Below are 144,179 nucleotides of genomic sequence, written 5' to 3'. Positions count from 1 at the left end.
AATTTATTAAAATTAAGTGACTGTAATGGCCTCTACCCACAGAGATCCATTCATCATCTGCCATCCGTTGAACAGAAGGGTCCATAAGGTGTGCTGTTCCGATTTCTCAAGTAGTGCCCCATCCAAATTTGCCGGACTTTAACGGACTCTTTTATACGATACTTAGGCAATTTTTCTTCGGTGCAACTCTGAACTCTTCTTCTTGTCAGTGAAAATTGAAACATTCACTACGAAAACGTAAACAACGATGACAGGGAACAGTCGAAAATGGAAAGCGCAGACGCAACAGGCTTGGTTAGATTAGTCAGATCAGCTGCTATCGGGTGGTAGACGGAGGAAAACGGGAGGCGCAGAAGCAACAGGTTTGTATTGAATAGCAACAGGTCTTCCGATCAGCTGTTATTGGATGATAGATTGTGGATGTGCTCTGTGGGAACCGTAGCTTCATATTTGTAAAAAATCGCAACCGGTTCGAAGGGATGGTTTCTATGGGAAGAAGGTAAGACGCGTCTGTTAATATCGCACAAATTCGAAAAAATGTTTATTCGCTTAAATTTTTTTTTTCTATATTCCCAAAAAACATGGCCCCCCTTACAAAAAAAAATTAACAGGGAATCAGTTTTACCATGAATTTTTTCCAAATATGTCTTGTTTGGTTCGTTTAAACGGTAAAAAAAATTAAAATTCAATTAAATCAAGTGATTTATCTTTCGATATTAACCTGCTGTTAATGGGCTTTAAAGGAAGAAAGTAATCTTCACGCTTGCAAAGCAACTGTGAAAGGTCCAAAGCCGCAGGCGGCTGAATGAGACGATTTTTCTTAAACTCATCCAAAAAGTTATTTCAATATTTCCCAACCCTCTTTAATCCTTTTCCTTAAACTTAACGTTTTTGATTGTTTTTTTTTTCAGCTGGCTCGCAGGATCATAGAGCCATTAAAAGTAAATTGGGCCAGAAATGAAAATTGCCAGACAGTCAAGGTCGTCGAGTATTCTGCCAGAGCACATGTGCAACTCTCACAATTTTCTGACCTCTCAAAAAACAACACAAATATCCCAGTGCCCCGCACGGATAAACACTGAATACCACATATTTTGTGCTGCCTACAATCTCCTAAATTTACTTCAAGCTTGCAAATCGCACATCCCAAAATATTTGCTTTTGGCACGAAACTATTTATGTAAGGGTCGCACTATGACTAGAACAAAAACCCTGCCAAAATGTTTTTTTAAGATATTCGAATTGGTTGAATTGCAACTTTAAAAACAATTGATATCCGCATACAAATCAAAAATAACAAGTGAAAACGCTATAATCGCCACCTCGTCTATAGTGCTAACTAGCCTATAGCGCCCCTAGCGGCTTGGTGGCGTATTACACAGAGAAAATTATTTGACGTTGTAGGTTGTTGTATTCACATATAGGGTCAAAACATTTTAAAAAGTAAAAAAAAAAACATTTTAGATAGCATGAGTAAAAAAATCTGTATAAAACATTTTACTTTTTTAACGTTTCAGCCCTCTTCTTGCACTTAAAACTAAAAAGCTAGTTTTCTCTGTGTGGTGAAAACAGCTAATTTTCTGCGTGTGTTATGAAATCTCGCTTGAATTGCAAAATAATGATTTTTATTTGGTTATACTTTTTTAATGACGGATTCGATTTAAATCTTTTTTGGCATGTAGATGGGTATTGATAATAAAAAAAAACTCTCTTATACATTTTTACAAAATATCAACGGGTAAATATCCGAGATATACCCCTTAAAAATAAACGTTCATATTAAAGCTATAAGGTAAAGTCGACCGATTTTAATAATTATAGCTGTTACTGGTTTCTTCAATACTTTATTTTTAATTAATACATTTAAAATAAAGTTCACCAAAAAATTTCACCTAGTGATGTTTTTTTACATATTTTGTATTTTTTATTCAATCAATTTAGACTCTTTGTCCCAATGTCTGGCGTGTTCTTACATTGCCGTTACTCGTACCCAGCCCTCATCTGCCGAGTGCCAAGAAAAACTCCCCTATCAGTAGGGCTTAAAGCAGTATTCGGTAATGGCATACAATATGCTAACTAATACATCTACGGACTGCGGTCCCAGTCTCCTCCGCGGAGCCTTTGCTGGAGAACCGGGACTTCATAGCTTCCGTTCCAACTTCTCCTCGGCCACGGCGAAAGCACATGGTTCCTTCGCAATGCACGTAATTTCCGCCTTCGGCGACTTTTCCCGCTTGGCGTGAATTCCTTCGTTGCCGTACCTTCACCTCCCACGCCAAAGGGCCGGCCAGCTGTCGAGCAACTGGCCACCGATACAACTCTTAGCTCAGTACCCGGAAAATCCGCTGCCACTGCCAGAAACAAAACCAGTCACATTTCATTGTGTTCCAATCGTAATAAGGCTCGTTGTGGCTTTCACCATTCGATGTGTAAGCAAATAAATACGCAGCACGTTTTGACGGCCGCGGACAGCTGACAAGCCGGGCCAAGGAGATGCGGAAAGACGTGCCCAAGTGCTGTCCAAATAAACAAACATACCCGCTCATCGGACGGGTCGATTTCATTGTCTTGTGGTTGACTTACCATTAGGCCGACGGGTGGTGTTTAGTTTTGTTAGGCTACAAGGACGTTGTTAAGCTAATGCTAAGCAAACACTCCCACTTCCGATGGGGATATAGTTCAGAGGTAATTTTTTTATTACCAAATCCGGCATTTTGAACCAATTTAAAAGCTATTTTCAAGTTGCATCACAATCATGAGTCTAAAGTTAACTTCAGTTCCGAAAATAAAGTTTCACTCGTGAATCACCTTGTGAATAACGCGGGACATGTCAACTTGCACACGTGAAGAACAAGTGACACCCCATTTTCACAAGTAAAAATTCAAATGAAAATTTTTCGAAGTCAGTCGGGATTTCACTCGTTCTTTATACTCATTTGTCGTATGGGCTGTCTCCTGCAGGTGACTCGTCACACGTGAAATCACTTGTGAATTTAAGAATATTTTCGATGAGTTTTTACTTATGAAATTACATGCAAGTGACACGTCCCACGTGAAATCACTTGTGAAATTCATAATATTACCAATGAGTTTTCACCTATGAAAATAAAAAATTTAAAGTACATACATTTTTATTTACTTTTTACTTTATTTACACTTTAAATAAATTGTTATTTAGGTTCTTTGTTGAAGGACAATTATTGTCAGTAAGCTTAATTTTCTGTTTCGCTAATTTGCTTTTTAAAATGGTCATCGGCTTCTTTAAACATTTGTTCGGGTCGTCCGAATCTTTGGCCAACGCACCTTGTTAATTTGTATATTTACCTTTTAGAACTCCGTATAACGCTATACGGGATCTTAAGGTCTTCTTCTTCTTCAGAAGTTTAGAACGCAGTGAAGAAGACGTTTCCGACCCCATAAATTATATATATTCTTGATCAGCATGACTAGACGAGTCGATCTAGCCATGTCCGGCTGTCCGTCTGTCCGACCGTTTCTACGCAAACTAGTCTCTCAGTTTTAAAGTTATCGGGCTGAAACTTCCCCAAAAGTCTCATTTCGGACCACTACATCTTATAGCTCCCATAAGAATAATTGGGAAAAAAACTGTATCTTTAGTGTTTTTTAACATATAAGCTCTTACGCTTGGAAATAACATTTTTTAATTAGTTCTGAATTTCGAATTTAATTTTATCAAAATCGGACGACTATATCATATAGCTGCCACAGGACCGATCGGAAAATTGGTGGGAAAATAATATGAAACAAATTAAAGCTTCGGTGTTATTTAACATATAGCTTCCTACGGTTGGAAATATCATTTTTTAAATAGTTTTGAATTTCGAATTTAATTTTATCAAAATCGGACGACTATATCATATAGCTCCCACAGGACCGATCGGAAAGTTGGTGGGAATATAATATGAAACAAATTATAGCTTGGGTGTTTTTTAACATATAACCTCCTACGCTTGGAAATAACATTTTTTAATTTGTTCTGAATTTCGAATTTAATTTTGTCAAAATCTGACGACTATATCATAAAGCTGCCATAGGAACGATCGAAAAATTGGTGGGAAAATAATATGAAACAAATTTGTATCAGGATTAGGTTCGCACTAAGTTTCTCGTTTCACGTCTTCTTTACTTGCACTTTCGGTTAGAACTAACTCGTTGCCCGCATGGAACTCTCTTTTCAACCTCCGTTTTCAGCTGCTCGAGAGAGAGCATCTCATCTTTCGAGGATCGGATAGTGTGACCAGAGCAGATTAATATATTCTGCCCTGTTCATAAAACATTGAGTATAATAATATAATACTTAGAACTAGTGTATTGCATATATAATAGTAAGGCTGTTACATACAGTATATAATAGCCAGCCTGTTACAACTCGGCCGTCCTGACATTAAGATATCCCACTATCTCTGATATTTTATAATTTACTTTTTACAGTTGAAAGATTTGATCAAATATCTGTCATTTTTCAAAATCTTCTCAATTACATAAGGTTCCTTGTTCTTCGGAATAAGTTTTCTCGCTACACCCGCCGTACTATCAAAGTTCTTAACCATTATATAATCACCTTCTCTAAATTCTGTTGCGTTTTTATACCCTTGCAGAGGGTATATTGATTTCAGTCAGAAGTTTGCAACGCAGTGAAGGAGACGTTTCCGACCCCATAAAGTGTATATATTCTTGATCAGCATGACTAGACGAGTCGATCTAGCCATGTCCGTCTGTCTAGTCTAAACTAGTCTCTCAGTTTTAAAGCTATCTGGCTGAAACTTTCCCAAAAGTCTTATATTTTTTGCATGTATATAAGGCGGAACCAGCCGAATCGGACAACTATATCTTATAGCTCCCATAGGAATAATCGGACAAAAAAATTAAAAAAAATATATCTTTGGTGTTTCTTAGCATATAACCTCCTTAGCTTGGAAATAACATTTTTTAATTAGTTTTGAATTTTGAATTAAATTTTATCGAAATCGGACGACTATATCATATAGCTGCCATAGGAACGATCGGAAAATTGGTGGAAAAATAATATGAAACAAATTATAGCTTCGGTGTTTTCCAACATATAACCTCCAAAGCTTGGAAATAACATTTTTTAGTTAGTTCTGAATTTCGAATTTAAATTTATCAAAATCGGACGACTATATCAAATAGCTGCATTAGGAACGGTCGGAAAATTGGTAGGAAAATAATATGAAACAAATTATAGCTTCGGTGTTTCTTGACATATTATCTTATTCTATTGGGAATATCATTTTTGTGTTTTTAAATTTAATAATTATAGCTGCAAGGGTATATAAGCTTCGGCTTGCCGAAGCTTACTTTCTTTCTTGTTTCTTCTCGCATTGTAGTATGATTATTTTTCCTCTGCGAATGTGCTTGTGTTTCTTCAGCTTCTTTCCTAACATCTTTCCTAACCTCTATTTCATAACTACTCTCCTTAAATCTTTCCCTTAACTCATCACAAACTTCCCCCCTTTGAGTTATGCCAAACAGCGTTTCACTAGGCCACTGCTTAATACTATTGAATACTCTACTTTTTCAATGACATTTTCCCAATGTAAACCATTTTCCGGTTCCTTCATAAATTTAGCAAAATCTGTCGAAGTAAAGCAGCTTCCGCGATCTGAAATAACACATAATCTGTCAATGCATTTACTGCCTCTTTCGTATTCGTTGTTTTGGTGGTATACAGCCTAACAAATTTTGTGAACGCATCTACAACAGCTAATATGTGCTTCTTCGATCTACTATTATCCACAGGGCCATAATGATCTCTGTGAATGATTTCGAAAGGCTTAATGCCCTTTGGGATACTGTGCAAGTACAACGAATCTTTGAAATACTTGTGGAGAAGTCTTAAGTCCCATCGGTATACGTAAAAACTCAAATTGCCCCAACGGCGTAGTAAACGATGTGTATTTTACCAAATCTTCGTTAACAAACACATGAAAGTAACCCTTTTTAAGATCTAATTTCGTAAATACTGATTTTCCCACTAATTTATCTAACAGGTTATCAATTAAGGGAATCGGATATTTATCCTTGGCCATGATCTTATTTAAGCGTCTAAAATCTATGCACAGTCTAATATCTCCCGATTTCTTTTTAACTAATACCGATCTAATAGCTTGAGTAATGCCATCCTTAATATATTCATATAACATTTTCTGCAACGCTTTCTTTTCACTGCACGAGAGTCTTCTAGGTGCACAACCAAATGGCTTAGAATTTTCCAACATTATATTGATTTCACATTTAATATTTGGATTACCTTTTTTTTGATCCATATAGCTAAATTCCCAATCTTCTACTATATTTATTTCCATCATCTGTTGTTCAAAACTATCAAAAATTGTTTCCTTTTCTACTTTTAAAGTTTTACTTTCTAAAGTTTCTTCTAAAATTTCACTTTCTAATTTTTCACCACCTACCATTTCATACCCTAACATCTCATTTATTAACTTTTCATTTCCTAATATTTCACTACCTAACATTTTATCCTCTAGCATCTTATTTCCTAACTTTTCATTTCGTTCACACTTCAATTCTTTTCTTAAACTGCAAGGCACCTTATAAATTGACCCAATTTTTCTATCATCTTGGGTCTCAGTACTCTCAACAGTTATTATTTTGAAAGTTTCTAAATTAATTTCCAAATCGCAGGCCTTCATAAAATCTCTACCCAGCACACTATTACAACCCTGGATCAGCCACAACAATTAAATTAAAAAAATGTATTTTTTTTTTTCATTATAAAACATAATATTTTTCCTTCGCTTTTCAATAAGCTTTTGTTTAATCCAAAGTACGTTTCATTTTGTGGGTCTAATTTAATATTTATCGGCACAACCGAATGTTTAATTAGCGATACTGGGCTTCCTGAATCTATTAGGCATTCTGTAATAATTGGCTGGTTAGGGCGGGGGTTCCAGGTTAGTTAAAAATCCACGATTGTCCACGAGGGGGCAAGGGGGTTCAAAAAGTGCTTAAAATTTGTCCACGTGGTATCAGATACTATCAGATACCCGTCACTCAGCTAATGGGACCAAAGGGAAAATATTTTCCGTAGCAAAAGGAAAGTCGCGTTTTTGCAGAGCTCCCGAAACAGTCGCTCAAAAAGTCTATAAAATCTAGAAGCATTAAAAATTTCTATCGGACTATAAGCCGCCTGTGGTCTATGATCATTTAGCGTTCAAATCGTGCGTGTAATCTCCATACTTTTGTTTAAAAACACTTAAAACACATTTCTTTTGGTCGAAAGTGTAAAGATAAAAGAAAGGAAACATTCACACACATATACTGCAGTGCACAAGGACTGAAAACTACCGAAAACACACTCAAATCAATAACTTATACAATTACACAAATCACTCAAACTCAAAATTGATCAAAACAACAACAGTATGAGTGCATCAAAGCGACTAAGGAGTGAAAAGTCGAGTACCGAAATCAAGGTAGCTCGCACGTCGGACACACAATTGCTGCAACAGATTGATGCAAAATTCACGAGTCAACGGAAGGAAATCAACATGGAACTGTTGCAGCTGATCGACGATAAATTTGCGGAGCAAAGGGAGTCACTGGGTAGAGAGTATCGAGAGAGCGGGACCCGCTTTCTCAACACTCTACAGGCTAAATTCGATGCAATGAACACCGAAATACACAACCTTACGAAACGAGTGCGAGAGCTGGAAACCGAGGCAAAAGAGGTGAATACACTGAAACAGCAAGTGTGTGAACTGGATGCTCAACTGGCAGCAAAGTGCAATGCACAGGAGGTCGCGGATGTTGCATGCAACCTGCGCTGGCATGGTGTACCGCACGTCGAGGGCGAAAATTTAAACACCCTATTCAATCGACTTTGTTTCTCACTACACCTGACCCCTCCTCCGCGAGTTAGGTCTATTTTTCGAGTCCGACCGCGCCAAAGAAACTCACTTGTTGACCCAATAATAATAATAAAAATGGATCACGTGCGCGAAAAAGCTGTGCTGCTGCGGGCGATTGGAGTGCACCGTCAAACAACCAAATCGCAGCTGAGCTTACAGCTGATCGGTTTTGACTCGCCGGCATTTATATACTTAAATGAACAATTAACGAAAACAAATTACGAAATTTTTAAGCATGCCATGCGCCTCAAAAAACAAAAGCGCGTAGCGGCCGTCTTTACTCGCCGTGGAGACGTTTTTGTCAAGCCTATAGACGGAGGAGAGGCTTACTACGTGCAAAGCTCCAATGAGCTTTCTGATCTGAGTAGTGATGTGGGCGAAATCAACTCAAGCAGAGATGCCGCTTTAGAGAATAATTCATTTCGTAATTAAAATATTTTATATCTCTATATTAGGATTTCCAATTAGTTTAATATCTTTATCTCTTGTTATTCATATGTTTAGGATCAGTCGCATTGTTAATTTAGTAGTCTGCCTAATTTTTTGTCTGGTGTGCAGTCCTTGTTTTTTTATTTTGAAATTTAAAACTATTCACAATGGAAGAAAACCTTAATAATTCAACAGCAAATAGTCGTGCCCTTCTGTGCATCCTGGCAAAGCAGAGACCTGGTCTCAAGATTTGTCATATAAATGCCCAAAGCCTGCCAAAGAAAATTGAAGAGTTTAGGTACATGTTTGTAAATTCGGAAATTGATGTTATATGCGTGTCTGAAACATGGTTTGTCCAGAGTCTATGTGATGTGCTAATATCGTGTAATGGATATAATGTGTACCGTTCTGATCGTGTTAGTCATGGGGGAGGAGTAAAGGAGGAATAAACAGTGCAATAGAATATATTTTTCTTGAAATACGAAACCCGATTATTGAGAAAAATCTGTTAATTGGCTGCATTTATCGTCCGCATTGCAACACAAACTATGATGATTTAATCAATATTCTGACAGACATTACAGTAAACTTCACTGATGTAATCCTCGCAGGCGATCTTAATAGTGATATTCTGAGGGAATCTCACCTTACCAGCAACATGGAATCGCTAGGTCTGAAACCAGTGAATCTTTCATTTCCAACCCACTTCAGCAGAACACGTAACACATTATTAGATTTGTTTTTTGTGAGTGATGTTAATAAAATATGTTTGTATGATCAGCTAATCGTTCCGTCCTTTTCAAAACATGACCTTATATACCTGACCTATAACTTTGACCTAAACTACACGGACCATACAATATTTTATCGTGACTTTAATAATATTAATTACATACTGTTGAACGAAGCATTTGACCTGTGTGTATGGAACAATATTTACAGTCTTCCAACAGTCGATCGTCAACTTAAACTTCTACAACATAATATTAGCCACTTATACGATAGTTTTGTCCCAGTTAAAAGTAAAACAATTCGACCGTCCGAAAAACGATGGTTTACTAATAATATAAAATTGGCAATTATAAAACGAAATGAAGCATACCAGAAGTGGAAAAGATACAAAACACCGCAACACCACAGCATGTTTGTATCTCTGAGAAAAACGGTTACCAAACTAATCGACTCTGCAAAATCAAACTTTTTTAGCCAAAAATTTAAAAACTCAACCTCTTCGAGTCAAACATGGAAACAGATTAAAACTCTAGGGATAGGTAAACAAAAGACATCACAGGAACTAGATGTTGACATAGATGAACTCAACCTTAAATTAGCAGAATGCCAAGTTCCAGAGGTCACAACCAACACGTACCTGAATTCAGTACCTGAAAACATCTGTGATACTAGGTTTAGATTTATGTGTGTTGACCAATGTGATGTTTTAGATAATATTCTTAAAATTAGGTCTAACGCAATTGGACCTGACGATATTCATCCTAAATTTATAAAAATTCTACTTCCTAAACTTATCCCATACCTTACGCACACATTTAACACGGCTCTTACCACGTCTACGTTCCCTGATTGCTGGAAAACCGCCAAAATTATCCCAATACCAAAATCAAACAAAGAATATCGGCCGATATCTATTCTTCCGTACCTCTCGAAGGTGTTTGAAAATATTGTCGCATCACAAATAAATAATTTTATATCTGTCAATAGCCTCTTAAATGACCATCAATCTGGATTTAGAAAAAATCGTAGCTGCACTTCAGCCATCTTAAAAATAACCGAAGATATACGTCAAGAGACGGACAACTCGTATGTCACCTTCTTACTATTGCTGGACTACAGCAAAGCGTTCGACACAGTAAATCATGATATCCTGTGCTCAAAACTCAAAAATTTGTATTTCTTCTCCAATACTGCCGTCAAACTTTTGTGTTCGTATCTTAAAAATCGTCGTCAATATGTTGTATCGTCAAATATTTGTTCTTCGTTTGCCTATTTGAAGCGTGGTGTACCCCAGGGTTCGGTTCTTGGACCACTATTATTCACACTTTATATAAATGATCTCTGTGCTGTCGAAATGTAATGTCCATTTATATGCTGATGATGTTCAGATGTATGTTAGTCGTCCCTTAAACAGAATTAGTGAGTGTTTAGATATTTGTAGAATGGAGCTTGGAAGAGTAAATGAATGGGCAAAAAACAACGGTCTAGCCATCAATCCATTGAAATCAAAGTGCTTAATCATTTTTAAGAAGAAATTATGCAATATTGAACTGTTCCCCTTGATGATTAACAAAACACCAATTGACTACGTGGAAACCGCCAATAATTTGGGTATCACATTTAACAGAACCTTGAACTGGAATGACCACGTAAACAAAGCTGTAGGCAAAACATACGGACTAATAAGATCCTTGTCACTAGTTAAATGTTCCTTACCTGTTAGTGTGCGTCTTCTAATTGCAAAGTCTTGTATAATACCCACACTCTTTTATGGTCTAGAGATCTATGCAAATTATGATGTAGCAAGTCAACATAAGCTGAAAATAGCATACAACAGTATTGCGCGTTTTATATTTAATTTGCATAGATCTGACCATGTAACTCAATTTTCTTACAAGATATTTGATATAAGCTTGGCAGATTATATTAAAAGTAGAACAATAATCTTTTTACACAAAGTTATATACACCTGGGAGCCATCGTACTTATTTGAAAAATTACAATTCTCCAGATCTACAAGAACAAAGAATATTATCTGCATCCGACACAGGTTTCTGCTTTCAAATAGACAATTTTTTATAAATGCGATTAGAACGTGGAACGAGCTTCCCAACTACATAAAAGAAACTAGGAGCGCAACACTATTTAAGACAAAACTTCTCTCACACCTAAAAAATAGCAGTTCTAGTCTACTATAAGGTATATTATCCTATTTTAACATTGCGACTTATCCCCAAAACCTTTTCCTTAGTTTTTTAATTTCGATTTAACTTCATTTCTATTTATCTAAATGTTCAACAATAAATGTAACAATGTATGTCATTAGACTTAAGAACCAATTTTGTCCAAATTTAAATATGTTTACCAGTTGTGACTAGCGCTGTAATTTATAAGTTTTAAAACTTGTAGCGTTAGGAAGCCTAAAACAATAAATAATAATAATAATATGCAAGCAGCAAAGCGAGATTGAAATGCGCCACCTATCAGAGATCTCAATATATGGTTATGTGGGCGGTAGACAGATTAAAGCGTTATGGGCGTTAGAGTGGGCGTAGCAATCAATAGGTATTGATAAGAACAATACATTTCAGCAAATTTTTATTCTTGCATCAAAACTGTAGGAGCCACAGGTTTCGGCGGTTTGTGGGCATAAGAGTGGGAGTGGCACATTGCTGAAACAAATCCCAATAGCCTAGCTCTTAGTTTCCGAGATCTCAGCGTTTATCCGGACGGACAGACAGACGGACAGACGAACATGGCTAGATCGACTCGTCTAGTGATCCTAATCAAATATATATATAATTTATGGGGTCGGAAAGGCTTCCTTCTGCCTGTTACATACTTTTCGACGAAACTAGTATACCCTTTTACTGTACGAGTAACGGGTATAATTACAGCCAATAATACAACATATTGAAAGCGCTTTCAACGTTGGATGTGATGGGTAAGTGATCGGCCCCGGTCGTTATGCTTTATTTTGATTGACTGTATACATATAATCCAATGATCTTGATATAAAACAAATTCCCCCATGACATAACTACTTCTTCAGTGATATAATTGAATTTAATATTCTAAATTAATGTTTAAATTCTAATGTTTTTGCTTTGATTTAAATATACCCCTTCAATATGAATTTAACGTAAACTTTATATGATACCCAACTTTGTAAATTTAATGATCACCTTTGTTAGTATTACTTTTCTCATATGAAATATAGAACTGATAAATTTTTGTTTATGTAAGCTAGCATCAAGGAAGATGTTTAGGAGTTAGGCGTGTGTCGAAGGGATCACCAACCTTTGTCAGGTTATGCGGCTTCGGTGATCGTGGTAGGGCAATGTCAGCGGAAAATAACATCCTCGCTGCTGACACCGACACACACACATCAGCTGCTGCCATTCCATCTAGCCAGCACGCTTCTTTTCAGGTTTTCTCTCCCTCTTTACCCATATCTTAGTTCTGTCCCCCAACAATTAACCTAAAAGTCAGTTCGCACGCGAATTTAAATAGGAATATTGTATATACATATGCGAGCAAGTAGTGGTTTAAATTGGAAACCCACTCCCTTTACCGACGAAACAAGAGCCGGAACCAACGCGTGCCCCACTTTAAGCTACAACCACTATCTTTCGTTGCTGTTAGAAACATTCCTGATATGCTACATTGTTCCGAACTTGTCCCTGGACAACCATCCAACGTACCTGCTAAATTAACTTCGCTTAAAGTACGTAAGAGCGTCACGAGCAATGGTTGGGATTTTGGGAAATGCACCGCTTTTGGCAACTAGACAGTTTGGCGATGCTGAAAACTGGGTTTTAATGCAGGCTTTGTGGTGTGTTTCTCCATTGTTATACCCGTTACTCGTAGAGTAAAAGGGTATACTAGATTCGTCGGAAAGAATGTAACAGGCAGAAGGAAGCGTTTCCGACCCCATAAAGTATATATATTCTTGATCAGGATCACTAGCCGAGTCGATCAGCCATGTCCGTCTGTATGTCTGTCCGTCTGTCTGTCCGGATGAACGCTGAGATCTCGGAAACTATAAGAGCTAGGCTATTGAGATTTGGCGTGCAGATTCCTGAGCTTCTTACGCAGCGCAAGTTTATTTCAGCAGAGTGCCACGCCCACTCTAACGCCCACAAACCGCTCAAGCCTGTGACGCCCACAATTTTCATGCTAGATATAAAATTTTAACTGAAATGTATTGGTCTCGTCAATACCTATCGATTGATCCAAAATAAATTTGCCACGTCCACTCTAACGACCATAACGCTTAAATGTGTCTACCGCCGGTAGGTGGCGCATTTTAATCTCGCTTTGCTGCTTGTTTATTTCCATTTAGCTGCGTTACGGGTATCTGATAGTCGAGGTACTCGACTATACCGTTCTTCCTTGTTTTATAGTGCTATTGCAAAGGCTGCATATGTTGACAGATGGTGCTATTGGTTCTTCAGGAGTCCTCTCTAGTCCCATGGATATCCGTTAAACAGTTGCAACAATTTAGACTTTAGCGTAATATATATTTTTTTCCGAGCCTGCAAATAACTGTCGACCGTTTCTCGTTGTCTGCAAATAAGTGTCTTTTTCTTCTTATCTGTTTTGTTCTGGTTGTTCCAAGAGCGTTTTGTCGTGTTCAGTGAAGCAAAAGGTCTTATGCGTATGTTGGTGGTATTCATTCACACGCATAGGCAAGCAAATCGTTAAGAGTCTGTTTTGCAGACGAAATATATTAATTGCGATCGTGAATTGAAATATTTGAAAATACATTTAAATTGTTCTATTAAACAAATAATATTATTTCTTATTCACAACAACGAATGTTAATGTGAAGACCGTTTGCGTTGAGTTTTTCGGTCAATCGGTCTTTTGCTGACTCTCATTGTGCAAGCGTTTCTCGTTCCGCTCTTTACGCACTGCTCATTGAAACACCGACATACTAAGAATTTTGACTTTCGAATTATATCATATAGCTGCCATAGGGGCGATCGGAAAATTCGTGGATAAATAATATGAAACAAATTAAAGCTTCGATGGTTTTCGACATATTATCTTATACTATTGGGAATATCTTTTTTGAATTTTTAAATTTAATAATTATAACTGCAAGGGTTTACCAACTTCGGCTTGTTAAAGCTAACTTCCTTTCTTGTTTTTTTTTATTTTAACTAATACTTATTTTATTAAATTTATTTTTTTGTAAAGTTAATCCAACAGTTATCATAAAAATATTTGATCTCCCAACTAAACTTTACCACATTCCCGATCCACAAATTATTTCCGATTTTCCATTTGAACGCTTGTATGAAATGATAATAAAATATAGATTTAATGCACCCCTTAAATCGTGGATAGGTGGCAGATCTGTACATCATCGCTCTTTATTTCCTACTCGATCCAAGAAGAACATTCATGACAATGAAGAATGTAGATTTAGTTCGCACACTTTAACAACCAGCTGTGGTCAAGTGTATCTTTTCGAAATGAATCTCCTGAATATCCTATTCAACGTTTCGCTGTTAAAGTACGCACATAAAAGATATGATGCTGAAACAACTTGCGCTGGAAAGGAAGCTCAGGAATCTGCATGCCAAATCCCAATAGCCTAGCTCTTAAAGTTTCTGAGAACTTAGCGTTCATACGGACAGACAGACGGACATGGCTAGATCGACTCGGCTAGTGATCCTGATCAAGTATATATATACTTCCTGCTGCCTGTTACATACTTTCTGACGAATCTAGTGAACTCTTTTACTCTACGAGTAACGGGTATAATCACTCACATTTTCTACGTAGAAAGCGCTTACCAAAGGCTGTTTCCATCATGGAAGGTTTTAGAAAATATTAACATGCCACAATGTAAAGATTTCATTGAAAACTCAATACTTTAAACTAACAATTCCTAACATAACTATCTTCTATTTCATTTTCACATCTCCGCCTCTCCGATGTTCGGTAATTGCTCTCTTCTGGTGTCTTGTAAGCTGTGCTTTATCTCACAACCGTCTGCGGAGCCTCTCTCACGGGTTCGCATCTTGGCTAAATCTCTCTCACGCTCTCTCACCGTTCCCGTTGAAGTTCTACGCCTGCGATAGTTATTGACTTTTTCCGGAATTAGTAGACCATCGGAGAATGCAGTAGGGGGTATTAGTGGTAAAGAGGGGTTAGGGACAATCACAGGCACAGATTTCTTTTTCACTGCTGTTCCTTTCTTTCTAAGAACCACTGCTGATTTGTTGTTAACTTGGCTTCTGTTGTAAACAGTTGTAATTTTTTCCCAGGTTTTCGGACGGCCAAACCTAGTGCCAAAATAGATAATCTTAGATAACTTGTGGGATTCCTAACCTTTCGACTGAACTCACCCAGTGGATTTGGCCAACGTAAATTTAAATGTTTTCTGCGGTCCAAGTTGGTTTATGGTCGTAGGTTTTTATTGCGTGATACACTTATGTGATTCTCAACCGACCTTTTGGTTAGAATTCACTGCACCCAGAAAAATAAATGACTTAAAGTGCCCAATAATGGCCTAGAATTTAGGTAAAATTGGCCTAAAATTTAGGACACCATGACCTAAAATTTTAGGACACTAATGGCCTAAAATGTAAGCAACTTTAGCCTAGATTTTAGATAATTGGGTGCCTTAACAAAGTATATGTAGTACAAAAATAATTTCTTGGAACTTTGAAAAACCTTTTGCCAAGTTATAAAGTCATATGGACTTTTCGGGGTTCGAAGTTTGAGTCCTGCCCAAAACATTGTATTTTATTTTTTTTTTCTAATAAATGAATCTGATATATTTTTCAATTCAATAATTATAGTTAAAATTGCTAAGGAAATATTTGATGTATCCTAAAAACTTTTTATTTACTTTGGCCCTGGCGGGTATCCGAACCGGAGTCCTCTTACAAGAGGCAGACGCCTTACCCATTGAGCCATCGCACCATGTTACGCGCGACCGTGTAAGTCATAAGTAACGCATCGGACTTTCCCGAGGGCTCGATTCCCACCGCGTACAAAATAAAAGCCACTTTTTAGGGCATATATGGCCTAAAAAGTTCCATTTTGTAATAATACGGCTCAGTTCATATTTCTGAAAATAGTATCTTAAATAATTGATTATAAATATGACCAATACAATTTTTATATGGTTAGGTCCAACATAAATGTATAGCAGACATATTAAGTTTAAAAGGTTCTTAGTTGTCAAATATTTTTAAGTGAGATGCAGTAATTTTAAGGTCCACGATGAACTAAAATTATAGGCCAAAAAAAAATTGTGACCTCCAAAAATTAAAATTGACCTAAAAATAAACTTTTAGTCCATTTAAAATTTTTTAGGACATGCATGACTTTAAACTTGGTTCATTAATACTCGGAACCTACGACCTTCTCAGTCCGAGAACCAAAAACCAAAAGAAGCTTACTTCGGCCTCCAACAACAATGAAACCAGCCTTGCCCTTTTCCATTTTTAGCTAGCTTGACACTATTCATCTTTGACCTTGTCCGCGGTATTTAAGGCGTTAACTATTAAACCGATGTTTACTGACACTTTCTCGATCCTATTTGGAGAATAGCCAACTGCTGTATCTAAAGGATAAGGTCTAACGGAATTTAAGTACATGTATTCAAGCTTATTTTTAGTGGTATTTTAGGGGCAGCTACAAGATTCATTACAAAATAAAAAAAAAGCTGAACAAATTTTTTTGTAAACGATGGTACTTGGACAAATCATGTAAAACAAGAAAGGAAGTTGTATACCCTTGCAGTTATAATTATTAAATTAAATTCGAAATTCTTAAAAATACAAAAAAAAATATTTCCAATAGTATAAGATAATATGTCAAAAAACACCGAGGCTATAATTTGTTTCATATTGTTTTCCCACCAATTTTCCGATCGTTCCTATGCCAGATATATGATATAGTGGTCCGATTTTGATAAAATTAAATTCAAAATTCAGAAATTCCGATCCGGCTGGTTCCGACTTATATACTACCTGCAAAAGAAATAAGACTTTTGGGAAATTTTCAGGCCGATAGATTTAAAACTGAGACACTAGTTTGCGTAGAAACGGACGGACAGACGGACATGGCTAGATCGACTCGTCTAGTGATGCTGATCAAGAATATACCCTCTGCAAGGGTATAAAAACGTACAGAGTATTTCAAATTACCTTTCCAATTCACAAGTCAAATCTAGTTATTATTCCCTTGCAGAGAGTATAATGATTTCAGCCAAAAGTTTGCAACGCAGTGAAGGAGACGTTTTCGACCCAATAAAGTATATATATCATTGATTGGGATCACTAGCCGAGCCGATATAGCCTTGTCCGTCTGTCCGTATGAACGCGGAGATCTCGGAAACTATAAGAGCTAGGATATTGGGACTTGTCATGCAGATTCCTGAGCTTCTTGAGAAGCTCAAGTTTGTTTCGCCAGTGTACCACGCCCACTCTAACGCCTACAAGCCGCCCAAAACTGTTGCTCCTTAAGTTTTAATGATGGAATAAAACTTTTTTTTGAAATGTATTGTCCACATCAGTATTTGTCGATTGACCCAAAAAAAGTTTGCCACGCCCACTTCATCGCCCACAAACCGCCCAAAAACTTCAAAAAATTGTAAATATGAAAGCTGATATCTCGGAAGCTATCAAAGATAGAGAATTGGGACTTCAGTTTGTTAGGCGAATATGCCACGCCCACAAACCGCCCAAGCCAGTGAAGCCCACAATTTGTATGCTAGCAAAAAAGTTTTATTTGAAATGTGTTAGTCTCTAACTCTCTCTAACTAAAATGTATTAGTCAATACCTATCGATTGACCGAAAAAAAAGTTTTCCACGCCCACCCTAACGCCCATAGCGCTTAAATCTTTCTACCGCCCACATAACCATATAACGCGGGTGCGTGGCGCATTCCAATCTCGCTTTGATGCTCGCATATCTCCATCTCCCTTTGGACCCTGTAGGTGAGTAACGGGTATCTGATAGTCGAGGTACTCGACTATAGCGTTCTTCCTTGTTCTTACACAAAACGGCACGCATGAAAATTGTCTAGGTCATTTTTTTACGTGAAGCGAAACGTGTCATTTTCCAAGGCAAATGTGCGTTCTAAGTGCAGTTTATTGCGATGTTTTCTAGATTTGTTTAAGTATAATGCTTCTGGTTAATTTTGCTGAGAATGTAAAAAACAAAAATGAAAACCGAAGGTTGCCAGTCATAATTTTTTTACGATCGTGTTTTTCGGTACTGTTCATTTGACAACCAGATAATAAAGTCAAAAGGAAACATGCAAGGAAGCGCGCGGTTATTCTTGTCTCTTGCTTCAGTTGCATTTTTAATTCTGAAAGTAAAATTCGTGACCGGTGACATAAGAGAACGATTCCCATTAAATATTAATTAAGTTTTTAAATATTGAATTAAAAAAATATGAAATTTTAAAACTGTTTTAAGTGTTCTCTGAAAAAGCTTACAGACATTTCTTTTTTGAAAGCGTATAGGTGGGTACAGATTTTAGGCATACTGTAAATATTTGCGAACAGAACTTACCTTATTCTCAGTAACTGGGTACAGAATGTACTTTTTAGGTGTATACAGACGCACTCCAAATAAATGCACCTAGGTGCATGCAAGAGATACGTTGTTTTTAGTCCCACACCCGTGTAAATAGAAAGGCAAGACCCATCACTTCGGCACAGGCTTTTGGTGCCCTTTCATAATGAATGTGAGTGTGCTGGAATGCAGTAATTTTCGACTGGGACAGTATCCGGAAACCATTTACACAAATTTGTTGTTTTAACACGTTTATGTACTTAAGTATGTGAACTGCTACTTTACAAATAGAACTCCGGAATAGGCTCTATTTCAGCTATATGTGTTTTTAGTTCTTACGGTGTCACTAACTTAATCACTTTTAGTCCTTTGTTGGTGGGAAACTTTCGACTTAACTGTGCCGGACTGCTAACGACCAACCACTCACCAAATGTGGTGCTGAGTATAATTAGCTAATTGTGAGATGGACATCAAATCAGCGCCGCTTATGTGGTGGCAACCGCTGTAGTTCCGTTTAGGTTAGAACGGAGCAGGCAGTGGGCAACTCAGTTACGTTGGCATAAATCGGATGCTCTTTGACTCTAAATGATGTCCCATTTGCAAATGTTTGCCCCCGCAGTTACAAAAACTTGCGATGTCGGTCTAGGTCCGGAATTATCTCCTGGCCTTTCCAATTCTGATTTACAGGGGACGGTAGGTCGAACGCCTGCCAGCTCCGCAGATGGACGGCCTCCTTTTCTCTACTCACCCGCCGGGGTCAGAAAGGAACTTTTTGACCCCCCGTTTGTTGGATGTCAATAACTATACACTGTATATTGTCGAGGCATTTTGGACTTGTGGGGATGGGAAGTCCTCAGATAATACATATGGTGTTGCCAATTGCCATACACCAACTCCGGTGACTATGGCCTTTGGCCACGTGATTAGCATACCATAAAGAAATTTGGTATGTGCTTGGGGGAAGATTCTATTTATTGTATTTTCTGGCCTTTCCTTGTCGTTTTCCTTTGTCTAAACAACAAAATTGCTTTTCTAGTGTAAAAGAGTGAGTGGGATAGGGAGTGCTGCTTTACTTGTTTTATTGACCCAAACTTCAAAGCCACTTTTCGATTTCATCGCGTTAAGGCTGGTTAGACAAATGTTCTTATATAAATTGGTGAAACGATTTAAGTTGGGGATGCTATCCTCGTTTTTGAGAAATTTTGAGTACAAGGGTCAATTGAATTTGTTGGAAAGTGTGTAAAATGTGTAAGGAAGTTTTTCCGACCTTAAAAAGTGAATATTTGTTATTATTAGATGTTCATTTTAATTTTTCTCGTAATCGGCCATGTAATGACAAATCCACCTGCTTTTGATTTATGTAAATCGTGTCTTCCGTTCGCCAAATATGATAGTTTTTGTGAAACTATCTTACGTGGATATTCGGCAAAAGAGTGGTAATATTATCGAAATAGGCATGAGGATACATCTTGAAAACGATGTGCTTTGATCTGAAGGCGGTACTGTACACTTAATATAAAAAACAAGGAAGAACGCTATAGTCGAGTACCTCGACTATCAGATACCCGTTACTCAAAGGGAAATGGAGATATGCAAGCAGCAAAGCGAAATTAAAATGCGCCTCCTACCGGCGGTAGACAGATTTAAGCGTTATGGGCGTTAGAGTGGGCGTGGCAAATTTTTTTTTTGGATCAATCGATAGGTATTGACGACACCAATACATTTCAGTTAAAATTTTTTATCTAGCATGCAAATTGTGGGCGTCACAGGTTTTCGCGGTTTGTGGGCGTTTAAGTGGGCGTGGCAAACTTTTTTTTTGTCAATCGATAGGTATTGATGAGAACAATACATTTCAGTTACAATTTTCTATCTAGCATCAAAACTGTAGGAGTTGCAGTTTTGGGCGGTTTGTGGGCGTTAGAGTGGGCGTGGCAGTCTACTGAAACAAACTTGCGCTGCGTAAGAAGCTCAGGAATCTGTACACCAAATCTCAATAGCCTAGCTCTCATAGTTTCCGAGATCTCAGCGTTCATCCGGACAGACAGACGGACAGACGGACAGACGGACAGACGGTCAGACGGACAGACGGACAGACGGACAGACGGACAGGGCTAGATCGACTCGGCTAGTGATCCTGATCAAGAATATATATACTTTATGGGGTCGGAAACGCTTCCTACTGCCTGTTACATACTTTTCGACGAATCTAGTATACCCTTTTACTCTACGAGTAACGGGTATAACGAGGGTGGCCGGGTTGATATAGAACGTCCCATATATTCTTGATTAGGATTACTAACCGAGTCGATATAGCCAAGACCGTCTGTCCGTGTGAACGCTGTGATCTCAAAATCTATAGAAGCTACAGGGCTGGGATTTCAAATTAAGATTAAGAGGCTCCTTGTTTATGGCAAGTTTGTTATCCGTATGTGCCAAGCGCACAAGCCGTCCAAAATTTTAGCTTGAATGTTATCTGTTCACCCACACAGAGAATTTTCTGACGTTCTCATCTAAGTTGATAAATAAAACATAACAATACTTTTAAAGTTGGAAATGTTTTCATTTTGCTCGAATGTAATTGAATTGGCTGTACTTACATTGTATATTCCAACAAATATACTATTTGTCCAATCAGTAGTACTTATCAAAAAGTTGTAAAATAAACTTAATTTAACTTTTCTTTTATCACCATTTCGGTCTAGTATTGAGAACAGTGATATCAAAATGTACTTACACGGTTTTTAAGAACTATTGCTCTTAATTAAAGAATAATGTAATTGAAAATTTCTCTCTGTGCAGAATAAAAAGAACGGGAAATATCAGAACATTTATTATGATATGAGAACAATCGGATAGTTATGTTGCGTTCATTAAAAACGAACGCGGTGGGGTCAAATCATGAACATTTAGGTGAAATTATAAACGCGTCACTGAAAAATGCCTTGACAGAAATGGGGAGAACAGCGTTCTTAAATTATCAACATCGTTCATGAAAATATGTATGTAGGTCTAGTTTCCCGATTGTCGGTACATGAAAAATTCTTTTGGTAGTCTAGCTGAGATATACAAGCAGTTAAGCGAGATTGTAATACGTTACTTACCAGAGATCTCAATATATGGTTATGTGGGCGGCAGACAGATTTAAGCGTTATGGTCAATTGTGGGTATTAGAGTGGGCGTTTTAACGCCCACAAGCTTCAAAAAATCGTAGGTATGAACGCTGAAATCTCGGAAACTATCAAAGATAAAGAATTGGGTTTTCAGACTAAGATTCAGTAGCCTAGTACGCAGCGCAAGTTTGTTACGCGAATATGGCACGCCAACTCAAACGCCCACAAGCCGCGCAGGAATCTCAGGAATCTGCATGTCTAATCCCAGTATTGTAGCTCTTATAGTTTCCGAGATCTCAGCCTTCATTCGGACAGACTGATCAAGAATATATATACTTTATGGGGTTGGAAACGCTTCCTTCTGCCTGTTACATACTTTCCGACGAATCTAGTGAAAGATGGCGAAGCATCCGTGGGACGAGAAGGAAACCTTACACTTCTAATTTAACTTATTAAAAAAATTCGTTTAACATTTCATTTATTTTTATTTTGTGCACCAGCAGACTCTTCTTTTTTAAATTGCTCCAATTCATTTTTTTTCCGTTTGGCAACAAGCCCAGCTGCTTGACAGTAAGACCATGCCACATGCATTGCGGGTGAACTTTGAAAACTTCGGTCACACTACAAAGAATAAGATTTTTCGACAAGTGAAACTCTTAGCCGATCTGAGTACTAGGCTTTATTCTCTTTTTGGTATATGAAATATTAACTTTGTCCTTTTAATATATTTTGGTGCTGCGCAACACTTTAGAGATTTTTTAGGACTTAGTGTTAAGACTACAACTGAAAGTATCGGACACACAAAAAACTGTGACAAGTTTAATAAATGAAATACAGTCCACTCAAACCGGGAAATAAAACGTTTTTATTCTACACCATATCTTGGGTCCTTCTAGCCAAATTTTGTTACTGATAATCATGGATCAGTTTAAACTTTTGAAGGCTGCTAGAAGTCGTGCGAAGGCAAGCATTACGCGATTGCTAACGGCGTCTCAAGATCCACGTGCAGGATCAAAATTGGAGCTTGACGAACTACATGTTTCATTGGAAAGGCTCAACATCGTATGGAAAGTCTTTGAGTCCATCAGCGACCAAATGGTCCTTTTTGACGAAGAGGAAGGGTACGTCGATCCAGCCATCGACAACGAAAGGTACGAGGACAAGTACTTGCAAGCGAGCACATTATTTCGCAACCTCATACGCACCTGTGAAGAATCTCAGGAGAATGAAAGAGAAGGCAACACCTTCAGACAACCTGGCAACCCTGGAGAGGCCGCACCATTGTCATCAGGAGTGGGAAACGAAAACCTAGTTTGTTTTCTAGAACAACAGCAGCAGCTCAACGAGCGTTTGGCTGAGCAACAAGCAACGCTTTTAAGGGCAAACTCGGCAGCAAATGTAATGCATAATGAACTGCCAAAAATCCACATCAAGCCAGCTTTTAAAAACATCTTCGAGAGTACGATCCATAGCAAGGAGCATTTGACAGCAATACAAAAGTTGCACTACTTGAAAACGTACATTACTGGAGAAGCAGCTGACTTGATTCGACATATGCCTATAACGGATGTAGCTTACGAGGCTGCTTGGACTTGCCTAATTGATCGGTACAATAGACCACGCCACATTGTTAACACTCTGCTGGAGACATTTGTTAACTTACCTTCGACCGTCAGAGCAGATGTAACGGTTCTGCGCAAGGTGACGGACGGAGCCACCGAAATTGTACGCGGCCTGGATGCAGCAGGGCAAACCAATAGGGACTGCTGGATTATACACTTCATCCTAGCCAAGATCGATGCTGAAACCCGTCGCAAATGGATCGAAGGAAGCCGGGAGCTGGAATCTCCGTCTGTGTATGATCTACTAAAGTTTTTAGACCGACGTTGCGAGGAATTCGAGATATAGACTCCAAGGTTGGCCCACAACATGGCAAGGCAAAGCGATCGTCACACGCTTTAGTAACGATGGAAGCAAACACTTGTGGGAAGTGTAACTCCAAGGAGGACAAGATCTACGCCTGCTCAAAATTTGGTGAATTGTCAATCGAGCAGAGACGCACATTTGTTAAGGCAAAATTACTGTGCTTTAACTGCCTTAAGCCTGGGCATGTGTCGCGAAAGTGTGAATCCAAGTTTACATGCAAGTTTTGCCATAATCGTCACCACTCTCTGCTACATGCAGATATTCTTAATTCGCAGGCAGCTGTCACTTCGACACACTCACGAGATGATGAAAGGCACAACCCAAGCGCTCCCGAAGATGCTACGGTCACCATCAGCCATATCCCAAGTGGCACAAGTGGCTCCCACAGCTGAATCGTTGTGCAACAAATCAACAACCGCAACACAGCCAAAAGGGCTACTAAAAAGTGCATTGCCAACAGCTCTAGTGTTTGTAAGAAACGTAACAGGATCGCACACTACCTGTCGGGTGCTTTTGGACAGTGGTTCGGAACTGTCGTACATCTCCGAGCGGTGCGTAAAGGCGCTCGGACTGGCACGCTCACGATGTCGAACGATGCTCGACAACCAGGCAACATCATCACCATTTCGACCATATTTTGATGGGTTATAACATCTATCGTTACTACCGGATGTTCATTTACAACAACAATGCACACGGCTATTGACATTGACGCATCGATACGGCGCTTTTGGGAGCTGGAGGATGTCAACCAGGAATTCCATTGGAATCCAGAGGACGATGAAGTTGAACAGCACTTTGTGAAGATGCACACTCGCGACTCTACGGGGCGTTACATCGTCGAACTTCCGTTCAAAAACTCCAAGAAACAGTTTTCGGATGCATTACAGGGAGCGCTAACAAGATTCAGGGACGTAGAGCGCCGCCTAAAGAAAGACCTCAGTCTGCATTTACAGTACGTGCAATTTATGCGAGATTATCTTTTGTTGGGCCACATGCGAGAACTGTCGCCAGAAGACATTGACAAAAGGCCGAGCTTTTACTTGCCAAATCATCCTGTAATTACCCAAAAATTACGGGTCGTATTTGACGGCTCATTCAAGGACACGAATGGACGGTCCTTAAACGAAGCTCTGCACATTGGACCCAGCATTCTACGAAACCTTTTCTCGGTTTGTATGCGTTTCAGTTTCAAGTTCGTCTTCTCAGCAGATATTGTCAAAATGTATCGACAAACAAAAATTGTGGCTATCAGCGAATTGTTTGGAGAGAAGATTAAACGACTCTTATTAAACACTATGAACTGTCCACGGTAACATACGGCACATCCTGCGCACCATTTTTGGCAGTGAGGGTCCTGGATCAATTAGCTCACGACCATCAATCAAGATCTTGAAGAAGCAGTTTTATGTGGACGACGTACTGACCGGATCACATACCGAGGAGGAGCTCATTCGCAATCAAAATGAGTTGATCCAGTTGATGAAATGTGCAGGCATGGAACTTGGTAAATGGGTTTCCAATTCATCACGTGTCGCTAACAGATCTCTCGCTACAACCGAAGTACAATGCAAAGGATCAAATTCTACAGCAAAAGTTCTTGGCTTTCATTGCGATCCAGAAGAGGATATGTTATCCTGCAAAGTTTGCCTTACAACAAATCCGCACAACACCAAACGACAAGTGCTGTCAGATGTGGCACGCATTTTGACCCGCTGGGTATTCTGTCGCCAGTGGTAGTGCAGTTTAAAATTCTGTTCCAAGAATTGTGGCTACTCGATCTCGGCTGGGACACGGAGCTTCCTCCGAAAATTGCGGACTGGTGGAATAAATGCCGTAACGACCTACACATCCTTCGAGATGTACGCCTGCCACGCTTTGTCCAAAACAAAGATCACATCGAACTGCATGGGTTTTCAGATGCCTCCATCAAGGCATATTCCTCAGTCATATATAGCAGAGTGGTGCGAGCAGATGGCACCGTATCTGTTTCACTCATAGCAGGAAAAACCAGAGTTGCTCCGCTGAAGCAGCAGTCTCTACCGCGGCTTGAACTGTGTGGCGCTTTGCTACTGAGCCGACTGTTCTTATCAGTCAAGGCTGCACTACAGCACAAGGACATTGAAGTACATGCATGGTGTGACTCAACCATAGTCTTGGCTTGGCTTTCACATCCACCATCTAAGCTTAAAACATTTGTAGCCAATAGAACCTCATAAATACTCGAAGCCTTACCCCGCAACGCATGGCATCATGTAAACACAAAGGAGAATCCGGCGGACTGCGCCACTAATGGTGGATGGGAGCTTCATGGCTGAAAGATCCAGAAATGCTAGCGGTAAAATTGACCTGTAAAAAGTTCTGTTCTTCCCTTTTAGAAAACCATGGAAAAGAAGAAGTGAGGACCGCATTAACCGCACAGGAAAGCTGCTCATTGTCACCAATCAAAGCTTTGACTCAACGCGTCTCGTCCTGGACAAAGCTGGTACGCGTTGTGGCTTACGCCTTACGCTTCATCCAAAAGAACAAGGCCATTAACACTGCAACGCTGGCGAATGGAAAGATGCTCACCTTTGGGGAGATTCAGGCTGCTCGCATTCTTTGCCTGCAAGAGGCTCAGAAATGTTTCATGGAAGACCGCAAGCTACTGACGGAAAGCAAGCCACTTCACAGCCGGTCCCAGTTGGTGAAGCTCTCCCCGATTATCTGCAAAGATGGCCTTCTTCGAGTGGACGACTGTACAACTCAAAATTACCAGCTGATGTAAAACACCCTATACTGCTTCCCAAGTCGAACCGCATCACAAGAATGATTTTGGAACACGAGCATACGACAAATCTTCATCCAGGAGTTTCTGCACTTTTTGTAATTGGTTGTCAAAAGTACTGGATCTTAGGTGCGCGCAACCTGATAAGGAATCTGGTTCACAACTGCATTAAATGTTTCCGCCAACGTGAACTCACGGAGCACCAGGCATCCGTATAACAGAAGCTTTACCCTTCCATTTATACTGAAGGAAAGGAGAGGGCGCAATCCCCGAAAAACTAAGGGCTACATATGCCTCTTTGTTTGCCTTGTAACATCAGCCATACATTTGGAACTGGCCACCGATCTTAGCACAGACAAATTCCTGGCATGTCTTCGGCGTTTCATGTCCCTTCGAGGAAAATGCTCACAGATCTTCAGCGACAACGGGACGAATTTTGTTGGCGCCAAACGGGCACTAGATGTGATGCAACATTTTTTATCTTCGCAGGAGTATCAACGCAATCTAAGACAATCACTGGCCAATGATGAAATTAAGTGGAGTTTTATACCTCCCCATTCGCCACATTGGGGAGGGAAGTGGGAGTCATCAGTACGTTCCGTTAAACTACATCTGCGTCGAGTTGTGGGAAAAACTTTTTTAACCATTGAACAAATGCAAACTCTGATTGCTCAGATCAGTGCATTAGTAAACTCGCGGACATTATGCTACACACCTGACACTGACCTTACCTATTTTTCTCCGGCCCACTTTTCAATTGGACGCCCATTTACAACTGTTCCAGAGGGAGATCTGACTAATTTGCCGATCAATCGTCTGGACTATTGGCAGCACTTGCAATCGATGTATCAAGGGTTTTGGAAACGCTGCAGCAACGTCAAAAGTAGAGCAACAAGGAACGCAACATCTCAGTAGACAATGTAGTCCTCGTCAAGGACTCAAATCTCCCTCCAGCAGCTTGGATACTAGCCCGTGTAGTGGAAGCTCATCCTGGACCAGATGGACTTGTACGCGCTGTACAACTTAAGACGTCTACTGGAGAGATGACCCGTCCCATCACCAAGATAGCTGCACTGCCTAATTCTGAAACATTGTTTCAGGCCGGCCCGGGATGTTGATAAGCGCATTACAGCAGCTATTTAATTTTGAATCTTATTCTCTTTTTGGTATATGAAATACTAACTTTGCCCTTTTAATATATTTTGGTGCTGCGCCACACTTTAGAGATTTTTTAGGACTTATTGTTAAGACTACAACTGAAAGAATCGGACACAAAAAAAAATGTGACAAGTTTAATAAATGAAACACAGTCCAATCAAACCGGGAAATAAAACGTTTTTATTCTACACCAAATAACAACACCTCTTAACGAGGTAAGAGGTCGTGGCTATAATGCACCATCAACATAAAAAAGTTCTGAATTCCACTTTTGTGACGAAAAATGCTTGCACATTCGACTTAATAAATACACTTTCTGAAATGTTCTTGTTCGATACGCTACAATAAAATATATCTTGGACGCGAGAAGCTTAAAGGTGCGCGTACACTGAGGCGGTGAGTCGCGGTTTTTACCGCCTAAAGAAGTTTGCATGTTAAATGGAAGCCCGCACAGTGACGAAGCGCGTCGACATTTTCTATTCTCGGAATCTTTCGGCTGTTATCGACAATCGTCGGAGCATCAGGTTCGGGCCGGAAACAGAGCGAACGAGCACATTTTTCCAATTTTTTTTTCCGAAAGAATCAAAACATTTTAGAAAGTGTATTTATTTAGTCTAATGTACAAGCATTGATATGATAAAGTCGTCATATTTTTTTTTTAATTGTATTCGAAATTCTGCAGTATTATATTAAAAGAATGATAATATATTGAAATTTTTTACATTTAAAAAACTGTTTGGTTTTATTCATCCAATAAAGCTATGGGATATAGTTATCCGATCCGGCTCGTTCCGACTTAAATACTACCTGCAATAGAAATAATTTTTTTGGGAAGGCTTAATCCCTATAGCTTAAAAATTGAGAGACTAGTTTGGGTAGAAACGGACAGACGGACGGACAGATGGACATGGCTAGATCACTCGTCTAGTGATGCTGATCAAGAATATACATACTTTATGGGGTCGGAAACGTCTGCCTAACTGAGTCGCAAACTTCTGATTTAAATCAATATACCCTCTGCAAGGGCATAAAAATGAACATGTAATAGTAACAAATACTAACTTTTTACATCATTTTGGGTATATGTTTACTTAAATGTTATAATTAATTTATTTCTTATATGTTTATTTGCATAAATAGTTTTATAGAATCCCAAGTATTATCAATTGTCGCTTTTGAAAACAACAGAGGCCTTAAAGTCACTAAATTGTTAAAAATTCTCAATGTATCCTGCTCATTTATTCGGCAAAATTAAAGGGTGACATTATAGATTAAAACTAAAACAAATGTCTTCTAAATAGGTTAAGCCCAGCTTGAAAAATAACTAAAACACGGCAAAAATTGTTCTTAAAAAAATTTTCAGAAACTTATCTATACAAAATATTTTTGATTTCTTTTTCGTGATCTAGGCGTCCAATTCTTCCAGGAACAGCCTCTTCTTGGGCCAGTTTCAAAATATTATTTTGTAAGCTGGTGTTATTAGTACCACTCTTTAAGAGGTTATGACCAAATAATGTAATCGCCGCTTTGCTGGATGCACATCTCCAACTCCCTTGCGGTGCTTTGAGTTAACAGGTATTTGATAGTCGAGGCACTGGACTATAGCGTTTTTTTGGTAAGCACATGATATTGGCTTTTCATAGAAAGCCATATTTTACATAAGACATTTTCACTTTTTATTACAAATAGTACCACAATATTAGAGCACACTTATTCGTTGGTTATAATTTATGTATTCCACGTGGACTGACTCTTCACAATGGGCTGCTTCTCTCTCATTGGGCTAAGTCGTCTTCAGCATCCTTAGTTAGTAACGCATGCGGTCATTTTCGTAACGGCTTAAAAGACTGGAAAAATTTAAAATACAATAATACGTAAGCAGAAACCGCTTATATTTTTAATGATCAAGGCCAAAGCAAACAGTACATACACCCAGAAAAAAAGAACAACAAAAATCATGAACATTTTTCACGATTTCGAACAATCTATCAATTTCTATTGCTAGTCTAGTGTTGCTGATCAAGAATAAATCTATATACTTTATGGGGTCGGAAACGTCTCCTGCGTTGCAAACTTTTGACTGAAATCATTATACCCTCTGCAAAAACTTTACCATTTAGCTGCTATAAGAGCAATCGAATAATCGAACAATGTTTTTGGGTGTACCTGAGTATTTGGTGTCCTCATGGTCTGCAAGCTATCAACATTTGGGGTCTAAGCTTGCACAATATCTAACCGCTTTAATTTTATGGAATTCATGTATTTACAGTACACATATGTTTGCATCTGTTAAGCCTATTAAAATATGTATTCGTTAATATATACATTCGGTCATTAGCTAAGTATGTGCATTTATTTTGGGTTTTGAGTCTGTGGCTTAAGTATAAAATTCTATTTTGATGCTTGGAGAGTTACTTAATTAACACAATATACGACTATGGCACACGATTACATATCGAAAAATTTTTTTTCATGTGGTAAATTTGTTATACAATGACGCTGAGTTCAATTAAATGCTATTGGTGCCCAATTCGTCTATCCCTTTCATCCAGGAAAAGCATAATCGCCGATATCAAAGAGTTTGAATCTACATAGAGAGCGCGTGAGCATGCCTTTTTTGTCATACAGTAGTCGGCAATTGGAAACGGGGAAAGAGCTTGTTCTGTTTTTATACCCGTTACTCGTAGAGTAAAAGGGTGTACTAGACTCGTCAGAAAGTATGCAACAGGTAGGAGGAAGTGTTTCCGACCCTATAAAGTATATATATTCTTGAAACTATAAAAGCTAGAAGTTTGAGATTTTACATGTACATTCGTGATTTGTAATTATCAACATTTTGTGCTAGGGGCGCTATAGGCTAGTTGGCGCTGTAGGCCAAGGGGCGGAATAGAAGAAGAAGATAAGTTGCGCTTTAGGCTAGGTGTGTTAATGAAAAAAGCAAAGTTGTTTTAAGCATATCTTCATACCTCCTCTCGCACTCCCTTAAGCTGAGTAACGGATATCTAATAGTCGAGGTCATCGACTTTAGTGTTTCTCTTGTCAGATATCGATTATTGCGTACACAATGTATGTGTAAGTGGTTTTTGTGTGTATGTGTGCTGTAGCGTGGCAACCAATTTTGGACATATGTAAACGGTGAAGCTGCGTGTTCCACCGCTAGAGCCCGCCATACGACAGAATTTGTTGTATGGCATGTACGTCTATGTACTCACACTCTTTGATCATATGCTCCTTACCTATTGGAAGCGGCATGGGTGCGATTGCAAATTATTCCAGCCTCGCACTAACAAACAAATAACCTGGCCAGGGGCACCCGATTAGGCGGATGGAGTCGAGTGCATAGTGCGTGCGATTCAAAGTGAGGGTGGTGCAAGCACAAGGTGAGATCGAAGGCCCAATTTTTACGCTCAGAGCTGCTCGTCGGCCTGAAAGGACACCATCACCTCCTCCTCCTCCAGCAGCTCCACAATGAGCGTGCCTCACCTCTTTTCGCCCACGGACGCGGCGCGCCCGCCTGATACGCAGCCATTTCCGTGCTGCAGGGGCATCGACTCCTGCCGGTGAAGGCTGTCCGCATGTCCAGTCCCTCCTCCTCCTCCTACTCCATGACAGCTGTCCCTGTGCTGGGAGGCCCGCAGATTGGCAACCCCCCCTCCAGCTGATCCTATGTAGGTGGAGCGACGCATAGACATCACGGTGGTGTTGTCCATCCCCGTGGAGTGCTGTCGCAGGTGGGGATGCCGCTTGACGCAGACGCAGCACAGATAGCGGTTGAAGTGCAGTCGGAACACCCCTGACACACAGTAGAGGGCCACGGGGTTGACGCACGAGTTGAGGAAGCTGCGAATTGAAAACACACGGCCACGTTATTGTCAATTAACGATACGCAACTCGGCAGTGAAAAGACGCTAACAGCCGTACTACACTCTTCATAAAAATAATAGTAAATGGAATAATAAACAAGAAAGGAATTTACCTTATTACACTTAATTCGAAACTCTTAAAAATACAAAAAAAAATATTTCCAATAGTATAAACACCGTAGCTATAATTTGTTCATATTATTTTCCCACCAATTTTCCTATCGTTCCTATGGCAGCTATATGATACAGTCGTCCGATTTTGATAAAATTAAATTCGAAATTCAGAACTACGAGGGTGGTCCGACAAGAACTTAACCTCCAAAAAAAAAAAAACGAAAATTTTGGAAAAGTGCCGATTTATTTCTCAACATTATCTCTTTTTAGCTCGATACACTTGACCGAGTGATGCTCAAACTTCTTTAACCCGTCTGAAAAATACATTTTTTCGAGGTCTGCAAAATAGGCCTCTGTGGCGGCGACGACTTCCTCATTCGATGCAAATTTCTGTCCAGCGAGCGACTTTTTCAAGTTTGGTAACAAAAAGTAGTCACACGGGGCCAAATCTGGTGAAGTCCATTGTTTCAACTGCTCCATGGTCTCCGGTGTGTACCAGTGGATCCATGTTTCGTCGACGGTCACGAAACGACGCAGAAACTCCTTCGGCTTGCGCTTAAACAGCGTCAAACACTGCTCTGAAGTGGTTTCACGGTAGCGTTTGTTGTCCGGAGTGAGCAAACGCGGCACCCTTTGCGCCGACAGCTTTCTCGTGCCCAAAATTTCATGCAGGATATGACCCACGCGGTCTTTGACGTGCCTACTGTCTCAGCTATTTCGCGTATCCTCAATCGGCGGTCTGCCAATACGAGATCGTGGATTTTTGTCACGTTATCCTCCGTGGTAGCCGTTTTCGGGGCACCTGGGCGTGGCTCATCAAAAACTGACCTGCGACCACGTAGAAACTCGTTAAACCAATTTTTGACGGTCACCATCGAAGGAGAAGAGTCACCGTATACAGCATCCAAGCGCTCTTTGATTTCGCTGCGCGATTTCCCTTCCAAAAACAAGAATCGAGTCACAGATCGATACTGCTCTTTCTCCATTTTTCAAAACAAAACTACGAGTCCGAGTTCGGTTGAAATCTCGACAGTAGCCGTCTACGAGAATGTACTACACGATAGTAAATTTCTCTTGCGATAGTGACGCCATCGGGCGGTGAGGCCAAGTACTTATCGGACTGCCCTCGTATTTAAAAAATGTTATTTCCAAGCGTAGGAGGTTATATGTTAAGAAACACCAAAGAAATATTAAAAAGAAAATTTTTTTCCGATTATTCCTATGGGAGCTATAAGATATAGTTGTCCGATCCGGTTCCGACTTATGTACTACCTGCAAAAGAAAGAAGACTTTTGGGAAAGTTTCAGCACGATAGCTTTAAAACTGAGAGACTAGTTTGCGCAGAAACGGCCGGACAGACGGACATGGCTAGATCGACTCGTCTAGTGATGCCGAATATACACACTTTATGGGGTCGGAAACGTCTCCTTCACTGCGTTATAAACTTCTGACTGAAATCATAGTACCTTCTGCAAGGGTATAAATATATTTATCTTAAATATTTTCAGTCTTAAAAACTCGTCTTTAAATGTATGTACAGAGCTTTCGTATTTTTGGAAAAGTAAAACGAAAATAAGGAAGACCGCTATAGTCGCGTACCTCGGCTATCAGATACCCGTTACTCAGCTAAAGGGACCCAAGGGAAATGGAGATATGCAAGCAACAAAGTGAGATTGAAATGTGCCATCTACCTGTGGAAGGCATATTTAAGCGTTATGGGCATTAGAGCGGAATAATAGCCGAGTCGATCTAGCCATGTCCGTCTGTCCACCTTTCCGTATGAACGCTGAGATCTCGGAGACTATAGGAGCGACAATACTGGGATTAGGCAAGCAGATTCTTAAGATTCCTGCGCAGCGCAATTTTATTTCAGCAGCGTGCCACGCCTACTCTAACGCCCACAAACCGCCCCAAATTGTGGCTCATACAGTTTTGATGCTAGAATAAAAATTTTAACTGAAATGTATTGTTATCATCAATACCTGTCGATTGACCCAAAAAAAGTTGTCCACGCCCACTTTAACGCCCAGAAACTACCATCATCCTTCTTGAGGCAGTTTTAAAATATTATTTTGTAAGGTAGTACTATTCGAACGATCCTATGGTAGCTATATAAAAAAATAATTTTATTGGATGCTCTGAAACACCTAAAGAATAATATCTTCAAAAGTAGAAGTAAATATGTCAAAAAACCGTTCTCCGTGGCGGTCGTGACGTGGAGCCGGTGATGTCCTTTGATTTCGCTGTCGATGTCCTCTGTTCTGCTCCTTATCGTGCTTGGTGCGAGACTGGGTGTATCTTGGCCCCTGGCTCTTGAGGTCTTAAACGATTGCCGCTTCGGGCCTTGCCACAACCGGTCGACTGCTAGTTTTTTTGGCTTTTAGTGTGGTGCTTTGGCACTCGCGGCCTCGGTCGGCTGCTGTCCCGGGACTTCGCCGGTAATCTCTGGGCTCTCTTGAAATCAATAATCGACCGCTCGACCTTTGCGCAAGATCCTGCTTAATCGGGTAAGGCGCACTGGGCTAAGACAACTTTCCCCACGAGCTCACGGTTCTTCGTCGCAGGACTTTATTGCTCGACTCTTACGGACCCGCGACAGAGTATGAAACAAACCTCCTTGACTTAGTCATGTGATGCCCTATGGACGTCAGCTACCTGTGTCTCAATTCGAATATTTCTAATGTCCCAATCCAGAACGTCTCGATGTAGCGATCTTGCTCCTTGAGGCTTCCGATGGCGCTGCTTACGACGACTTGACTTGTTGTTGTTGACTTGTTGTTCTCATGCTGCTGGTTGACTTGGTTCTTTGATAACTGACTGATCTGGTTGGATTGACTCCTCGTGATCGACTTATCCTGCATCCGGGAACTGTTGTTTATATCTTGCGTACGGCCCACTCGTACTCTCCACTCCAGGTCCAAAGTCCCGCCTTAGCCTCTTTGCTCTAGAGTCCTATGTCTTGGCACTGGCCTGCTGATCCTCCTGTGGTATGTGGCACGCAGACGCACCGTCCCGCTGCTGAGATGTGGCCCTTCTTCTCCTGGTCCAAAGTCCACGGCAGAGCCCAAAGTCCGGTGCGTTCCGTTATTTCCTTTCGTTCTCCAAACTCTCTTTCTAAAACTATCTTTCTCCATCTTCGCTTTCTCTAAACTCTCTTTTTCCAAATTCTCTTTCTCCAAACCATCACATTCGCCATGCCGTTACTACGCGCTGATTCGCCGCGTGTCTGGTAGCTAGCAGGCTGTAATTTGTGGGGAGATGTTAAACTCCGCACAAGATAATGTGCTAATTTAATTTACTGCTGTATATGCTTACCGAAAACGAAACACATCGGTCTTTGTGTTAAAATCACATTAATTATCCGATAGTTGCAATGACAGCTATATGATAAATTAGTCCGATTTTTATAACCGTTACTCGTAGGGTAAAAGGGTATAACAGATTCGTCGGAAATTATGTAACAGGCAGAAGAATGCGTTTCCGACCACATAAAATATATATGTTCTTGATCACTAGCCCAGTCGATCTAGCCATGTCCGTCCGTCCGGATGAACGCTGAGATCTCGGAAACTATAAGAGCTAGGCTATTGGGACTTGGCATGCAGATTCCTGAGCTTCCTGCGCAGCGCATGTTTGTTTCGTCAGTGTGCCACGACCACTCTAACGCCCACAAACCGCCCAAAACTGTGGCTTCCACAGTTTTCATGCTAGAAAAAAATGTTGTTTATTTGACCCAATAAAGTTTGCCACGCCCACTCTAAAGCCCATAACCCTTAAATCTGTCTACCGCCGGTAGGTGGCGCATTTCAATCTCGCTTTGCTGCTTGCATATCTCCATTTCCCTTTGGTCCCTTTAGCTGAGTAACGGGTATCTGATAATCGAGGTACTCGACTATAGCGTTCCTTGCTTACATTTTTATTTTCCGATTATTCCTATGGGAGCTATAAGATATAGTTGTCCGATCCGGCTGGTTCGGACTTATATATTACCTGCGAAAGAAAGAAGACTTTTGGGAAAGTTTTAGACTGACAGACGGACAGACGGACATGGCTAGATCGACTCGTCTAGTGATGCTGATCAAGAATATATACTGCATGGGGTCGGAAACGTCTCCTTCATTGCGTTACAAGCTTCTGACTGAAATCATAATACTTTCTGCAAGGGTATACGAGTACAAATCATATCAATTACAAATGCTTATAAGAATCCGTATCATACTGATATTCGTATTTTTTGTGTATTTATGGTACTTAGTATGGTATTAAAGATATTTTTCACTGAATGGCCGTCACTCTGACTTTCGACGAAAAGTTTTCTTATAAAAGTGGAACATTTGCGCTGTTTGTTATACCCGTTACTCGTAGAGTAAAAGGGTATACTAGATTCGTCGGAAAGTATGTAAGAGGCAGAAGGAAGCGTTTCCGACCCCATAAAGTATATATATTCTTGATCAGGATCACTAGCCGAGTCGATCTAGCCATGTCCGTCTGTCCGTTCGTCCGGATGAACGCTGAGATCTCGGAAACTATAATAGCAAGGTCATTGAGATTTGGCATGCAGATTCCTGAGCTTCTTACGCAGCGCAAGTTTGATTAAGCAGCGTGTCGCGCCCAGTTTAACGCCCACAAACCGCCCACAAACTTCAAAAAATCGTTAGTATGAACGCGGATATCTCGGAAAATATCAAAGATAGGGAATTGGGATTTCAGATTTAAATTCCGAGCGCAGCGCAAGTTTGTTACGCGAATATGCCACGCCCACTCTAACGCCCACAAACTGCCCAATCTTGTGGCGCCCACAATTTTCATGGTAGATAATGTTATCTGAAATGTATTAGTCTCGTCAATACCTATCGATTGACCTAAAAAAAAGTTTGCCACGCCCACTCTAACGCCCAGAACGCTTAAATCTGTCTACCGCCCACATAACCATATATTGTGATCAGAGGTAGGTGGCGCATCTCAGCCTCCCTTTGGTGCTTGCACATCTTCATTTCCCTTTGGTCCCTTTAGCTGAGTAACGGGTATCTAATAGTCGAGGTACTCGACTTTAGCGTTCTTCCTTGTTTTCTAATTCGAATTTATTTACTTCGGTGGCTGGACTACACACACTGCAAATACACACTGTAGTCAAATGGCTGGCCAGAATGCCGAGCTGGGCAATTTGGCGTCCACCACTTCGCTGGGAGTCATCTATTGAGGAGAAGGACTCTCTGGTGCAGTTGTAAGCCTACATGAGTGGTCCGAGTTCAGAGTCATCGGCCGTACATTCACTCAAAACAAAAAATTTCTGTTTTTAATCAAACATGAACTACATGGCCTGAGAATTTCAAAGTTCGAAAATAACTGTTATTTTTGTTTTTATAAAAAAAACAAGGAAGAACGCTATAGTCGAGTACCCCGACTATCAGATACCCGTATTATCTTATACTATTGGGAATATTATTTTTATAATTTTTAAATTTAATAAATATAACTGCAAGGGTATACAAACTTCGGCTTGCCGAAGTTAACTTTCTTTCTTGTTTTATATTAAGTATACAGTACCGCCTTCAGATCAAAGATCAAGATTTATCTTCATGCCTATTTCGATAATATTACCACTCTTTCGTCGAATATCCACGTAAGATAGTTTCACAAAAACTAACATATCTGGCGAACGGAAGACACGATTTACATAAATCAAAAGCAGGTGGATTTGTCATTAGAGAAAAATTAAAATGAACATCTAATAGTTACAAATATTCACTTTTTAAAGTTTGAAAAACTTCCTTACACGTTTTACACACCTTCCAACAAATTCAATTGACCCTTATACTCAAAATTTCTCGAAAACGAGGATAGCATCCCCAACTTAAATCGTTTCACAAATTTATATAAGAACATTTGTCTAACCACCCTTAACGCGATGAAATCGAAAAGTGGCTTTGAAGTTTGGGTCAACAAAACAAGTACAGCAGCGTCCCTTGCACTCCCTATCCCACTCACTCTTTTACACTAGAAAAGCAATTTTGTTGTTTAGACAAAGGAAAACGACAAGGAAAGGCCAGAAAATACAATAAATAGAATCTTCCCCCAAGCACATACCAAATTTCTTTATGGTATGCTAATCACGTGGCCAAAGGCCATAGTCACCGGAGTTGGTGTATGGCAATTGGCAACACCATATGTATTATCTGAGGACTTCCCATCCCCAAAAGTCCAAAATGCCTCGACAATATACAGTGTATAGTTATTGACATCCAACAAACGAGGGGTCAAAAAGTTCCTTTCTGACCCCGGCGGGTGAGTAGAGAAAAGGAGGCCGTCCATCTGCGGAGCTGGCAGGCGTTCGACCTACCGTCCCCTGTAAATCAGAATTGGAAAGGCCAGGAGATAATTCCGGACCTAGACCGATATCGCAAGTTTTTGTAACTGCGGGGGCAAACATTTGCAAATGGGACATCATTTGGAGTCAAAGAGCATCCGATTTATGCCAACGTAACTGAGTTGCCCACTGCCTGCTCCGTTCTAACCTAAACGGAACTACAGCGGTTGCCACCACATAAGCGGCGCTGATTTGATGTCCATCTCACAATTAGCTAATTATACTCAGCACCACATTTGGTGAGTGGTTGGTCGTTAGCAGTCCGGCACAGTTAAGTCGAAAGTTTCCCACCACCAAAGGACAAAAAGTGATTAAGTTAGTGACACCGTAAGAACTAAAAACACATATAGCTGAAATAGAGCCTATTCCGGAGTTCTATTTGTAAAGTAGCAGTTCACATACTTAAGTACATAAACGTGTTAAAACAACAAATTTGTGTAAATGGTTTTCGGATACTGTCCCAGTCGAAAATTACTGCATTCCAGCACACTCACATTCATTATGAAAGGGCACCAAAAGCCTGTGCCGAAGTGATGGGTCTTGCCTTTCTATTTACACGGGTGTGGGACTAAAAACAACGTATCTCTTGCATGCACCTAGGTGCATTTATTTGGAGTGCGTCTGTATACACCTAAAAAGTACATTCTGTACGCAGTTACTGAGAATAAGGTAAGGTCTGTTCGCAAATATTTACAGTATGCCTAAAATCTGTACCCACCTATACGCTTTCAAAAAAGAAATGTCTGTAAGCTTTTTCAGAGAATACTTAAAACAGTTTTATAATTTCATATTTTTATACCCGTTACTTGTAGAGTAAAAGGGTATATTAGATTCGTCGGAAAGTATGTAACAGGCAGAAGGAAGTGTTTCTGACCCCATAAAGTATATATATTCTTGATCAGGATCACTAGCCGATTCGATCTAGCCATGTCCGTCTGTCCCTCTGTCCGGATGAACGCTGAGATCTCGGAATCTATAAGAGCTTACGCAGCGCAAGTTTGATTCTTTCTTGTTTTATATTAAGTATACAGTACCGCCTTCAGATCAAAGATCAAGATTTATCTTCATGCCTATTTCGATAATATTACCACTCTTTCGTCGAATATCCACGTAAGATAGTTTCACAAAAACTAACATATCTGGCGAACGGAAGACACGATTTACATAAATCAAAAGCAGGTGGATTTGTCATTAGAGAAAAATTAAAATGAACATCTAATAGTTACAAATATTCACTTTTTAAAGTTTGAAAAACTTCCTTACACGTTTTACACACCTTCCAACAAATTCAATTGACCCTTATACTCAAAATTTCTCGAAAACGAGGATAGCATCCCCAACTTAAATCGTTTCACAAATTTATATAAGAACATTTGTCTAACCACCCTTAACGCGATGAAATCGAAAAGTGGCTTTGAAGTTTGGGTCAACAAAACAAGTACAGCAGCGTCCCTTGCACTCCCTATCCCACTCACTCTTTTACACTAGAAAAGCAATTTTGTTGTTTAGACAAAGGAAAACGACAAGGAAAGGCCAGAAAATACAATAAATAGAATCTTCCCCCAAGCACATACCAAATTTCTTTATGGTATGCTAATCACGTGGCCAAAGGCCATAGTCACCGGAGTTGGTGTATGGCAATTGGCAACACCATATGTATTATCTGAGGACTTCCCATCCCCAAAAGTCCAAAATGCCTCGACAATATACAGTGTATAGTTATTGACATCCAACAAACGAGGGGTCAAAAAGTTCCTTTCTGACCCCGGCGGGTGAGTAGAGAAAAGGAGGCCGTCCATCTGCGGAGCTGGCAGGCGTTCGACCTACCGTCCCCTGTAAATCAGAATTGGAAAGGCCAGGAGATAATTCCGGACCTAGACCGATATCGCAAGTTTTTGTAACTGCGGGGGCAAACATTTGCAAATGGGACATCATTTGGAGTCAAAGAGCATCCGATTTATGCCAACGTAACTGAGTTGCCCACTGCCTGCTCCGTTCTAACCTAAACGGAACTACAGCGGTTGCCACCACATAAGCGGCGCTGATTTGATGTCCATCTCACAATTAGCTAATTATACTCAGCACCACATTTGGTGAGTGGTTGGTCGTTAGCAGTCCGGCACAGTTAAGTCGAAAGTTTCCCACCACCAAAGGACAAAAAGTGATTAAGTTAGTGACACCGTAAGAACTAAAAACACATATAGCTGAAATAGAGCCTATTCCGGAGTTCTATTTGTAAAGTAGCAGTTCACATACTTAAGTACATAAACGTGTTAAAACAACAAATTTGTGTAAATGGTTTTCGGATACTGTCCCAGTCGAAAATTACTGCATTCCAGCACACTCACATTCATTATGAAAGGGCACCAAAAGCCTGTGCCGAAGTGATGGGTCTTGCCTTTCTATTTACACGGGTGTGGGACTAAAAACAACGTATCTCTTGCATGCACCTAGGTGCATTTATTTGGAGTGCGTCTGTATACACCTAAAAAGTACATTCTGTACGCAGTTACTGAGAATAAGGTAAGGTCTGTTCGCAAATATTTACAGTATGCCTAAAATCTGTACCCACCTATACGCTTTCAAAAAAGAAATGTCTGTAAGCTTTTTCAGAGAATACTTAAAACAGTTTTATAATTTCATATTTTTATACCCGTTACTTGTAGAGTAAAAGGGTATATTAGATTCGTCGGAAAGTATGTAACAGGCAGAAGGAAGTGTTTCTGACCCCATAAAGTATATATATTCTTGATCAGGATCACTAGCCGATTCGATCTAGCCATGTCCGTCTGTCCCTCTGTCCGGATGAACGCTGAGATCTCGGAATCTATAAGAGCTTACGCAGCGCAAGTTTGATTCAGCAGAGTGCCACGCACACTGTAACGCCCAAAACTGTGGCTCCTACAGTTTTGATGCTAGAATAATAATTTTAACTGAAATGTATTGTTCTCATCAATACCTATCGATTGACCCAAAAAAAAGTTTGCCGTGCCCACAAACCGCACAAACCTGTGACGCCCACAATTTTCATGCTAGATAAAAAATTTTAACTGAAATGTATTGGTCTCGTCAATACCTATCGATTGATAATTTTGCCACGCCCACTCTAACGCCCATAACGCTTAAATCTGTCTACCGCCGGTAGGTGGCGCATTTTAATCTCGCTTTGCTGCTTGCATATCTCCATTTCCCTTTGGTCCCTTTAGCTGAGTAACGGGTATCTGATAGTCGCTCTTCCTTGTTTTAATTCAATATTTAAAATTTTTAATGGGAATCGTTCTCTTATGTCAGTGTCACGAATTTAACTTTCAGAACTAACAAGAAAGGAGGTTAAATTCGGCAAGCCGAAGTTTGTATACTCTTGCAGTTTGAAGTCTTTTCTTATCCCAATCAGTACCTATTGAAAATGCCAAATTGTTGTGAAAATTTACTTATTAAATTGTTGAAATTGTCTTGAAAACTAAAATTTTTTGATGCTTAAAGTCTCTCTAAGCTAAATTAATAATAACTGCAATATACATTTTTCAAAAACTGTTTATTTCCATTTCGGTGTTTTGACATATAACCTTATACTCTTGGGAGTATCATTCTGTTAACATTTCAGAACATCGAATAAAATTTTAAAAAATCTGACTACTTTATCATATAGCTGACGTTGGAACGATCGAATAATGAATGTCAAATTAACACAAAGATCGTTATATTTGGTTTTAGGTAAGCATATACAGTAGTAAATTAAATTGCAGCATTATCTTAATATTCCTGTAATTGGTTTTTAGTTTTCTAAAAACGGAAAGCTCTGTAGATACAATGCTCTTACGGGAACTTGCTGCAAGGGTATAGAAACTTCAGCTTGCCGAAATTAGCTTCCTTTTTTGTTTATATAACTTATTTTGTAGAAAGAAGCATTATCTATACTTACTATAAGAAAGGTCCCTAAAACACAGAAAAAGTGGCTTGACATAAATATGTAAAAAAACAAGGAAGAACGCTATAGACTAGTACATCGACTATCAGATACCCGTTATTCAGCTAAAGGGACCAAAGGGAGATGGAGATGCGCTACCTACCCTCAATATCAATATATGGTTATGTGGGAGGCAGACAGATTTAAGCGTTATGGGCGTTAGAGTGGGCGTAGCAAACATTTTTTTTTACTGACGAGCCTAATACATTTCAGATAAATTTTTTTTTCTAGCATTAAAACTGTAGGGGCCACAGCTTTAGGCGGTTTGTGGGCATTAGAGTCGGCGTGGTACACTGACGAATCAAACTTGCGCTGCGCAGGAATCTCTATAGTCTGCATGCCTAATTCCAGAATTGCAGCTCTTATTGTTTCCGAGATCACAGCGTTCATACGGGCTAAAGGCTGATGAATCTAGTATACCCTTCTACTCTACGAGTAACGGGTAACGGGTGAGCCTCATAATATTTTACATTCATTTAGAGGCGTCTTTTCCCAAATTTTTAGGATACTACTACCTTTGTACGTCAAGGGATGGAAATCATAGAATTTTTAAACACTTGCAGAGGGTATTATGATTTCAGTCAGAAGTGTGCAACGCAGTGAAGGAGACGTTTCCGACCCGTATACATTCTTGATCAGAATCACTAGACGAGTCGATCTAGCCATGTCCGTCTGTCCGTCCGTTTCTACGCAAACTAGTCTCTCAGTTTTAAAGCTATTAGCCTAAAACTTTCCCAAAAGTCTTCTTTCTTTTGCATGTAGTATATAAGTCGGAGACGGATCGGACAACCATATCTTATAGCTCCCATAGGAATATTCGGAAAAAAAAATTTTTTTTATATGATTTCTTTGGTGTATAACCGTTACTCGTAGAGCAATGTCCGTCTGTCCGTCTGTTTGTCTGTTCTTATCAATACCTATCTATTGACTCAAAAAACAGTTTGCCACGCCCACTTTAACGCTCACAAACCGACCAAAAACTACAAAAAGACATAAATATGAACGTGGATATCTCGGAAACTATCAAAAATAGGGAATTGGGATCTTAGATTTGGATTCCACAGCCTTGTACGCAGCGCAGGTTTGTCACAAACCGAGCAAAGTCGAATACCTCGACTATCAGATACCCGTTACTCAGCTAAAGGGACAAAAGGGAAATGGAGATATGCAAGAAGCAAAGGGAGATTGAAATGTGCCACCTACCGGGGGTAGACAGATTTAAGCGTTATGGGCGTTACAGTGGGCGTGGCACGGTTTGGATGAATCGATAGGTATGGACGTGACCAACACTTTTCAGTTACATTTCAGCTGCGTACAAGGCTACGAAATCTAAATCTGAGATCCCAATTCTCTACCTTTTTTAGTTTCCGAGATACCCACGTTCATACTAACGATTTTTTGAAGTTTGTGGTCGGTTTGTGGGCGTAAGAGTGGGAGTGGCACTCTGCTGAAAAAAAATTGCGCTGCGCAGGAATTTCAGAAATCTGCATGTCAAATCTCAACAGCCTAGTTCTTATAGTTTCTGAGATCTCAGCGTTCATACGGACAGACGGACACGGCTCGACCGACTCGGCTATTGATCCTGAATATATATTTCGGGTCACGCAGACGCAGCAGCTAACTAACGTCTTAATTCGATCTCTTATGTTAATTGCATCGCGAAAGGTAGCTCTCTCTATTTAGCACTCTCGTTTTTTGTGTACTTGCATTCTTGGGCCCAGCATTCGGCTGGCTGTCCCTTTGTAAAATCAGTATAAATTCGGATCTCGACATTGAAAGTGCATTTCGTCTAGCCTGCTGTACTCTCTGTCGCTAATAAATTGTTAACAAGCATAAAGCAACCTGAAATTTGTATTTTTAAATTTAGCAATAGCTAATAAAAAAGCTTATTAGTTCAACAATATATTCTTTATGGGTTCGGAAGCGTTTCTGCCTGTTGCATACCTTCCAAAGAATATAGTATGCTTTTTTACTCCACGGGTAACGGGTATAAAAACTTTTCTTAAACAATCTTTAAAAACACTTATACATCGAAAATTTTGTAGTCTTCTTCTTTGTAGTCTAGGGGTCCTGTTCTACCAGAAACTACCAACATCCTTCTTGGGGCAGTTTTAAAATATTATTTTGTAAGGTAGTACTATTCGATCGATCCTATGGCAGCTATATAATAAAATAATTTTATTCGATGCTCTGAAACACCTAAAGAATAATATCTTCAAAAGTAGAAGTAAATATGTCAAAAAAACGTTCTCCGTGGCGGTCGTGACGTGGAGCCGGTGATGTCCTTTGATTTCGCTGTCGATGTCCTCTGTTCTGCTCCTTATCGTGCTTGGTGCGAGACTGGGTGTATCTTGGCCCCTGGCTCTTGAGGTCTTAAACGATTGCCGCTTCGGGCCTTGCCACAACCGGTCGACTGCTAGTTTTTTTGGCTTTTAGTGTGGTGCTTTGGCACTCGCGGCCTCGGTCGGCTGCTGTCCCGGGACTTCGCCGGTAATCTCTAGGCTCTCTTGAAATCAATAATCGACCGCTCGACCTTTGCGCCAGGTCCTGCTCAATCGGGTAAGGCGCACTGGGCTTAGACAACTTTCCCCACGAGCTCACGGTTCCTCGTCGCAGTATTTTATTGCTCGACTCTTACGGACCCGCGACAGAGTATGAAACAAACCTCCTTGACTTAGCCATGTGATGCCCTATGGACGTCAGCTATCTGTGTCTCAATTCGAATATTCCTAATGTCCCAATCCAGAACGTCTCGATGTAGCGATCTTGCTCCTTGAGGCTTCCGATGGCGCTGCTTACGACGACTTGACTTGTTGTTGTTGACTTGTTGTTCTCATGCTGCTGGTTGACTTGGTTCTTTGATAACTGACTGATCTGGTTGGATTGACTCCTCGTGATCGACTTATCCTGCATCCGGGAACTGTTGTTTATATCTTGCGTACGGCCCACTCGTACTCTCCACTCCAGGTCCAAAGTCCCGCTTTAGCCTCTTTGCTCTAGAGTCCTATGTCTTGGCACTGGCCTGCTGATCCTCCTGTAATATGTGGCACGCAGACGAACCGTCCCGCTGCTGAGATGTGGCCCTTCTTCTCCTGGTCCAAAGTCGGAAAGTATATAAAGGCATAAGGATGCGTTTCCGACCACATTAAGTATAAATATTCTTGATCAGGATCACGAGCCGAGTCGATCTAGCCATGTCCGTCCGTCCGGATGAACGCTGTTACATCGGAAACTATAAGAGCTAGGCTATTGAGATTTGGCATGCAGATTCCAAAGCTTCTTACGCAGCGCAAGTTTTTTTCAGCAGCGTTCCACGCCTACTCTAACGCCCACAAGCCGCCCTAAACTGTGGCTCATACAGTTTTGATGCTAGAATAAAAATTTTAATTTAAATGTATTGTTCTCATCAATACCTACCGATTGCCTCGCCCACTCTAACGTCCACAAACCGCCCAAACCTGTGGCGCCCAAAATTTTCATGCTTGAAAAAAAAATTTAACTGAAATGTATTAGTCTCGTCAATACCTATCGATTGACCCAAAACAAAAGTTTGGCACGCCTAGTCTAACGCCCATATACAAACTTTGGCTTGCCGAAGTTAACTTCCTTTCTGGTTTTTCTAGAATCCTATAGAGTAACGGGTCAGAAACTAATCACATTTTTGACCGAATGTGAGTAAGATTAAGGTCCTAGGTGCCTGTGCTTTTTAAACGAAGTCATGAGCGATCCGTTAACGGGAGCATTTGGTAATGTTAAAAATAAACCAAGTTTTGCTTTTCTGTCAAAAATGAAGCCGGGACGTGAGAATTTTTAAACATTACTACAAATGAAAAAAGGTATATATTAAAAAGTCATTGCATGCATTCTTAAACAAAGAATTTTGTATCTACTTCTCTAGCCAGGGCTCAACTGTTTAAAAATGACCCTAATTGCTTTTGCTACATATGTGGCAACTACTTTATTAACAAGAAAGGAAGTTAGCTTCGGCAAGCCGATGCTTATATACCCTTGCAGCTATAATTACTAAATTTAAAAAAACAAAAAATTATATTCCCAATAGTATAAGATAATATGTCAAAAAACACCGAAGCTATAATTTGTTTCATATTATTTTCCTACCAATTTTCCGATCGTTCCTATGGCAGCTATTTTAATAAAATTAAATTCGAAATTCAGAAATAATTAAAAAATGTTATTTCCAAGCGTAGGAGGTTATATGTTAAAAAACACCGAAGCTATAATTTGTTTCATATTATTTTCCTACCAATTTTCCGATCGTTCCTATGGCAGCTATATGATGTAGTCGTCCGATTTTAATAAAATTAAATTCGAAATTCAGAACTAATTATAAATGTTATTTCCAAGCGTTGGAGGTTATATGTTGAAAAACACCGAAGCTATAATTTGTTTCATATTATTTTTCCACCAATTTTACGACAGTTCCTATGGCAGCTATATGATATAGTCTTCCGATTTTGATAAAATTAAATTCGAAATTCAAAACTAATTAAAAAATGTTATTTCCAAGCGTATGAGGTTATATGTTAAAAAACACCGAAGCAATAATTTGTTTCATATTATTTTCCTACCAATTTTCCGATCGTTCCTATGGCAGCTATATGATATAGTCGCCCGATTTTGATAAAATTAAATTCGAAATTCAGAACTAATTATAAAATGTAATTTCCAAGCGTTGGAGGTTATATGTTGAAAAACACCGAAGCTATAATTTGTTTCATATTATTTTCCACCAATTTTACGATCGTTCCTATGGCAGCTATATGATATAGTCGTCCGATTTCGATAAAATTTAATTCAAAATTCAAAGCTAATTAAAAAATGTTATTTCCAAGCTTAGGAGGTTATATGCTAAAAAACACCAAATATATCATTTTGTTAATTTGTTTTTCCTATTATTCCTATGGGAGCTATAAGATACAGTTGTGCGATCCGGCTGGTTCCGACTTAAATACTACCTTCAAAAGATATAAGACTTTTGGGAAAGTTTCAGCCCGATAGCCTTAAAACTGAGAGACTAGTTTGCGTAGAAACGGACGGACAGACGGACAGACGGACATGGCTAGATCGACTCGTCTAGTCATGCTGATCAAGAATATATATACTTTATATGGTCGGAAACGTCTCCTTCACTGCGTTGCAAACTTCTGACTGAAATCAATATACCCTCTGCAAGGGTATAAAAATAAAATAGCCCCTATAACCTTACATGTTTTGTAAAACAAGCAAGAAGCATTAAAGACAATGGACAGCAGGGGCAATGAAGCAGATGTGGTTTGCTTTATAAAGGCACTAAACAAGCAAGGGTTATGCTTTCATTATGTCGCAAATAAATTTCCCAAAATAAGTAACGAAAAATTCATGGTAGAATTTTGGACGGTTCAAAAATTAGAGCTCTGATAAATGACAACAGCTTTATAAATTCAATGACAGAAGCGAAATTTTAACTTAGAATTCTTTTAAATTTTCTGGGAAATAATAACAATAATAATAATAATAATAAAGTTGCTTAAAGTTACTGTGATTTATTTGAAAACATGCTTCACGACTTCAAGGAACTAGGCTGTAACATGAGTTTAAAGGTACATTACCTGCATAGTCATTTGGATCAATTTCCTCAAAACCTTGGAGCTTACAGCAAAGAGCTAGGGGAACGATTTTACCAGGACTTCAGGAGCATAAAAGAAAGATACTAGGGAAGATGGAATGAAAACATGGTCGCTGATTACTGCTGGTGCATGACGCGTTTGACCCACAGCTTTGGGCGGTTTGTGAGCGTTATAGTGGGCGTGGCATATTCACATAAAAAACTTCCGCTGCGTACAAGGCTACGGAATCTAAATCTGAGATCCCAATTCTCTATCTTTGATAGTTTCCGAGATATCCAAGTTCATACATACGATTTATTGAAGTTTGTGGGCGTTAAATTGCGCGTGGCAAACTTTTTTTTGGGTTTGTTGATAGGTATTGATGAGAACAACACATTTCAGTTAAAATTTTTACTCCAGCATCAAAACAGTTGGAGCCACTGTTTTGGACGGTTTGTGTGCGATAAATTGGGGTCGGCAAGCTGCTGAAGCAAACTTGCGCTGCGTAAGAAGCTCAGGAATCTGCAAGCCAAGTCCTAATAGCCTAGCTCTTATAGTTTCCGAGATCTCAGCGTTCATCCGGACGGACAGACAGACGGATATGGCTAGATCGACTCGTCTTACGCTTCCTTCTGCCTGTTACATACTTTCCGACGAATCTAGTATACCCTTTGACTCTACGAGTAACGGCTATAATAAACAAAGTTAAATTATGTCTTTTCGTATATGAAAAATACATATAATATGTATACCCTTGCAGAGGGTATATTGATTTCAGTCAGAAGTTTGCAAAGCAGTGAAGGAGAAGTTTCCGACCCCTTAAAGTATATATATTCTTGATCAGCATGACTAGGCGAGTCGATCTAGCCATGTCCGTCTGTCCGTCCGTTTCTACGCAAACTAGTCTCTCAGTTTTAAAGCTATCGGGCTGAAACTTTCCGAAAAGTCTTATATCTTTTGCAGGTAGTATATAAGTCGGAACCAGCCGGATCGGACAACTATATCTTATAGCTCCCATAGGAATAATAGGAAAAACAAATTAAAATAAGGAAGAACGCTATAGTCGAGTACCTCGACTATCAGATACCCGTTACTCAGCTAAATAGAGATATGCAAGCAGCAAATCGAGATTTAAATACGCCACCTACCGGCGGTAGACAGATTTAAGCGTTATGGGCGTTAGAGTGGGCGTGGCAAAATTTGAATTTTGAATCAATCGATAGGTATTGACGAGACCAATACATTTCAGTTAAAATTTTTTATCTAGCATGAAAACTGTGGCCGTCACAGGTTTCGATTTCAATCGATAGGTATTGACGAGACCAATACATTTCAGTTAAAATTTTTTATCTAGCATGAAAACTGTGGCCGTCACAGGTTTGTGGGCGTTAGAGTGGGCGTGGCAATTTTTTTTTCGGGTCACTCGATAGGTATTGATGAGAAGAATACACTTATGTTAAAATTTTTATTCTAGCATAAAAACTGTAGGAGCCACAGTTTTGGGCGGTTTGTGGGCGTAAGAGTGGGCGTGGCACATTGTTGAAACAAACTTGCGCTGCGTAAGAAGCTCAGGAATCTGCACGCCAAATCTCAATAGCCTAACTTCCATAGTTTCCGAGATCTCAGCGTTCATCCGGACGGACAGACGGACAGACGGACATGGCTAGATCGACTCGGCTAGTGATCCTGATCAAGAATATATATACTTTATGGGGTTACGAGTAACGGGTATAAAAATTATATCTCTGGTGCTTTTTAGCATATAACCTCCTAAGCTTGGAAATAAAAATTTTTAATTAGTTTTGAATTTCGAATTTAATTTTATCAAAATCGGAAGACTATATCATATAGATGCCATAGGAACGGTCGTAAAGTTGGTGGAAAAATAATATGAAACAAACTATAGCTTCGGTGTTATTCAACATACAACCTCCAACGCTTGGAAATAACATTTTTTAATTAGTTCTGAATTTCGAATTTAATTTTATCAAAATCGGACGACTATATCATATAGCTGCCATAGGAACGATCGGAAAATTGGTAGGAAAATAATATGAAACAAATTATAGCTTCGGTGTTTTTATACCCGTTACTCGTAGAGTAAAAGGGTATACTAGATTCGTCGGAAAGTATGTAACAGGCAGAATGAAGCGTTTCCGACCCCATAAGGTATATATATTCTTGATCAGGATCACTAGCCGAGTCGATCTAGCCATGTCCGTCTGTCCGTCTGTCCGTCTGTCCGTCTGTCTGTCCGGATGAACGCTGAGATCTCGGAAACTATGAGAGCTAGGCTATTGATATTTGGCGTACAGATTCCTGAGCTTCTTACGCAGCGCAAGTTTGTTTCAGTAGACTGCCACGCCCACTCTAACGCCCACAAACCGCCCAAAACTGTAACTCCTACAGTTTTGATGCTAGATAGAAAATTTTAACTGAAATGTATTGTTCTCATCCTTCACTGCGTTGCAAACTTCTGACTGAAATCAATATACCCTCTGCAAGGGTATAAAAATAAAATAGCCCCTATAACCTTACATGTTTTGTAAAACAAGCAAGAAGCATTAAAGACAATGGACAGCAGGGGCAATGAAGCAGTTCTGAATTTCGAATTTAATTTTATCAAAATCGGACGACTATATCATATAGCTGCCATAGGAACGATCGGAAAATTGGTAGGAAAATAATATGAAACAAATTATAGCTTCGGTGTTTTTATACCCGTTACTCGTAGAGTAAAAGGGTATACTAGATTCGTCGGAAAGTATGTAACAGGCAGAAGGAAGCGTTTCCGACCCCATAAGGTATATATATTCTTGATCAGGATCACTAGCCGAGTCGATCTAGCCATGTCCGTCTGTCCGTCTGTCCGTCTGTCCGTCTGTCTGTCCGGATGAACGCTGAGATCTCGGAAACTATGAGAGCTAGGCTATTGATATTTGGCGTACAGATTCCTGAGCTTCTTACGCAGCGCAAGTTTGTTTCAGTAGACTGCCACGCCCACTCTAACGCCCACAAACCGCCCAAAACTGTAACTCCTACAGTTTTGATGCTAGATAGAAAATTTTAACTGAAATGTATTGTTCTCATCAATACCTATCGATTGACCTAAAAAAAAGTTTGCCACGCCCACTTAAACGCCCACAAACCGCGAAAACCTGTGACGCCCACAATTTGCATGCTAGATAACAAATTTTAACTGAAATGTATTGGTGTCGTCAATACCTATCGATTGATCCAAAAATAAATTTACCACGCCCACTCTAACGCCCATAACGCTTAAATCTCTCTACCGCCGGTAGGTGGCGCATTTTAATCTCGCTTTGCTGCTTGCATATCTCCATTTCCCTTTGAGTAACGGGTATCTGATAGTCGAGGTACTCGACTATAGCGTTCTTCCTTGTTTGACATATTATCTTATACTATTGGGAATATAATTTTTTGTGTTTTTAAATTTAATAATTATAGCTGCAAGGGTATATAAGCTTTGGCTTGCCGAAGCTAACTTCCTTTCTTGTTAAAAGCCTGTTCTTCACGTCAAATTTTATGTCAATAGAGGTGAATATATTCCTTAAATGTCTATAAGTTGTGATCGACATAAGATATGTTGAGACCTTAAATGGAAATCTGTAGAAGGGCATCTAAGCAATTTATTGGCATGCATATCAATAAAATTGAATATACACTCTCAAAGATATCTTTTATCAAAAGATTAAAATATGTTTTGTTTTTCAAACCACGATTTCACAAATACCCCACGTTAGGGTCAAAAACTAAGTGTGCAGATATGCTTATTCACGTCTGTATTAAAATAATTTTATGCCCATACGCCTGCACCAAAGGTCCCCAAAAATAAGGAGAGTAGCTTGATATAAAAATGAAAAAAAAATACAGAAATTCGGAAATACTTTGAAGACTAAGTATATATTGCTACCATAGGCGAGCCCAAACTGACCCAAATTCCAATTGTTTTTTTCCATTTTTATACCCGTTACTCGTAGAGTAAAAGGGTATACTAGATTCGTCGGAAAGTATGTAACAGGCAGAAGGAAGCGTTTCCGACCCCATAAAGTATATATATTCTTGATCAGGATCACTAGCCGAGTCGATCTAGCCATGTCCGTCTGTCCGTCTGTCTGTCCGGATGAACGCTGAGATCTCGGAAACACGGAGTTTCTCGGAGCTAGGCTTTTGAGATTTGGCGTGCAGATTCCTGAGCTTCTTACGCAGCGCAAGTTTGTTTCAGTAGAGTGCCACCCCCACTCTAACGCCCACAAACCGCCCAAAACTGTAACTCCTACAGTTTTGATGCTAGATAGAAAATTTTAACTGAAATGTATTGTTCTCATCAATACCTATCGATTGACCTAAAAAAAAGTTTGCCACGCCCACTTAAACGCCCACAAACCGCGAAAACCTGTGACGCCCACAATTTGCATGCTAGAATACAAATTTTAACTGAAATGTAATGTTCTCATCAATACCTATCGATTGACCCAAAAAAAAATTGCCTAACGCCCATAAACCGCCCACAAACTTCAAAAAATCGTAAATATGAACGTGGATATCTCGGAAACTATCAAAGATAGAGAATTGGGATTTCAGATTTAGATTCCGTAGCCTTATACGCAGCGCAAGTTTGTTACGCGAATATGCCACGCCCACTCTAACGCCCACAAACCGCGAAAACCTGTGACGCCCACAATTTTTATGCTAGATAAAAAATTTTAACTGAAATGTATTGGTCTCGACAATACCTATCGATTGGTCCACGCCCACTCTAACGCCCATAACGCTTAAATCTGTATACCGCCGGTAGGTGGCGCATTTTAATCTCGCTTTGCTACTTGTATATCTCTATTTAGCTGAGTAACGGGTATCTGATAGTCGAGGTACTCGACTATAGCGTTCTTCCTTGTTTCTTTTGCTATATCAATGTTATAAATTTTGCCAAAGTGGTAGACAAGCCCTTCACTGTGACCGCATACTAACAAAATACCACACGCACTATTAGAATGATGTTTCTTTGTTTTACAATTTTACAATTCTAGAAATGTTTGCTTTTTCATTGAAAAAAAAAATTTGCGAATTAATCTAATCCAGGTGGAAGACTAATAAAAACAAGATTACTAACAACATTATACCCAAGCGTGTGTGTGTGTATATAGGCATTTATACCTGACGGTGGAAATTCTTTATAATACCTACCGATACGCTTTTGCTTAAAAATATTTCATTTGCATTTCTTAAGCAGATTAAACACATTTCCTTCAAAAGGCAAAACTAATTTCATATATCAAATCGAATTGAAATTGCATTCCTACGTTTAAACACTTTTCTCCTACATTTATGAGTAATAAACAAGAAAGGAAGTTAGCTTCGGCAAGCCAAAGTTTGTATACCCTTGCAGTTATAAGAAATAATCAATGTTAGTAACACCATATTAAATTTTTAAGGATTGTTGCTAGCTTCAGTAAAATTCGAAATTCCCAAAAGTAAATAAAATGATATTCCCAATAGTACAAGATAATATGTCAAGAAACACGGAAGCCATAATTTGTTTCATATTATTTTCCCAACAATTTTCCGATCGTTCCTATATGATATATTCCTCCGATCGTTCCTATATGATATATTCGTCCAATGTTGATAAAATTAAATTTAAAATTCAGAACTAATTAAAAAATGCTATTTCCAAGCGTAGGAGGATATATGTTAAAAAACACCGAAGCTATAATTTGTTTCAAATTATTTTCCAACCAATTTTCCGATCGTTCCTATGGCAGCTATATAATATAGTCGTCCGATATTGATACAATTTAGTTCGTAATTCAAAACTAATTAAAAAATGTAATTTTCAAGCTTAGGATAACCTAGGATAAAAATCACCAAAGATATATATTTTTTTTCGATTATTCCTATGGGAGCTATAAGATATAGTGGTCCGATCCGGCTGGTTCCGACTTATATACAACCTGCAAAAGAAATAAGACTTTTGGGAAAGTTTCAGCCCGATAGCTTTAAAACTAAGAGACTAGTTTGCGTAGAAACGGACTATGATATAGTCGTCCGACTTTGATAAAATTAAATTCGAAACTCAGAACTAATTAAAAAAATGTTATTTCCAAGTGTAGGAGGATATATATTAAAAAACACCGAAGCTATAATTTGTTTCATATTATTTTCCAACGAATTTTCCGATCGTTCTTATGGCAGCTATATTATGTAGTCGTCCGATTTTGATAAAATTAAATTCAAAATTCAGAACTAATTAAAAAATGTTATTTATTTATTTATTTCGCCAACGGAATTTCTTTACTGGCTACTTGTACAATTCAACAACTTATCTTACGTACTAAAATTGACAAAATAATTGGCTTACCTATGCTTAAGAATTGATTTACTTGAGAAGTAGTCCAATTGCATATCAATTGGAAGTGCGTTAGACTCACATAAGGTTCTATAGAGGGGCTCATCATGGGAATAATTTGTCCGCCGCAGCTCGAGAAAAAAAAGAAAAAAAATTCCGAAGTTGTCTAGACGAAGCGTGAAAACCAACTTTTGAGAGTAGTTCTTGACAGTCGATACTACCATCCACCAAATCAGAGATGAAGCAAATGGCGAGGATACTTCTACGATGCTCAAGGGATGGTAGGTGAACAAGCCTACATTGCTGGTGGTATGAAGGGGTAGAGTCTAAAAACCTCAGCGGCAACAAGGCGAATTTCAAAAACTGTTTCTGTAGACGTTCTATTCTGTTTCCATGAGTGGTAGTGAGGGATTATAAATAAGAGACGCATATTCTAGTTTAGATCGGACAAATGCAAAATAAAGGGCAAATCTGGTGTAGGGATCCGTGAATAGTGATGCGTTCCGTTTCACAAATCCAAACATAGCATAGGCCCTGGGCATGATGTAATCGAAGTGTGCTGCAAACTTAAATTTCGAGTCAAACAACACTCCTAGATCCAAGGATTCCTGCCGCAGTTGTAGAGGTTGACCGTTGATATTATAGGATGTGACGACATTGTATACGGATTTACTCTAAGTGACATAGAAGCACTTGCTTATGTTAAGAGGAAGAGAAATTTGGCTACACCAAGAGCTCAACGAATCTAAGTCATGTTAAGCCAATTGTGAGTCTTTCGCAAATTTAATAGACTTCAAAATTTTTAAATCATTGCATACAGGAGACACTCTGAAGATAGACAGAACCTCACATCATTAATGAAAATTATGAAAAGCAGAGGTCCCATAGCACTCCCCTGAGGAAGGCCAGAAGTTGCCAAATAGGAATCCGAGAAATGTCTATTAATATTAACTCTATAAAGACGATGGTGTAAACATGATTTTATACAATTTAGTAATGCCGAATGTATACCCAAGCGGGCCAGTTTTGCCAGTGGGCACTGTGGCTAACTTTTTCAAAGACTTTCGCAAAATCAGTGTAAATAGCATCAACCTGAGATCGCATATCAAAGGCATAAATGCAATAGTTGCTGAAAACGGCAAGATTAGTCGTAGTTGTCCGACCTGCAACAAAACCATGCTGAGAAGTCCTTATATATGTTTTTATAAGAAATGATAATTCATGGGCAACAATGCGTTCGAAGAGTTTAGCAATATTACTGATCTTTGCTATAGGCCTGTAATTGGCAATGTTATTCTTCGGCCCTGATTTTAAAATTGGAGTCACGGATGCGACCTTCCATCTATCCGCAAAGTGTCCACTAGGAAGTGATTTATCAAACAGAATTTTTAGTGGAACGCATAGCACCTCTATACAATGTTTCAGAAGGTAGGCCTAAATCCCATCACAGTCCGGAGTGTAAGAATCAACGTCTTCCACAGCCCTATGAATATTCTCTTCTAGCACGGTTATTCTACCTAAATTCAATAGAGGAGTGATCGCATTTAAGGTTTGAGAACCATACCGGACTGTTGTTGGCTCAAAATTAGCTTTAAAATAAGAGGCAAAAAGATTTGCAATTTCTGTATTTGAATGGGAAGATAAATTCCCTAGGAACATAGCAGATGGGACTGAAGAAGCGTTCTTCTTCGAATTGATGAATCGCCAAACAGAGTTGGGATTACTTTTTAGCCCGTTCTCAACACTCGTTATATACTGATTGTAACAAAATTTATTTAGAAATTCAAATTTTTGTTTGTGCTGCAAGTGTCTATTCCAATCACCAGGATCCTGTGTAACTAAAAACCTTTTATAGAATTTATTTCGAAGATTTTTAAGCTTTTTCAAACCTTTCGTATACCTTGGCAACTTAAACGAATTGTGGACCCTTTCTCGAGCATTGTTCTTAATGATGTTTAAAATAACAACTAAAAAAGTGTCATAACACGACTCCAAACTAACATGTGATAAAACTGACTCCCAGTTAATGGCAGAGATCTCATTTCTGATGGCACAAAGGCTGGTTTCATTCAAAATAAATCTAGGTGAATATTCAGCTGAAGGCGCAAAACTGTAAAAGTTTATACTTAGTAGCAATGGTCTATGATGGATTTTACAATGAATTACATGGACTAAAGAAAAGTTAATATCAGCGCTAACGTATACTAAGTCTAAAGTTGTATGTTAGTTATTAAATATATTATTGACTTATATTAAGCCCATACTGAAAATATCATCGATGAAAAGAATCTCGCGTGGTTGATGTATGTTGCTTGGCAGTGAAGAGTGATGCTCCGGATCCTGAGACCAAACGAGGGATGATAGATTAAAGTTTCCAATCACACAGATATGTTGATGGTCCTGCAGATTATTGTAGATGTCGGTAATGTTTTCAAGCTGATCCTTGTAAAGTTTATATGAACCATTCGATGATATGTATGACACCACAATTTCCAGCGTTTCGGATTCTCCAATTATCGACACCGCAACTTGATCAATAAGGGTATCTTTAATGAGAAGTCCAATTGACAAGCAGCGCAAATTGCAGCGAACAGCAACAATTACACCCCCCGGTGTAATTCGGATTCCGGATTCGCATTTAAGGCATCATAGCCCAATGCCCTTGGAAGTATCCCAATGTTGTAAGCCTGCAGATCGCCTTCAGTAATGTAGTGTTTTTAATACGAATTTTATCATGCAGACTAGGATTGATGCATTCTTGAAGTTTGCTAGATACTTTTAGTAAAGAGCAACTAGTTCTTAAGAGCGATGGCAATGTCGCCGTTAACAGAGCATATCTATCCAAGTTGAGTGTAGATGGACAATGTTGTTGTTGATGCTGCCATCGGGAAGAGCCACACAAAACAGTCGGTGAGAAATCCAAGCAATTTCGTAGCGCCAGAGAGGAGCGCGGTAATAAGGAAATTATACTGTGATCACGAGTATCACTCAAAGCAATTTTTGAAAACTCCAGCCGTTGGATTTATGTGAGCATTAGACAAATCAGACAACGAGAACTCCAGCCGACGTTGTTGTTGGTTCAATTGTGATAAGCGCACAACTCCGACGAGTTGTATCTGAATCTTGATGAAGTATGATGAGAGCGGCACTCCAAAGAGCGTTTGACGATCGTCGTGCGAAACAGACAACGACAACTCAAGCTGATGTTGTTGTTGCTTTGATTGTGATGCATGCACATCCCCAAAGAGCGCGCTTAGAGGGAGAAGCGTGATGGAATATGATGAGAGCGCCTCTTCGGTCAGCGTTTCACGAATGTCGCGCAAAACAGACAACGACAACTCCAGCTGACGTTGTTGTTTGTTTGACGGTGATGAGCGCACAACTCCGAAGAGCGCGCTTAGAGCGGGAATCTTGATGAAATATGATGAGAGCAGCTCTCCAGAGAGCGTTTGACAAACATCGCGCGAAATAGACAACGACAAGTCCAGCTGATGCCGTTGTTGCTTTGATTGTGATGAGTGCACATCTCCGAAGAGCGCGCTTAGAGCGGGAATCTTAATGGAATCTGGTGACAACGCCTCTCCAGTGAGCTTTTGTTGAACGTTAGACAGAGATCAACACATGCAGTGTGAAAAGTACGACGACAAAGCGATGAGCAACGAAGCGCCTCAAAACCGCGAAGCTGCGCTGCTGTAACTTCAGCATTGCACTCGGAGCACGAATAAGAATTCATAGCAAAAAGAAAACACGTCTGACTACAACGAATGCTAATCAGAGACTTTCCAAGCATAGGTTATATGTTAAAGAACACCGAAGCTATATCTTAAACTGTTGGGAATAACATTTTGTCTTTTTTAAAGTATTTCGAATGAAATTTAATAAAAGTCGTACGACTCTAAAATATAGCTGTCAAAGAAGCGGTCAGAGAAATAATGAAATAATTGTTATACCCTTGCGTTTAGAATAGGGCCGTCTGTTTTACGCAAACTCGTCTCTCAGTTTTAAAGCTATCGAGCTGAAACTTTCCCAAAAGTCTTATTTCTTTTGCAGGTAGTATATATGTCGGAACCAGCCGGATTGGACAACTATATATTATAGCTCCAATATTAATAGTCGGAAAAAAAAACTAAAAAAATGTATATCTTTGGTGTCTTTAACATATAATAACCTATGCTTGGAAATCACATTTTTTAATTAGTTCTAAATTTTGAATTTTATTTTATCAAAATCGGACGACTATATCATATAGCTGCCATAGGAACGATCGAAAAATTGGTGGGAAAATAATATGAAACAAATCATAGCTTCGGTGTTTTTTGACATATTATGCTATACTATTGGGGATAACATTTTGTGTATTTGTTAGAGTTTCGAATTAAATTTAGTAAAACTCGACGACTCTAACATATAACTGTCAAAGAAACGTCAGATAATTAATGAAATAATGATTTGTAAAAAAATTGTGCATTGTTGATTTTCATCGTATTTTTTCTACTCTGGGATATAGAATGTTTTAACTTTTCAGCATTACGAATTTAATTTTACACAAATATCACTGAAGCTAGCAACAATCCTTAAAAATTTAACATGGTGTTATTAACATTGATTATTTCTTATAACTGCAAGGGTATACAAACTTCGGCTTGCCGAAGCTAACTTCCTTTATTGTTTTAAGTAAAAGAATATCATTAACAAGTTTGTCATCGACTAAAGTAAATAAACTATTAAAGGCCCTAACAATGTTGAATTTCCAATGTCTAACTACATAAACTTTTTTAAATTCCTAGAAAAATTGTTTCACTAATTAAGAACGGGATACCAAGTAACCAAGTCCACGTGGCCTTGCCAACGGATATATATACATACGTATATATTGATCTTAATGCTATGACAATGGCTCATATATAAGTATTACAACAATAGTAATCATAGCTCCTATTTTTAAATCAAAAACTTCTGATATCAAATAAAAACATCTCTGAACGGGGTAAGGGGTCGGGTCGATCGCACCTTCAACATACAAATGTTCCAATAACAAATTTTTTTACGTTAAATATTGTAAATTCGACTAAATGAATACATCCCCTTCAGTTCTGCAGAAGGGACGCTGTGACATGGCTCAAGGCAAAAAGCTTTTTTGTTTTTTTTTTGTGCCTTAATCGCTGTGCCGCTGTTGACGTCAGCAGAGAAGTCGGCGCAGCGTAGAAGACTGCCTACGAAAACGATCGTGCAAAAAAGAGAGGCAGATATTCGGAGCTTCCCTCTCTTTCTTTGTTTTATAATCTGCCTGCACTCGGCGCCCTTAGAGACAAATTTCGGCAGGTCCGTTGTTTCTTTTGGGTCTCTCTGTTATGTTCGGCTGGCGACTAATGTTTCGGCGGAAAAATTTTAGTGGCGCAGCGACATGTGAATGCCCTAATATTTTAGGAGCATTATTGTATATCGAAAAAAACAACTAATATTGTTTTATAAAAGTAAATTATTTGATTATAGTAAAATTAAGTAAATTGAATTTAATGTAAATATTATGCTTACGTATTATAAATTAATATTACAATATAATTTTTTAGTAAAGTTATAGAAATTTAGTGCGTTAAAATATATTTAAATACTTAAAACATTTTAATAGTACCATTTTAAAAAAATTCATTTTGTATTTTTTACTCAAAAAGTAAAAATTATGTAGTCGGATATTTTTCGCTTTAGAAAGGGTATAGGTCCAGTGGCACGCGCCAACTACGAAGAGAAAACAAAAGAAATCAAGTAAAGGGGTGAGAGGAAGACTTGGTTCATTCTGTTTGAGTTATTGAAAGGGAAGCAAGCCCTTTAAATTGTGCGCAGCAGATTTACTTCTTTCGTTTTTTAAAGTGAAAATAATAAAGTCAGGTAAGTGTTTCATTAAGTTGAAGATGTTGTGAATTGATCTTAGTTTAAAGTATTAAGGTATTCAATGGGTTTCGTAAGCCCAAAGTGGATTATGAAATGTTTTGCGCCAATATAAAATCCTGTAAAGAGTGAAAAACAGCTTTAAAAGGTAAATATATACAAATAAAACGCATTTTTTTAACATATGCCCATGAATTTTTTCAGGAGCGTTGGCCAAGGATTCGGAGAACCCGGACAAACGTTTAAGGAAGGCGATGACCAATTTGAAAAGCAAATTAACGTAACATTAAACTAGGCTTACTAACAATAATTGTCCTTTAACAGAAAACATAAATAACACTATTTAATTAAAATGAATTTAAAAGTAAATAATAATGTATGTATTTAAAATTTTTTATTTTCATTAGTGAAAACTCATTGGAAATATTCTGAATTTCACAAGTGATTTCACCTGGGACGTGTCACTTCCAAGTGATTTCATAAGTGAACACTCAATGGAAATATTTTGATTTTCACAAGTGATTTCACGTGGGACGTATTACCGGCACGTGACAGGCCATACGAAAAATGAGTATAAGGAACAAGTGAAATCCCGTGGGACTTCATTTGAATTTTCACTTGTGAAAATGCGGACATCCCATACAATTTTCTATATGGAGCGTCACTTGTTCTTCACTTGTGCAAGAGGACAGGTCCCACGGGATTCATAAGTGAAACTTTTTTTTTGGAACTGAAGGGCTTGGATCAAGGTGCCACGAAGCTGAGATTCGAAAATGATTTTTGGATCCAACAGGACAGCGATCCTAAGCATTGTGGTAACAAGACAAAGCCTTTTATGTGTAAGTCCAGCTACATTTTTCAGCGGAAATCCAGATCTCAATGCCCTGGAGCGCAGGATCAGCCTCCACACCATTACCTCGGGAGGATAAGCTGAAAAAAGTCATTGTGGAATAATGGAATTAATTTAATCTACGGACAATTCTAAGCAATGTTGCCAAAGAAACTATGCCTTGGATATCGGGTTCGACATGTGTACATGTGCTGCAACACATCTACCTACGCACAGTGTGCGTTTACCGTTTCCAACAAGGTCGGACGTGTCGCGAACCAAAATGCAATAAGATCATTTGCATAAGTAGTTAGTATAGTAAAAACTTAAGAATTTAAAGACATAATTTAAAAAAATGGTTTTTTAATCTTAGCTGTCTTACAAATGGATACTGAAAACAGAAACAGTCAGAGACTTTATTAAAAAGTTACAACTTGGAGGCAATTACCGAAAATCTAAAATGTCAGCTTTATAAGGTGTTTTATATTGTTATTACTATTATTATGGTTATAAGCATTATTATATTATCATAGTAAAGAATTCTAATTTTAATCAGATTACAATCAGATTAATTTTTTAAATTTATTTGTATGTGTTCCCAGTGAAAGAGACGTTTCCTACCCCATAAAGCATCAATATTCTTGATTAGCATCACTATAAGTCTCGATCTAGTTATGTCCGTCTGTCCGTATAAACGCTGAGATCTCGGAAACCATAGAAGCTATAATGTTGGGACTTGGAATACGGATTTTTGGGCTTCCTGAGCAGCGCAAGTTTGTTTGAGTATGGTGCCACGCCCACTCTAACGCCCACACACGTCTATAACGCTAAAGTCTGATGCTGATCAAGAATATCGCTGCCATAGGAACGATTGGATAATTAATGTCAAAATAATACATGGACCGATATATTTCGTTTTCGGTAAACATACACTGCAAGGATATGGTAACCCCGGAGTGCCGAAGATACGATATTCGATTAACCGCCCACAAACTTCAAAAAATCGTAAATATGAACGCGGATATCTCGGAAACTATCGAAGATAGGGAATTGAGATTTCAGATTTAGATCCCCAAGCCTTGAGCGCAGCGCAAGTTTGTTACGCGACTCTAACGCCCACAAGCCTCCTAAACCTGTGGCGCCCACAATTTTTTTGCTAGATAGCAAATTTTAACTGAATTGTAATAGTCTTGTCCATACCTATCGATTGATCTAAAAAAAGTTTGCCACGCCCACTCTAACGCTCACATAACCATGTATTGAGATCAGGGGTAGGTGGCGCATTTCAGTCTCGCTTTGCTGCTTGCATATCTCCATTTCCCTTCTGTCCCATTAGCTGATTAACGGGTATCTGATAGTCGAGGCACTCGACTATAGCGTTCTTGGGCGTTTGTGGGCGTTAAGGTGGGCGTGGCAAACTTTTTTTTGGGTCAATCGATAGGTGTTGATGAGAAAAATTCAGTTTAGTTAAAGTTTTTATTCTAGCATCATAACTGAAAACAGCAATAATTTGTTTCATATTATTTTCCCACCAATTTTCCGAACGTTCCTATGGCACCTATATGATATAGTTGTCCGATTTTGATAAAATTTAATTCGAAATTCAAAACTAATTAAAAAATGTTATTCCCAAGCTTAGGAGGTTATTTGTTAAAAAACACAAACGATATAATTTTTGTTAAATTTTTTTTCCTATTATTCCTATGGGAGCTATAAGATTTAGTTGTCCGATCCGGCTGGTTCCGACTAATATACTACCTGCAAAAAAAATAAGACTTTTGGAAAAGTTTCAGCCTGATAGCTTCAAAACTGAGAGACTAGTTTGCGTAGAATCGAACGGACAGACAGACATGGCTAGATCGACTCGTCTAGTGATGCTGACGTCTCGTTCCCTGCGTTGCAAACTTCTGACTGAAATCATAATACCCTCTGCAAGGGTATAAAAGTCTCGTCAAAGACCAATGTCTAATAAAGATTGTCGAACACTATGAAGACATTTTATCAAATGTCACACTGACAGAAATGAATTCATAACTTCTTCAATTGCTGGCGTTATCGGTATCTTCATTTTAAACGGCTTGCATCTTAAACTAGCCGTTTAGCCGCTAGGGTCTCAAACTTTCTTGCCCCTTAACTATCATTACCCCAATCTATCCTATTCTTTAAAGACAAAATATTTGTGTATTCCACTTTAATACTTGCATAGATCCCATTCCCCAGATATCTGCTCGATTTTGTGACACTATATAGGGTTATATTTTCACCCACTGGTGGAGAATGCAAATTGTTTCAGTCCCGCCGCTCAGCAGCGAAGAATTTCACAAAATTGCTGACGCATTATTTTCCGAGTTTTATTGCGCTAAGTGACGCCGAAATGGGTTCCCGGATCAGAGGGGTGGGTCTGGAAAAATTATGAGGAAGGGGCTGTCAACAAATATTAATGTACTGGTAAGCGGAAAGAGAGCGGGGTACGCCTGCAAAATCTGTTTCAATTAAAAATTTTGCCAAAAGCTGGTGCCAGCGGCAATGCAGCGAAAATGAGTGCATACAACTTTAAGGAAGAGTCGCCCTGTAACGACCATATGCGTTCTCGCTGAACCACCACCAGATTCCTTCCCTTCTTCTGACAGAAAGCGGGCTGGCCATTTGGAACCCCTCAAGGAATGCTTGGATGGCAAGTGCAAGTAGGGGTCAAGAAAAATGTCCCCCAAAGATGGTAAGTGGCGAGGGAAAGCCACCAAAACCTGCTGAGAGCTCTCGACTGAACTTCGAGCTGCTCCTCTCACCTTGTGCAGAATCCCACGATGCGGAGCACGTTCCAAAAGTCATCGAAGTCCTCCTCCGCCGTGGGATAGAAGTGGTACCACAGCTCGAACACGTGGTACGGGAAGAAGCATATGAAGAACACTGAAAAGACAACCCAAAGCCAATTATAGTGTCCGTGGGTCTTAGGGACTCGGGATGCAGGATGCAGGGTGCGGGATGTGGTAAGTCGGATGGCGGAATACAGATCGGGGAATGCGATGACTTACCCACCACAAAAGCCACCACCATGCGGGCCACATGACGACGTGCTCTGGCCTGTGTACGGCTCTGCATGCTCTGCTGCTCCCCGGGCATGTTGCGGGCACTCATGTGTAGCCGGTTGGCCATCATGATGTAGAGTGCTCCGATGATGGACAGCGGCAACAGGTAATATATAAGCGCCTTGGCCGCTACCATGAACCTGGAAGAGAGTCATTAAACATGGTCCCTTTTGACTTGAGCAAGACTGATAAGGTCGTCGCAGGGATTGAAGGACATTCATTCAATTTCCCCTCAAAGAGGATTTTGAGAGTTTTTTAAATACTAGACAGGCATGACTATTCATAGTTTGTCTGACCAAATGGGCGACATTAAATTGCGCTTCTGCGAGGGGACCATAAAAGCGAGTATATAACTAAAGCATTCGGCAAGCTTTTAATGAAATCTAGCGAAATAGCGAACAGTTAAGGGGCGACCTCGGCTATTCAGGATCTGTGTAAATTACATTACAAGCAGATTATGTGGCAACAGCTGACGCCAGCCGCACGAAAGGATTTCCAACATGCGCTACAGGAGCTACATTGATGGGAAAATGAATTAGGTTCAACTTGCCGGTGTTTGCGAGCTTAAGCAGAGAGAGGGACCGGTTGAAAGGAGCTGCATCACGTGGTGGGAAAGACAGCTTGAGGGTATAAGGGCCTTTATGATTAATGCCGACTGACGGCAAGTGAGGCCCATTCGCAGAACCAGCGAATCTTGCAGTTGCTATAAATTTGGAATGCGAAATTCGTTTGCACCGATTAAGCCTCGTTGGCCAACATTTTGACCAGCATCTTTTGCGTGGTTCCTGGACCATAGTGGCGCCCATGGTTCCCTAGTACCGGGATCAACTTACTTCGCATACTCCGGGTCGCGGAATGGGGAGCACACTTCAATGGTAATGTTGCCCATGGCCGTAAACACGGGGTAGGACTTGATGTCGGAGAAGAGGACGGAGGGCATGCCCAGTAAGATGGCCAAGATCCAGATGATCGCCGCTGTGAACACGGTAAGTGGCTTGGTCTGTGGGAAGGGAGAAAGGCGGTTATTTCACCCGAGAATTTCAGTCGTCTCATCACTCACCTGCAGCTTGCGAAGGGGATTCACAATGGCGCAGTACCGCTCCCCGGACAGAGCGGTCAGTGTGAACACCGACACTCCTATGGATATGTCCTTGAAGAACTCGCTAATGCGACACATGTTCCGATCAAAGGGCCAGCTCTCCTGCGTGTATACGATTGTGGCCACGGGCACGCACACCAGTATAACCAGCAGATCTGCCAGGGCCAGGGACAGAATGTAGCTGTAAGTATGTAGAGTTGGTAAGGGATTATCCTCCCTGCCTCTCACCCGGTTAGATGTGCGCTCACTTGGAACTCTCGTCGGCCTGGAATGCCTTTATTATTGCCAAGTGACAATTAAAGAACGTTCGCAAAGGACCTAAAGAGCACATTCCTACTTACACGCCGCCCAACCCATTTCAAAAACGGGTACTGTTCGAGGAAAGTTAAAGGGGACGATTTGGAGCGAATCGGCTTGACATTGACACACCAACGACTCTTGTGAACCAGCTAGGGCAAGCACTGGAGCCCTAGAACGGGGAAATTTTGAGAGCTACTGGATTTAACTAACTGCAAGTGAGTGAATTTCAACCGGACACGTTCCCAGCCATCGTGCCTAGACAAACGGGCGCGACCAAGTCGGCGAGCAAACTGCTAACTTTGCCAACAATGGCAGGACTATTACGTTAGCAATTACAATAACTGCCACAAATACTGATTCATTGCAATCAGCCAGTTCGAAGAAGAGTGTAGAATGTGATAATTTGCGGGCAATCAGTGCGAAAACACGGCCACCTGCAGCGAGTTGTTGAGGGAGAGTTTCAATATAATGGCAGCCGAACTGAGCGAAAGCCATCCTCAACTGCTCAACCCATTTGCATCCTGGCCCAGAAACTTTTGATGGAATCCATACTTGAATTATTTGAAATTTGCCACTTACAAGACGGCACAACTTGGAAAAGTTAATAAACATTTATATAGCAGACGGCCTCCTTCCAGAGTTCCGCCGCCAGCTGTCGGTTTGACTACGAATTGTAGTTTTCTTGTCAAAAAACAGAATAAAACAGGGACCGAAACAGCTTGCAGATTCCCTGGGCTGTATGCGAAATCGGATTTGGAAAGCGAAAATTGCGCATGAGGAGGCATACATTGCAAGTATTGAAATGTTTATGTATATAGGCAAATACTGAATCTTGCCAGTCGGGATAGGTAAGTACGCCTGCTAAGGGGTGGAATAGCGATCCTTGGTGAATGGAAATTGAATACATTTGAGCGTTAATTCAAACTTAAAGGACTGTCCGATATTGTTTGCGGACTAAACCACTTTATATTCGAGAATCGCAGCCAACGGATTGCTTGACATCTTTTTTGATGTTCGCTTCTGAGGAGTTAAAAGGCATTTTTAAATTCACCTATAAGGCTGGGGAAGGACGTGGATTGTGCTGGAACATTAAAATCAATGCCGACCACAAGACAACCCATGAGTTTTCAGTGGCAATTCCAGAAAACGTTCGCAGAGTGACGAGCACATTTAGGTCCAAATGGGCAGACTTATGAAAGCATTATTATTTATGAACCGGAGAGGGGGGGTCCCCGGGAGAACAGAGCGTATCAAAGCGAAAGCCCACCAATAAATATTATTCCAGACCCCTACTCTGGTCCAGTGAAACCCACCCTCTGCGTGCCCCCAACTGGGCGCGTTGTATCCACTTACGTGTTGGGTATGTTGCGCATGGAGCGGTGGCGAAAGAAGATGATAACCAGCGTGCCGTTGCCCAAGACTCCCACGATGAAGATGAGTGTGTACAGTACGGTGACAATGTACGTCTCCGGGCGGTCCAGCACGGGCACATACGGCACCATTCCGTCGTCGGCGCTGGCGTTGTGGGCAACCCCGTGACCTTGCTCCTGCTCCGCAGCCTGACCACTTGCCAGGAGGCCGCTCTCATTGGCCCCGGCCCTGTCCACCAGGCCGGCTACCAGCGTCTGGCCCACGTCCACTAGGGCGGCGTACATGTTTGGGGGAGCCGCTCCCGGGTCTGATGTCTCAATGTCGATGTTTTTATGCGTGGCGTTTTACGGCCTCGCTATGGCCACTTCCGCTTCCGTGGATTGCTCCGTTCGGTGAAGGCCCAAAGCCGCAGGTCCTCGGCCTGGTCCTCTGTGCTTATGTCGCTGCTGTTGCTGCTGGTGTTGCTGGAGTTGCCACGGGGCCGTGTTTTATTTTGCACATTGTGCTCGGCCGCGACCGCAGATCGACCGCTCCTGCAGCATGACTTTCTCCAGCTGGCGCCGAAAGCTGTTGGGGCAGAAAGTATAGAGAGAGTGGGTTCGTCAGTTCGAACTAATTCGGTTGCTGGCGGCCTGAACAGCTTTAAACGGTGAACAGCTTTAGACTAGCGAATTCCTTACCTACGAGGCGCATAAATAAAGCGCATACTCAGTGTGTGCATCGGGGTGCGCACATACACACAAACAAATTTGAGTTTTAAAATTGACTAATGCAGACAGTGTAGTAACTATTAATAAGTAGCGCCACCTATCTTCTTCTGCTACAGCGCCACTTGGCCTAGAGCGCCAACTAGCCTGCAACTTATTTGCTGCATGTGGTGTGCAGTCTCGATTGAATTGCAATATGTTGTTTATTATTGGGTTATAACTTTTTAATGAGTTGTCCGATTTCAATAATATTTTGCGTGTAGATAGAAATTGATATTAAAAACAAACTCTCATTTAAATTATTTTAAAAACTGTGGGCGCTAGACGGGTTTTAGTGCTTTAGTTGATTGTGGACGTTAGAGTGGGCGTGGCACCCTCTCGAAACAAACTTGCGCTGCGCAAGAAGCTCACGAATCTACATTTCAAATCCCAATTCTTAGCTTTAATATTTTCCGAGATCACAGCGACCATACGGACGGAAAGACGGGAAAAATGACGGACGTGGCTAGATCGACTCGGCAAGTGATCCTGATCAAGAATATATATTCTATATAGGGTACCTGTTACATACTTTCAGACGAAGCTAGTTTACCCTTTTACTCTACGAGTAAACGTATTGTTTTAAAGTTATTAATTTTGGCGACAAAAAATTGGTCAGCCAGCCTATAGTGCATTGGATTACGTTTGTAAAGTTATTGTTGCATACTTTTGTGCGGAAGATTATACGTTAGAACAACCATTTATAATAGTAAAGTTCAATTTGTAAAATTACTAAACTGTCTGGGTTGGTCAGTTTTACCAACCAAATTATTATCTGTGTACTGAAAGCCTCTGTGTAAGTTCCAAAGTGCAATTTGAAAATGACTTATTTTATTATGCTTATAAATTACCGTGCTACAATGACGTATCTACCAATTTTATTAATAATCTGATCAATTTTATAGGTATATATTTACTATAAAAAAATCACTTAACTAACTAACTAACTATAAAAATTGTTATTTAACTACAGTCCATGGAATGTGTCTAATCTACCCTTTCTTATAGTTACATAACAATTTTTATAGTAATCCTTACAATTGTGTATTACGTAATAAGTTGACAATTCGATGGTTGGGGACCGCTTTACTATTATATTGCTAAGTTTTTTCCAATCGATTTTTTTGGGTGTGTGTGGGCCGGTGTTCGTATCTGCATAATAAAGAATCTCCTAAACGTGCAATCGCTGACCATGATTGCGTTTAACACGAATTTACAACGCCCATAGCCATAAATTACGAAATATATACATGTGCCTGGAGGCAATCCGTTCAATCCGACTCTGTCGAACGTCCAATTATATCTTGCCCTATTTCTTACCCTAAGGCTGTGATTATCTTTCACGCTTGCTGAGCGCTCAGTTGTACGATTGCCGTTTCCGGATCCGCAATCCCACCTCCCGACTCAAGCCGATACGAAATCCTTCGAGTGGAAGAAGGCACTTTCAAGTCGCAATAAAATCCGTTTATCCCCCGAAAAGAAGGAGAGGCTGAACCTGAGCCCGACTAATACCGATAAGGAGAGTGACTTCTTATTCCAAGGCGGGCTTATGCTGGCTACTGCCAGCTTGCGAGGGTGCCTGACTTTCTCCGCTCACTGTTTCGGTGGCCCGATGTTGTTTAAATATCGATTTGATAGTAGATTGCCAGCTATAGTTGTCATTTGGCTAGCTGCTATTGATTTTAAATTCGTAACCTATTTATTTTGATTGTGGCCTACGAGTGCGCGTCTCGACATTTCCCAAATGAAATTCAATCAAGTTTCAGTTCGTAAGACTTTTCCGGAAAGTAAAATAAGTCGGTCATCGTGGGAGCGCATTCCCAGGAGCTCACTTGAGTCAGACACCTTGATGCATTTGTCGGACATTAAATCAACTATTTACGGGAAAAGATCTTGAAAATGTCTGATGTATTCCGTGAAGATCTTCCTTAATTAATTAATGGAAAGAGAGTTCAAAGCATTATTGCCCGCCCAGAGGTAGAACGTTGTACCCATTTTGCAGCCAGAAAACGGGCATTGTATAAGAACATATGCTTGACCACGTTGTTTGGCGCTGGGCTTCTCATTAATGACCTCCGCCCTTGGCCTACAACCATTGACCCCAGGCTGAAACAGCTGCCAATCTGTCTCAGTGAGGAAGGGTAATTGTTGGCAAGTGGCCCTCTTGCCCAGACTTAATAGTTCCCACAAATGTGTTGATGAATTTAATGGGAATAAATACAATTTCACACGTAGTCAAGCACATGTAATCGTTAGGGTCCTGTCTATCTATGATTTTCTCTTTTCTCTTTTTTGTGGGATTAACCTTAAAACGAACTCTATTCAAAAGGAATCGGTGTAACTTTTGTTGAAGAAAAAACTTTTTTGATTTGTGTTTGAAAGTCTTCTCCTTTCCTGTTCTAAATAAATTTACTCCGCCAGTCAATTAGTTAAAAAAACGTCAAATAGCTGCTAGCAACAACAAAAAATTTATAGGTATTCTTTTCTCTAAATCAGGAAACTTTTCTTGGCATGGAAAAACTTTTGAATAATTTTTTTTCATGAGCGAAAGTAGAAGTAAAAGTTCCGCCAAAGCCGAGCCCTTGGACATGCAATTTAATTTAAGTGGCTTTCCCAGGGGATCGGTTTCATCGGAGCCATTAACAAGAGAAATAATTAATCCTGACTATCCAGACACGCCTAGGAGTCAAAAGGCGACGATTGATCTTAGTCGACAAAAATTGCATTTTTAATTTTCCCCTTAATGGTTTTAGTAGGTCTATACCACTTCGACCCTTTTAGGGTGTCATAATTTGGTGGTGCGACCGTAAAACGTATCTGTTCTTAGTGGCTGGCAAGGTAAAAACATTTATTTATGACTTAGGATTTTGTGCGAGCTGAGAACTGAGGATACAAGCAAATGAAACGTTTGCACCCTGCTGCCAATGTCTTACAGGGGCTTGGGCTCCCCGCGAACCACCGCCTAGTCATCGACAAAGTCAGATATTATGTGTTATAACCAGCGATTTATTACATTGTTGTCACTGCACAGTAACTGTTTTCAGTAATTAAGGCGCTAAAAAATTTCATGACGTTTTTCGAGGTTTGTTGTTGCTAAACATTTCTGTTAGAAGTCGCAGCGAAACACTTTCTGACACTTCTTTTTCTCACACTTAACAGGTAGCTAAAATGTGTTTTTAATACTTTATTGATTTGGGGTAGTTACTCACGTAGAACAATAAGGCGTATTTTATAGGCTTTGATATCGCTCCTGAAGTACGACCATATCATATTGTTTTTGCCCCTTCTCGTCCGCCTGAGGCATTACAAAAAATACGTATATACGTATTAAAAAACAAGGAAGAACGCTATAGTCGAGTACCTCGACTATCAGATACCCGTTACTCAAAGGGAAATGGAGATATGCAAGCAGCAAAGCGAGATTAAAATGCGCCACCTACCGGCGGTAGACAGATTTAAGCGTTATGGGCGTTAGAGTGGGCGTGGCAAATTTATTTTTGAATCAATCGATAGGTATTGACGACACCAATACATTTCAGTTAAAATTTTTTATCTAGCATGCAAATTGCGGGCGTCACAGGTTTTCGCGGTTTGTGGGCGTTTAAGTGGGCGTGGCAGTCTACTGAAACAAACTTGCGCTGCGTAAGAAGCTCAGGAATCTGTACGCCAAATCTTAATAGCCTAGCTCTCATAGTTTCCGAGATCTCAGCGTTCATCCGGACAGACAGACGGACAGACGGACAGACGGACATGGCTAGATCGACTCGGCTAGTGATCCTGATCAAGAATATATATACTTTATGGGGTCGAAACGCTTCCTTCTGCCTGTTACATACTTTCCGACGAATCTAGTATACCCTTTTATTCTACGAGTAACGGGTATAAATAGTATAGACAGTTTTATATTCAAGTGCGTGATAGAGCGCTTTTCCGGGAAAAATTGCATTTTGACAGTTATAAAACAAAATTTTTCAAAATTCTCAAAATTAATAAGTATGTATAAAAGAAGTTGACGGCGCAAAAATTGCAATCAACGGGATCGATGATATTTCCGCCATTTTGCTTTTTCTGACATAAAATAATTTTTATTTTGCATGTAATACCTTTTAATTTATATGCGAATGTGATCTGTTTTTTTTTCTGCCATAATAAAAGTGGATGTTCGGAGCAGATCGCCAGCGCCTAGTCATGCGCGCATAGGTGTACGGGCACCTGCAGCGCTCTTTGCTTATCTCTTGTCGCCTTCTTTCTTATACCACTAAAGCTGTCGCTTATCTATTCAGCAACTACTTTGTAAGCCTGCATATATCTATATGAAGATCTTGGAGCCAAGCTTAATCACAGTCCGTTTGCCGCTCCGAATAAACGCTATACGTTTAGTATAACCTATTCGTGCGTTATTAATTATAAATATAAGGGTGGCATATTTGTTGTCTTCCCCACAAACAGTGGAAAAAGTACCTTTTTTAATGGTACTAAAGGTATCCCACCCTTAATACACTTGCGTCTGTTAATTGTAGTTGTGGCAACGCTGTGAAATGTGGCATATCGGTTAATCATTCGATGGTTCTTCTTAGTAGGCAAGCCTAGCAAGAAAGGCGGGCTTAAAGCTAATCTTGGCACGCCTTAAGGTTAAAATTAGAGCCCAACATTGAAGCATTGGACGGGGCCCAACAGCAACTCATTATGCTTCATGCAGCTCTGATTAGAGCTAAAAATATTGGGTGTGCCTCGAGACACGCCAGCCTTGGACATATTTAATGTGGGCTGAAAGGTCTGAGAGTTATGCAAATTGGGTCCTGTCCATTCAACGCGAAACACATTATTCAAATTATGCGCAATCGCTGCGTAGACAACGCTGCGTGCTCAGATACTTATGGCGGCAGAGACAAGTTATGGATGAAACACACTGCCTCGCCTGCAGGTATACTCATTAGTCGGCATTGAATTTGATTGAATGCGGGCCTGCTCTTGCACTTTAGCGATCAGCAAAAGACATCGGCAAAGTTGCCCTTGAGTAAAATGACAGTTTAGTGGAAGTGCCTACGCACCCTTAATGTTTCGATTAATAAACTTCTCTCACGATCCTGAGAAACTCCATAAATCGCTCTCGTGTATCAAGTAAATTATCAGTATGTCCAAGAGGGTGAGCATCATGTTTCCGGAGGAAATGCCTGCGGCTCCATCGGGCAACAGCAGACACCCGATGTCCAACCGCACTGTAAAGAGCTCCATCAAGAACGGCTTCGGCGTTCGGAAGGAACTTGAACCGCCCGTGTTTGTAGTCGTCAGTCCTCATGGTAGTCGGAGCTCGATGACCTCCAGACAGCAGGAGAGTACGCGGACGTATAGCCGCAGTTCCTTCAGCCAACCAGTCGAGAGGGGCTTCGAAGAAAGCGCAGCAGCCCCGAAAAGCAGCGACATGGTTCAAAGTGGCTCGGCAAACTCCCAGCAGTCACCCAATGTCGAATCGACCACCACCTCGATCAAGGAGTTCCTCAGGAGCACAGTTGCTCTTGTCAAAGCGGGCGAGTCTTTCACGTCTGTGAAGCGGCTTTTCCATAAGTTCATCAAAAGCAACGGCTCTATCTCGATCCCCAAGCCATCGCTGGTACTCGCTGATTCCTCATCCTCTCAGGTCGTAAGTGGGGAAAATCCCTACCTTAGCAAATCAAACGACACGCTTCTAAGCGACATGCCGATCCAGTTTACCGGGCCCAGCTCCTCGCAAATGACACCGACCATTCACCATTCCAACTACTCCTTCAAAAACGAAAGTTACGACATCACAAGCCTCCTCTCCGACATCACCCCGCTGACGGGCTACTCGCCCAGGACCACCTTGGCCAGCACTGAAGCTGGATACCCAACCAATGCTTTGGCACACAGTGCGTTGCAAGGCGTGCGGTCTGAGCCACCTTTGGAAGGCGCAACGCCCGGCAGTCACTCGAAGTCGAGGAGTCCCAGTCCTCTCAAATTCAAGACAATGCCTTCTCAAATTAAGTTTGCGGGCTCCCCAAGGCGCTACCTCACGAAAACCCGCTCAAGCAGTAGATCTCTCCGCACGAAAATGAGGGCTTCCCCCGTTAGTTCACCCAGAATGTCGCCTAACTTGTCACCCCAAATCGAGCAGGCCGGGCCTGCAGTACAAGCCATTTTTGCCTTGGTAAGTTCTTCCGGGCCCAACTCCGAGGGATCGCGGCTATCGAGCCAGTCGAGACGGAGAAGCATCCGAAGGCCATCGCCGAACGTGACGGGCTCCGCCAGCTCTGGCTCGAGGCCGGACCTAGCCAACTCGACCAAGTCAATATCCGGTACCGAACACTTCCCCGGAAAAAGGAGTTCGCGCCGCAGCTCTCCCAGAAGCTCCGGCAGAGGCTTCCGAAACAGCACTTCGCAGCGAGAGAGGAGCAAGATGGCCGTCTCCAGGGAGGAGGGAGCCTTCGCTCTGGTGAGTCCCGAGGAGGTGAGGACCAGCGAGCTAGCAGAGGGCTTCGGCGGGGACGTCGAGGAGGCCTCGACCAGCTGCCGGACGTACCAGGAGCAGTGCAACTGCCACCACTGCCAGGACATGCGTCGCGCGGTCAGGAGGGCCGACTTCTTCCAGTCGCCCGAGGGTCAGAGGCGACTAGAAGCCAAGCTGCTGGCCAAGAATTTCTTTATGGACCTCTGCGCCCTGGCGGCGGTGCGCCGTCAAATTGTTGCCGAGATGCACGGGGCGCGCCGGCATCCTTCCTCGCGGGTCAGTTTCCCAGTGAGCATCTACGGAGCAGCGCGCCTGGACGGGGGCTCGCTGTCGCTGCAGTGGCTTACCCACGATCTGGACAGCGTGGACCACTTTGACATATTTGTGGACGATGTGCCCAGCCGGAGTGTTTACAACCGGCTAGCGACCTGCACCGTGCTCGTCGACGTGGACGCCGCCGAGACGCACAGGCTGCGTATGCGGGCGGTGCCGGAGCGGGGGAGCGGTGGTCTGGACTCCTCGGTGGAAAAGTTCATGTCTGAGGTGGCCGCCGGACACATGCGGCATGTGAGGCAGGGCCAGCTGTTCGCCAGGTGTTTCGAGCACTTGGACGCCCTGCCGCAGCAGCGAACGGTCGTGGATTTCTGGAGGGACAGCGAGTTTCTGTACATGCCCCCTCGCGACTCCTCTCCTTCTACGGAGGGTCGCTGACTGGCCAAAAAAAAACTGATTTCTGGCTGGTAGTGGGTGTGAGGCGCAGCAGGCCTCCTCGTCCGGAACAAGTGGCCTGGGCGGCAACCTCTACCTGTACTCCGGCCTGGAGGGCCCATCAGAAAGCGAGGTGCGCAGACAATTTAGCTGCCGCCGTTACTAAAAATGTAATTTAGTCTGGGCCCTCGTCAGCTTTCAGCGTCCTGCGATTATCGCTGGCCCGCATACAGCTGTCCTGCATTTTACTTCGTGTGCACTTGTACTGACTTATTTGGGAATGCCTCGCTCCCTGCTCGGCTGGCATGGCTATTGAAATGGGTGAAAATCAGAAAAATATATGCGCACTCGCACTTTAATGGGAAGGAAGAGGGGCAGTGGAAAGCCAAGCCATTGAGTATTTTAATTAATTACTCGTAGAGTAAAAGGGTATACTAGATTCGTCGAAAAGTATGTAACGGGTAGAAGGAACCTTTTCCGACCCCATAAGGTATATATATTCCTGATCAAAACCACTAGCCAAGTCGATCCAGTCATGTCCGTCACTCCGTATAAACGCTGTGATCTCGGAAACTGTTACGGCTGCACTACTGGGATTAGGCATGCAGTCACGCCGACTAACGTCCACAAACCAAACCAAATAAAGTTTTCCAACCCCACTTTAACGCCCACAAACTTCAATAAATCGTACATATGAACGCGAAGATTGGGATTTCAGAATAAGATTCCGTAGCTCTGTACGCAGCGCAAGTTGGTTTACAGGAATATGCCACGCCCTCTCTAACGCCCACAAGCCGTCCACAATTTGTATGCTAGAAAAAAATGTTAACTTAAATGTGTTGCCACGTCCTTCGTATACTTACTCGTAGAGGTATACAACTATAGCGTTCTTCCATTTTTCTTTAGCCATTTCTTTATTATTAATTTAGCCAAAGTGGTTTTTAAATGTGCTTTCCCGAATCTTAAGGCTTACCCGCCATAACTGCATTTAATTATACCCGTTACTCGTAGAGTAAAAGGGTATACTAGATTCGTCGGAAAGTATGTAACAGGCAGAAGGAAGCGTTTCCGACCCCACAAAGTATATATATTCTTGATCAGGATCACTAGCCGAGTCGATCTAGCCATGTCCGTCTGTCCGTCTGTCCGTCTGTCCGGATGAACGCTGAGATCTCGGAAACTATGGGAGCTAGGCTATTGAGATTTGGCGTGCAGATTCCTGAGCTTCTTACGCAGCGCAAGTTTGTTTCAGCACAGTGCCACGCCCACTCTAACGCCCACAAACCGCCCAAAACTGTGGCTCCTACAGTTTTGATGCTAGAATAAAAATTTTAACTGAAATGTATTGTTCTCATCAATACCTATCGATTGACCCAAAAAAAAGTTTGCCACGCCCACTTTAACGCCCACAAACCGCGAAAACCTGTGACGCCCACAATTTTCATGCTAGATAAAAAATTTTAACTGAAATGTATTGGTCTCGTCGATACCTATCGATTGATCCAAAAAAAAATTTGCCACGCCCACTCTAACGCCCATAACGCTTAAATCTGTATACCGCCGGTAGGTGGCGCATTTTAATCTCGCTTTGCTGCTTGCATATCTCCATTTAGCTGAGTAACGGGTATCTGATAGTCGAGGTACTCGACTATAGCGTTCTTCCTTGTTTTTTTTTTAATTCCGCCTTCTTTACCAAAACCCTCAATCTTTTTACCCATTACTCGTAGAGTAAAAGAATATACTAGATTTGTCGGAAAGTATGTAACAGGCAGAAGGAAGCGCTTCCGACCCCATAAAGTATATATATTCTTGATCAGGATCAATAGCCGAGTCGATCTATCCATGTCCGTCTGTCCGTCCGTCCGGATGAACGCTGAGAACTCGAAAACTATAAGAGTTAGGCTATTGGGATTTGGCATGCAGATTCCTGAGCTTCTTACGCAGCGCAAACCGCCCAAAACTGTGGCTCCTTCAGATTTGCTGCTAGAATACAAATTTTAACTGAAATGTATTGTTCTCATCAATACCTATCGATTGACCCAAAAAAAAGTTTGCCACGCCCACTAAAGCCCACAAACCGCCCACAAACAACAATTTTTATGGTAGATTAAAAATTGTAATTGAAATGTATTATTCTCGTCAATACCTATCGATTGATCCAAAAAAAAGTTTGCCGCGCGCACTCTAACGCCCATAACGCTTAAATCTGTATACCGCCCACATAACCATATATTGAGATCAGGGGTAGGTGGCGCATTTCAGTCTCGTTTTGCTGCTTGCGTATCTCCATTTCCCATTTGTCCCTTTAGCTGAGTAACGGGTATCTGACAGTCGAGGTACTCGACTATAGCGTGCTTTCTTGTTTTCTATTTTGTGTTGTCCATTGAGACGTCATGGCCTATACATTGTGCTGTCTCGCTCTCTAGCCCATGGAAATAGCCACAACCGTTAGGTGAATGATATAGCTTTGTCTAACCATTTTACAATCATTTTTTCTAGTTCCTTTTGCTAAAAAATATTTCATTTGCATTTCCTTAACAGCTTTAACACATGTCCTTCAAAGGTCAAATCTAATATCACATTACAAACTAATTATACCTGTTGCTCGTAGAGTAAAAGGGCCCACTCTAACGCCCATAACGCTTAAATCTGTATACCGCCGGTAGGTGGCGCATTTTAATCTCGCTTTACTACTTGCATATCTCTATATAGCTGAGTAACGGGTATCTGATAGTCGAGGTACTCGACTATAGCGTTCTTCCTTGTTTTGTTATAAATAAATGTAAATAGTTCAACAATTTTCTTCTATATTTATGAGTACAATAAAATAAAGAGCTAGAAAATCGTAAAATAGCTACCCAGGTTTAATGGTAGGCGTATGGCCATGGGCACTGCTGCACAATAATCTGCATGCCAAGTCCCAACATTTAAGCTTTTAAGAAGGAAAAATTATATTATATTATTAAATCGAATATGTTTCGACTTGCTGCATTCTTTTTGAGTTATCGAAAGGGAAGCAGGCGATTCAATTTATGCGAACCGAAATCCATTGTCCAAAGAATCAGATGACCCGGGCACATTTTGGAAAAGACGATGCACAGTGTTAGAAGCAATTTCACAAATAAATCTAACAATAATTGTACAATAATATATTAACTAAGTAACACAATTAAAAACAAAAGTTAAAGTTAAAGTAAAGTTAAAGTTATTAGTGCTTTTTTTTTACATCCCATACAAATGTCTATATGAAGTGACAGCTGATATGGCTCCGATGATTCACGGGTAGAAAAATGATTAAGCATTTATATTTGCCTTAATGTAGGAATGCAATTTCAATTTGAGAAGAAGAAAATTGATTTCTAATATAAAATTTGTTTTGCCTTTAAAGGAAATGTGTTAAAGCTGTTTAAGATTTGGAAATGAAATATACTTGTATTTTGGTAAAAAGATATCAATAGGTATTATAAAGTAATCGTATTTAAACGAATCTCATTTCCCCCGTCAGTTACAAATGCATAACACTGTGGACGGCAGTCCACGTAGTGACGAAGCGCACCAGGGGAGTGTGCGAATGCCACAACTACGTATACACGAAGACATAAAAATCGACTGTGATAATCCGATCGAAACGAGTTGTACATCAATCGAAAGGTATCGCAAAAACTAAAATGACTGCATACCAAGACTTAAAAAAATCAATTGGTTTGGGAGACAGAGCGGTGAAAGTGTAAAAGTGAAACATAAGAAAATTTGACTTGTTGGGACCGTTTGGGAATTAATGCACAAGTTGTAATTTCATTTGTAAAAACCGTTCAAAAGTAATACGCAAAAAAAGATTTTGAAGGTCTTCCCAAAATGAACGTTTTATTTTGTTTACTTAGAAAGGTATTTTGAAATACTTTGTACGCCCCTCTAAGATAATTTGTCTATACTTAGCTTTTTGTTTGATTTGTCAAAAACGGCTTTAATGATTTTTGTTTAATCCTCAAAGTGTATAGCCCTTGAGATTGCTGAACTTTATACCTAAGACACGCTGTTGTAAAAAGTCACGTTTTTTAAGTTATTATTCAACAAAAATTGACATATTCCCTAGTTCGTACATCTAACACTGCCTGAGATTTTTACTTTCTTTTCATATTCAAACTTTTTATTAATGTCCTAAAAAATCTTTGATGGTGTTAAATATTATTATAAGAATCTTTATTTCTAATACTTTTTGAACAACTTGCTAGTTTGGCGGAAAAGCAGCTATAAGTATCTAAATTTCGTACGCCCATAACTTGTAAATTTGTAAAGCTACATGCTTGTGCTATACGTATGTCGATGGATAGGTGTATTGAAATACTGTGTACGCCTTGCTAACATGATTTGTCTAAATACCATCGTTTAAAAATGATGTGCATACTTTTTATTTCGATTTTTTAGTTTTTATTTATTTTTTAAAAACCGTTTCAGCTAAAGCTTTAAGCAGTACAGCTCTTGAGATTCCTCATCTTTGGTCAACATTGTGTATTTCTATTTAGGGTCTATTTAGGGTCATGGAATAATTTGAGCTGCTACTAACAGTTCCATATAAGAAACTTGAACTCTACGGCTTTTAAAAAAGAAGATTAATTATATGATTGATGCTTAAAATAAAAACTTCTGATATCAAACAAAAACACCTCTTAACGAGATAAAATTCTCGTGACGATCGCACCTTTAACAAACAAAAGTTCTGATATCAAGTTTTGCGATAAAAGTTTCTAAATTTCTAAATTTCTAATTGTTTAACATTTGAGACCGTGACAGCAAGAGAAAGACAATGGACAAAGCGGAAAGGGGAAAAATTGGGTATAGATGCCTCATAGATGCCTTTGGGGTCGCCTATTGTACCAATTTGTACTTAGCACGCGCCTCCGAATTATTTCAGGGGCAACTTTCGGTTTTTACGGACCTTTTTTATTACTCAAGTATAGATATTACAAATGCATAAATTTGTGTTAGTTAATCGACACAGCGCATTACCGATTTCGTTGGAAATTACAGCATGAAAAAACACAAATAGCGAAGGGCTTTTATCAAATGCAACTAGCGGAGCAAGTCTTCCAATTTGTCGTCTCTTTTCACGTCACTCATTAACTTCAATCGTACACCTTGCACCAAAACTAATTCCAGCGAAACAGGGACGCTGCTCATTTCGATAACGTCGTGATAAGTGAGGAGCCTCAGGACCGAGATTGCTTTAGACTTAATATCGAGAAGATAAAGTAGGAAGACAGCATTCTCAAGCTCAGAAGATTCGGTTTTTATCATTCTCAATTTCTCTGGGCGCAGGTAACAAATCTAAAACCCATTTTTTACCCAAGTTTCGATGTGTATTTTTGTACCCGTTACTCCTAGAGTAAAAGGTTACATTGAATTCCGGGAAAAGTATGTTATAGGTAGAAGAAAGCGTTGCCGACCGCGTAAAGTATACTACTGTGGGTGAAAAGCAAGGTGAATTTGTTTGTAAAATAAACATGGAAGAACGCTATAATCGAGTACCTCGACTATCAGATACCTGTTACGCAGCTTAAGGGACCAAAGGGAAATGAAGATATACAAGCAGCAAAGCGAGATTGAAATGCCCCATTTTTTTTGGGTCAATCAATAGGTGTTGACGAGACTAAAACATTTATATTAAAATTTTTTATCCAGCATGAAAATTGTGGGCGCCTTGGGATCTAAAATCCCAATTCTCTATCTTTCATAGTTTCCGAGATATCTGCCTTCATACTTACGATTTTTGAAGTTTGAGGGCGGTAAAGTGGGCGTGGAAAATTTCATTTTGGGTTACTCTACGAGTAACGGGTATTCAAATTGTTTGTTGTTTATTTGTTATACCTGTTAGTCGTAGAGTAAAAGGGTATACTAGATTCGTCGGAAAGTATGTAACAGGTAAAAGGAAACGTTTCCGACCCCATAAAGTATATATATTCTTGATCAGGATCACTAGCCGAGTCGATCTAGCCATATCCGTCTCTCTGTGTGAACGCTGTGTTCTCGGAAACTACAAGATCTCGAGAGAGTGGGACTTTAGATATAGATTCCTTAGCTTCGCGTGCAAGATCAAGTTAAATGCAATTCAAATATGAAGCTTTAAACATATTACTTGTCACCAATGAGCTTACACTTACGAGCAAGAAGAAAATTCGATTCGGTACACAAGAGGCTAAGGTTTTCGGCTTCATTAGTTAAAGTCCCTTATGGCCTGTCCAAAATAAATTGAATAAAAGTAGTACGGGAAGCCTAGTGAGCATAAGGAATTAAAATACTTTCTGCAACGCTAAGGGGAAAATTAGTTAAGCCCGCACAATGGTAGCCTCCAAAAAAACTGAATCGGAATCTTTATGTAAATTAATCATTTGTTTTTTTGTTGACATCTTTCCTTTGCATCGCCCAGCAATCGTTAGCTGAGAACGGAAACGCGAAACACACAGTGTTGCCTGGAAAAGGGGTGGAGCCATTGTGTGGAACACGAAAAAGAATAAAAGATACATGATACAAACGTGTTTTTCATCGTCAATCTTCAAGAACAAGAGGGAAACCGAATGGAGAACAACGGAGGGGTATAGGGGGTCTGTCTTTTCCGACCTGACCGGTGCCAATAACACTTTAACATACTTGCGCTGCGTACAGGGCTACTGATATTATATCTGAGATCCCATTTCTCTATCCTTTATAGTTTCCGAGATATCCGCGTTCATATTAACGATTTATTGAAGTTTGTGGGCGTTAAAGTGGGCGTGGCAAACTTTTTTTGAATCAATCGATTGGTATTGATGAGGCCAATACATTTCAATTAAAATTTTTATTCTAACACCAAAACTGTAGGAGACGCAGTTTTCGGCGGCTTGTGGGCGTTAGAGTGGGCGTGGCACATTTCTGAAACAAAATTGCGCTGCGCAGGAACCTCAGGAATCTGCATGCCAACCCCTGAATTTTTCCTATGGAAATTATAGTGGAATCAAGCACCACATGTCTGACGGTCCGACTGGGTTGTGATCAGGGGTAGGTGGCTCATTTCAGTCTCGCTTTTCTGCATGCATATCTCCATTTCTTTTTTGTCCCTTTAGCTGAGTAACGGGTATCTGATAGTCGAGGTACTCGACTATAGCGTTCTTTATTGTTTGGTTAATAAGTCCGTTAATTAAAGTCCGATCGCAACAAGTGATATCTATCTTTTTTCAGATTGTAAAATAGCAGAGGGTTCTGTAATATTAGCTCTTTAATCAAGCAAAATCGGAAAAACATGTTTTTTTGCGAATATCTTAAGAACGATTCTTTGCAAAATTGTGCGGTCAATCAAAAATTCGTTCTTCATTTATTTGGTTCCGATGTGACAAAATTGGCAAAAACATTCAAAGTCCTTAAGTTATTTTGGATTTTAAATTTATCATTCGCCTGAGACAAGAGTGAAAAACTGAAAGATAAGTGTCAGACTCGTAACAACCGCAATCGGTGATTGCAGACCCGTCAAGTTATCATTTTTTAGGCGCAGAATGCGGTAAAAATCACCCAGAGGGTGAATCGCAGGAAATGAGTAATATCTTCTTATGAGACAGGTGAGTCCTGTCGCCGGTGGAAAAAAACAACTGATTCACATCATTAAGTGTCGAGTCTCGGAAATTGACCGCTCGTCTAATGAAATCCTTCCCCGCGCTTCCTGGGCTTAACTTCTTCACTTACTTAACAGCCTAGTTCACCATCTGCACGGCTGGCTGGAGTGGTTATTGAATTTCATTCAGTGCTGGCACGATGCATCCTATTGACACTGGAATACAGGACTGGAACAGCCGTCAAAGGAATTATTCAGGGTGAATGGAGACCAGAAAGATAACAGCTGGGTCAAATCACAAGAAATATTAGCTAATTAAGAGTCTGAGATTCCTGTGCAAAAGGAGGACCAAGCTAATGACCGCTTTATGGAACTCATTTACGCAATGAATGATTTGCAAATGGTTCTGTTGCATATTCATCAGCCTAAATATGCTGGACAAGCAAGCTGGACAATCTTCACCGCAATCCGAGCAGGAGCTGAAGTCCTGTGCTTTGCTGCCTTCCGGCCATTAATAAACAGCGCCAACATTAATCAGTTGTATATATCAAATAATTTCGGCTGCTGTTCAAAAAACAATGTAAACAAACAATGTAAAATTTGAAACATAATCTAAAATGCTCACTTTAATATAACGCAATCGTCTTTTCTTTAAAGGCTACGGTCAGAAACGGAACTGCAGAACAAAACTGATAGGAATGTTGAAAGCATTTAATGATTTCATCAATAAATTAAGTTTGAGATTTTTCGGGAAGCTTACAAAGTATACTTCGGCTCTCGTAAATTGTTCGTTTTCGGAATAAGTGGAGACCGAATAAGACGCAATGCGGCTGAAGGTGCTGACGACAAACTTAAACACTTTAAACGCTGTCCCCACTAATATTGTAAAGCAACATTTTTTTTAAATAACTATTTTTTTTTATTATTTTTCTGACCGTTTCTTTGATAGCAATATGTTAGAGTCGTCCGATTTGTATTAAACCTAATTCGAAATTCTTAAAAATTGACATAATCTTATTCCTAATAATATAAGATAATGTGTCAAAAACACCGAAGCTATAATTTGTTTCATATTATTTTCCCACCAATTTTCCGATCGTTCCTATGGCAGCTATATGATATAGTCGTCCGATTTTGATAAAATTAGATTCAAAATTCAGAACTTATTTAAAAAATGTTATTTCCATGCGTAGGAGGTTATATGTTAAAAAACACGAAAGCTATAATTTGTTTCAAATTATATTCCAACCAATTTTTCGATTTCCTATGGCAGCTATATTTTATAGTCGTTCGATTTTGATAAAACTAAATTCGAAATTCAAAACTAATTAAAAAATGTTATTTTCAAGCTTAGGAGGCTATGAGTTAAAAACACCAAAGATATATTTTTTAAAATTTTGTTTTCCGATTATTCCTATGGGAGCTATGAGATATAGTTGTCCCATCCGGCTGGTTCCGACTTATATACTACCTGCAAAAGATGTAAGACTTTTGGAAAGGTTTAAGCCCGATAGCTTTAAAACTGAGAGACTAGTTTGCGTAGAAACGGACGGACAGGCGGACATGGCTAGTTCGACTCGTCTAGTCATGCTGATCAAGAATATATACACTTTCTGGGGTCGGAAACGTCTCCTTCACTGCGTTGCAAACTTCTGACTGAAATCAATATACCCTCTGCAAGGGTATAAAAAGTATTACCAATCTTAATAGCTAAACAATAATTAGTTTTGTAAGTTATCTGTGTAATAAATAGTAAGATAAAAAAGAAAATTACAGATTTTATTTTAAAGAAATTAAACAAAATATTAAATTACCAATAATTTCTGCTTTAGGTAAAGTTTTTTGCAGTTCTTTGCTGCTGGAACTATGAATATTTGATTCATAGTAGAGAGTTATTTTTCCCTTAAAACTCAGCTCCATCGAGAGTTTTCACATCCTTACGCCGAGAAAGATGGGTTTTATTTCATTTTTCGATGACGAGATTCCAGTCTGAGATCTTCCTCAAATTTCGTCGAAATCTAGCAGTTTCCACTTTTTGTTTGGATCTCAACAGGAACCTCCCAGATTTTATCCAGTTTTATACGCTAAGTTATAAGTTATTCTTTAATTTAAAATCTACTTTGCCAAATTCTTACTTTTAACAAGGGGGAACGCTAGTACCTCGACTATCAGATACCCGTTACTCAGCTAAAGGGACCAAAGGAATATGGAGATATGCAAGCAGTAAAGCGAGATTGAAATGCGCCACCTACCCGCGATATCAATATATGGTTATGTGGGCGGTAGACAAATTTAGGCGTTATGGGCGTTAGAGTGTGCGTGGCAAACTTTTTAAGGGTCAATCGATAGGTATTGACGAGACAAATAACATTTTTAACATTTTAACATTTTTTTCTAGCATGAAAATTGTGTGCGCCACAGGCTTAGGCGGCGTTAGAGTGGGCGTAGCATCTTCCCGTAACAAACTTGCACTGCGTACAAGGCTACGGAACCTAAATCTGAAATCCCAATTCTCTACCTTGTATAGTTTCTGAGATATCCGCGCTCATATGTACGATTTCTTGAAGTTTGTGGGCAGTTTGTGGGCGTTAAAGTGGGCGTGCCAAACTTTTTTTTGGTTTAATCGATAGGTATTGATGAAGACAATACATTTCAGTTAAAATTTTTATTCTAGCATCAAAACTGCAGGAGCCACAGTTTTGGGCGGTTTGTGGGCGTTAGAGTGGGCGTGGCACTTTGCTGAAATAAACACGCGCTGCGTAAGAAGCTCAGGAATCTGCATGCCAAATCTCAATAGCCTAGCTCTTAAAGTTTCCGAGTTCTCAGCGTTCATCCGGACGGACGGACAGACGGACATGGCTAGATCGACTCGGCTAGTGATCCTGATCAAGAGTATATATACTTTATGGGGTCGGAAAGGCTTCCTTCTGCCTAGTAGACCCTTTTACTCTACGAGTAACGGATATAAAAATGTATTTATTTCTACGTTTTTTACTTACCTATGACTTTGTCAGGAACGGTAAACGCACGCTGTGTGTGGGTAGATGTGTTGCAGCAAATGTACACATGTATATGTCGTAGGGCACGCTCAACATTTTTTGGCTGAGATATATGTATACGTACATACGTTTGTGCGAACCAAAAATCTTAATCCACTTAATAATTAACACAAACTTTACTTTAGTTAGATTTCTGTTTATCCACTACGTGCATACTTACGTATGTATATGGATGCGTGTGACGGTACGCGCTAATTTGTTGGATTCTACGATAACGCAGTTCGGGTGAAACAATTTGATAATTTCAATTTAATTTTTATATGTAAATATTTATGTTTAGGCTATTTTGACTTTAACAAAGGTCCGAAGGTCCAAAGGTCTTTGCAATTATGAAATGGCACGCGTCGTGCTCCGTTAAAGAAGGGGAATCAATTGTACATACAAGTTATCCAACTCATGATCCCAGCCTCTTTACCCAATTTATAAACAAACTCTTCATATACAATTCTTAGCTGAGAACGCTTTCCAGCTCGAGCGCCCAGCCGACTTACCAAAGTCCTAAACAATTTCTTATAAACAGTTCTTAGCTGGGATCCCCTTACTCAGCGTTCCCACAGAATCCCAATTAGCTCCCCACTTCAATCGAAGTTAATTATTAAGATTCAATTGCTGGGTCCAGCTAATGTAAGCACAAGCATCCGGCGAGCCCCAAAACTGCAGCGTAATCCGTTTGGCAATTGAGCAGAGAATTTGATCATCCGATTTCCCGACTCTCTTGACTCCAACCCTTGTCCAGCTCTTAATGAGTTCCCCAATTCTCTTAAACCGAGGTTTGTTTATCAGATAAGCGGCCCTTGGCCAGGCAGTCCGTTTTTGCATCCGAGAAGATCGGTTGAATAAGAAAAGAATTGTGAACCGTTGAATAAAAGTCGATACTAAGGAAATGTTGTGAAGCTGTAACTTAGTGAATAAAAAATAAAAATAAATTTTTTTTAATAAATTCACGAGTGAAATAATTAATTGGCGCCCAACGTGGGGACACGCCTAAAAGCTTTAAAATAAATAGCAAACGGTTTTAAAGTGATAAGGAACTTGCGTGGTCAAATAAAAACCCAACCGACAAAAAAGATTGTGTTAAAAATAAAAGGAGGAAATTAATAAATGAAATAATCCCCTTTTACTCACAATAATCTGCTAATTAGTAATCGACATAATAAACCTTCGGTTTAACAAAAAACTAAACGATCTCAATAAATAAAACCAAACAATTTACAAAGTTAAACAAAAAATTTAAAAACTGTGAAAGTGAAAGCTGATACAAAAAATCTAAAAACTGTGAAAGTGAAAGCTGATACAAAAAAAAACAACTGAGAAACAAAATTCAAAAACAATTATAAATTCAAATATTAAATCCAACAAGAAGGAAGAGCTGAGGGCAATCCCTCGCTATAAATTAACGACCACAAAAATAAATAAAAGGAAGAGCTGAGGGCCATCCCTCGCTAAAAACAACCAAGAAGGACGACCCCAGCAGGATCATCAAAGGAAAACAGACGATATCACACTAAATCCAGAAGAAAAGAAAACAATTAGTGAGCGTATACTGTTTATTTTATATATTCTATTTAAGTAATATAAGCAGAAAAATTTAAATAAAATCAAACAAGGTGGAAGACCTCATTAACGATTTTGAAAGAATTCTCACCATGCCCCTACCACAACCTGCAATGGCTTCTAGCAGCCAAGCTAATAACCAAGTGAGCGATTTAATTGCACATATTGTAAATAATGAATTGAATCCCTTAAGGAATGAGATCGTGTGTTTAAATAAGCACAACTAAATCAAAATATAAAAAAGGTTGAAGATTTTCAAGTAGAAGTCATTGACCCAAATATTAAATGTGAAACTTCATTCGAAATTATCAAAGTCAGGGAATTCAAAGGAGAAGGAGACAAATATGTGAGTTGGAGGGAATCAGCAGAGATAGCCATGGAGAATATGCTAGAGGTAGCGAAGAATTATTTTCTGCATTGTCAATATTGAGAAACAAAATAACTGGTACAGCAAACGATGCCCTAACACACAACGGGACAGTATTAAATTTTGACGCCATAATGGCAAGGTTGCACTTTGTTTTTAGTGACAAACGTCCAATCCATATAATTGAACAAGACTTAGGAGTGCTAAGTCAAGGGAAACTGTCCATAATGAAATATTATGGGATAGTTAATAAAAAACTAACTCTTCTAATAAATAAAACCATTATGACTTACGACAGAAATAAACCATTAACTGCTGAAATGAACGAAAAACACAAAAAGACAGTACTAAGAGTATTCATAACAGGCCTCAACGGCCATATCTCAGACGTAATATTTTCTATGAATCCACCAGACTTAAATACGCCACCTACCGGCAGTAGACAGATTTAAGCGTTATGGGCGTTAGAGTGGGCGTGGCACATTTTTTTTGGATCAATCGATAGGTATTGACGAGACCAATACATTTCAGTTAAACTTTTTTATCTAGCATGAAAACTGTGGGCGTCACAGGTTTGGGCGGTTTTTGGGCGTAAGAGTGGGCGTGGCAAACTTTATTTTTGGTCAATGGATAGGTATTGACGAGAACAATACATTTCAGTAAAAATGGGATACAAAAATCCTGAGCGTGCCGTCGTTGAAGTATGCGACAAAATTTCAAGTTTGGGACTAAAAAATCCTGAACAAGCCGTCGTTGAACTATCCGACACCAATCAAATAAACAATATGAGTGAATCAATTGCAAACCAAAGAATGAATTTGGAAAATGAGATAATAAATATTATCAATAAAAAGCACTCGAAGATAAATATGCAAGTTCCTTTCAGGACTGATATTGGCGGTGAAGTAAACACCGGAAACGATAGAGCTATTTATAGGAAACAGTATCCCTATGCTCTATCGGCTTCAGATTTCGTAAACTCTGAAGTTAATCGCATGTTAAAAGAAGGAATTATAAGACCAAGCCAAAGCCCTTATAATTCTCTAGTTTTAGTGGTACCAAAAAAGGGTTTTAATGAAGATGGTACCGCAAAACTAAGATTAGTCTGGGTTGGAGTCTGGGTTTCACCAGATTCTCATGAAAGAAACGGACATTGAAAAAACTTCATTTTCTATAAATAACGGAAAATATGAATTCTTGAGAATGCCATTTAGGCTAACGAACGCTCCCAGAATATTCCAACGCGCAATGGATGATATTTTGAGAGAACAAGTAGGTAAAACATGTCATGTATATATGGATGACATTATTATATTTTCTAAAACAATAGAACAACACTACAAGGACTTAATCGTCATAATTAATATATTGCTGAACGCAAATATGAAAATTTCAATTGAAAAATTAAAGTTCTTCAAATTAGAAACCACATTTCTGGGTTATCAAAGTTCTTCAAATTAGAAACCACAATTCTGGGTTGTTGTTTCTCACAATGTAATCAAAACAGACCCCGAAAAAATATCTACAATATTAAAGTATCCAATTCCAAAAAACATTCGAGAGCTTAGAAGCTTCCAAAACCTTACCGGCTATTACAGAAAGTTTGTACAAAGCTACGCAAAAATTGCAAAACCGCTAACAAAGTATTTGGAAGGTCAAAATGGTAAAGTATCAAAAAAAATGTCCCGTAAAAAAAAATGTCCATACAGTTGGACGATTCAGCTGTAAGAGCTTTTAACGAGCTCAAAGATAATTTAATTGCACAAATCGAATTGGTACAACCTGATTATAATAAAAAATTCACTTTAACGACCGATGCATCCGATCTAGCTATTGGTGCTGTTCTTTCTCTGGAAGGAAAACCAATAACCTTTATTTCAAAAACTCTAACTAAAGCCGAACAAATATATGCAACCAATAAGAAAGAACTTTTAGCAATAGTTTGGGCATTTAAAAATTTGCGAAACTATTTATACGGCGTTAACAACATAGAAATCTATACAGATCACCAACCACTGTCTTTCTCGATCTCTCAAAAAAATCCAAACATCGAGATGAAAAGATGGTACTCATTCATTGAAAGTTACTCTCCCAAAATAATTTATAAAACCAGGATCTACCAATGTAGTTGCTGACGCCCTATCAAGAATTCAAATTAACAACCTAACGGACAGTAACGAGTCGGTCTCAGATCAAAACACTCAGCATTCTGCAGAGAGTAGTTTTGAGAATGTTATACAAGAAACCCGCAAACCCTTAAACCAGTTTAAGCAACAATTGCTAATAGCAACGGGGAGGTATAAAATACATGAGATGGTCAATATATTCGGAAATACCAGACATATAATAGAATTTGATACCCCGGAAAATTTGGTATCAATCTTAAGGGATTACATTCCTCATAATATAACTATAGGTGTTCACCGTACTTTAGAAGACTTATACAAAATTCAAAATCCACTTAAAGAAAATTTCACAAGTAAATTCCTATATACAAAAATATTTGTCCAAGATGTGGAAAACCCTGAGGACAGAGCATTAATAATAGAAGAAACTCATTGTAGAGCACACAGGGGACTGAACGAAAATTACAAGCAAATTAACAGACTATACTATTGGCCAAATTTGAACAAAAAACTCCAGGAGTACATAAAGAACTGTACAATTTGTAATAGTAACAAATATAATAGACACCCTGTACTAATTCCTATTGGTCAAGCACCCATCCTAAATAAAGAAGGAGAAAATTTGCATATCGACATATTCATTACTTGTATTGATTCATATTCAAAATACTTAGTTGTAAAGGAGATTCAAAATAAACTCAACATAGAAACCCAAATTTTAGAAATATTGCTACATTTTCCACTTGCTAAAACTTTAATGATGGATAACGAGCCTAGTTTTTCATCAACACAATTTAAATCCTTCGTACAAAGATGCGGTATTAATTTATATTTCGCAGATCCTCGCCATAGTACGTCCAATGGACAAATAGAAAGGGCTCATTCAACCCTTTCTGAAATTGCTCGTTGCATCAAAGATGATCTTAACTTAGATGATTATTCTGAAGTTTTAATTAGAGCAGCTCAGAAATATAACATGACTATACATACCATTACCAACCAAAGACCATACGATATATTATACAATAAAATCGAATATGATACTATCCCTCAGTTATTAAACCAGGCACAAGAGAAAATGTTAAATTCTCACAACAGAGGTAGAAAGGAAAAGGACTATCTCGTAGGGGAAGTCATATATGAGAAAAAACACGGGGAAAGGAATAAGCTTAACTCTAGATATAAAAACGAAGTAGTTAAGGAGAATTTACATAATAAGGTTATCATAAATAATAGAAATCGTACGATTCATAAAGATAACATCAAATCTTAAACACAGTTTGTCTTAAATTACAGAAAATGAATTCAATAATAATTGTATTATTGATAGTAGCAGCCACCAATTCCGAAATAATGGATTACACGAACCATGATTTATCCTCTACATGGATACAAAAAACATTCTTATTTATGATTTATACGCTGACCTATTTCATATAACTAATTTAAGTTTATATAAAGACATAATCAAACTCGAATCAACACACATAAACAAAAATAATAATTTAGATATTATTAAAATGCTCCTCTCACAAATTTTACCAAGTAGGGTAAAGAAGAATAATTGAATTAGGCACCCTTTGGAAATGGATAGCAGGGACTCCCGATCACGATGATTTGATAACGGTGCAAAACAAAATTGATGATTTTATCCAAAATAATAACAATCAATTTGTTATTAACTCTAAATTATTTAAAGAAATAAAAACCCTATCTGAGAATCTTCAAACAGTTATTTCAAATCAAGAATTTCCATTCAGAAAACACCCTATTCGCTTGCTCACTTACGATCTGATGAATTTAATGGATACAATTACATTAGAAAAAATAGATGTTTTTAACACTAAAATTCTAAACGCTGAAGAAATCCAAGAAATATATAAACACGAACAGAAACCTGTAGTAATTACTGACATATTAGATATATCAAAATTTAAAATCGCCATACACCAAGAATTAATTGTAATATATATAAAATACCCCATCATAACAAACCGTTGCGAAGTGTATAACGCAAGATCCATCTCACACAATGATGGAAAACTATTAATTGATAATAATGTCGCCAAATGTAACAATAGGTACTATGTAATTTCTAATTTTAAGACAGAATAATTATGGCACTTTAGGCCCAGAAAGTACTTGTTTTACTAGGCTACTAAATGGAGAAAAATCCGTTTGTAATAAAATCAGGAAATACAATATAAAAATTGATGTAATCCATGAAGGAGCCATTTTTATAAATGGTTATAATACTGTTAATGATACTCATTTTAATGGGTCATTTTAAATTACTTTTAATATTACTACTACAATAAATAATATACCCTACTCTAATCTGGACCATAAGATAATAGAATATATCACTGCTAAACAGTATAATGATTTTTTAGTATCCGAATATCTTATGTCAAATGATTCGGAAGTTTCATTTGATAACATTAACATATTAAACCCATTTGTTCAAATTAAACAAACTCAAATCCCAATAACATTTATACTGATCATATTAATTTTAATATATGTAATTATCACGCTTGTATTTAAATTCAAAAAATATCTAATATTCAAACCACGGCAAAATCATATTGACATAACCCCCGAAAATAATATGTCCGAAAATGAAAATACCACTGAGGATGAAATTATAGTCGAATTGACAAATCATCTAAATTCAGTTTATCCGAAACTTCCAATGAATCGGGACGATTCAATTTAGAAGGGGGAGAGTTATCCAGCTCATGAGCATTCTTAGCTGAGAACGCATTCCAGCTCGAGCGCCCAGCCACCTTACCAAAGTCCTAAACAATTTCTTATAAACAATTCTTAGCTGGGATCCCCCTACTCAGCCTTCCCACAGAATCCCAATTAGCTCCCCCACTTCAATCGAAGTTCATTATTAAGATTCAATTGCGCCGCAGTCCTCCTAACATAAACTAAGCTGGGTCCAGCTAATGTAAACACAAGCATCCGGTCAACACCCGGCGAGCCCCAAAACTGCATCGTAATCCGTTTAGCAATCAAGCAGAGAATTTGATCATCCGATTTCCCGACTCTCTTGAGTCCAACCCTTGTCCAACTCTTAATGAGTTCCCCAATTCTCTTAAACCGAGGTTTGTTTATCAGATAAGCGGCCCTTGGCTAGACAGTCCGTTTTTGCATCCGAGAAGATCGGTTGAATAAGAAAAGAATTGTGAACCGTTGAATAAAAGTCGATACTAAGGAAATGTTGTGAAGTTGTAACTTAGTGAATAAACAAAAAAGGAAGTTAGCTTCGGCAAGCCGAAGCCTATATATACCCTTGCAGTTATAATTATTAAATTTAAAAAAACAAAAAATTATATTCCCAATAGTATAAGATAATATGTCAAAAAACACCGAAGCTATAATTTGTTTTATATTATTTTCCCACCAATTTTCTGATCGTTCCTATGGCAGCTATATGATATAGTCGTCCGATTTTGATAAAATTAAACTCAAAATGCAGAACTAATTTAAAAATTTTATTTCCAAGCGTAGGAGGTTATATGTTGAAAAACACCGAAGCTATAATTTGTTTCATATTATTTTTCCACCAATTTTCCGATCGTTCCTATGGCAGCTATATGATATAGTCGTCCGATTTTGATAAAATTAAATTCGAAATTCAGAACTAATTAAAAAATGTTATTTCCAAGCTTATGAGTTTATATTCTAAAAAACACCAAAGATATAATTTTTTTAAATTTTTTTGTCCGATTTTTCCTATGGGAGCTATAAGATATAGTTGTCCGATCCGGCTGGTTCCGACTTATATACTACCTGCAAAAGATATACGACTTTTGGGAAAGTTTCAGCCCGATAGCTTTAAAACTGAGAGACTAGTTTGCGTAGAAACGGACGGACAGACGGACATGGCTAGATCGACTCGTCTAGTCATGCTGATCAAGAATATATATACTTTATGGGGTCGGAAACGTCTCCTTCACTGCGTTGCAAACTTCTGACTGAAATCAATATACCCTCTGCAAGGGTATAAAAAAACAAATGGAGACATTTCCTTGGTAACAGACTCGATAGAAAGCTACATGAATCCATTTTAGAAGTAAAGTTATTGCTTTAGCCTCAATTCGCACATTTTTGCATTTTACTAGAGTAAGCCCAAGTCAAGTTCCGTTTTGCGTACACAGAGGGAATTCTGACGTTGAGTTGAGAATGTTCTTAAAATGAGAACGACATTTTTTGAGCTCAAAATGTTATCATTGTGATTGATTCAAGTTAAGTTTGTTCTTAAAATTTGGTTAAATCAAAATTATTCTCAAAACATGAACGAAATGTTATACATTTGGCACGTGGTTCTTAAACCAAATTCAATTTGGTCTTATAATATCAAATAATTATGGTCAATAATATCAAAATGTTCTTAAAGTAAGAACGGAAAGGACTAAAAATAGAACAGCGTATCTTTTTTTTTTAACGCGTTAGTATCTTTCGGCTTGCAGTTAGCACGCGTTAGACCCTTCTTCTTTGCTCTTCTTCTTCTCTCATATTTATTCTTTTATTTCCAGCGCACCTTTACAATGCATTAATTTAGATTTATATATTTATAAGCATTTATATGTACTATAACGTTATATTATAGACCTATAAATAATCAAATTTAATCAAATTTCCTGCGCAGCGCACGTTTGTTTCAGCAGAGTGCCACGCCCACTCTAACGCCCACAAACCGCCCAAGACTGTGGCTCCTACAGTTTTGATGCTAGAATAAAAATTTTAACTGAAATGTATGGTTCTCATCAATACCTGTCGATTGACCCAAAAAAAAGCTTACCACGCCCACTCTAACTCTATTGCCGGTAGGTGGCGCACTTCATCCTCGCTATGCTGCTTGCATATCTCCATTTCCCTTAGGTCCATTTGGCAGAGTAACGGGTATCTGATAGTCGAGGTACTCGACTATAGCGTTCTTCCTTGTTAATTGATGTATATTTACTTAATATTAATAAAACAGTTAGGCTACTTGATGAACTGCACAACAGCAACAGATGCTAGGACACTGCTGAAGGATGTGCATGAGCCAAGCAGAAAGGTGTCGCTTTACAAAAAATTGCTGTGGCAATCTTGCTCTCTAGTTTACCCAAAGATTATGAGAACTTTGTCATCGCCATGGAAACTCGTGATAAGCTGCCCTCCCTGGAGCGGCTAAAGATCAAGTTGCTAGAAGAAGGAGAACGCAGTGCAAGCGAACCAGGTCCTTCCCGAAACGAGCAACAGGCATTCCAGGTCTAGGTGGAGCAGGCTCCAACTTCTGCGGTTTTGCAGAAAAAGAAGGCAAATGTACAGTGCTACAATTGTGGCCAGCGTGGTCATTACAAGAGGGAAAAGCTGCATATCACTAAGTCCTTCACGGTTCTGGCAGCGGCCGTAGCAAAGGACCTGGAACCTTCAAGATGGTGTATGGATTCAGGTGCAACCGCTCATATTCTTGCGTGCAGAGTATGTTAACAGACTACGTTTCTCAGAACGTGCCAACCGTACCCTTGTCGAGATGGCAAGAATCATGCTGTGGATGCCGACGAGCCATCCCATTCTTCCTGAACCATATCCTTGCTAAAAACGGACAAAATGCGGCCAGATGAATTCGAGAAGAAAGACATTTTGAGCGAAGAATTCCAAAGCGCAGAGGAGGCTGAATCCGAGCCGGTGGACTTACCGACAGAGTTCCAGAACGACGATGAGAATCGTGAGGCAGACGGACATCAGATGGAAGGCGTGCGGATCGGTCCTGGCAGACCAAAGCTGGTCCGAACTGGCAAACCCGGCCGTCCGAGAACTCTGTGACTACACATGAGTTTTTACTTCCTGGTACATACAAAGAAGCGACGATTGGCAAGCAGGCAGCTTACTGGAGAGAATCCATGGAAAAGGAATCCACCTCACTGGTAAAAGATGGTACTTGGATCCTCACCGATTTACCGGGCTTCAGCAAAGCGACTGTAAGCTCATCGTTTTTGATGCACGGGCCTTAGGGTTTGTGGTTCGAGTCCTGCCCATAAAGTATATATATTTTAATCAGGATCACTAGCCGAGCCGATCTACCCATGTCCGTCTGTCCGTCCGTCCGGATGAACTCTGAGATCTCGGAAACTATAAGAGCTAGACTATTGGGACTTGGCATGCATATTTCTGAGCTTCTTGCGCAGCGCAAGCTGCTTAACTGACTGTATTTTTCTTATCAATACCTATCGATTGACCCAAAAAAAAGTTTGCCACGCCCACTTTAACGCCCACAAACTTCAAAAAATCGTACATATGAACGTGGATATCTCCGAAACTATAAAAGATAGAGAATTAGGATTTCAGATTTAGATTCCGTAGCCTTGTACGCAGCGCAAGTTTGTTACGCAAATATGCCACGCCCACTCTAACGCCCACAAGCCGCTCCAGCATGTGGCACCCACAACTTTCATTTTTTCATCCTAGAAAAAAACTTCAACTGAAATGTATTAGTCTCGTCAATACCTATTGATTAACCCAAACAAAGTTTAGCACGCCCACTCTAACGCCCATAACGCTTAAGTCTGTCCGCCGCCTACATATCCATATATTGAGATCGCGGTTAGGTGGCGCATTACAATCTCGCTTTGCTGCTTGCCTATCTCCATCTTCCTTTGGTCCCTTTAGCTGAGTAACGGGTATCTGATAGTCGAGGTACTCGACTATAGTGTTCTTCCTTGTTTTTTATGAGCTTATGGTCGGGATATCTGGCTATGGCAATAATTGCGCTGCCTTTTTACACATTTTTCAGTTTGTTCGCCAAATCGAGAAACGTCCCAGCGTCTCCAGGGGACTGACAGTCTTGATGTGATCTCTGCTGATGTGACCCTGTCGCTCCCCAATTATGATTTGGTTTACTGATGGACTAATTTCCCGTCCGGCACTCTGATCATCCCGTAAATGTCATTGAGCTTCGGTGACATTGACACGAACAAAAAAGGATTGAGCTAGGGATTTGCTCGATATCAAAAGAATCGGGTTCCCTCAGGAAGCTTATCTCTATAAAAAAAGGTTCCTTAATTTAAAGCCGTTTGCAGCTGATGAGTAGTGTTGACTTTCAAAGACTTTCTTATACTTGGCTTTTCGCCCCTGTGTCTGGGCATAAGACCGTCCGAAGTTAATTAGATTCGGAACCCCGCTGTCCAAATAAAGAAAATTTCAAACCGGATGAGGGACCTAACAACATCCTAAGGCCCCCTGCCTTGACCTTTCTAGGGACGCTCTAGGAAGAGATAATAAGGAACACCCACATTATCTTTTCCAAATTATGGAATTATTTCATCGGCCCTGAAGTCCGCAAAGGAGGCTCATTGGCTGCAAAGTTATGTTTCTGTAATTTAATGTGTTAAAATTGGTTTGAATATTAATGAGGCTCATAGGACGACAAGATGAATGATAAAAAAAGGGGAAAGTACCGTTGGGGCTGTCACGAAAAGGGAGACCCAGTAAATGGAACTCCAGCCTTTCCAACTTTTTTGTTTCCGAATAACGACAAGTTCTGCGGTCTTTTAATTAATTTCGTCAAACTTTTTCTCATTCAAACAACGAGCTTTCTGTTTTCCTCCTAAGAAAGTAAACAATTTAAAATTTCGGTAGACTTGATAGCTAGATAACTTTCTACATTCTGTCACTAGAGGCAGACTGGTAGAACTGTACTTTTCAGGGAACGGCTAATGATAATTTTGAAATGGATAATATTAAATATTCATCGATATAGGATAGCCTTTGCTTAGGAAAGTTTCTGGCAAATCTCGAAACGCAACGCAAAGTTTTACCAGTTATTGGTAAATGCCGAAATACTCACCAAGGCGGAGGTTAGTCACTGCACTACTATAAATAATACGAGGTATAAAAAGCAGGAAATGGAGGCCAGCTTATTCCAGTCAACTTTAACTGTTCCGTTTTTTTTAGCACTTGTCTACTATTTATTTGTTTGCAAACCAAATGCATAGGCAGTCCGTCACACAATTTACTAAAAATATCTTACACTCGACCCAACACGGAAGAAAATATTTGCTTTGGCGGCACAACCAGCAAAAAGACCGACGGTCAGCGCACTTCAAAAGAAAATATCTCTGAGAGAGTTCGGAATGCTGGTTATTTGGTTCAGGTTGGGGTGAGATTCCCGAACGTGCGACCTCGTCCGTTTCTGCTGAATCCGTGTACAGGACTAACTTGTCCAGGTTGGCGAAACCGGGTTTAAAGTCTTCGACTTCAATGGAGTCCACATAAGTACAATATTATGCTAGTAATAAATTTCGGACAGATTCCACCACGTGCACGAAACAGCGCATGTGCTGTTCACCGGTGGAAACCCATCACTGTGGACTTGTCTATAAGAAAGAGCACCATCGATTCCCTTTACTTTTGGCTGTCATCTGTTGCTGCTGCTCCTTGGCAAATTTCATTCATGGGTTTACATATTTGCGCTCTCAATGGAAATTCTTTTATACAAATATATATTTTTGTACACGCCTTGCTTGTGCTTATTTCTAGTGTTTTGCCATAGGTGTTTTGTTTTTTCTAGTGTTATGTTTTGTATAGCAGATATTTTGACCTCTGCCTGCCATACCTCTTATTAAGAGTATTAGTATTAAGATTCCATTGGTTGTCTAGTGGGTTCTCAAAACAAGATTTGGCCACAAACCAAACCCTAATTTTTTTTAGACAAGGTCTGTTAATCTCTTGGTTTAAATTATTATACCCGTTACTCGTAGAGAAAAAACGAGTGTACTGGATTCGTCGGAAAATATGTATCACCTAGGGGGAAGCGTTTCCGACCTCAGAAAGTATATATATTCTTGACAAAGATCACTAGCCGAGTCGATCTAGCCATGTCCGGGTGTCCGTATGAACGCTGTGCTCTCGAAAACTATAAATGCTGCAATACTGAGATTAGGCTTGCATATTCTAAAGATTCCTGCGCAGCCCAAGTTTGTATCGTCAGTTTGCCACGCCCACTCTAACGCCCACAAGCCGCCCAAACCTGTGGCGCCCACAATTGTAAAGCTAGAAAATATTTTTTACAGAAATGTTTTAGTCTCGTCAATACCTATCGACTGACCCAAAAAAAAGTTTTCAACGCCCACTTTAACGCCCATAACGCTTAAATCTGTCTGCCATAACCATATCTCCATTTCCCCTTAATCCCTTTAGCTGGGTAACGGGTATCTGATAGTCGAGGTACTCGACTATAGCGTACCTCCTTTTTTTTGATGTAGCATTTAGAAATCCATGAGAGAGCCTAATGGTGGAATCAGTTATTGCACTAAGTAAACTCTCTAGAAAAACAAAGTTACATATCTGTAGATCTTTATATTTACGTAAGAAGTATACGTAACTATGAATTAACTTACAATGCTAGCTAGAAAACACTGATCAAGTAAAGATCAACAGCTTGTACATATTTGCCTTTCGGCAGCTGCAATTAAGACTACGATTAGCTTTAGTTGGGTTGGTACATAAAAGCCGGAGAGCCAAGACACCTTCCTTGAGTTCGAAGCGTAGACCAGCGGAGATGATTGCCACAACGGTGTGTTTTTACCTGGTGCTGTTGGCCATACTAATGGCGTTCCTGTCCCCCTCGGCAGATGGTTGCTTCATCCTGTTGGCATGCCTGTTGAGGTCCCCTTACTGTCCATACAACACCACGGCGTCTGGATAATAGCGAATATATTTTATTGTTGCCCCTTCCCACGCCGAATAAATACAATTTTGCTTTAAATAAACATATCTAATCCCAATAAATGTATATAAGTCTCTTTTAGAGAGTATCATTTTGTTCATAAGTTTATAACGCAGTAAAGAAGATATAGTGTATGCACTAAAATATTTCTTGGTCAAATTGACCAATGCAGATAGGTGTAAAACTATACAATACAATACTTCACTATTTAAACTCAAGCAAAACCACCGTTAAAAAAGTAATAAACTAGTCGATCATCGCTTTAAATTACAAATCTCTGATATCAACCTTTGTGACGAAAATGTATTATACGATCTACTAAGTAAATATTAATTTTTTAATTTTTTCATTCGGCACGCTGCAATACAATATGCCTGTGTATGTGAGAAACTGCACGACTTTCATGAAGCGTGCCAAATAAGAAAAATGTATAAACGTCTAACGATGGGTACTGACGAAAGCAATACATTTTTGTTTACATTTTTATCCTAGCATAAAAGCTGTGGGCGTCACAGCTTTGGCTGGGTTTGTTCGCGAAACAGACATGCACTGCGTATGAAAAAAGGAATTTAATTCTGAAATTTCAACTCTCTAGCTCTAATGTCCGTCTGTCTGTCTGTCTGTCCGTCCGTGTGAACGCTGTGATCTCGAAAACTATAATAGCTGGGCGATTGGGATTTACCATGAAGATTCCTGAGCTTCTTACGCAGCGCAAGATTGTTTTAACAGCCCAAGCCGCCCAAAACTGTGGCTCCTACAGTTTTGATGCTAGAATAAAAATTGTAACTGAAATGTATTGTTCCCATCAATACCTTTCGATTTACCCAAAAAAAAATTTGCCACTCCCACTTTAGCCCACAAACTTAAAAAAAACGCAAATATGAACTCGAATATCTCGAAAACTATCAAAGATAGAAATATTGGGATTTCAGATTTAGATTCCGTTGCCTTGTACGCAGCGCAAGTTTGTTACGCGACTATGCCACGCCCACAAACCGCCAAAACCTCTTGCGCCCACAATTTTCGTGCTAGCTAAAAAATTTTAACTGAATGTATTAGTCTCGTCAATACCTATCGATTGAACCAAAAAAGTTAAAGTGGGCGTATAGGTATTGATAAGAACAATACTTTTCAGTTACAATTTTTATTCTAGCATCAAAACTGTAGAAGCCACAGTTTTCGGCGGTTTTTATAGTTTCCGAGATCTCAGCGTTCATACGCACAGACGGACATGCCTAGACCGACTCGGCTAGTGATCCTGATCAAGAATGTATACACTTTATGGGGTCGGAAACGCTTCCTTCTACCCGTTACATACTTTCCGACGAATCTAGCACACAGAAAGGGAAATAACGAAACAGCCAAGGCCTTTAAAAAGGACGGCGCAAGCGCGACTGGGGACAGTTAATCAAGATACGCAGGCGAGGGTCGGCATACGCGAGATAATCTACGACACAAGGAGAACCAAAGTACAAGTGCGAGGATTTAATGGAGTGAGTGGTAGCGAGAGTACCGTTCCGCTAATGCTACAAGGCTGAGGATCTCAGAGATTGGATAGGAGGAACAGCAGAGGCGTTAAAGAGATCCCGGCAGGGTTAGCATGGAGAAGGACTGCGTGCACGGTGTCTGGCAAGACGGTGGACATTCTTAGTCCAGCAAGCTGTGCCGGATCGGTGCGAAGCATCGAGAAGCACAAGAGGCCGGAGAGCATCGAAAGCACACGGGGTCTCAGCCAGCTGACGATCACAACAATTTCAGCAAAAGCAAAACATTAAAGTTTTCCGATTTGACCCAACTGGACATCCTGTAATTTCTTGGGTCACGTGCAATAACGCAGTAAAAATCTGGTGGGACGAACACACAATATCTCTGAGCTAGCCGCAGCGTTTTTGTAGCGAGCAAACAGTAAAATCAGTTCGATACACCAACAAACCAAGAATCCGTTCGTTTGTTATTGTGTTTCAAATACCGCAAAATCAAAGGTTTTCCATCTTTGACCTTTATCTCAGAACCCTTGCGTAGGGAATTTTTTTCGTGAACATTGGCGACTCAAAGTGCAAAATGCGTATATTCCCACTACTCGACTGAAACAAGTAAAAATTGACTATGGCCGCCGATACCGTAATTAGTATACCCCCTCACTAAAAGAAAAGAAATTTGGTGTCAATAGAAAGCCTTTTTCCAACCCTATTTCAATAATATAATTTTCACTGCTGTAAAATAAAGATGGCACACTTTCAACACAACACACAAAATTAAAATTTCACACCTTCGCGCACAAGCAGTCATGAGCAAGGACTCAAGGGTAGGGGGTGAGATTCGGGTTCGTGGGTACGCACGTTCACTTTCTCCTGCTCATTCTCAGAAGATAACGAGGGGTGACAATATTTGAAATGCAATAAAACGGGAGGGTTCCGTGGAATACCAAAAACACTGATTATGATGAGTATACGCTTGCAATTAAAAACAACTCATACAAAATACATTTAAAACCGCCTAAAAAACCTCCGCAACAGCTTTTAATAGCTACTCTTAGCTTAAGGCTTAGGAAATTCGAATGGTTGCATCGCGACATCTTATGTCAATGCTGGCCCGACCTTAACTGACCATTTATTCATATCTTGCTTACACAGAGATTGCCTTTCCTTAACCTATGTCGAAGTTGCACACCTTCGATATTTACCTACATCCAGACCCCTCCTATACCACGTTCACCCCCGGTAACTTGTTATCAATCCTTGTGATCGTTTTCCTTCTAATAACCATTCTACTGGGGTATTGGGCTGCTCCTTATGTTCGAGAACCAATTGGATTAGTTCTAGGAGTACAAGATGCCTGTATGCACTCCCTGAAGATGTCAACCTGTTAAGTGAACATCCTAGACTATAAAAATGACACCACTCAAATTGCTCAGGATCAGTTCTTCAAATGCCTCAGTACTGTATTCTAATAAAATAATTAGATCCACGTCGATCCTTGTAATCGCGCCTAACAATTCTAATCGTGCTTTTTACCTTTTTAACGAGTGGGTGAAAATTGTTAAAAACATTATCGTGCTTTTTACCTTTTTAACGAGTGGGTGAAAATTGTTAACAACATTACAACATATAAAAATATATTTTTTGAATAAAAAATTAAAACTAAAACCCTAAAAATTGAGTCATTCATTGCTTGTGATTTGTGCACCAAAAATGTGGAGATGAGTGAGTTTGAAGCTCATTATGCTCAGTGCTCAAAGCCTCGGAATGCCTTCGAGGTTTAAATGTGCAAATCAAAAATACGGTGTGACTTATGCTCTACCTTAGTTCATAATTATAAATTTGACGAGCACTATCGAAATTGTAATGGACCTAAAAATGCCTTCAATATTTTAATGAATGTTGAAAAACGGCAACCACAAAACAGAAGGCAAAATCATCTGGACGATCATCCCACAACATCATCAAATGCTTTCAAACGGATGAGAATGGATGAGGGAAAGGAAGTACTCAACCAAGGAAAAAAAGCTAAGATTAGCGAAAATAAAAAGGATTTTAAATTAGAACTTGTATGTCCTACTTGTGGTGATAAATATCTTACATTAAGGGAACGTCAACACATATTGACCGATAAGCATAAAAATGCATCAGCCAGAGAAGTAAAAAATAATGAAAATATAATTTTTATTAACTCTCAAACTGTTTTTCCTGTAAAATCATATCGAATCAATAGTACAGTCCAAAACACTATTGATTTAAACGATTTTTATCATCATTGCCAAAAATATATAATTGAAATTATAAAGCATTGCATGATAGAATATAGAGCCATTAAATTCAACCTAAGAGTTTATGGTACCTATATTAAACAAACAGACGAAGGAGTTACTGTTGAAACAACAAAACATTTTGGGACATCATATAAATCTGTATACCAAAATGAAAACATTATCGATGAACTATGGCAGTAGATAGCTTATTAGCATCGAGCAGTGAGTTTCAAGGAAAAGACTCTGGTTGGACAAAAAAAAATTTCAATTATTTTGAAATTACTATAATCAAGCTAGAAAACATTTCTGCTAGCGGATACATACAGGCCCCGAAGAATATAAGAGCCCGAAATGGACTTATAAACGTACGGAATACTGACGTATTTTGTTTCAAATGGTGCATACTGGCATTCATAGCTAAAAAACTCATGAGAGTGCTACCTTTACAACAGCAAAGCAAAAAAAAGTATTCACGAGAGAAAATGACAAAGCCCACAACTTACCACATTAATATTAATAACGAAATAATTGTATATGACGGAATAAGATTGGATTTTTCAGAAATCGGGTTTCCAATCACGAATAAAGGGATTATTCATTTTGAGAAAAATAATAAAGATTTTAGTATAAATATTTATGAGATCGATGCTGATGGTGACAAAATTATCGGACCAACGTTTAGAACTAAGTGTATTCGAACTAACCACATCAATATGTTGGGAATAAGTAACGTAAACCAAGAAAGTATGCATTACGCTGACATTATAAGTGTAAAAAGATTATGCTACTCACAGCATTCCAAGGCCAAATCAGGAGGATATTTTTGTGATAACTGTCTACAGTTTTTCACAGCTAATAATACTACCCACAACAAACTTGAATGCGGAAAGATGACCTCGTTTTACCCTGAACCAAAAACTACAACTTCATTTAAGGGCTTTCACAAAAAATTATCTCCTCCGGTGGTGATATATGCCGATATTGAGGCTGTTCTTGAAAACTATAGAACATGCCTATATTCGTCTTCAACGTCGTTAACAACAAAAGTGCAGAAGCATACTGCATGTGCCGTATCACATAAGCACATAAATATAATCCTTATCTCAACGCTGACGACCTGGACAAATATTTTGATAAATTTTCTGGAAAATACATGGGTCCCATTCATAAAAATTGTAAGCCAAAGTACAATTAAGTGATCCCTTCTTTCCTGTAGTATTTCATAACATATCTAATTCATTACTGAATTAGAAGGAGACTGAAGCCCCATACCCTTTAATAAAGGGCTTTATATAGCGCTAGCGCAGACAATTAAAACAAGGAAGAACGCTATAGTCGAGTACCTCGACTATCAGATACCCGTTACTCAGCTAAATGGAGATATGCAAGCAGCAAAGCGAGATTAAAATGCGCCACCTACCGGCGGTATACAGATTTAAGCGTTATGGGCGTTAGAGTGGGCGTGGCAAATTTTTTTTTGGATCAATCGATAGGTATCGACGAGACCAATACATTTCAGTTAAAATTTTTTATCTAGCATGAAAATTGCGTCACAGATTTTCGCGGTTTGTGGGCGTTAAAGTGGGCGTGGCAAACTTTTTTTTGGGTCAATCGATAGGTATTGATGAGAACAATACATTTCAGTTAAAATTTTTATTCTAGCATCAAAACTGTAGGAGCCACAGTTTTGGGCGGTTTGTGGGCGTTAGAGTGGGCGTGGCACTGTGCTGAAACAAACTTGCGCTGCGTAAGAAGCTCAGGAATCTGTACGCCAAATCTCAATAGCCTAGCTCCCATAGTTTCCGAGATCTCAGCGTTCATCCGGACAGACGGACAGACGGACAGACGGACATGGCTAGATCGACTCGGCTAGTGATCCTGATCAAGAATATATATACTTTATGGGGTCGGAAACGCTTCCTTCTGCCTGTTACATACTTTCCGACGAATCTAGTATACCCTTTTACTCTACGAGTAACGGGTATAATAAGGCTGCTGAGACTGGTAAGGCTGTAATCAATGAATTTGGGAGAAAGCCTTTAAGAAATATAATTCGAGAACAAAGTAAAATTGCTTTACAAAAAAAAATCGATTGATAAAATTACCCGTTTTCAAAGTGGAAGTGGAAAAAGAAAAAAAGGCTATGTAATAGGAAAAAACGACTTCATTATACATATAAACGACAACGTAAACATACCCAAACGCAACATAAAAAAAAAATCAACAAGAAAATTAAATATTAAAGATATTTTTTCTAAAGCAAAATGAGTACGCATATCGAATGTATGAAAAGTGAATTAGATTTGTTTGCGGCACACCCCACCCAAAGTTCTGTTCTAAGAACTGAAGAAGTCTCATACAATCCAATGGCTTCTTTGGACGGCGCCTCTTCAATCAAATTTGTTTGCATGGGAAATGGTGAAACGTATCAAGATTTATCAAGTGTTGATTTACGACTTGTTGTGCAACTTAAAAAAATGATAACAACAGCATTGAACGAAGTCATTTGTCCTCCCAAGGTTATTTTCCCAACTTTGGAAGAATAACAGCAAGGAAATATGTTTATCCGGACTCGAATATAACCCTTAAAAATATGTTTTAAAATAGTAACAAGGTTGAGTTATTCGGAAAAGTTCATGGAGATATTTTAAATCAAAACAAACTGCTTGCTAACAATGTTGATTTAAGAATAAATTTCAATATTGAACAAACAGCGTTTTATTTAATGGAAACTGGTACGGAATCAAATTTAAAGATACTTGAAGCACAACTTTTTATGAACCACATTACAGTTAACCCAAACATTTTATTGGCTCATCACCATGTTTTACAAACAAAAAATGCTCTGTACCCATTCAACAAGGTTGAAGTCAAATCATTTACAATATATCCGGGCAACAATACACTGTCGATAGACAACGCAGTTATTGGTCATATACAAAATTTTCTGGCTTTTTGTATGGTTAAAAACCGCCCATACTCAGGAAACCGAGCCTTAGACCCATTTCAATTCGAACATTTTAAAATTCAACGCTTTAACCTATTGGTTAATGGAGTTCAAGTTCCTTCCCACGCTCTGGAGTTCGATTACTCGAACGCTGAAAAGGTTCAAAGATCAAGAGGTTATAATATGCTTTTTAGAATATGTGGAACATTACGATCGTAGACTTCAAATTACCAAGGAAATGTTTGATTCAAACAGATTTATATTAGCCTTTGACTTAACTGCTGATCAATCAAATTCAACTATATGTTCAAATTTAATCTCTCAAGGTACTATAAGAATCGAAGGAAGATTTTCGGAACCACTTGCTGAAGCAGTTACTTGCTTAGTATACTGTGAATACGATTCAATGATTGATATTGATAAGCATAGAAATATTCGTACGCTCTTTTAAAATGAATACTTTACAAATTGAATATTTTCTTTCAAAGCATTCAAAGACAAAATCTTTTTTTAAAGGAGTTTTTCCTTCGGATATGGTACCAAAAACTATTTTAAAGTATCCCGCACTAATAATTGCGAGTACCGACACTTCAGATCAACCTGGAACTTATTGGATTGCATTTTATTTTGATAGTCGTAGGCCAGCAGAATTTTTCGATTCATATGGTCAATATCCCCAGAAAAAAGAATTTTTAAAATTTTTAAAATCTAACGCTTATAAATTTTTTTTAATAAGCAACAACTACAGGTATTCTTTTCTAACACTTTCGGACATTATTGTATGCTGTGCGGTCTTTTTAAAAGTAAAAAGAAAACACTAAATTTTTTTTAAAGAAAATTCAAGAAAATCTACTTTTTATTTAACAATAAATTAATATTAAAAATGTTTAAGAACCATTTAAAAACATAAAAACATATATATTTATGTAAAATTAATTCGTTTTATTTATGGTTTTGGAGCAATACGTTTGTTTAACTTATAATATTTAATCATTAGACTAAGGGCTTCCTCTTTCAGTGCAGGCAGCATATGCGCTGACATGTGTCTGGTCCAGATGAGGCATCATCGTCCAGGGACAAAGTTTATACTGGAATCCAAACTTCGAATGGATCAATAGTTATTCCATTCTCATTTAATTTCCTAAATGGTATGTTTGTAGAAAATTTGTTCACATATCTTTTAGGAAGAAATATCCAAACATTTTTTTCGTCCTTATCAATTAAATACAGAGCTATTTTAGTTCCATATGGTGTCTTTTTCAGCTTACATCCAGTGATCTTATACTCAAATCCAATACATAGATTTTCAATTTTTGTGTAGCCAATCACAGGCTTCACGTCATTTAAGGTCTCTAAGAAGTCCTATCAAATTCAACAAAATTAGGTGATAAAGTATTTACTTTTAATTTATATGCATACCATTTTTGATCAGCGTAAGATTGGATTCGTTGTGCACTAGTACCTAACTGTTGTATACTAATTCTTTAACCCGAAATTACATGGTCTTTTATACTTGTCAAAAACTATATATTTCTATAAACTCATGTGGAGTAAATGAGATAACAATATGTCCTCATTATATGTACCAAAATACTTATTCAAACTATGTAATACTTGAGAATAAAGTCAGAAATACATATCAGTATGTCTATCTCTTTTTATATTTATATAAATCTTTCAATAGCGTTAAAATAAAGTTAGTATATATAACGTAAGAATTGTCCCTCAAATGCTATATAAGATACATTTTTTATAGAAAAGTCAGTTTATTTTTAAAAACATCGAAATGGTGAAGTACCTTTGCGAGTTGTGTTCAGAAACAAAATCCTTTACTACTCGCAGCGGCCTAAAAGCGCATACCTTAAAAATACACAACTTCGCCTATCAGAAATCTAAATCCTCCTTTTATTATTGTTATTTCTGTCCTAAAGTACGGAAAATTTGGTTGCGATACGACTTTAATATGCATCGTCTATTGGTTCACAACGCAGAGCTAAAAAGTATTTGTAAGGCAAAGAAAAATTGTTCAATAAATAAAAAACAATTATAAGCCCTCAATTTTAAAATAGTTTTTACTTTATTTTTCTTTATGCATCGTGTATTTATAATTAAAAAGTTAAGAATCTAGGTCAAATAAAACATCTAGTAATGCGTCGTCAACTTCATCATCCAGCAAAGTTAAATTATGGTTAGTTGGTGGCGGTTGAGGTCCCATAAGTTCTTTAAAGATGTGGTCGTCGTTAGGAAAAACCTCATCTTCTGGCTTGGATAGGTCATCGTCCAATTGAAATTCCTGTGCACACTGGAATACATCTTCACCTTCTTCGTGTGTGATAAGGGATTCCAAGAAAGCCTGCGTAGTAGTCCGCAATGGAAACTGGCTCCACTCAAGAGACTCCAATCCTGGGTCCCTATTTTGGGTCGACGATACAGCCGGATGAAATACGCTTTGTAGAAGGCGATCAACCGAATCTTCTGCTTCGGAAACCTGCACAAGATCCAGATCCGAGTTTTCGATTATTTCAAGATCAGAATCTTGCGTGGGTGGTAATTCCAGGTTGTCAATCTCAACCTCGTTTTCCGAATCGATAAATTCTACGGTTAGATCCATAGGTATGCAGTACTGAGGCATTTGAAGAACTGATCCTGAGCAATTTGAGTGGTGTCATTTTTATAGTCCAGAATGTTCACTTAACAGGTTGACATCTACAGGGAGTGCATACAGGCATGTTGTACTCCTAGAACCAATCCGATTGATTCTCGAACATAAGGAGCAGCCCAATACCCCAGTAAAATGGTTATTAGAAGGAAAACGATCACAAGGATTGCCGGGGGTAAACGTGGCGTAGGAGGGGTTAGGATGTAGGTAAATATCGAAGGTGTACAACTTCGACATAGGTTAAGGAAAGGCAATCTCTGTGTAAGCAAGATATGAATAAATGGTCAGTTAAGGTCGGGCCAGCATTGGCATAAGATGTCGCGATGCAAACATTCGAATTTCCTAAGCCTTAAGCTAAGAGTAGCTATTAAAAGCGGTTGCGGAGGTTTTTTAGGCGGTTTTAAATGTATTTTGTATGAGTTGTTATACCCGTTACTCGTAGAGTAAAAGGGTATACTAGATTCGTCGGAAAGTATGTAACAGGCAGAAGGAAGCGTTTCCGACCCCACAAAGTATATATATTCTTGATCAGGATCACTAACCGAGTCGATCTAGCCATGTCCGTCTGTCCGTCTGTCTGTCCGTCCGGATGAACGCTGAGAACGCAGCGCAAGTTTGTTTCAACACAGTGCCACGCCCACTCTAACGCCCACAAACCGCCCAAAACTGTGGCTCCTACAGTTTTGATGCTAGAATAAAAATTTTAACTGTAATGTACTGTTCTCATCAATACCTATCGATTGACCCAAAAAAAAGTTTGCCACGCCCACTTGAACGCCCACAAACCGCGAAAACCTGTGACGCCCACAATTTTCATGCTAGATAAAAAATTTTAACTGAAATGTATTGGTCTCGTCGATACCTATCGATTGATCCAAAAAAAAATTTGCCACGCCCACTCTAACGCCCATAACGCTTAAATCTGTATACCGCCGGTAGGTGGGGCATTTTAATCTCGCTTTGCTGCTTGCATATCTCTATTTAGCTGAGTAACGGGTATCTGATAGTCGAGGTACTCGACTATAGCGTTCTTCCTTGTTTTTAATTGCAAGCGTATACTCATCCCATAATAAGTGTGTTTGGTATTCCACGGAACCCTCCCGTTTTATTGCATTTCAAATATGGTTACCCCTCGTTATCTTCTGAGAATGAGCAGGAGAATGTGAACGTGCGTACCCACGAACCCGAATCTCACCCCCTACCCTTGAGTCCTTGCTCATGACTGCTTGTGCGCGAAGTTGTGAAATTTTAATTTTGTGAGTTTTGTTCAAAATGTGCAGTTTTTATTTTAGAACAGAGAAAATTATACCATTGGAAAGGGCTTGAAAAATGCTTTCCAATGATACCAAATTTTTTTTTTTTTTAGTGAGGGGGTATTTTATTTAGGGTATCGGAGGTCATCGTCGTTTTTTGCCTTTTTCAGTCGAGTAGTGGGAATATACGGGAGGAGGCAGAATTTGAAATTCGGTACAATTTTCCGCTTCAGTGCACCGTTTTAAGAAATTCTTAAAACTAAACTTCTTATCCTACACATAAATATTATTGGGTGGCCTTTAGATATAAACCCTGAAAAGTGTTCCCAATAAGAAATTTAAAACATAAACCTTAAAGTGATCCCACTAGCTAATTTTTCTATACACACCCGTCTAACTTTATCGTAGACACAAACAATTTCGATATCACCAGCTAATTTTTCTATACACTAACTTCTAACTTTATCGTAGACACAAACAATTTCGATATCCTCAGCCCTGAAAAGTGGTCCTATAAGTCTTATACAACTTGAACATTAAAGTGATTCTTCAGCTCATTTTTCCTAGACACACTCCTCAAAAGGAATCATATAACATATAAGAAAAACTAGAGTATAAGACCGCAGCGGCGGTCATCGCAGCGGCAGTCTCGGCAGCGTCCAAACCTCCGCTGCGAAAACCGCCGCTCCCGTATATTCCCACTACTCGACTGAAAAAGGCAAAAAACGACGATGACCTCCGATACCCTAAATAGTATACCCCCTCACTAAAAAAAAAGAAATTTGGTGTCAATAGAAAGCCTTTTTCAAACCCTATTTCAATAATATAATTTTCACTGCTGTAAAATAAAGATGGCACACTTTCAACAAAACACACAAAATTAAAATTTCACACCTTCGCGCACAAGCAGTCATGAGCAAGGACTCAAGGGTAGGGGGTGAGATTCGGGTTCGTGGGTACGCACGTTCACTTTCTCCTGCTCATTCTCAGAAGATAACGAGGGGTGACAATATTTGAAATGCAATAAAACGGGAGGGTTCCGTGGAATACCAAAAACACTGATTATGATGAGTATACGCTTGCAATTAAAAACAACTCATACAAAATACATTTAAAACCGCCTAAAAAACCTCCGCAACAGCTTTTAATAGCTACTCTTAGCTTAAGGCTTAGGAAATTCGAATGGTTGCATCGCGACATCTTATGTCAATGCTGGCCCGACCTTAACTGACCATTTATTCATATCTTGCTTACACAGAGATTGCCTTTCCTTAACCTATGTCGAAGTTGCACACCTTCGATATTTACCTACATCCAGACCCCTCCTATACCACGTTCACCCCCGGTAACTTGTTATCAATCCTTGTGATCGTTTTCCTTCTAATAACCATTCTACTGGGGTATTGGGCTGCTCCTTATGTTCGAGAACCAATTGGATTAGTTCTAGGAGTACAAGATGCCTGTATGCACTCCCTGAAGATGTCAACCTGTTAAGTGAACATCCTAGACTATAAAAATGACACCACTCAAATTGCTCAGGATCAGTTCTTCAAATGCCTCAGTACTGTATTCTAATAAAATAATTAGATCCACGTCGATCCTTGTAATCGCGCCTAACAATTCTAATCGTGCTTTTTACCTTTTTAACGAGTGGGTGAAAATTGTTAAAAACATTATCGTGCTTTTTACCTTTTTAACGAGTGGGTGAAAATTGTTAACAACATTACAACATATAAAAATATATTTTTTGAATAAAAAATTAAAACTAAAACCCTAAAAATTGAGTCATTCATTGCTTGTGATTTGTGCACCAAAAATGTGGAGATGAGTGAGTTTGAAGCTCATTATGCTCAGTGCTCAAAGCCTCGGAATGCCTTCGAGGTTTAAATGTGCAAATCAAAAATACGGTGTGACTTATGCTCTACCTTAGTTCATAATTATAAATTTGACGAGCACTATCGAAATTGTAATGGACCTAAAAATGCCTTCAATATTTTAATGAATGTTGAAAAACGGCAACCACAAAACAGAAGGCAAAATCATCTGGACGATCATCCCACAACATCATCAAATGCTTTCAAACGGATGAGAATGGATGAGGGAAAGGAAGTACTCAACCAAGGAAAAAAAGCTAAGATTAGCGAAAATAAAAAGGATTTTAAATTAGAACTTGTATGTCCTACTTGTGGTGATAAATATCTTACATTAAGGGAACGTCAACACATATTGACCGATAAGCATAAAAATGCATCAGCCAGAGAAGTAAAAAATAATGAAAATATAATTTTTCTTAACTCTCAAACTGTTTTTCCTGTAAAATCATATCGAATCAATAGTACAGTCCAAAACACTATTGATTTAAACGATTTTTATCATCATTGCCAAAAATATATAATTGAAATTATAAAGCATTGCATGATAGAATATAGAGCCATTAAATTCAACCTAAGAGTTTATGGTACCTATATTAAACAAACAGACGAAGGAGTTACTGTTGAAACAACAAAACATTTTGGGACATCATATAAATCTGTATACCAAAATGAAAACATTATCGATGAACTATGGCAGTAGATAGCTTATTAGCATCGAGCAGTGAGTTTCAAGGAAAAGACTCTGGTTGGACAAAAAAAAATTTCAATTATTTTGAAATTACTATAATCAAGCTAGAAAACATTTCTGCTAGCGGATACATACAGGCCCCGAAGAATATAAGAGCCCGAAATGGACTTATAAACGTACGGAATACTGACGTATTTTGTTTCAAATGGTGCATACTGGCATTCATAGCTAAAAAACTCATGAGAGTGCTACCTTTACAACAGCAAAGCAAAAAAAAGTATTCACGAGAGAAAATGACAAAGCCCACAACTTACCACATTAATATTAATAACGAAATAATTGTATATGACGGAATAAGATTGGATTTTTCAGAAATCGGGTTTCCAATCACGAATAAAGGGATTATTCATTTTGAGAAAAATAATAAAGATTTTAGTATAAATATTTATGAGATCGATGCTGATGGTGACAAAATTATCGGACCAACGTTTAGAACTAAGTGTATTCGAACTAACCACATCAATATGTTGGGAATAAGTAACGTAAACCAAGAAAGTATGCATTACGCTGACATTATAAGTGTAAAAAGATTATGCTACTCACAGCATTCCAAGGCCAAATCAGGAGGATATTTTTGTGATAACTGTCTACAGTTTTTCACAGCTAATAATACTACCCACAACAAACTTGAATGCGGAAAGATGACCTCGTTTTACCCTGAACCAAAAACTACAACTTCATTTAAGGGCTTTCACAAAAAATTATCTCCTCCGGTGGTGATATATGCCGATATTGAGGCTGTTCTTGAAAACTATAGAACATGCCTATATTCGTCTTCAACGTCGTTAACAACAAAAGTGCAGAAGCATACTGCATGTGCCGTATCACATAAGCACATAAATATAATCCTTATCTCAACGCTGACGACCTGGACAAATATTTTGATAAATTTTCTGGAAAATACATGGGTCCCATTCATAAAAATTGTAAGCCAAAGTACAATTAAGTGATCCCTTCTTTCCTGTAGTATTTCATAACATATCTAATTCATTTCTGAATTAGATGCAGACTGAAGCCCCATACCCTTTAATAAAGAGCTTTATATAGCGCTAACGCAGACAATTAAAAAAAATGCCTCAAAGAGATATAAAATAAAATATATCGATTCGATTAGATTTTTAAATTCTAGTTTAGAAAAACTATCGAGCTACATGGAGGACAAAGATTTTAAAATTCTAAGTACTAAATTTGTCAGAAAATTTATAAGCTTGACCCTATTAACTATGTTACAGCACCGTCAATATCTTGGGATGCTATGCTCAAGGCGATAAGGAGTGTGTTAACTCAATGTACCCAATTTCTATAGATAATAATAAATATACAACTAACTTTGATTCAAGTAAACCAAATAACTATCTGTGCTATATTGATGCAAATAATTTATATGGTTGGGCAATGAGTCAACCCTTACCGCTTTCAGGAATTAAATTTTTAGGTAATGATCAATTAGAATCGTTCGATTATAAAAATATTTCTGTTGAGGGAAATGTAGGATATATATTAGAAGTTGATTTAGAATATCCTACTGATCGGCATGACTCACATAACTACTTGCCTTTCTGTCCAGAAAACAAAGCTCCTCCAGGAGGTAAGCAGAAAAAACTTATAGCTGATTTAACGAATAAAAACGAATACATTATCCACTTAAAACAGCTTCAACTTTGTATACAGCATGGGTTTTGTCTTTTACACAATCATGCTGGTTAAAGCCTTATATTGATTTAAACACTGATCAAAGAAAATTAGCCGAAAATGATTATGAAAAAAATTTGTTTAAGTTAATGAATAATGCAGTACACGGCAAAACAATGGAAAATGTGTCCAAGCGAAGAAATATAGTATTAGTAAAACATTATAAATAAAGACAAAATTCGCCAGGCTTTAGGCAACGCATAGCTAGACATGACTTCCATAGCGTTGAGATATTTGGGACAGATCTTGCAGCGATTGAATGAACACCATCAAAAATTATGTATGATAAGCCAATATACATAGGAGTTGCTGTTTTAGAATTATCTAAATGGTTAATGTATGAATTTTATTATAATTTTCTATTACTTAAAAGTCCTTCTTCGAAAATAATTTATATGGATACAGATTCATTTATTTTATCTTCAGAGAAAGACTTTTACGAAACTTTAAAAGAAAATCCTGAACGATTCGATACCTCAAATTATAAACTAGAAAACCAATTGAATATAGTTCAAGCTAATAATAGGGAACCTGGAAAAATTAAGGATGAAGATGCAGGTAGGGCTATGACTTCTTTTGCTGGACTTAAGGCTAAGGCAGACTCTTGTTTAGTTGATAAGGAAGGAAACGAAAACGAATGTATAAAAAAATTAAAGGAGTTAAGAAATCAGTTATTAAAAAACTGAATCATGAAGATTATATAGAATGTATAAAATATAAAACATTTTATGGATCCCAGCGAGTTATTCGAAGTAAGTCGCACATGCTCTATACTGAAATTATGAATAAAATAAGTCTTAATTATAAGGATGATAAGAGATATATTTTACCGGATAATTGTAATACATTGGCTCATAATATATTTAACATATATTAAGTAGTAACCAAAATTAAACCCATTATTAAATAAATGTTTATATATTTATATTATAAGAATAAAGATTTGTAAATAAAAAGATAAAAAATTAAACTTGTTATTGTTGATTTTTATTACTTTAGCAGGTCATTGACAGATATCCATTAGTTGTGGCTGGAATCGAAACCGCTCCATTTTACAAGCACTTGATTAATTTTCCTTTTTAATATTTTCTCTACTAGGAAAGCATTTTTGTCCTTCACTTTTTGAAGTTCCTCTTCATAAAATGACCCATTAATAGGCGTACCCATATAATCTTGTATTTCATATGTTACGCGGTATGTAGACTTGACTTTTAAAACTTTAAAAACTTCTGTGGTCCAATTAGGTTCGTATCCCTTCATAAATGCTCCCTTGTATTTACTTATTCTAACAAAATCACCTACTAAAAATTTATGTTTTGGAAATATTTTTGGTATATTATATACTGATTTTAAAATAAACTCTTCATTTTTCGTGCAGACATATATAGGCTTTATTTTAATTGTTCGGTGATAAGAACTATTGAATTGATTTACGAGATAATTGAGGTAACATAACAACCCTGCATACTAAACATTTTCCACATACGATTTTTTAATGTTCGATTAAAGCGTTCACATATAAGATGAGATGCGTATAAGTATGATAATGATTTATATCAAATTTATCCATTAATTTCCTAAAAGTGAAATTAAAAAATTCTTTCCCTTGATCTGACTGAATATTCTTGGGTGTACTTTTACTCTATTTAAAAACAGATTTCATTGCCTCTGCTACATCCAGGGCAGACTTTGTCTTAACTGCCTCGGCGTATGCATACTTTGAGAACGTGTCAATAACGGTCAGTAAATATCTAAAACCCTTATTTTCTTTCCAAAACGGTATCATTTCAACTAAATCAACGTCCATCAGGTAAGACTACTTTAAATAAACTGTAAATATGTTCTAGTCTTACCGGTATATAAAGGAGAAAGCCCTAGCAAGCACACCCTCAGTTGATTAAAAAATCTCAACCAATGATGAACACAGTCGATCGAAATTCAAGCATTATAGTAGATTTTCAATATGTACTTGGTAACAACAAACAAGTTCTCCTTAAGGAGCTGGCGTTTATGCCTGCTGGAACTGTTATACCTAATTTTTTCCATTTCAAACCGCCATATAACATAAAAGAATTGGATAATGGAGCTCTTAAGCAGCAGCACCTTAACCAGCAGAACGTAAACGGATTGGATTGGTCAGCTGGAGATATTCCATACACAATTCTTGAAGAAATACTCACACCACTCAATAAGTATCACACAGTTCTTGTTCGTGGTGAAATTAAAAAGAATTTTTTAATCAAGTATTTATCAACAAACATAATCGATATAGATATTGGAAGAAGTTTAACTCAACTACCCAATTTTTTTACGAGTTGTAGAATACACAAGAAAAAACTTCCACTTCGATGTTCCTTAAATAATTTATTTAAGCTGTTTGTATTCTTAGAAAACACCAATTATGAAATATATAGTAATGGTGACACATGTGTTTAAAATTTAGTAAAAAGAAATTCATGGTCCTATCAGGTTGTCTCTTATTATGGATTCTTTTAAGAGATTTTTTGGAAATGATCCCCGTAAAAATGGATACACGCAACTTATTTATTGTAATTATTGCGGATCTGATACTCATTTCGAGAACAACTGCTCCAAGAAACGCGATCAAGAGAATATTAATAAAACCTAGTATAACTTAAAAACATTATATAAGCAATTAGTAATAATATAATATATTAAAATTCATTCCGAATAAAATAAATTTTTTTAATACAAAAAATGTTTACACAATTTATACATCCTTTTACAATGCTTATTTGTGGACCCTCAGGATCGGGAAAAACAACCTTTTTAGAAAATCTAATCACCAAAAAGAATGATCTTTTTAATATTACAATAGATCGAATTATTTGGTGTTATGCAGAGGAGAGTGCCAAGCCCAATTTCGAAAAGATAGAATATTTTAAAGGAGTCCCTGAAACAGTTGAAAATGAAACGAATGAACCAATTCTTTTAATATTGGATGGCTTGATGATGGGAGCCTTTAATAAAAATGTGTGTGAGCTGTTTACAAAAGGATCACACCATAGGAATTTATCAGTAATAGTGGTAACTCAGAACATATTTCATAAATCTTCGCACACCAGAGATATTTCACTAAATACCAAATACATTGTTGCTTTCAAAAATCCTCGTGATAAGCTTCAATTTCAATGTTTAGCAAGACAAATTTACCCAGAAAACCCCACGGAGCTATTTAGAATATATAAAGAAGTAACGGAGCAACCTCCCGGATATTTACTTATTGATCTCACTCAGGGCATTAACGATCTCTTAAGATTTAGATCTGACATTTTTAATTCAGAATATTCTGTGTGCTATTCAAATGAAAATGATTTACAAAAAGAGCCTAAATCGCTTGAAAGCGAACAAACATTTATTGTATGTGCTCAAAAAGGCCGAAAATAGACTACGTAAGGCAATTATAAGCAATAGTAATAGTGACCTGGTAAAAACAATAATAGAGATTGTATTGAACACATTACAGGGAAACCATAAAGTTACTAAATCCCATCTTAATGCTTTAAAAAAGTATAAAAATTCATTGCGCTACCTTTCGTGCCCAAAGCGTACATTAAACTCTAAAAGAAAAGTCCTTATTCAAAAGTCCTTATTTCTACCGATTCTAATAACTTCATTGCTTTCTGGAATTTTTAGAAAACTATTAAAAAATGATTAAGAATAAACATAATTTAAGCAAAGTAATTTTAATGCATCCTAACAGCTATCAGAAATTGATAAACAATGATAGAGGAAATTAATTAATAATTATAAAATTTTTACCAATATTAAATAATAACAAAATAAGTGATTTCGATAAATGGATCAAAATTCGTCAAGAATTAAGTTACTATCAAAATAAAAAACGTAATAAATCATGGAATTTTCAAAATGAACAAAAAGCGAATCCTATTACAACCAAAACAATTGAATCCCAAACCACTGATTGGATTGATATAAAACCCAGCACATCAAAATCAACATCAAAGTACGATCACTCACGTCCGGAAAAATTTGAGTTTCCCGATTTACCACCTGAAAGTGATGATGAGGTTTATAGTTCAAATAAAAAAGAAAATGTTTTATCAGATAAACGAAAAGTGAGTGATACCTCTTATTTAGATAGTCAAACAGATAAAAGGAAAATAGGATTAGAGAAACCAGTGTTCAAAGTGAAGCTTAATGAACGACAACGTAAATTAAAAGCAAAACTACTAAAACTGAAAACGGAAACTTTACCTTATCAAAATTTTAAATATGTAACAGGACGTGAAAGGTTAATGCGATCGGTTAGAACAAAAAATCCAGTACAAACTGGGAAAAATAAATTAAATTGGATTTCGTATCATTAACTTTCATAAAAAATCAAATATGTGTTATTTAAATGAGATTTTTATCACATTGTTAAGTAATGACTCAATGAATGTATTTCCTGACAACGTAAAGTGTGCATTTACAAACATTGTAAACATTCCAGAAGACATGAACGATGATTGGGAAGTCGGTATTACAGATATAAATTTGAATAATTACATTAAATATATACCTAACCAAGATAAAAATGTCGTTTAAGAATCCGAATTTGTTAGTCTTGCAAATGGTGAAACATTTAGATATAAAAATGTATCCGTTCAAACGAATATACCTGAAAATGGATTGATTTTTATTTACACTGACATAATAAAACCAAGGTCAGTAGGTAGTAAAAGACCGCGATGCCTTCGTGTAATGCATTATAATGGAAAGGAAAAAAATATTCAATTTAAAAATATTGAATATTATCCTTTGGACATATGGTCACCAATTGAAATCTCAATACTAATTACTGATTCCAATGGATATAAGGTACCATTTGAAACTTCAGATGTTCCGATTTTCGTTACTCTTCACTTTAGAAGAAGGAGAAGGTCAGACCTATAAATAATGCATACCCAAATATTATTTATTTAGAACCAAAATAGTCATCATGGTGAAATCTTATCAGGATTATTATGTAAATCAGTGTGGTGGGGGCTTAAGCAACATCGAAAGTCTTTACATAGCCGCATATAGTGCAACAAGGACGAGGAATCGAAAATTTTTTTAGCTGTGTTTTTAATTACATAAAACCACTTTTTCTTTCGGGCATAACTGCTATAAAAAACAAGGAAGAACGCTATAGTCGAGTACCTCGACTATCAGATACCCGTTACTCAGCTAAATGGAGATATGCAAGCAGCAAAGCGAGATTAAAATGCGCCACCTACCGGCGGTATACAGATTTAAGCGTTATGGGCGTTAGAGTGGGCGTGGCAAATTTTTTTTTGGATCAATCGATAGGTATCGACGAGACCAATACATTTCAGTTAAAATTTTTTATCTAGCATGAAAATTGTGGGCGTCACAGATTTTCGCGGTTTGTGGGCGTTAAAGTGGGCGTGGCAAACTTTTTTTTGGGTCAATCGATAGGTATTGATGAGAACAATACATTTCAGTTAAAATTTTTATTCTAGCATCAAAACTGTAGGAGCCACAGTTTTGGGCGGTTTGTGGGCGTTAGAGTGGGCGTGGCACTGTGCTGAAACAAACTTGCGCTGCGTAAGAAGCTCAGGAATCTGTACGCCAAATCTCAATAGCCTAGCTCCCATAGTTTCCGAGATCTCAGCGTTCATCCGGACAGACGGACAGACGGACAGACGGACATGGCTAGATCGACTCGGCTAGTGATCCTGATCAAGAATATATATACTTTATGGGGTCGGAAACGCTTCCTTCTGCCTGTTACATACTTTCCGACGAATCTAGTATACCCTTTTACTCTACGAGTAACGGGTATAATAAGGCTGCTGAGACTGGTAAGGCTGTAATCAATGAATTTGGGAGAAAGCCTTTAAGAAATATAATTCGAGAACAAAGTAAAATTGCTTTACAAAAAAAAATCGATTGATTAAATTACCCGTTTTCAAAGTGGAAGTGGAAAAAGAAAAAAAGGCTATGTAATAGGAAAAAACGACTTCATTATACATATAAACGACAACGTAAACATACCCAAACGCAACATAAAAAAAAAATCAACAAGAAAATTAAATATTAAAGATATTTTTTCTAAAGCAAAATGAGTACGCATATCGAATGTATGAAAAGTGAATTAGATTTGTTTGCGGCACACCCCACCCAAAGTTCTGTTCTAAGAACTGAAGAAGTCTCATACAATCCAATGGCTTCTTTGGACGGCGCCTCTTCAATCAAATTTGTTTGCATGGGAAATGGTGAAACGTATCAAGATTTATCAAGTGTTGATTTACGACTTGTTGTGCAACTTAAAAAAATGATAACAACAGCATTGAACGAAGTCATTTGTCCTCCCAAGGTTATTTTCCCAACTTTGGAAGAATAACAGCAAGGAAATATGTTTATCCGGACTCGAATATAACCCTTAAAAATATGTTTTAAAATAGTAACAAGGTTGAGTTATTCGGAAAAGTTCATGGAGATATTTTAAATCAAAACAAACTGCTTGCTAACAATGTTGATTTAAGAATAAATTTCAATATTGAACAAACAGCGTTTTATTTAATGGAAACTGGTACGGAATCAAATTTAAAGATACTTGAAGCACAACTTTTTATGAACCACATTACAGTTAACCCAAACATTTTATTGGCTCATCACCATGTTTTACAAACAAAAAATGCTCTGTACCCATTCAACAAGGTTGAAGTCAAATCATTTACAATATATCCGGGCAACAATACACTGTCGATAGACAACGCAGTTATTGGTCATATACAAAATTTTCTGGCTTTTTGTATGGTTAAAAACCGCCCATACTCAGGAAACCGAGCCTTAGACCCATTTCAATTCGAACATTTTAAAATTCAACGCTTTAACCTATTGGTTAATGGAGTTCAAGTTCCTTCCCACGCTCTGGAGTTCGATTACTCGAACGCTGAAAAGGTTCAAAGATCAAGAGGTTATAATATGCTTTTTAGAATATGTGGAACATTACGATCGTAGACTTCAAATTACCAAGGAAATGTTTGATTCAAACAGATTTATATTAGCCTTTGACTTAACTGCTGATCAATCAAATTCAACTATATGTTCAAATTTAATCTCTCAAGGTACTATAAGAATCGAAGGAAGATTTTCGGAACCACTTGCTGAAGCAGTTACTTGCTTAGTATACTGTGAATACGATTCAATGATTGATATTGATAAGCATAGAAATATTCGTACGCTCTTTTAAAATGAATACTTTACAAATTGAATATTTTCTTTCAAAGCATTCAAAGACAAAATCTTTTTTTAAAGGAGTTTTTCCTTCGGATATGGTACCAAAAACTATTTTAAAGTATCCCGCACTAATAATTGCGAGTACCGACACTTCAGATCAACCTGGAACTTATTGGATTGCATTTTATTTTGATAGTCGTAGGCCAGCAGAATTTTTCGATTCATATGGTCAATATCCCCAGAAAAAAGAATTTTTAAAATTTTTAAAATCTAACGCTTATAAATTTTTTTTAATAAGCAACAACTACAGGTATTCTTTTCTAACACTTTCGGACATTATTGTATGCTGTGCGGTCTTTTTAAAAGTAAAAAGAAAACACTAAATTTTTTTTTAAGAAAATTCAAGAAAAACTACTTTTTATTTAACAATAAATTAATATTAAAAATGTTTAAGAACCATTTAAAAACATAAAAACATATATATTTATGTAAAATTAATTCGTTTTATTTATGGTTTTGGAGCAATACGTTTGTTTAACTTATAATATTTAATCATTAGACTAAGGGCTTCCTCTTTCAGTGCAGGCAGCATATGCGCTGACATGTGTCTGGTCCAGATGAGGCATCATCGTCCAGGGACAAAGTTTATACTGGAATCCAAACTTCGAATGGATCAATAGTTATTCCATTCTCATTTAATTTCCTAAATGGTATGTTTGTAGAAAATTTGTTCACATATCTTTTAGGAAGAAATATCCAAACATTTTTTTCGTCCTTATCAATTAAATACAGAGCTATTTTAGTTCCATATGGTGTCTTTTTCAGCTTACATCCAGTGATCTTATACTCAAATCCAATACATAGATTTTCAATTTTTGTGTAGCCAATCACAGGCTTCACGTCATTTAAGGTCTCTAAGAAGTCCTATCAAATTCAACAAAATTAGGTGATAAAGTATTTACTTTTAATTTATATGCATACCATTTTTGATCAGCGTAAGATTTGATTCGTTGTGCACTAGTACCTAACTGTTATATACTAATTCTTTAACCCGAAATTACATGGTCTTTTATACTTGTCAAAAACTATATATTTCTATAAACTCATGTGGAGTAAATGAGATAACAATATGTCCTCATTATATGTACCAAAATACTTATTCAAACTATGTAATACCTGAGAATAAAGTCAGAAATACAAATCAGTATGTCTATCTCGTTTTATATTTATATAAATCTTTCAATAGCGTTAAAATAAGGTTAGTATATATAACGTAAGAATTGTCCCTCAAATTTGTTTTTCATATAATAATATTAAATCTGGTTTCTGCTTGCAGTCAGACATTAATAGATTCCAGGAATGGTGTCAGTACAACCTTTTGAATTTAAACTATCTTAATTGCAACGTTATGACTTTTTATAGGGGTACGCCAACGTTCATGAGTTACTCTCTTCAGAACATGTCCCTGGACCGAATATACTCAGTAAACGATTTAGGTGTTCTCCTAGATCCTAAACTTAAATTTGACTCCCACATAACCTCTACTGTAAATAAAGCTATGACTGTTCTTGGGTTTATAAGGCGTTGGTCTAAAGAATTTGATGATCCATACACTACCAAATTATTATTTACCTCACTTGTCCGTCCTAATTTAGAATACTGTTCTTCCGTTTGGAGTCCTCAGTATCAAGTGCTCATTGACCGTATAGAGTCCGTACAGAAACAATTTCTTCTTTTTGCCTTACGTGGTTTGAACTGGGATCCAAGCGTCAGGTTGCCTTCTTACTCGAGTAGATTGCTATTAATTAATTTGCCTAGTCTAGTAAGCCGTAGAATTATGCTTGGTACTATTTTTATGAATAATATCAGAGGCGATATTGATTCTGTAGATTTGGTAAGCCGCCTAACTTTCAATGTTCCTATTAGACTAATGCGAAACTACCATCCTATCAACTTGCCACGATGTTCATCTAATTTTAGTCAGCATGGGCCCCTTCGCGTTGTTTCTAATAATTATAACAACCTATATCATTTAATTTGTTCCTCAACTTCTATCCCTGTACTAAAAACTAAAATCTTAGCTCATTTGCTTTAGTCTTGTTGATCTATGTTTTGTCCTGTCTTTATTTGTTCTATGTACCTTCCTCGCGAACCGTATTTGCCCGAAATAAAAATGGGCCCGCGCGTAACAAGCACGTGCTTGGTGTCGTTTGGGCCACTTGTTTGTACTGCTCTTAGTGCATCAACGTTCAACAACATATATATAAAAAAAAAAAAAAAATATATTAGCCCTCAATTTTAAAATAGTTATACCCGTTACTCGTCGAGTAAAAGGGTATACTAGATTCGTCGGAAAGTATGTAACAGGCAGAGGGAAGCGTTTCCGACCCCATAAAGTATATATATTCTTGATCAGGATCACTAGCCGAGTCGATCTAGCCATGTCCGTCTGTCCGTCTGTCCGTATGAACGCTGAGATCTCGGAAACTATGAGAGTTACAATACTGGGATTAGGCACGCAGATTCCTGAGATTCCTGCGCAGCGCAAGTTTGTTTCAGTAGAGTGCCACGCCCACTCTAACGCCCACAAACCGCCCAAAACTGTGGCTCCTACAGTTTTGATGCTAGATAAAAAATATAATATATAGATATAAAAATTTAACTGAAATGTATTGTTCTCATCAATACCTATCGACTGACTCAAAAACAAGTTTGCCACGCCCACTTTAACGCCCACAAACCGCGAAAACCTGTGACGCCCACAATTTTCATGCTAGATAAAAATTTATTACTGAAATGTATTTTTCTCATCAATACGTATCGATTGGTCTAAGAAAAAGTTTGCCACGCCCACTTTACCGCCCACAAACCGCGAAAACCTGTGACGCCCACAATTTTCATGCTAGATAAACAAATTTAACTGAAATGTATTGGTCTCGTCAATACCTATCGAGTGGTCCAAAAAAAGTTTGGGACGCCCATAACGCTTAAATCTGTATACCGCCGGTAGGTGGCGCATTTTAATCTCGCTTTGCTACTTGCATATCTCTATTTAGCTGAGTAACGGGTATCTGATAGTCGAGGTACTAGACTATAGCGTTCTTCCTTGGTTTTACTTTATTTTTCCTTATGCATCGTGTATTTATAATTAAAAAGTTGAGAATCTAGATCAAATAAAACATCTAGTAATGCGTCGTCATCTCCATCATCCAGCAAAGTTAAATAATGGTTAGTCGGTGGCGGTTGAGGTCCCATAAGTTTTTCAAAGATGTGGCCGTCGTTAGGAAAAACCTCATCTTCTGGTCTGGATAGGTCGTCGTCCAATTGAAGTTCCTGTGCACACTGAAATACATCTTCACCTTCTTCGTGTGTGATAAGGTAGTTCAAAAAAGCCTGCGTAGTAGTCCCCAATGGAAACTGGCTCCACTCAAGGGACTCCAATCCTGGGCCCTATTTTGGGACGAGGATGCAGCCGGTTGAAATACGCTTTGTAGGAGGCGATCAACCGAATCTTCTGCTTCGGAAACCTGCACAAGGTCCAGATCCGAGTTTTCAATTATTTCAAGATCAGAATCTTGCGTGGGTGGTAATTCCAGGTTGTCAATCTCAACCTCGTTTTCCGAATCGACAAATTCTACGGTTAGATCCATAGATACGCAGTACTGAGGCATTTGAAGAACTGATCCTGGGCAATTTGAGTGGTGTCATTTTTATAGTCTATAATGTTCACTTAACAGGTTGACATCTACAGGGAGTGCAAACAGGCATCTTGTACTCCTAGAACCAATCCAATTGGTTCTCGAACATAAGGGGCAGCCCAATACCCCAGTAGAATGGTTATTAGAAGGAAAACGATCACAAGGATTGATAACAAGTTACCAGGGGTAAACGTGGCGTAGGAGGGGTTAGGATGTAGGTAAATATCGAAGGTGTACAACTTCGACATAGGTTAAGGAAAGGCAATCTCTGTGTAAGCAAGATATGAATAAATGGTCAGTTAAGGTCGGGCCAGCATTGGCATAAGATGTCGCGATGCAAACATTCGAATTTCCTAAGCCTTAAGCTAAGAGTAGCTATTAAAAGCGGTTGCGGAGGTTTTTTAGGCGGTTTTAAATGTACTTTGTATGAGTTGTTTTTAATTGCAAGAGTTACCTACCCTACGGACCCCCCAACCAAACCACCTCGTGCTACCCTGGACGGCGGCCAACGATCGGTCAGTGGCCGCCCATTCCAACCAGAAAGTGCAGCGTCAACAACAAGCTGGATGTAGCTCTGTCGCAACATTGGTTGCCGACACCAAAGATCTACACACATACTTACACATATACTTACACTTAGAATTACGAACATTGTATTTAGCTGAATAAGACATAAACCCAAGCTGAGTAATAAACTTTACTCTTGATTTCAAACTCAAACTGAGCGGCAGCGTTCTTATTTTCTGCCGGAAAACAACCAAACACTTGGCATTACGCTCATCAATACTTAACTGGCGCAGTCGAACGGCCCTTCCAGGATCAGGAGACCAGAAGGGAGAACCCACAGGAATATGAAGATAATTTTAGTGTAAGTTAATATAAGTAAGTACACCAAAAAGAAATAGAACAAGTGTGGAGGTGAAAAGAAAAATAATATGGATAGCAAAAGACAACAGTGATGGTGCAGTATGAAAAGCAAAATATGCAATACACAAAAAAAAAAAAAAATGGAAATAAAAATATATATAAAAATACATATAAAGTGAAGTTTTTCCGTTGACAAAGATGAATAAATATTAAAATGCAAACAACCCAAAAAGTTCAGGGCGAACTTAGTGCAATGTTCAAAAAGTGAATGGTAAATCATCTCTACAATTATTTTGTGATGAAAGCCAGATCATTTAAAAATAAAAAATAAAAAACAAAGTGTAGTAATTTAACATCTCTACAGCTACGGTTGTGATGGTAAATTAAATAAGAGCACTAAAAATATACAAACATACAAGAAATAAAAACAAGTATACAAGAAATAAAGACTAAACAAAGGTGCGGTAATTTAACATCTCTACATCTACGGTTGTGATGGTAAATTAAATAAGAGCATTAAGAATAAACAAATATATAAGAAAATCCGATATCTGGAATCTATTAAAGAAGTTCTCTTTCATAGGTGAAATTCGACCCTCACACTGTCCGACTACCCTACGTCGAGGAAATACACACAGACACCAACATAACACTCAAACGATTGCAAGTATTTATATAGACAAACAATTACACATTATTTTGCCCACACTGCTATTCCATAAAACTAAAGTCAAAAATTTTTCAGACATTCTTCACCTCCACACAAGGAATCACCAAATACGATATAATTAAACTTTAATACGTAAGCGATAAATTAATTCTAAGAAATTACCGAAATAAGAAAGTAAAGAGTAGATGTCGAAACTCAGTAAAGTAAAAAATATACTTCCAAGTAGCAGAATCAGAACTAGACAGAGTGCAAGTTTGCCAGACATTAGGGAAGAACCTATTATTGCTGATCAGATAATTTTACGACCTCCATCTGTTAGTATGAGTTCCTCAGACACGTCACCGGTTAACACCAGCATTAATTCGGCCGAAGTTTATGCGTCCTTACGCATCCCAGACGCTATTAAATTTTTACCGGGATATAATGGGGACTCGAAATTACTAAGTGATTTTATTAATAACGTAGAAGAAATTTTAATGCTCATAAGGGGGACAGACCAGACTCCGTATGGGCAATTTTTGCTACGGTCCATTAAAAACAAAATAGTAGGAAAGGCCAAAGATGTACTAACGGCTTCAGAGGCTGGCCTTAATTGGGATGAAATTAAAGGGGCATTAATTTTGCATTGCTCCGACAAAAGGGATGAACATACTCTTTCCATCGAACTTCACGGACTGATACATAAACAATTGTCAGTTCAAAAGTTGTTCGACCAGATCATAGAAATAAAAACTGTCCTTTTCAAACTGATTGACACTAAAGAAACCGACCCTAACCTAGCTAGAGCAAAAAAATCGATACTTGCGGGAACTTGCTTAAACACCTTCTTAATGGGTATGAGAGGCCAACTAGGGGGGACGATTAGGGCTATGAAACCAACCAATCTGCAGGAAGCATACGATTGGGCAATACAGGAGAGAAACATATTTTTGCAAGGAACCCAGACTAACCCCAATACAACAATAGATTACAATATAACGACAGGAATAGTAGGAGAGACGAAGTAAGGCGATATACAAATTATAACAACAGAAACTACCGCTACTCTGGACGGAATACAGAACGCAGTTATTCCAGTGGCAGGAATAGGGAAGTTCCGGCAATTATGCCGAAGCAGGAATCAACCGGTAGATCAAGCTACCCTAACACTAGATCTACTGCCAGATTACACAAAATTGAGGAAAAGAAACAACAGGAAAAACAGGAGAATAGTCAAGTACATAATATTGATGAATATTCAAATTTTTGGGACAGAGCCTCAAAGTCCAAACAGGATACTTAAACCAAGTGGGTGCCTACTTCCCTCCATTGTCCTAACTCCATTCAAAGATGGCACACCATTGAAATTCTTAATAGACACTGGGGAAATACCCCTATTCCAATTAAAACAGTACTGAAAGTCCATTTTATTGAAAAGAAAACAGAAGTCAAACTTTTTAACAATTCAAATGAGGAAAGAAAATTCGATATGTCTATATTCCATTTCCACGATTTCTTCCAGGGACTTATAGGAATGGATATCTTACAACAGATTAGCGCAGTTGTTGATATTCCAAAACTACAACTTCAATCAATAGTTGGCAACCTGAAATTATATCAAGAACAGAATGTGGCCACCGGAGTACACGTAATCGACGAGGAGTCGAAAACCCTCGTTCGATTACCAGTTACTGTCACCGATGGCACATTTTTGTGCGACAACATCGACGTAAACAAAGACTTAGTCATAAACGGGGCTTATATCAAGCAAAAGACGGATATAGTTTAATGGAAATCGTTAACTATTCTGAAGAAAAACAAAACCTATTTGTAGATTCTCGAATAAAGGTGAATGAATTCGCCCCATCTGATTATTACACTTGATTATATAACTAAAGGGAAAAGTTATAAGTCTCGAACTCTTAAGGACAGACCATCTAAACGACGAAGAAAAGACAGAACTTAAGAAACTAACAAAGAAATTCCCCAATCTTTTCTATCAACAAAGCGACCCTCTTACTTTTACGTATCTTGTAAAACATAAAATTAAACTAACGGACGAAAATCCAATATATACCAAACCTTTTAGGTACAGCCACATTGAATCACAGGAAGTGCGAAGACAAATAAACGAAATGTTGGAACAGAAAGTGATCAAACATAGCCACAGCCCATGGAGTGCTCCAGTCTTTTTGGTCTCAAAAAAGATGGACGCTTCGAACAAAAAGAAACGGAGACTTGTAGTAGATTACAGGAAACTCAATGAGAAGACAATTTAAGATAAATATCCAATGCCAAATATAAACGAGGTACTAGATAGAATAGGAAGAGCAAAATACTTTACAGCTCTAGATCTGGCAAGTGGTTACCACCAGGTGGAAATGAAGCCCGAAGATACTGAAAAAACCGCCTTTTCAGCAGAAGGCGGCCACTTTGAGTTCATTCGGATGCCATTCGGGTTGACTAACGCCCCAGCCACATTTCAAGGAGTAATGGATAACGTATTAGCCGACCTAAACGGCAAATGCTGACTGATATACCTAGACGACATAATTGTTTTCTCACCTTCTCTCAAAGAACACATGACCCACTTGAGCCAAATTTTCGAAAAGCTATCAAAAGCTAGACTTAAACTTCAACCAGAAAAATTCGAATTTTTAAGGAAAGAAATCGAATACCTAGGACATGTAGTTACGGATGAAGGTGTTCAACCTAACCCAAAGAAGATAGAAGCCATTAAGGCATTTCCCATTCCCAAATCTAGAAAGGAAATCAAATCTTTTCTCGGACTTTTGGGGTATTATAGGAAGTTCATTAGAGATTTTGCGAAATTGACTAAGCCTCTAACCCAGAAATTAAAAGGAAAAGCGCCGATAAAAATCGAAGCAGAGTTTACGGAAGCCGTAGAATTGTGTAAAACCTTATTGTGTAATGATCCAATTCTACGTTACCCGGATTTTACCAAACCCTTCATACTCACAACGGATGCTAGTAACGTAGCCATTGGTGCGGTATTATCACAGGGGAACGAAAACTCGGATAGGCCCGTTTCATTCGCAAGCAGAACCCTGACCGACACTGAAATAAATTACTCGACAGTCGAAAAAGAAATGTTGGCCATTATCTGGGCTACTAAATATTTTAGAACATACCTATTCGGACAAAGATTTAAAATACGGACAGATCACAAACCACTGAAGTGGTTAATGAACTTCAAAGAACCAAACTCAAAATTGGTCCGCTGGAAGTTACAACTCAATGAATAGGACTACGAGGTCGAATATAAGAAAGGATCTCAAAATCTAGTAGCAGACGCATTAAGTCGAGTTAACTTGGAAGCTAACACCCATAGTGTAGACGTAGGGAAATACGAGATAAAGAACTCAGAAACTCCACTAAATGAATTTAACATCCAAATTGTCATTTTAATGAACCCCAATTCAACAACAAAAGACGAGACCTTGTTTGAAAATAAAACACGAAAAACCTATGCAGAACCAAATTTTACCACCGAAAAGCTATAAGAAATTCTCAACGATACGTTAAGACCACAAAAAGCTTGTGTAATCTTAACTTCGGACGAAATTTTTGAATTAATTTGACCTATTTTTAAAGAACATTTCACCAAAACAAACAAATATAACGTGGTCCGTTGTAAAGAAATTCTTAGGGATATTCTTACAGAAGAAGAACAGGAAGCAGAAGTTAAAAATTATCATATTAAATCCAATCACAGGGGAACTGAAGAGACCTTTAATCATCTTAGAAGAACTATCTACTTTCCAAAAGTGCGGCAAGCAATATCAAAGTTTACTAATAATTGCGATATCTGCCAAACGCTAAAATACGATAGACAACCTCAAAAACTAAAGTATGCAATTACCGAATCACCACCTAAACCCCTTTCGATAGTCCACATAGACCTATATACGATAAATGGAAAGACAATCTTAACCGCAATTGATAAATTTTCAAGATTCGCAGCGGGATATACAATCCCTACAAGAGACTGCCTTAACACAACCAGGTCACTTCGAAATTTCATTAACACATATGGTATTCCTCAAAAACTTATTTTTGATCAAGGTGCTGAATTTTCGGGAAAATTATTCAGGGATTTCTGTAATCAATATATCATGGAAGTCCATGTAACATCCTTCCAGCAATCTTCAAGTAACTCTCCAGTAGAGAGACTTCATTCCTCCTTAACGGAAATTTATAGAATAATCCTTAACAAGAAAAAACTCGAGAACCTATCTGTCGATCATGATGACATACTAACGGAAACATTTATAACGTACAACAATTCTATACATTTAGCAACCAAGCACACCCCACACGAACTTTTCACTGGTAGAACACACACATTCAATAAGGAAATAAAATTTAACAACGAACACGACTACTTACAACAGCTTAACGCCTTTAGGGAAAAACTATACGCTCAAGTGCAGAAAGACACAATTGAGCAGAACACATCAAGAACACAAAACCTAAATTTGAACCGAGCCGAACCCGTAGAAACAAAGCTGGACGACATTATTTTTAGAAAAGAAAATCGCCGAAACAAATAAACGGCACGATTTACAAAACATACTGTTTTGGAAGATCTGGGAGACACTCTTATTACTAAGAAACGTCAAAAATTAGATAAGTCCAAAATTAAAAAAGAATACACAATGAAAATAATGACTCTTTTTAACAATTACCTTGTCCTATAACTCTTACAGCCTCTCCCTATGCTACGTGACGACACAGTCACACAAAATGATAAAATTCCAACCCGATACGCCACTTGTTAACATCAACTTAGGGGAAGCTACACTTGTCAAGACATCAAAAACACTGCCACATGTGGTAGACTTAAGAGACTATCAGGAAAATATTGATTCAATCCAATTAGCATTAAATAATCTCAGAACCATAGCCATTTCAGGGGAAACAGTACACTTCCTAATTTCTAAGGTACAACAGGTACGGGAAAAACTGGGAGCTTTGATTCCAAAAAATAGAGCAAGGAGAGGGCCTAGGAAGTATAGTTAAAAAAATTACAGGAAACATGGATGCCACAGATGATAGAGAAATAAAAAACCAGTTAAATGGATTAGACAAGACCAACTTAGAAGTATCCGAAAGATTAAGCCGTCAGATTAAAATTAATGACGAAGTTTTCATTAGATTCAAAAACATTACTGAGCACATAAATAGGGAACAAGAATCAATTAACGAATATATCAACAATCATAATAAATACGTTTATAAAATGCTGTCACAAGAACATAAAGAAATCCACCTGTTACAATATATAAACCGTATAAGTTTTAATATTGACATTCTTACTAATCATGTTAACAATATTGCGGAAAGTTTGCTTCTATCAAAACTAAATATCATACCCAAATACATATTGTCAAAATTTTTAATTTTGTGAGTTTTCTTCAAAATGTGCAGTTTTTATTTTAGAACAGAGAAAATTATACCATTGGAAAGGGCTTGAAAAATGCTTTCCAATGAAACCAATTTTTTTTTTTTTTTTAGTGAGGGGGTATACTAAATACGGTATTATTTTGAAGAAAACTCACAAAATTAAAATTTCACACCTTCGCTCACAGGGGGTGAGATTCGGGTTCGTGGGTACGCACGTTCACTTTCTCCTGCTCATTCTTAGAAGATAACGAGGGGTCACAATTTTTGAAATGCAATAAAACGGGAGGGTTCCGTGGAATACCAAACACACTGATTATGGGATGAGTATACGCTTGCAATTAAAAACCACTCATACAAAATACATTTAAAACCGCCTAAAAAACCTCCGCAACCGCTTTTAATAGCTACTCGCATGTTTTGCATAGTTCAAGAAAAAATGCTACTTTACATGAGTTCGTATGTGTTTTTTTATTTTCCCATTTGGACTATCGCGTTAAGCAAATTTTTTCCAGTATGTGATCGTTAGACTTTTCAGCCTCCGTCGCATTATCCATACAGTGCTATATTTGTATGTTTTCGAACTCACAGAGATAATGCGACAGCGAACTGAATTTCCGATGAAGTGACGCAATTCACCAATCGGGACACAGATCGGTACATTAGGGAGAAGCTTAACTCGATTCCCACTGATCAGTTTAGCTCTGAAGCTATCGACTCAGTTGATCTGCACAACTTAGCTTAGAGCAGAGGAACAGATGTCTGGATCAAGCTAGGACATTAAAAACATCTGAAACACAAGGTTTGTGTACTGCATTGATTTTAAAAACCACTACAAAATATATGATGACGGTCAATGTATATAAATCAGTTGGTCTCGATAATGGATCCACAGGTGTTCTTAGGGATATAGGCTTCAGTACGTCCAACACTCCGAATATTCTTTGGATACAATTTTTAGATGAAAGCATAGGAGATAGTGGACGATCAAAGTGCAGTCACCGTCAAGAGCCTTCATGGACCCCAGTTGTTAAAATAGTCAAGAGCTTTCAGATTAATTCTAGCCAGGCCACTACCATTGACCGAAAGCAAATTCAAGGAGGTACGTACAGCAAAGTGGTAGTTCACACTAGTCCAGGCCACAAGTGCAGCAGGTCTTTTTATCATTGGACCTTTCGTGAATTCGATCCGCTCAGGACTCAGCTTCAGAAGAAGAGCTCCGAAAATTGCGTTCCGCTAAGTTACTGAATACCCATTTCGATTCCTTCATGTCTTTTCCCATAATACGGAAAGTTTGCACTGCCACGTTAGCGATGTACGATGTATGTTCCGATCAGCTAATGCTTAGGTCTTCACTTTTGTGCTTCGTTGAGGCTTTCATATACTCAAATGAAGCATATGATATTCATGGCTTTACCCCAGTAGTGCGACTAGGTTGCCCGTCAGAAGCTAGCGGAGCTCGGCCACAAAGGGGCATTCTCGTATTCATTCGTAACGAACTTTTTGAGAACGTTAGTCTTTGTTCGAGTGGTAGCTTTTTTGATAGTTCTACAAATTTAGCCTCTCCAGTGTTCGAGTTTGCCAGCTTTGAGTACCGTCCTTTAGGGATTATGGTTGTATATAAAAGTACGACTTATCCGTTGACAAAGTTTGAAACAGAGTTTAAGGATTTATTTAAGAGGCACACGTTTTTAAATAGTAATTGTTTAGTGTTAGGAGATTATATCTTATGCCTTCACTCCACCTCTGGCTGCTCTTGGAGCATTTTCGATTTTTTAGCAGCTGCAAAATGTTTTAGTTCATTGCTAGATTTGTATACGTATAAAACCAATTGCAATCTGCATATTGACTGGGCGTTTTCAAATATTTTCGATAATAGGTACTATGGTACGTATAAAAAAAATGTTTGGGGAACATGGAGTTTTCAAACTTCTTCAAAGTTTGACAACTCAAGTCGACTCGTAGGTCCCAACATTTTATTTTGGTTTAAAAAACCCCGTTGCAAATCAACGGCTTCATTGTGGTGTTTCCTGGGAACCGATTTTAACGTAATAATTGGGAGCTAATTCGAGCGGCGAAAAACATAGATATATTCTTATTTATTTAAAAGTTTGTTATTTAAGTAACGGGTATCTAATAGTCGAGACACTCGACTATAGCGTTCTCTCTTGTTATACCCGTTAAATTAAAAGGGTATACTAGATTCGTCGGAAAGTGTGTAACAGGCAGAAGGAAGCGTTTCCGACCCCATAAAGTAGATATATTCTTGATCAGGATTACTAGCCGAGTCGATCTTGCCATATCCGTCTGTCCGTATGAACGCTGAGATCTCGGAAACTACAAGAGCTACAATACTGGGATTAGGCATGCAGATTCCTGAGATTCCTGCGCAGCGCAAGTTTGTTTCAGCAATGTGCCACGCCCACTCTAACGCTCACAAACCGCCCAAGCCTGTGGCGCCCACAATTTTTTGGCTAAATAAAAAATTTTAACTGAAATCGTTAATACCTATCGATTGACTTAAAAAAAAATATTGGCAATCCCACTCTAACGCCCACAAACCGACCAATCCTGTGGCGCCTACAATTTTCACGCTAGATACAAAATTTTAACTGAAGTGTATTGGTCTCGTCAATACATATCGATTGATCCAAAAAAAGTTTGCCACGCCCACTCTAACGCGCATAACGCTTAAATTTGTCTACCGCCCACATAACCATTTGTAAGTTATCCAACCCGTGAAACGGTTCCACTTATGAAATTTATAAACAAATTTTTGAATTCAATCTCAGCTATGTTGCTTTGCCTTCAGCGACTTTGCCTTTGTCTAAGATTCTGCCTTTGCCTTTTCCATTAACTTCAAAGGCCGCGCTTGACCGCCCTGCTAAGATAAACAAACCAATCGAAGCCCAAACTCTTTCGTTCGAAGCCCACAGTATTGCGATCTAAGTTCAGATCATATTGCTTTCCGATTTTCAATCAAATTTCATCGGTCAGCATAATTTCAATTCACAACGAGATGCGACAGTTTCAAAATAAGCTTTTATTTTAAACAAAAATTAAAGTTCTGGAAGCTTAAGAAAGAAAAGCTTCTGGCCGAGGTTCGGTAGATAAATTTTTAGAATTAAGAAGTCAGTCCTATTTTGTCCGAGGCCGCGATCGGTTCACGAATTGTAAAAGTGTCTTGTATTAATTGTGTATTAAGAATAAAGATGTAACACCCGAGTTTTAAAATAAAAAATAAATTTTTTAAATTCATCTACAAACGACGAATTTAATTGGCACCCAACGTGGGGCCGCGTTAAAAAAAAGTTTCAAAAATTGTTTAATGAAAAATAAGTTAAATATAAACGGAGCTTGCGCGGCCAACAGCTCAACATTTGTAGTGGAGAAATTAAAAAATCCGCCAAACGACACAACAAAGTGACAGTGATCGTTGACAACAATAAAATGGAAATTAATAAAATAAATAATCCATTTAAAGGTGAATTTAAAATAAAGGTGGACCAAAATCTTAAACCAAAAAAAAAAACAAGAACACATAATAAGTAAAACAAGGAAGAACGCTATAGTCGAGTACCTCGACTACCAGATACCCGTTACTCAGCTAATGGGACCAAAGGGAAATGGAGATATGCAAGCAGCAAAGCAAAAAATAAAATTCGCCACCTACCGGCGGTAGACAGATTTAAGCGATATGGGCGTTAGAGTGGGCGTGGCAAATTTTTTTTAGATCATTTCAGAGAAAATTGTTTATCTAGCATGAAAATTGTGGGCGCCACAGGTTTGTGGTTTGGGCGGTTTGTGGGCGTTACAGTGGGCGTGGCAAACTTTTTTTGGATCAGTCGATAGGTATTGACGAGACTAATACATTTCAGTTACAATTTTTTCTAGCATAATTTTGGGCGCCACAGGTTTAGGCGGTTTGTGGGCGTCAACTGTAAGGATGCTCTTTGGCCGGGGTACAACTTTCATTCGGATCCTCTACAAAATTATTAGGAAGGATCTTTCCATTCCTCTACAATTTAATTAGAAAGAATCTTTTCGTTCCTATACTAGTTAGATAATTAGGAAGGATCTTGCCAACCCACTATGAATTTAATCAGAAAGTATCTTCCGTTCCTCTACGAGTTGTTTAATCAGGAAGGATCTTTCCATTTCTCTACAAATTAATTAAAAAGGATCCTCTACGAGTTAGTTAATTATGAAGGATCTTTCCATTCCTCTGCAAATTAATTAGGAAGGATATTTCCGTTCCACTACGAATTAATTAGGAAGGATATTTTCGTTCCTCTACGAGCTAGTAATAAGAGGGGAGTGGGGGGGAAAAAGTGGCCGAATGATAAAATAATGATAACCATATTTATTATATATTTATAAAATACATTTTATTCACTGTTATTTCTTTGTTCATTCCATTTATTTTCATTGTTCCTTCGCTGCACCTCTTACCGCTGACCTCTGAAATCTCCTCTAGCTGGTCTTTATACTAATTCAGCTTTTCTTCTACATCGAAAACCCGGAAATAAGAGAGCATATCCGTCTTAGACTGCCCACCTTCTCCCTTTTCCTCGACGCCTTTCTCATCTAGTATTACTTCGAGGTTGTGGTATTTTACTTCGGCGTTGCTACCTTGGTTTTAAGCTTAGCTAATGCCGATCTTGACACAACCCACCATCCTTATTTATGGGCTCCACTTTTCTAAGAAAATAAAAACACTTCTTGTTCTGTCTCTTAAAAATATAATTAGAGTTAAGGTGATTATAAAGGTTAAATGTTAATGATTATACATAATAATAATGTTTTTAACATTATAATAACATTGTCCTTTAGGTTGAGTCGTCACACCCCCCTTTCTTACCCCGGGGGCTGATGAAGATCTGTCCGTTGCCCCGACCCTGACCGACGTCCACGCCCGAGGCGAGCGGTCAATCCCTCGGCGATCTGTGTGATTTTCGCTGCTGGCAGGGTGTCCATGTCGTCGGCGCCGATCCACCCTTATGGTAACGGGCGTAAAGCCTCTCCTAATGCGTTCCTTTAGTGCAGACGAGAGACGGGTGTGGCCCGACTGGTTATTCACGGCCATGTCGTGTTGGTGACCCCAGTTGAACTGTCGAATCGCAATCGTCGACCGTATTCGGGTGGCCTATATCGACCCTAAGAGTCGATCTCTGGAACAGTCGATAGCGACCTCTATCTCCGGTCACAACTGGAACTTTGATCGCCTTCCGAAAGTTGAGCCATCATCGTCTTTACTGTGCGGTTGGTCCTTTCGGTAGGATTCTCATGAGGGCAGTACGGAGCAGTATATTTAATTTCAACCCAAAGTGTGGCAAAGTATTCCCACACGTATTTTCGGGGGAAACCGACATAGCACGCGTCCTCGAAAGGCCTTCTGGAGCGCTGTAGTAGCTTTACGCAACAGGACTAGTTCCACCCATTTGGGAAAAGCGTCGTGGAACACGAGGAGCATGGTGTTCCCTTGCTTCGGTCGAGGCAATGGCCCCACAAAATCCGTACATAATATGTCGATGGGCTCGCTCGTCTCACGGGTTAACATCTTACCTGCCGCTTTGATCTGGGTAGTTTTTAACTTTTGACATGACTCGCAGCGCCGTACGTAGCGTTTGGCGTCAGTAAACATTAAAGACCAAAAGTACCTTTGAGTTAGCCGAGTAACTGTCTTTCGAAAGCCAAGATGTCCAGCTGAAAGGGCGTTGTGGCATTCTTGGAGGGCCCGGGTTTTATTTGTACTTGGTACACAGAGCTCGTTATCCTCGTCGTTGACTCTGTCGCCCAAGTTTCAGTAGAGTTGGCCACTTTCCATTACATAGTCTGGAAACTTATCGGGATACTCTCGTATCTTGGTTTCCAAACTCTGAATCCATTTACACCGATTTTCCACCTCGGTCATTTGTTGCTGGGGTTCACTTTTTGGGGTTCACTTTTAAATTCGCCTGACGTAACCTACGAAAGACTTCCGTCAGGTTAGCGAAATGTTGCTCCGTAGCACCAATGACGATAATGTCGTCCTCCATGTCTGCCCCGATCACACTATGGCTGAGTGAAGCCCGAAGGGCAAATCCTTCCACTGAAAGAGGCCTCTACCCGGAACAGTAAAGGCTGTGAATGGGTGGCTATCCATCGCCATGGTTATCTACCAATAAACGTGTTTCAGATCCAAGGTCGAGATATATTGTGCTTGCCGTTGTCTATCCAGTATATGATTTTTCCTAGGATCGGGGCATGCATCAGGTACTAAGTGGGCATTCAATTGCCGATAATCGACACACATGCGCCACTTACCAGAATTCTTTTTAACCAATACAATGGGAGCACTATGTCGACTGTGCGATGCTTCAATGGCGTCTTCGCGAAGTAACTTGTCTACCAGAGTGTCGATCATCTTTGTTTCAGGGGCAGACTATCTCGCATAATTATCCGATGTTCCGCCACGTGAGATACCCCGCGAACTTTGTCAAAGCGGGCCAATTCTCTCGCAATGAATTCCCGTTGATCGGGCCTCAAATCGACCTCTTCCTTCCGGTCCTCTGGGCTATTCTCCGTCTCGCAATTCCTGTCTGGTCGCGAGTCATCCAAGGTCGACCTTTCCCCCTCCATCCTGATTCCTGTTCCGGGGATGACCTTCATTTCCCCCTGAGATGGCCATTCGGTGCGTAATCCTGGAGTTCTCGTCGATCGTTCTGGTCCTGTTCCATCCGTAGCCGGCGTATTCCCGCTCTCGGATATCTCCGGTCTCGTAACAGGCAACGGCATCACACAGAGTTTGCTGGGTCGCAGTTGGAGATTTTCTGCCGAAGGACTTGAAGATACCGTTAAGTTAAGGGATCGCCTCTCCGCACTGTATCCGTGTTCCCATCGCCGTCAAGAAATCCATACCCAATACGGCACGGTCTAGTATGGTGGGCATGACTAGCAATGGCATCGCACTATAGGCTGAGTGACCACTTTTTGTGGCCAAAAATCCATTTTCGAAGTCGTTAATATAAAAATCTAATGACGCCATAGTGTTGGGAAAACATCAAACTTCAATGTTACGTAACCGTAATGTTAACAGAGTCACGATCTGTTAAAATATCGGCTGTTAAAACAGCTGTTTGATGTCACTGGCGCACAAAAGCTACTTTGCGAAAAAAGAGTCGGTTTAAAATGATTAAAAATAAGGCACCAAACAAATTAACAATAAAAATTAACATTTAAATAGTGATATAAGGTGAGTTTTACCTAGTTTCACTTTAATATTTACATATTCATATGAATGCAATCCTAAAGTGCACTTTGGCGCACTTTCTTCGTAACCTTTACCTTTTAAGGTCACAACCTCAGGTTGGCCAATACAGAATTGTTTGGGATTTGGAGCTCTGGAGAGACAAAGCAGACAATATTTGACAGATTTAGATTTTCGATAGCTGGTTCAGATGCTTATGAGGATGTTTAGAAAAAACAAAGCGAAGCTTTTTGTTATAGATTGTCCCGCAAATGGTCATCTTGTAAAAGAAATATGAATCATTTCAAAGGAAAGTACTCAACTTAGCTTACATCCCACACTGAGGTATGCATAAATAGGCGGAGATCGACAGGCAGGCCAAAATTGCCTTATTTGTTGTCGGGAGCATGGGCTCAGAGAAGAGCAGCTTCAAATTTAATAAAATCCACGGCTGGAAATATTAAAATATTAATAAATTCAGCTAGTGCGGCTGCGCGTAAGGGCGGTAACATGTAAAAAATGGGCGGTTGAACACCTTTTTTCTTAATATATGTTCATTATATTAATATAAAACCAAATCAATAGTATACACCTTTATATTAACTTTTGTTTTTAGGGTAAGTATTTCCATATCTATTTCTATATTATTTATCATTATAAGACAACAAATTTCAGTTGCTTATTATAAACCCAAATAAAAAACTGAACTCAAATATTTGGTTTGGTTTTGAAGTTATTAATTTTGGCCACAAAAAGTGGTCAGCCAGCCTATAGTGCATCGTTACCTGGTTGCCCGCTAACTCCACACAAGTACGTCATAACTGCCTTACCTCCAAACTCGACCGGTCGGCTAATGCAATCGTGGCGGTGATAGCGTGAACCTCCTCCGGTTCTGCAACCACGTGGACGAAGCCTTCACTCGCTAAACACCTTTAAGCTCCAGTGTCAACGGTGGCGTCAACCCACCGCCTGGAAGCCGTGATCAGACCGTTATATAACCTTAGTGAGTGCTTGTTTGGGGTCGGGTTGTCCTGTTGAACGTGTTGATGGTCAGAAAATCCCTACGACCACAATCCCAGCAATAATCCCGTCTGGAATGGCCAATTTCTTCGCATCGCCGCAGGATTATCGTATAGCAACGATCGACAAAGGACGTCCAACCATTCAGTGTGTAACGTCTCCATCTTGATTGGTGGTGTCCGAATTCCGGAAAGGATTTAATGTTCGCCGTGGAACGAAGTTGTAGTGGTCTACATTCCCCAGCCTGGGAGTTCTAGCACGACTCACATCTAACTTCCTCACGCTCTTTTATTCTGTCGCCATCTGGGCCAGTTGCGCCAAAGTCGTGAACTTGTGTCGTCTTCTAAATCTATACCTACTACCTACTACTATATATCTATACTCCGGAGCCATAATCTTGTAGGCGCAATAAACTTCTTCCTCAACGCTATACCCGGCCTGCTGCACTTTCGTCTTCAACTATACCAGGTAATTCTTGAACATTTCTCCTACTTCTTGGACGTGGTACCTGATCTCATCTTCCAGTCGCTCAAAGTATCGTGGAGGTAGGAAGTAATTTAGGAATTCTCTTCGAAATGAAGACGACGAGGGGGTCTGTAAGCGGCTCGTACTGAACCAGCGTACTGCCCGACCTTCCAAAATTTCGGACCAAGCACGTGGGACCTCCTTGGGGTCGATACCTTATGTTGGCTTTTTCTCCTCGAGTTCGGCGATCAACGTAAAAGGATCGGATTCTCCATTGAATAGAAAATTTCATTTGTGCATCCGCTTCGGAAGCAAATGGTTGGTAAATGGAACGGCTATAGGTCTCTGACGATGGAAGCTGGACCATCGGGCGAGGCCGCAGCCGAATTTCCTATGGGTCGAACCGGTGCCAATCGATAGAACAAGGAGGGTGTGCTAGCCGTACGCCTTGTGCTAACCATGAATTAATTGAAGTTACCAGAAAGGACCTTTTTGTTCCCCTACGAGTTAGTTAACTAGGAAGGATCTATCCGTTCCTCTACAAACTTACTAGCAAGGATATTTCCGTTTCTCTACGAACTAATAAGAAAGGATCTTTCCGCTTCTCTGCGAGCTAGTTAATTACAGGGGAGTGGGTGGCAAAAGGGGCCGGATGATTAAATAATGAAAACAATTTTTATTAAATATTAATGAAATTCATTTTATTGACTGTTATTTCTTTGTTTATTGTTGTTTATTTTTATTCCTTTATTATTATTATTTTTTATTATTCCTTCGCAGCACCGTTCACATCGCTTCGCACACTGACCTCCGAAATCTCCTTTAGCACGTGCCCATACGAATCAAACTTTTCTTCGATCATCAGCGCACACGACCTACTACATCGAAGACCCAGATATAAGAGAGCCTATCCGTCTTAGACTGCCCACTTTCTCATTTTATCCCGACGCCTTTCTCATCAAGTATTATTTCGAGGCTCTGGTATTTTACCTCGGCGTTGCAACCTTGGTTCTAAGCTTAGCTAATGCCGATCTTGACACAACCCACCATCCTTATTTATGAGCTCCACTTTTCTTATTAAAGCCTAGTACTTAGATCGGCTAAGAGTTTCACTAGTCGAAAAATTTTACTCTTTGTAGTGTGACCGAAGTTTTCAAAGTTCACCTGCAATGCATGTAGCATGGTCTTACTATGAAGCAACTGGGTTTGTTGTCAAAAGGAAAACAAATCAGTTGGAGAAATTTAAAAAGGAGAAGTCTGCTGGTACACAAAGAAATTAAAATAAAAACAAGGAAGAACGCTATAGTCGAGTACCTCGACTATCAGATACCCGTTACTCAAAGGGAAATGGAGATATGCAAGCAGCAAAGCGAAATTAAAATGCGCCACCTACCGGCGGTAGACAGATTTAAGCGTTATGGGCGTTAGAGTGGGCGTGACAAATTTATTTTTAAATCAATCGATAGGTATTGACGACACCAATACATTTCAGTTAAAATTTTTTATCTAGCATGCAAAATGTGGGCGTCACAGGTTTTCGCGGTTTGTGGGCGTTTAAGTGGGCGTGGCAAACTTCTTTTTAGGTCAATCGATAGGTATTGATGAGAACAATACATTTCAGTTAAAATTTTCTATCTAGCATCAAAACTGTAGGAGTTACAGTTTTGGGCGGTTTGTGGGCGTTACAGTGGGCGTGGCATTCTACTGAAACAAACTTGCGCTGCGTAAGAAGCTCAGGAATCTGTACGCCAAATCTCAATAGCCTAGCTCTCATAGTTTCCGAGATCTCAGCGTTCATCCGGACAGACAGACGGACAGACGGACAGTCGGACAGACGGACAGACGGACATGGCTAGATCGACTCGGCTAGTGATCCTGATCAAGAATATATATACTTTATGGGGTCGGAAACGCTTCCTTCTGCCTGTTACATACTTTCCGACGAATCTAGTATACCCTTTTACTCTACGAGTAACGGGTATAACAAGGAAGAACGCTATAGTCGAGTACCTCGACTATCAGATACCCGTTATTTAGCTAAAGGGACAAAAGGAAAATGGAGATATGCAAGCAGCAAAGCGAGACTGAAATGCGCCACCTACCCCTGATCTCAATATATGGTTATGTGGGCGGTAGACAGAATTAAGCTTTATGGGCGTTAGAGTGGGCGAAGCAAACTTTTTTTGGGTCGATCGATAAGTATTGACGAGACTAATACATTTCAGTTAAAATTTTTTTCCTAGCATGAAAATTGTAGGCGCCACAGGTTTGGGCGGTTTGTAGACGTTAGAAAGGGCGTGGCACGCTGCTGAAACAAGGGTAAGCTCAGAAATCTGCATGCCAAATCTCAATAGCCTAGCTCTTATAGTTTCCGAAATCTCAGCGTTCATCCGGACGGACAGACAGACGGACATGGCTAGATCGACTCGGCTAGTGATCCTGATCAAGAATTTATATACTTTATGGGGTCGGAAACGCTTCCTTCTGCCTGTTGCATACTTTCCGACGAATCGAGTAACGGGTATGATAACAACATCATTGAAGGAAATGCTGTCGGTGCTGTAAAAATATCTACATTCAATATTTATAAGTTCGTCAGTTTATTTAAATAATATACTGGTGTTGCAGAATGATAAGAATTATCACTATAGAGCGTATTTGAAAACAGTTTTAAACTATGGGAGTGATGCCTCCGAAAGTCACTTGGCTTCCCAAGGTTTTTTCCCAAATTTAAGAGGAATAACAGCATGGATAGATGTTTATCCGGACACGAATGACACCCTTAAAAATATGTTCCAAAATAATAATAAGGTGGAGGTATTCGAAAAAATTATTATACCCTAGCAGTGGGTATATCAGTCAGAAGTGTGCAACGCAGTGAAGGAGACGTTTCCGACCCCATAAAGTATACATATTCTTGATCAGCTTGACTAGACGAGTCTTCTATGTAGGAAGAAGGTGGTGGCTATTTAACTGATGGCAGTGTAAGCGATGGCAACATACTCGTAAGTGACTATAGCCATTCAGAAAATGAGACCGATAATAAAGCTCAGGCAAAACAGTAGTATGGAAACGCGGATTCTGGGACAATTAGCATGTTAATGGCCCCCAAACCATTTCCATTCTCCGTACCTGTAATTTTAACTCGAAATAAAAAGTCAGAAGTTTATTTTGTAGCAAAATTATTATGTATTAACGTTTATTAATTTATTTTGGTACTGCGAACATTTTTATTATATATAGAAATTAATTTTCTGCGTTGATTCCGGCGATTTGCATAGAAGAAGCAGGAGCACGTTTCCGACTTCATTTCTGGATTACAAAATGTAAAGTGTTTACCATAATTCCTAGTTTTGAGATCATGTCCACCTCGATTCATGAACAAAGTTTTTGTGATTAGAAGGTATTGAAAATGCTGACAAATATCTGTCCTTTAAATTGTTCAATAAATTGGTCAATTTCCTCATGAAATTTCATTTTGTTAATTTTATTTTCTTGTAGGTCTTTACACATCTAGTCTCAACTTTAAAATGATGTAAAAAAATATTTTATTGTTTGGGAGCTACTTTAAAAAAATGTCAAAATAATGTATGCATTTTTAAGAGCACAGACCCCGCCCTTAAGGTGTGTTTCAAAATAGGGAAACCGGTTTCCTTTAAACCTGTTTCCTTTAAACCTGTTTAATGACGGACAGCCCATTTCCTCGATATTAATGAGCTGACGACTCCCAAAAAACTTATGTAGAAATCGTTTCTTTTCCACACCTTTACAAATAATTTGTTTTCCGCTTGTAATTGTCCTTAGATACTTTCGAGTTTGTGAAAAACTGTTTTCTCCATCGTCCCAAAAATTTTGTGATGTGTATTGGTTAACCAAATTTCAGTCTTTCGAGATTTTGAATTTAGCAATGTAAAATCATATGGT

The 144,179-nt window shown here is 38.8% G+C and overlaps 3 protein-coding genes and 2 long non-coding RNA genes across 6 annotated transcripts; 3 read left to right on the top strand and 2 right to left on the bottom strand.

Moving 5' to 3' along the window:
* Positions 1-27,738: 27,738 nt before the first annotated feature.
* On the bottom strand, positions 27,739-97,399 carry CCHa2-R (CCHamide-2 receptor). Of its 2 annotated transcripts, none has more exons than XR_005014018.3 (8): positions 96,888-97,398; positions 66,422-67,006; positions 64,730-64,949; positions 64,503-64,669; positions 63,616-63,809; positions 63,370-63,490; positions 30,818-31,421; positions 27,739-29,428 (listed from the first exon to the last, which is right to left on the bottom strand). XR_005014018.3 is itself a non-coding variant. In XM_036813992.3 (8 exons), the coding sequence occupies exons 2-8, from the start codon at positions 66,721-66,723 to the stop codon at positions 29,389-29,391; spliced, it is 1,401 nt and encodes a 466-aa protein (XP_036669887.2). In that variant the 5' UTR covers positions 66,724-67,006; positions 96,888-97,399; the 3' UTR covers positions 27,739-29,388. The 2 variants fall into 2 exon arrangements, 1 of the variants encoding a protein (XP_036669887.2); XM_036813992.3 differs by having other exon boundaries at positions 31,065-31,421; positions 96,888-97,399.
* On the top strand, positions 59,628-60,096 carry LOC139352518 (uncharacterized). Its single transcript, XR_011603731.1, has 3 exons — positions 59,628-59,754; positions 59,812-59,902; positions 59,959-60,096. It is a non-coding gene; the product is annotated as an uncharacterized lncRNA (long non-coding RNA).
* LOC108010972 (serine-rich adhesin for platelets) lies at positions 71,514-74,911 on the top strand. Its single transcript, XM_017075994.4, has one exon. It carries the CDS (start codon positions 72,320-72,322, stop codon positions 74,360-74,362), a length of 2,043 nt encoding a protein of 680 aa, XP_016931483.3. The 5' UTR covers positions 71,514-72,319; the 3' UTR covers positions 74,363-74,911.
* On the bottom strand, positions 81,674-82,702 carry LOC136116671 (uncharacterized). The gene is made up of 2 exons (XR_010653714.2): positions 82,564-82,702; positions 81,674-82,502 (listed from the first exon to the last, which is right to left on the bottom strand). It is a non-coding gene; the product is annotated as an uncharacterized lncRNA (long non-coding RNA).
* Positions 97,400-98,561: 1,162 nt separating the features above from the next.
* On the top strand, positions 98,562-98,844 carry LOC108010961 (uncharacterized). The gene has a single exon (XM_017075975.4). It carries the CDS (start codon positions 98,601-98,603, stop codon positions 98,745-98,747), a length of 147 nt encoding a protein of 48 aa, XP_016931464.1. The 5' UTR covers positions 98,562-98,600; the 3' UTR covers positions 98,748-98,844.
* The last annotated feature ends 45,335 nt before the right edge of the window (positions 98,845-144,179 follow it).

This window comes from Drosophila suzukii, chromosome 2R (genome assembly GCF_043229965.1).
Source record: "Drosophila suzukii chromosome 2R, CBGP_Dsuzu_IsoJpt1.0, whole genome shotgun sequence".
Classification (NCBI taxonomy): domain Eukaryota; kingdom Metazoa; phylum Arthropoda; class Insecta; order Diptera; family Drosophilidae; genus Drosophila; species Drosophila suzukii.
The sequence above is the reverse complement of the archived record's forward strand: the minus strand, read 5'-3'. Positions and strand labels throughout refer to the sequence as shown.

What these genes read in the sequence shown, in the direction of transcription:
- CCHa2-R (XM_036813992.3), bottom strand. Translation starts at nt 66,723, where the DNA reads ATGTACGCCGCCCTAGTGGACGTGGGCCAGACGCTGGTAGCCGGCCTG. An exon ending in ATGCGCAACATACCCAACAC is followed by an intron (nt 64,950 to 66,421) that starts GTAAGTGGATAC and finishes ACATACTTACAG; the next exon opens with CTACATTCTGTCCCTGGCCC. An exon ending in CGCGACCCGGAGTATGCGAA is followed by an intron (nt 63,810 to 64,502) that starts GTAAGTTGATCC and finishes ACTCTCTTCCAG; the next exon opens with GTTCATGGTAGCGGCCAAGG.
- LOC108010961 (XM_017075975.4), top strand. Translation starts at nt 98,601, where the DNA reads ATGATTGCCACAACGGTGTGTTTTTACCTGGTGCTGTTGGCCATACTA.
- LOC108010972 (XM_017075994.4), top strand. Translation starts at nt 72,320, where the DNA reads ATGTCCAAGAGGGTGAGCATCATGTTTCCGGAGGAAATGCCTGCGGCT.